At 42.8% G+C, this 144,179-nt stretch overlaps 7 protein-coding genes across 7 annotated transcripts; 6 read left to right on the top strand and 1 right to left on the bottom strand.

Annotated features, from left to right (window-relative positions):
- Window positions 1–2,032: 2,032 nt before the first annotated feature.
- mbip (MAP3K12 binding inhibitory protein 1) lies at window positions 2,033–8,985 on the top strand. The gene is made up of 9 exons (XM_080550360.1): window positions 2,033–2,167; window positions 2,655–2,771; window positions 3,075–3,311; window positions 3,868–3,964; window positions 5,635–5,700; window positions 5,859–6,017; window positions 6,444–6,541; window positions 8,311–8,349; window positions 8,640–8,985. The coding sequence occupies exons 1-9, from the start codon at window positions 2,084–2,086 to the stop codon at window positions 8,745–8,747; spliced, it is 1,005 nt and encodes a 334-aa protein (XP_080406486.1). The 5' UTR covers window positions 2,033–2,083; the 3' UTR covers window positions 8,748–8,985.
- Window positions 8,986–36,148: 27,163 nt separating this feature from the next.
- On the bottom strand, window positions 36,149–48,806 carry rps6ka5 (ribosomal protein S6 kinase, polypeptide 5; the record flags this gene model as incomplete). Its single annotated transcript, XM_080522466.1, has 15 exons — window positions 48,635–48,806; window positions 47,940–48,055; window positions 47,582–47,683; window positions 47,080–47,163; window positions 46,760–46,863; window positions 46,407–46,551; window positions 46,091–46,252; window positions 44,427–44,552; window positions 43,944–44,077; window positions 43,222–43,315; window positions 41,880–42,050; window positions 39,128–39,319; window positions 37,053–37,212; window positions 36,704–36,870; window positions 36,149–36,460 (listed from the first exon to the last, which is right to left on the bottom strand). The coding sequence occupies exons 1-15, from the start codon at window positions 48,789–48,791 to the stop codon at window positions 36,149–36,151; spliced, it is 2,226 nt and encodes a 741-aa protein (XP_080378592.1). The 5' UTR covers window positions 48,792–48,806.
- Window positions 48,807–52,618: 3,812 nt separating this feature from the next.
- On the top strand, window positions 52,619–61,034 carry hadhab (hydroxyacyl-CoA dehydrogenase trifunctional multienzyme complex subunit alpha b). Its single transcript, XM_080538925.1, has 20 exons — window positions 52,619–52,706; window positions 53,678–53,719; window positions 53,836–53,906; window positions 54,022–54,155; window positions 54,813–54,951; window positions 55,332–55,451; window positions 56,884–56,986; window positions 57,080–57,202; window positions 57,313–57,431; window positions 57,579–57,635; window positions 57,731–57,840; window positions 58,043–58,177; window positions 58,306–58,477; window positions 58,668–58,754; window positions 58,850–58,990; window positions 59,154–59,222; window positions 59,367–59,562; window positions 59,689–59,803; window positions 59,990–60,135; window positions 60,403–61,034. The coding sequence occupies exons 1-20, from the start codon at window positions 52,640–52,642 to the stop codon at window positions 60,546–60,548; spliced, it is 2,292 nt and encodes a 763-aa protein (XP_080395051.1). The 5' UTR covers window positions 52,619–52,639; the 3' UTR covers window positions 60,549–61,034.
- A 551-nt stretch (window positions 61,035–61,585) lies between these two features.
- LOC308149589 (kinesin-like protein KIF3B) lies at window positions 61,586–65,681 on the top strand (the record flags this gene model as incomplete). Its single annotated transcript, XM_080522453.1, has 8 exons — window positions 61,586–63,007; window positions 63,158–63,259; window positions 63,428–63,550; window positions 63,794–63,912; window positions 64,089–64,205; window positions 64,408–64,516; window positions 64,766–64,941; window positions 65,546–65,681. The coding sequence occupies 8 exons, from the start codon at window positions 61,586–61,588 to the stop codon at window positions 65,679–65,681; spliced, it is 2,304 nt and encodes a 767-aa protein (XP_080378579.1).
- Window positions 65,682–68,602: 2,921 nt separating this feature from the next.
- Window positions 68,603–79,535, top strand: asxl2 (ASXL transcriptional regulator 2). The gene is made up of 10 exons (XM_080522443.1): window positions 68,603–68,695; window positions 71,873–72,011; window positions 72,697–72,815; window positions 73,666–73,786; window positions 74,107–74,166; window positions 74,260–74,423; window positions 74,864–74,960; window positions 75,050–75,155; window positions 75,355–76,267; window positions 77,431–79,535. Exons 1-10 carry the CDS (start codon window positions 68,618–68,620, stop codon window positions 79,336–79,338), a joined length of 3,705 nt encoding a protein of 1,234 aa, XP_080378569.1. The 5' UTR covers window positions 68,603–68,617; the 3' UTR covers window positions 79,339–79,535.
- Window positions 79,536–85,223: 5,688 nt separating this feature from the next.
- On the top strand, window positions 85,224–125,335 carry dtnbb (dystrobrevin, beta b; the record flags this gene model as incomplete). Its single annotated transcript, XM_080522430.1, has 22 exons — window positions 85,224–85,290; window positions 86,392–86,472; window positions 86,712–86,925; window positions 87,730–87,815; window positions 88,239–88,393; window positions 88,584–88,689; window positions 88,873–89,039; window positions 89,670–89,794; window positions 95,507–95,581; window positions 98,719–98,809; window positions 99,180–99,265; window positions 99,489–99,602; window positions 100,516–100,612; window positions 107,552–107,572; window positions 108,494–108,653; window positions 109,027–109,116; window positions 109,215–109,268; window positions 109,654–109,664; window positions 118,972–119,079; window positions 121,573–121,933; window positions 125,176–125,222; window positions 125,267–125,335. The coding sequence occupies 22 exons, from the start codon at window positions 85,224–85,226 to the stop codon at window positions 125,333–125,335; spliced, it is 2,385 nt and encodes a 794-aa protein (XP_080378556.1).
- Window positions 121,851–142,027, top strand: dnmt3ab (DNA (cytosine-5-)-methyltransferase 3 alpha b). Its single transcript, XM_080550208.1, has 20 exons — window positions 121,851–121,933; window positions 125,176–125,222; window positions 125,800–125,943; window positions 132,015–132,350; window positions 132,469–132,627; window positions 132,739–132,846; window positions 133,306–133,462; window positions 133,700–133,846; window positions 134,220–134,264; window positions 134,836–134,915; window positions 135,176–135,288; window positions 135,635–135,818; window positions 135,942–136,026; window positions 136,701–136,846; window positions 137,059–137,149; window positions 137,356–137,504; window positions 137,852–137,937; window positions 138,133–138,202; window positions 138,420–138,538; window positions 138,864–142,027. The coding sequence occupies exons 3-20, from the start codon at window positions 125,857–125,859 to the stop codon at window positions 139,003–139,005; spliced, it is 2,304 nt and encodes a 767-aa protein (XP_080406334.1). The 5' UTR covers window positions 121,851–121,933; window positions 125,176–125,222; window positions 125,800–125,856; the 3' UTR covers window positions 139,006–142,027.
- Window positions 142,028–144,179: the final 2,152 nt, after the last annotated feature.

The following is a 144,179-nucleotide window of genomic DNA, read 5'->3' as shown; positions in this document are numbered from 1 at the left end:
AACCCATTCCTAACTTCATGAGTCAACCTGAGAATAATGGAGATGTGGTAAGATAATTTGACAGAAGCTTTTAAAATTATGTTTATCAATTATGTTGTTTGGCATGTCTACAATTGTGAGGTTTCTTATCCTTTTCTCTTTCTATAATTGTTTATTGGTAATTGAAGGTTCAACTATTTAACAGTAGGCCTATAGCTTAATAGAAAGCAGATAATAGTATTAGAATCATAACTAACTCATTCTTATTCTTATTTCTTTGAGTTTTGAAGGATGTTATATTTTTAAGTATAAAATCAGCCGTCAGACAAATTAAATGAGCAGCTTTTAATTTCCCTGCTCCTTGCTGCGTGGGAATATACAGCAATAGCTCAGCATGTCAAAAGATGTCAAGTGTTACAGTTCTCTTCCTGGTAGAAGAAAAAAACCCAACAGAAATGAACTGAATTAAACTGAAAGGCTTGTCTTTACACCCCTTCCTAAAATGATTAACCCTTCCACAGAACATTATGGAGTTCAGCGCTGAGTGCTCGTGCTTTCTTATTGCCGGTAATTGTTCTTTTTCTGTTGTTGCCTTCATCAGTCTCTCTCCTCATTATATAAAAAGGAGGAAAAAATGTCTGAATAGAGGAAGGAGATTTTCCCACAGTCACTCAACACAGAAAAATACACCATTGTAGGCAGGTTCCCATCCCCAATACCCCTACACACAACCCACCATGGTTTGATGGACAGTGTTTTTTTTACATATAATTGAGTGACCAGTCTTTCATTTTATTCCAAAAAGTAGATGATGAAGAATAATATACTAAATGTATAGTAAAAGACTTACCAGAGATGTTTCACTTATGCCAAACTATTCACTAATATTGCTATGTTTAATTAATTGGTATTTTATACCAAATCTTATTTTGTGAGTATCTATTGGGGACCAGAATATGCAGAAGAATAATGATGATATGTAGTATTCATTCATATTGAACAGAGAACAAGAGACATGCATTTAGTTTCTAACATCAATTACCTAAAATAATATTGCTGATATATGCAGATTCTTGCTGATACATTATCAATGTATCAGCAAGTATGTGGGTCATACACGCTTTTGGTGTTTCTTAACTTCTTCTTAATTAAAGACTTGGAACAGACCGATAAATGCGACCAAATAATATGTGCACTAAGGTTAAATATCTTTATAATAATAAAATAATCATAATCATAATCATAATCATAATCATGCAAGAATAGCTCTTAATTGTCTGGAATGTTCTCAGAGATCTTATTGGTTCACTTTGGTTCACCTGACCTTTTTGAATTCCTGTTACCTATATCTATTATTATATAGCCTACAGTTATACCTGTTACCTTTATTTCAAGTGAATCAACAATTAAAGTTAACTTGTCCTGATGTGTCTAAAGAGTTGCAGTCTGTCTCATCTGCTTTCCAGTTCAATGAGTTTGGAACTTATATGGAATAAATTCCAACCCTGTCTTTGATTTTGTGTTAATGGGATATTCTGTTTAAGACACATGTCATCAGAGCAAATGTAAGCCGTTTTATTTGATTTGTTGAAATGCATCCTTGTATGAAGCATGAATCAGCCAATGTTGTCCTATCGATGGAACTTTTTGTTTGTGTTTGCATCTGTGTGACATTGTCATGTATACTATGACGTGAATTGTGCTGCTGTCGTTTTATTGTACCCTAAATGTGTAATATTGTTATTTTATATTGGATCTGTAAATGCTATTTATTTAACCTGTGAAAATTAATGCCACTGTATTCTATTCTATTCCATTTTATTCACGGATGAGTGGTAGACAATTTAAATGCATCGATACGGTACTTGTACTTTTGTATAGCCTATATATGATATAAAGTAGCATTTCTAATGTTTTCTTGACCAAGTGTTTAGTGACCAACTCAGTATTATGAGAGAACCACATGTTGGGGGGACGGGGATGGGACTGTGTCTTAACCAATCAGTGAGCCCTAAGCGTCAAACGCGGAAATACAATGGCGGAGAAGATGGAGCTGAGTGAGAAGGATGTTTTAGTTGCTAAAACTGGGAGAAATGTTGGTCAAATGGTCTCGTCTGGGAAGGAGATATCTAGTTGCAAAGACTGTATTCATATTATTTTGAATCTGTTGACTGATTTCGGGACTGAGGTTGGTTGGTTTGATGATACTCAAGCTTTGTTAGCTAGCTACTCAAGTCACTTCGGTCACAACGCGCGTTTGTGAAATTGTACAACATGTGCTTATGTTTTTTTATTTACCCAATGTGTACAAGCAAAGAAGATCTTATTTGCTACAAACTGTCCCATGCTATTCCCTATGGAATTATATTACTCTGAGTTATTGTTGCAGCCTGCTCCCCAGCAGTCTGTTTGTAGATTAGCAGCTTGTGAATAATAATAACACATTCTGACAAAGGCGAAACCGCCACACTCAACAAAGTAACAAGAGAAAAGCCCATCAGAGCCATACATTGTGTAACATTCCAGCACGCGTGCGTTTTTTTTCTCCAGAATCGCTTTATTTTGTACTCACAGGTTTGTGAGCTTCTCTGCCTAGAGGCAAACGAAAACTGTAGAAATGCGGAAACAAGTCGAAATGTGTTTCTAATTAATATGTCTTTGTTTTTCATTGAAAGCTGAAATTCGATGAAGCTGTTTTTAAAGTAAATGCCAACGTGAGCGCCATGGATGTGACATCACTTCATCTGTCGCAGGTGTTCATCAGTCTACAGCAACACATTTCCAAACTACAGGTAGGTAGCCTACTTGTAGCAGCGTGAAAAGAAATGCACATTGTAGACATAATTTGTATGTTTGACAGTTTCTGGATTGAGCCCTGACAGTAGTAAATAGTGATCCAGAAAGTCTGCCCACCTACATGTGAACAAAACAAAGAACATGTTATATGCGTCCCACACATCAATACTACAGTACCATCCCTGGGCTGCATTTCAATGTGCTGCTTATTATTTTATATTTTTTCTGGTGTCATTTTATGTCTAAACTATACTACATTACACGTTGTGTCCCTATAACATTCTCTCTTTGTCCTCTAGACTGTGTCAGAAAGTCTGAAGTTACTAGTGGCTGCAGAAGGCCAGTCCTCATCTGCAAAAGGTATCATGTCAGAGGGCCGCAATGATGAAGCAGTTGCCATAGTGATGTCGGAGGAGGAAATGACCTCAGATTCTGAGAACATTCCAACCACAGCTCGCAGGGGCGTGCCAGTGGTTGATGAGGGCATGCTGCAGGCTGATGACCTCACTGTGCAGATCAGAGCTGACAAGTCTGAGGTGAGGCTTCAGAGGTCTACTGGTCAGGCGGCACTTCAGTTTGTTAAATGCTCTACTCTTGCTAAGCAAATGAATGATGAGTAATTGTCCCCAAGTATGTGCACATGCAGTAATGTAGTCAAATGCTTGATCAAGACCTGATAACCGAGTTTAGCAAAGAATGAGGGGTCCTTCAGAGGCTGCAGTCTTGGAGAGCAGGTCCACGTTGCAGGGCTTTGAGTGAGGGCCAGGCTTGTGATAGATTATGAAGTGGATGCTCATTACTCAGAGATTGCATGTGGTGAAGGACAAGAGGACCTGTATTTCCTTGTGTATTTATTTTTGTAGCCAAATAAAACAGTATTTTGTACTCTGTCTTTTCAAGCAATTCCATATTTATGGGGGGTTTGGAATAATTCTGTGTGCTGTTCAGATGAGTCTCCCCCGTTGTTTACACCAGCTCATTAGCATTAAATAGACAAAAATGGACAGTGGATTGATTTATATCAATACCTCAATCAATCCAGAGTATGTTATTGCCCTCTCGTTGTGTCTCCTCTCTGCTCTCCAACCACAGATTGACCGGAGGATATCTGCATTTATAGAGCGTAAGCAGCTGGAGATCAATGAAAACAATGTACGGGAGTTTTGCAACGTGATCGACTGCAATCAGGGTGAGAATGGGAGGGGTGGTGCTGGTGGCTGGGTGGTGGTGAGGGGGTTGGGTGGAGGGGGTGCCTGCACACAGATTGCCAATGTTTGGGAGAGTGCTGATTTCCACAGGCGAGAGGTCAGACTGAACTGCTCCAAGAGTGTGGCCTGAAGTAGCTAACACACTTGGCCTAAAAATAAAACCAGCTTTGTCGAACAACTTGAGGGATAGGGTTTTTCTTTTCTACAGAGACAGATGTGGAATTAAAATCAGAGAAATTAGGTCATTCTCAGTTTTAAAGGTCCCATATTATGAAAAACTGACCCTTTCAGTGCTTGTGCACCTACATTTGGGTCCCTGATGGACCTACTAACACACAAACTGCGAAATCAAACAATCCAGTCAGTTTTTTGTGGGTTGCCTTTTTCAGAAAACATGCGATTCAACAAGCCGTTCAGATTTGCCCCTATTTTCTATGTCACAAACAGGTCTCATTAGAATTATACCGCTTGAGAACTAAATAACCGTAGCAAGAATGATGTCAAAGCTAAGAGCTAAGCATGGCAACTGCTCAGTTGTTAGCTGCACAGACCAGCACAGATCCCACATCGGCCCCCAGCCTCAGAACAGAAGAGCTGCGTGGATAAAGTTTATTTTTGATGGCAACCTCCCAGCTACAGTTAGCAGAAACCTGTATGTGTGTGTTAACCATTTTGTGTCTGACTGCTTTTCCAACCTGGGTCAGTACAAAGTAAGCCTGGCCATGCAACTCTTCCTGAAATAGCATTCAATATCACAAAATAATTGTGCTGTGATTTTCTTTTGGCGTATAGCACTAGCTAACCCTAACCACCTAAATAACATGAATGGTGTTAGTTTAGCGATACACGTGTGAAAAATAAATTGTCAAACTACAGGAATTCCTTTGCTTGGCATTGTTGTGTAACTTTGATTAACACCACACAGCTAACTTGCTCAGACCATATAAACATTTCTGTGTAAAGTAAATGTGTTTCAGTAGTTGTTTTTACTACGTTGGGGCTCACATACACATACTACACTAAGTAGCCTAATAACACACACAAGTTCAGCAGTAACAATTCACAATTAAATACCTTTTCTTGTAACCTGATGAAAATCCATTCGCAAATTGTGTTACTCACTCACATCCAACACGTTAAATCCATAACATGAGTCGTTGAGTATCCTACTCTGGCATTCATCCAATTCAATCTAAAACACAAGTCTTGTATCCTTAACTATTCGTTGTGTTAGTAAATATTGCACTCAATAAATTAGTTGCAAAACATTATTGTCCCACATGCAAAGTTTTTGATATGAGTTCCGGAGTGGGTGGAGAAGCAGCTCATTTGCATTTAAAGCCGAACACACCGAAACCGTCCATGAAACAGGGTTATAGAGGCATGTTAGAATGCCTTCAGATTAAGTAGTATCTGAGTGGTATTTTAAGCAAAACATTTCAATGACATGTTTTGGGGACCCCAGAGAACTATATTAACTTGTTCAAGAAGAGTATAGTATGACTCCTTTAAGTGTCTGGTTGAAAATCTACTTAAGCACTCGGGAGGCACCCATAAAAAGAACCAGCCATGCTATAGAGATGGATATTACAGTGTAATGTGTGTAATTTATTTGCATAGATACATGTTAATTCTTCTCTTTATGTTATAGAGAACAGCTGTGCCAGAACAGATGCTGTATTCACACCCTACCCAGGCTTTAAAAGTCATATCAAAGGTAACCGCGGGTTTGCTTTCATGATGAACACAATTTGTATTTTTATTTTTTTTGGTGCAATATAATCTTTTGGTTTACATTTATCTGATTTTGTTCCTTGTTAAAATTTCTGGAGGCCAGTGTTAATTAAAATTCTTTGTTCTGTCTTTTCTGTACAGTCACTCGCGTAGTGAATACCTACGGGCCTCAAACTCGAGTTGGAGGAGCCCTAGGGGAGGCAGGAGAGCAGCAGAGAAGTCCAGTTTCCAGAGACTGTGGGAACCCCGCCATAGAGGAGCGTCTTCACAACATTGAGAGCCACTTAAAGCTCCCAGCAGGTGAGGAAGGGGTCAAAGGTGACCTGTCTCGCTGGTGGAACGAGCTTCCTACTGCTGTCAGGATTGCAGTCACTCCTTATCTTCCACTGTAGACTGAATACCCATCTCTTCAGGCTACACCATAACTGTCCCTCCTGAAACCTCTCCGTCCCCTCTTCCCCCTGTAGAGTTTCTCTACTGTACATTTTATTTATTTTTTTAAAGGGAAAAAAATACGTAATTCTTCCTTCTTCTAGCATTGTGACTGCCAATGGCCTTTGGCCCGAGCACTTACATTTGTCACTTACTTAGACAAATGTATTTGTTGTAAGTCGCTTTGGCGACTGCTAAATGCCAAAAATCGAATGTAAATGTCTCCCCCTAAGAAATCCTGATCCGATATCATTCCTATCTGTCCAACAACATATGTTTCCCTTACTGTTCCAGAGGGCCCAGTGCCTTTAAGTGTGTACCAGAGACTAAAGAAGCTGGAGGATCGGGTTCTGGAGTTGGACGGGCTCTCTCCAGAATACTTCCAGTCCACAGTGAGTTTTGGTGTTTTTGTGGAGGTGAAGGTGTTGTAATATCCTCTCATTCGTTGTAGCCATGGTCAGAGACTGACGTGATGAACGTTAGGGTTAGAGCAGTGATGCTCATTCCTGGTCCTGGAGAGCTGCTGTGGGTACAGGTTATTGTCCCAGCCTAGTGCTAGCACACCTGAATGAATCAACTGATCTTCAAATGGATGATTAGCTGAATTGAGTGTCAAGCTCTTCTCCAGGATAAGCTGTCCCAGCTGAGTGTACCTGAGCCCACCTGTAGGTGGATTACTGAGACCTTTCAAATCGGAAGCAGTACGTGCGGCTGGGCAAGGTTGTCTCGGGGTCCCCTACCATCAGCACTGGAGCCCCACAAGGCTGTGTGCTCTCTCCTCTACTCTTCTCTACTCTTCTCACTCTACACCAACAGCTGCCAGTAAGAGAGCAGGAAAGATCATTGCTGAACCCTCCCACCCCGGTCACCACCTCTTCCAAAGTCTCCCATCTGGAAAAAGGTTCCAGTCTATCAAGACCAGAACCTCGCACCACCTGAACAGTTTCTTCCCCATGGCAGTGGGCCTCACAAACAAGCCCCCTGCCTCTCATTGACTCTGGGACTTCCTCCCCCCTGTCACACACACACACACACACACACACACACACACACACACACACACACACACACACACACACACACACACACACACACACACATACACACATACAACAGACAATGTAATCTATATTACTTTTACATACTCTAATTTACAGCCTACATAATTATTGTTCTACTGCCCCTTTCTGTCATTGTTTTTTTTAACAATTTTTGCTTATATAGTGTTGTTTATTACATTGTTGTTATTATTTATTATATTGTTGTTTGTATCTTTATGTGTTATGCACTAACCACACCAAGTCAATTTCCTGTATATGCGAATATATAATTCTATATAAAAGAATTCTGATTCTGATTCATTGATAAGCTGGGACCAAACCCTGCAATACTGTAGTTCTCAAGAACTGGGTTTGAGGATCACTGGTTTAGAGGGAAGTGAGAGGTAAAATGGTTGTGTGTTCCTAATATGAAGATTACTTTGTATGTTTGTGTGCTTGTTGGTTTTTCCTGTCTCTATAGTGAGACCTAGATTTTTCCCCCTTCCATGAATATCTGACAATGGGGGGATTTATTCCCACCCTACCCTCAGAATATATCATCCATGTCAGATTGTAGCCTATCAAATTTAGCTGAGTGAGTGTACTTGAGTTGCTTGCATGCCTCTTCATACTGGCTTCTCTCAGCTTGGTGTGCCGCTTCTGAGAGTGGTGCTGCTCTCCATGTCCTTTTGTGTGTGTGTGTGTGTGTGTGTGTGTGTGTGTGTATATATATATACGTGGGTGTTTGTTAGAGCACAGTGAAGGAGGATTGAGTGTGTCTGGATAAACCGGTCTGATCTTTTATATTCAGAGTGCCACAGTTTTAGTAATTTCTGCAAATAGTTTTGGAAGCATATGCTGAAGAGGTTTCAATAGTCTGTCTGACAACAACCCTAATATTTAAAAAACAAAGCGGGTCCATACCAGAACATTGACGCAACTTTGACTTACATGGACATAGAGGAGGTTGTAAGATGTGATGAAATTGTGGTACCTACAACATTATTTTCTCTATTTCTCTACTAGAAAAAAAAAGAAGATGTGTAGCTCTTAGCTGTTTTTCTTCTGACCTTGTGCTCATCAGGAACATTGCCTAACCTCTAGCCTTTCTTCTCTTTCAGAGTTACCTGCACAAGCGACCAAAGTCTGCCTCTTCTCAGGTGAGCTGTGTTCTGATATCAGGAAAGACCTCTGATCGAATCGATGTGTGTGTGTTTTCTCAGACTGAACGTGTATGTTGATGGTTCGACTTGTCTTTGACCCACTTAAAGCTGCTGAACAAGCTATATGGAGTTCCCACTTTTCATTACGCTGATTTACATTAATAAGACATGAAGCTGTAGACATCCAAACTATCCCTTTTGTGACTGCGTGTATATGCACATGTATATGACTGGGTAGATTTATTTTCACGGTTGACAATGTTAACTCTTATCTGCCATATTTACAGGCTTGCAGTCTGTCAGAGTTGGATGGAAAGATCAATGCATTGAAAGCAGCCCTTCTGAAGAGGGTGAACGAGTACGGGGCTGCATACGAAACGGAATGTCCTCTCTGATTGCAGACATTCACTCACATACCATTATGGTCGGCAACATTCATTGTTGAGAGCAGCAGTTTATCATTGTCTATTTAAAGTTTCAGTTGTGTTGTCATGTACTGGGATACAAGGGAGGGTAAGACAGTACAATGACATTCTCACTCGCAAGCTGTCTTCAGAAGCCCAGAAGACAGTAGTAACACAATAATACAGTAACATGAGAATAATGTGTCTATTAGATGTTCTGCTAGCTCGAGCCAGAAGGATTTCAGTAGAGTTGAACAACAATGTAGGTTTTCATTATCCTATAATAGTTTTGTTAAGTGCAATATGATTCATTTGTCAATCCTTTTTTTTTTTTTCATTGCCAAACCTCTTGAATAAGGCTTTGACTCATTGTACACGCAAAGTGTTAGTCATACTGTTAATCAGGTTGCTCATAATTATCCTGTCAAATCTGAAAAGAAAGTGGCAACGTGAGTTAGAAAATCCAGGAGCTGTTTTGGTAGCTAGGGCACTCCAAACCTGCTATGCGCAGAAATAACCTTGAATCACTCTGCGATTCAGTCCCCTAGGGACTTATCCCAACAGACATAAAGAAGATGGGGCCCCACATTATTTGGTAAGAGTTAATATTTGAATAGCATGTTGTTAGTTGGTTGAACATCTATAAATCATCTGTAGTGGACTACCAAATAAAGTGTTACCGAAGATATATATATATATATATATATATATAAAATTATATATATATATATATATATATAAAGATAAGTTGGGTTGGAATGACACTACTTTAGATGACTGTCTTGTTTCTATTGTCAATCTATATGAGGAGGGTTTGAGTGTGTCATCTATGTCGTCTTTGCAACCAAATGTATTGACTTGTCTGTAATTGGAGTCTGTCAGAAGCACCTGATGTGGCTGCCTTGCTGTAGTGAGGGTCATCACTGCTGATGGCAGTCATTACTACAAATGACCTGATAGATAGATTTCCCAGAGGGGAAATTAATGTGTTACAGCAGCTCACATCAAAACTATAACAAAATAAAGTGATAATAGAATAAAATAAAATGTATATCTGAAACATTACATACAGTAAGAACAGTCCAGTATGATGATATAACATCCCCCAGCCTGACTCACTCCAGTCGAGCTTGCCAGAGAAGGAGTTGGACAGTCTTATTGCGGCAGGCAGAAAAGGTCTCCTTTAGCGCTCCTTAGTGCAATGTGCTTGTATTAGTCTGGTGCTAAAGGAGCTTATCTGCTCTGCCACAGTGTCATGTAGAGAAGGTAAAAAGTAAGTAGCCTTGAGAACCGATGGTTCTCTCAAGCCTAATGACCCTTAGGGGGGCAGGAGCCTATCTCATGTTTCCTGTTGGATGAGAAGGGATTGTCCATTACGGCCAGGAGTTTGGTCCTCATCCTCTTATTGGCCACCTCCACAGTGTCTAGGATGACACCAAGGACAGAACCAGCTTTCCTAATGAGGTTGTTCAGCCTATTACTGATTACAGAATCTCTACACAGCAAATGTGTGGAGCCCTACTCCATTCCTACGGCAGTTAAGGAAATTGCTTTGTGTAGGACAGGTACCATGCTTTATAATATTACATTGTTATCATTACATTTCTCCTAAGTATTTTGTATACTTACATTACGAGATGTGTACAGTGCTACTGGACTTATGTGTCTTCAAAATGAACATCTCTTCTAAAAATTGGGTTTAAAAAAAAAGCTTTTTCTTCACAGTACAGTAAATCACAGTACAGTAATCCTTTACTCACTTTTATTTTACTTTTCACCCGAGAACGTCACATCAACGATTCGATGACATCAATTGTGAGAGGTGCCTCGATGACATTGATTGATGGGGTGACCTGAACACAAAAGCAACATGTATAATTGTGGAAAGATAATATTCCATTCTTACTGTGGAAATGGGGGAACCTTTCCCTTTCAGGTGTGCCTCTCCTACCCTGGTCTCCCCCTGTCATTCTCTCATAGATGTGAACCTTCTGGGCACAAGGCCCACATGGCAGTGTACTTGAGCACGGTGACAATGTGAACAGGGGGTCGCGTATTGTTCCCCCAGAGCTTTTGTCTCTGACACAGGCCCCTTATATGGGTTAATGAGAACAAATTGGTCTGAGCGTAACCAATGGATTATGGACATGGACAAAAGGCTTCATTTGGAGGCATGTCTAGCTGCAATCCACCCATCCTGTGGCTATTGAGCTGAGCATGCAGACTAATGGGTAGATGAAGTACTGCTCACTAAATATCTCATTATTTTTATCCTGTCTGCTTTGTTTCAGGAGAACAATGACATTATTTTAGCTGGCCGCTGTAGTAGCCTAGGTCTGGAGTTTTAGGGAATGAAGAAGTCATCCAATGTGATTTAGTTAGCTTGGGTCATGGCTGCAGATTATGAGTTGACAATGAAATACAAAAGTCGTTGCTAAAAGCATTTCATGACGTGAAGTCTTAAATTATATTATACACATTTTAATTAGTTCATTCCATATTCCTATGTGAGGTTCAAGATGACAGTCAACATGTCAACCCAAGTGTCAGTAATAATTACTTCATGGCTGGGTGGGCACGGTATGCTGTTAAAGATGAACAAAGAGGCACTTCTACACTGACTCTATGCTCCCTGTCTGTCTGTCTATCAATCTTCCTCTCTCTCTTATTTCATATTATGTGATTAAGACTTCTTTGGAACCTTGGTAAAAGCCATGGAGGTTTTTCCTGTGTCTCCTGTATGGGTGCCCCCTGCATTATATGGGGGGGCACAAGGAGAGATTCATATCCATTCATAACCCACAAACTCTTAACAGGCTTCCACCCTCCAAAAAGAAAGCTTTTTCCTGTGACTAGTCAGCTCCAGTCTGTATTCACCCGTGGCTCTGTGTCAAAAAATACTGTTGCTCGTTTGTGCCCCCGAACAATGAGGAACAAGGATGAATCTCTCACAGGGAACAAAGGACAGAAAACAGGCTTTTCAATCTGCAGAACATTAGATTCTGACACATTTTGCCATGGCAGTTTTTTCCCCCCCTGTTCTGAGTGCTGTGGCTCTGGTCTTTTAAGGGACCACCTGTTGGTTGCTGGGCTGGTCTTCATTACGGCCAGGGCCAGGGTCTTCATTATCACAGGGTGAGCAGCTCCACAGGGGGACGTTTTAAAGTTAACCCTGTTGATCGGGACCTGCACGCTCCAAAGCCAGCCTTCAGGGAGATGGATAATGTGTCGTCCAATTCTGTTTCATCTCAATCTGGATTGAAGCAGTAATGAATTTGGCTTTTGTTGAATTACTTGAATATGGCGAAAAGGTTAATTCATTCATAGCTGCTACTGCTCACAAATGTCTCAATAAGACAAGTAAAGTATAGACTTCAGGAACCAAATGTCTGTAGTTATTGCAAAAAACTCTCTGAGAAATCTCTCATTTTCCGGTGTACTAAAGCTGCCGAGGGATTTTTAAAATCCCCTCCCCCCCCTCTTTTTTGTTGTTGAAATTGGCTATTTTCAATAACTAGAATTGCAACGAGTATAACTGCTTGTGATTATCATGAATACTCTGTATTATACATGCTACATGCCCCTGAATCCCTTTTATCCACATCATAACATGATGGTTCGACCTGTCTTTGACCCACTTAAAGCTGGTTAACAAGCTATATGGAGTGGAAACTTTTCATTAAGCTGATCTACATTCAGAAGACATGACTATCGTGTGTGTGCGTGTCTGTGTGCGTGTTGTCACACCTGTTTTATTTTGAAGCACTCCCTGAGAGGGGCACACACACCTCTGACCCCACTAGACAGACCATGGAGACTGATGCCGAGAGTGAATAGTGTTATAGAGGCAGTCAGCTGCTGCTCTTCATGGCCCTTTCACAGTCTCCAGGCTCTGTGGAGTTAAAATGTGCCTGTGATATTGCCAGGATGGATCAGCGGGAGCCGAATTCAGGCAATTACAATCAAGTCAGGGCATAGTTAGTACGTAGGCCCCGGCACCTGAGCTGGATGCTGATGAGGCACTTAGCCCCCAAACCCCCATGCATTGGCCCAGTCACTGCCTGAGCCCCCCCCCCCATCCCTCTCCTCAGTAATACTCTCCACACTCTCTATCCCTCACTCCGGCAACATCTACTATGTGTTTCAACATTATTCATTCACACTGTTATACTTTAAAATACTGCCCTTGTTTGTTTGTTTTTTGACGGTGTGACACCTGTTTTCTTATTCAGTTTGACCAATACATTCACGATCACTTTATTAGGACTATACTATACCCGTTGCTCTCTAAACAGCCTCAATTCTTTGTGGCATTAATTCCTCAAGATGTTAGAAACATCTTTGAGATACTGGTCCATGATGACATGATCACGCAATTTGTCACGCAATTCCTTCACATCAGGTTTACTTTCAAGCTGTGAATCTCCCGTTCTACCACATCCCAAAGGTGTTCTATTGGATTCAGATCCGGTGACTGGGAAGGCCACTGACGAACACTGAACTCATTGTCATGTTCATGAAATCCAGTTTGAGACGACTTTTGCTTTGTGACATGGTGCATTATCATGCTGGAAGTAGCCATATGAAGATGTGTACATTGTGGTCATGAAGGGACACACACGGTCCTCAACAATACTCAAATAGGCTGTGGTATTCAAGCGATGATTGATTGGTATTAACGGGCAAGTGTGCCAAGAAAACATTCCCCACACCATTACGCCACCTGAATAAATGAGAAGGTGTACAGGTGTTCCTATTAAAGTGTTCGGTGAGTGTATATGTAAAGGATATTCTGACATGAATGGATGGCATAGGACAAAACGGAAATGGAAACAGTTTGAATACAAAGTCAAGTGAAATATTCAGACAAGCTGTAGTTTTACACACAGTAGATTCTCTTTCTCCCCGACACACCATGCTCATTCAGATTCACATTAGGCTGCACACCTGGTCAGAGGTGCTGTAAGGGGCTAGTTTCTGTACTCCACTTACTGAGGGGATTGTATGGACTGCACTTACGTATATAGCGCCTTATTCCAAAGCGCTTTACAATGGCCTCTCATTCACCCATTCACACACCGATGGCGGCAAGCTACTGCCCATGCAAGGCGCCGACCTGCTCATTGGGAGCAATTTGGTGTTCAGTGTCTTGCCCAAGGACACGTAGACATGTGGAGGAGGAGGAGCCGGGGATCGAACCGCAGACCTTGCGATCATTAGATGCCGGGTCTACCTCCCGAGCCACAGCAGGGCTGCACCCATCCCACCCCCAGCCTGTCATCAACCCTGAAGGGGAGGATAGTGTTCTTCTGAACTGTCCATGACCCAATGACATGGAGTCATGCACAGACATGGAGTCATACACAGACATGGAGTCATACAGACATGGAGTCATACACAGACATGGAGTCATACACAGACATGGAGTCATGCACAGACATGGAGTCATACACAGACATGGAGTCATGCACAGACATGGAGTCATACACAGACATGGAGTCATGCACAGACATGGAGTCATACACAGACATGGAGTCATACACAGACATGGAGTCATACAGACATGGAGTCATACACAGACATGGAGTCATACAGACATGGAGTCATACACAGACATGGAGTCATACACAGACATGGAGTCATACAGACATGGAGTCATACACAGACATGGAGTCATACAGACATGGAGTCATACAGACATGGAGTCATACACAGACATGGAGTCATACACAGACATGGAGTCATACAGACATGGAGTCATACACAGACATGGAGTCATACACAGACATGGAGTCATACACAGACATGGAGTCATGCACAGACATGGAGTCATGCACAGACATGGAGTCATGCACAGCCCTCCCATCACTTGTCCCTTTTCCCCCACAAGATGCTCTCCTCTCACCCCTTTCTAAAGGAGGATAGCTTCCCTCCCTCACACAGCCAACACACTTTGCTTAAGAGCCACTACGATTCGGAAGCTCAGGTAACTGTGTAGCTCACAATCCAGCTCATATGGAGCCACCATGAACACTAACCCCATGATCTCTCTCCTTATATAAGTGCCACTGGGATTGTATTTTCTTTTTTGTCTGTATGTAACCTGAGTTAGCACGCATCTTTCATGTGGACCTCCTAAAGTGTACTGTTTTGGGAGATTGCTAGCTCCCCTGCTCCCCAATCCGGCCCGCAGCACCCATTGGTAACTTGACATGGTAGTTAAGATTCCACCTGTGCAGAGTTTGGCGGGGCGGAGGGATTAGGAGGAACACCTCTCCCAATTTCTTGCCATGATGGCTATTTTTTTGACTGGTTTATATTCCCTGAGCCGTGGATGCCGGCTGCCAGGGTTGTCTCTGTCAAATTCTTCCATTTTGGTAGAGAAAAAAATAAATTGGATTGTGTTGATCCTGTTCTACTCCTGGGAGGGCGGCCGCAGCATTCTCCTGGTCTGACACCGGTGGCGAAGAGGCAATCACAGTGGCCCTCGCTCTGACAGAAACACTCCATCTGCTCGGAGAGGAGGAAATCACACCACAATGAGGTCTGACTTTGCCGCTCCAGAGCGACAGCTGGGCATGGAGTGTTTGGGACCGTACAGGCAGCGCTACACAACCCACCGCACGCCACACAACACCATCCATACGCCACAAAGGTTATGCACCTGTCGACACACAACAACCATTTTCTTTCATCGTTTTGTCGCCACGAGTTTTGTCTTGACTTATCTTTGATTGGTGGTGGGATGGCTGGTTTTTCTGTAGGGTATGACTTTTCATCATCATTATCATTTAAAATAATCTAATAATCTAATCTTTAATTCATGCATAGTTTTTGTATTATATTTGTCTGATTCAATATTCTGATTTAATCCTCATGGCCCTTGTAGACAAATACCGTTGATCAGAAATCCCTTATATTAGAATACACTTTTGTGTCAAATGTGTATGACAATATATATATATATTTTTTTTATGGTAAATAAGTTGACATATATACTATACATATATCTCAACCACTGCAACAGTGTTGCATTATTTCGCATCAGAGTTTATTTTCTAAGCATTTTTAATTGCTTATTATTTACAAGCATGAATAACTGGATCCTGATTGCAAGCTCCCTATTTGGCAAGTACGTGGCAAGTGAATATCAAACAATCTTAACTAATGTTTGTAAATGGATCATAATTTAATAAGAAACGGGTTAAACATAATAGAGTACTAATTATAAACCATTTATAAAGTGTACCTTAATGTAAAGTGTTGCCCAACAACCAAATACTTTATTCACAAATCCACAGTAATATACACTGTAATGTTACCAGACAGTCACAAAACACAGACCCCATTAGGTCTAGGTTAACCTAATGGGGTCTGTGTTTTGTTAGATACAGGTTAGATACCAAACATAATATGTTTGGTATCTAACCTAATGGGGTCTGTGTTTTGTGACTGGCTGGTAACATTACAGTGTGTATTACTGTATTACTATATTATAGGCCAACACACATCACATTAAAATGAACCTCACAGCTTACAGGTCACCCTGTTAGCATTCAGGAGAGTCACCCCTCCCCTGCGCGTCCCATACCTGGGGGATCAAACGCACCTCTTTGTGAGAGAGGCCTGACCCCCTGCTATTAGCAAAGAGAAGAGAGCCCAGCTGACACCACTCTTGAGATGTGCCATGTAGACGGAGGCCTGTGATTACAGCACAATCCTGAAGAGAACCCCACCCCCTCCTTCTCCCCCTAACAAATTCACCTATCTCTGAAATAGATGTTAATCTCGCATCCAATCGGCTGCCACAGTATACTGGTTCACATATATAGCCGTGCCGGCACCATGAATAATCAATAGAGGGGCTATTTACGCAGAATGGCAGGAGACAGAATGAGAGAGAGGTTGAGTGACAGAACAGGTCATTTCTTGTGACGATTGTTCTGCAGATTAGAATTTGAGATTAGAATTTCCTGATAAAAGGGTTTTTTCTCAGAGCAAGGGGTTTGTTCAACATAGGAACACACTACATTACAGTAAGCAAAACTACATAAAAAAAAAAAGTTAATTTGTAACTAATTAGTAAGGCCTTGTCTGAAACACCCTCATACATACAAGCCTACACACTCTGTAACACACACACACACACACACACACACACACAGCATGCATGCATGTGCATACATACGTATACATCACTGCAGTCACAGACCCACACACACACACACAACTTCAATTTTATCTGCAGGGGCAGGAATCAATCTCACATCTCTTTAGTTAATCCGCGATGGCTCTCCACAGATCCTGACTCTAATAAGGTATTGAGCAGGTGAGGCCAGGGGCTGAGGAGAGGAGAACACAGGGGGACGAGAGGCCCGCAGTCTGGGGGCTCACTGCCTGGCACTGTTCCAGCGCAATTATGGGTCTTGTGTATGGGAGGAAAGAAGGGTGCAGGAAAGACGCAGCAGAGATGGAAAGAAAGACAGAGAGAGAGAGAGAAAGAGGGAGAGAGGGAGGAGGGGGGGAAAAAAAATCGATTCCATCTGTGGTATGATGGTTAATTAAAGCAGCTCTTGAGCAGACCAAGGATGAGAGGCTTGGCTGGGCTCCTGGAGGCACAGCTCTGATTACTCACACAGAATGGATGGTTTCTTAGCAATGAAAGGAGGAGGCCAAGAGGCGAAGAGACATGTGCATACCCTCCTCCTCACACTCACACTCACACACACGCACGCACACGCACGCACACACACACACACACACACAAACAATACAGCCATCATCAGTCTACTAGTTAGACATAACATCAATCCTCTTCCTGATGTAGGTAGATGTGCAGATGAGCAGACCAGGGAAGTGAGGTAGGACATGGTCTAATAGAGGTTATTAAATGTATTCTCAAGCTTCCACTATCAGTGTCACTGTGATAAGGGTAGATGGCATCCTACTTTAGATCATCCTTAGATTCCCTCTCCTCATATTCATACTGTGGGTTTCTAGAGTGGATAAGGCATGAAGGTGGCTCTCTGGTGTGACCCCACCCCCCCATGGTGAGATCTGGTATTGCGCAACAGTGGGTCTTGGTAATTGGGGGTATCTGAAGTTTATACACACACACACACACACACACACAGTTATTGTTATAATTAATGATATCATTCATATTTGGAAGATCCATTGACATATGTTATAGAAGTCCATACATACAACTTCTCTGCAATCTTACTACCTGTAAGATGACGACTCGATGCTGTGAATATGATAAAACATCGACAATGATGCAGTGGAACAACAGTGTCCTAGAGAGAGATGACAGGGAGAGAGGGACATAAATACATCCTATTCTTATGAAGTAAAGTCTAACAGCTGATAGAAAATGGGCCACGACGTGCATCACCATATCTCATGCTCAGGCATCGGAGGTCAGAGCCCTGTGCTAATTGGTGTAGAGCCGAACCGCTTGTGGAGGAAATGAGAAAATTACACGTTCCGGGAGAAATCAGCTGCGGTTCATAGGGATGCGCTCGCGCTGCTCCTCCTCTGCCTGGTCTGTCTGTCTGTGTCGTAGACACTCATGCCCATCTTGTCTGGCTCTCTTCCAGTGGGAGTTTGTACCACTCATCACACCTCAGCATTCAGGGTGTTGGGGGAAACACAAGCCACCCCTCACAGATACACTCTGGCAATGTGGGACTGATGTCAAGAACAATGAAACACAATGCAGCAGCCAAGATACTTGTCATTATAGGCTATAGGGAATCCTGCATCTGAAATAGCAGATTGATAATAAATGGTGTTATATTACAAACATGTATCCCCCACACCCCTTCCATACACTGATTAGACAATGGGGAGATCTAAGATCTGGAGGAGAGGGACCCCGTGTCACTAGACACCCGATGTGATGGAGAAATGTGAAACATCAGACTCGAGAACGTCAAGTATGCTCGACCCTTGAAGTGCGCCAACACTCTTTTTGCTGCTTCGGTCCTACTAAACCAGTTATTCATTGTAACCTTTTGACGATTTTAATTTGTCATGTTGCTGAACCTCTCCATATCACCAGTGCATTGCTCCATCTCTTCACACACGCACACATCATGACCCATACATTCTTGTTAGTTGCTAAGATGACAGCTCACAAGAACCGAAGAAAAATGGCAATCAGCTGCCACAATAACCTATTCCACCGCCACCACCCACCTCTGGCAATGACATAATGGACGCAGATTATGACACTAAACTGAGCAATTGTGCCGATTTCTGGAGTATTTTCAGACATAGACATACCTAAATACCAGACAGACAATTTCATTGATCACATATTGTCCTGTTCTCTAGTAGCAACCAACCACAACTGAGGAGGCTATCAAATCTAATGTGTCTGCTGCTTCTTTATCCTCAACCACTTGCTACTCTTTTATCCTACACTTTGAAGGAAATCATTTTACACACAACTTGAAATCAAAACAAGCTTTGTGTATTGGTTCCACATCTGACTAGCCGTGGGCTGAATCGTCCCATCAGAGAGTGAGCGAATGATTCACTTATAAACAGCACATTCCTCCACTCCTCTGGCACACCCAACAAACAGCTAAACAACAAAGTGAACTTAAATGACTAAAGCTCTGAATTGTCCCTCTTTTGTTCTTGTGTTCTTTCTCCCCCTCTTCCAGGCTCGCTCTCTCTCTCCCTCCCTCTCCCTCTCTTTCCCTTTCTCTCTCATGCAGACTCCTTTGGTGGTGAGACGGTGGTAATCTTGAGCAAACATCATTAACTGTTTGCTCATATCGCACTCAGAAACTATGCCACGGCCTCCTTTGTGCTCCTATCAGTTGTTTAAAGAGGTTTTGTGCTGTAATGGCGTGGTCAACCTGTGCCAGGGCCTTTGAAGTGCCGGCTCACCTGGAGAAGGAGAACTAAACCTGGCTGACTGGACACCCACGACCGACCCTCAACCTGCTCCACCTGAGGCATGGTACGTCACAGAGGAGCACAACATTCCCATCTGTTCAGGCTCGCCTTCGTACAGCATGGCATGAGTCCTGAGAATAATATGTTTTGTATTTTTGTTCTGTTTTTGTTTGTTTTGTTTTCTTCTATTTGTTTGCCGTACAGTGTCCTTGAGTTTGAGAAAGGCTTTTAAATTAAATCGATTATTATTATTATTATTATTGTTATTATTATTAAGATTAAACTCCAGTACAGGATTCAGCCTCTATAAACAGTGGCTGTGGTTGATAGGATGGAGAGGTGAATTATGGTTGAGGTGCATTAGGAGGGGGAGATGTTTGGCCTGAGTCAACACCAAAGGGCACATGCCGACTCCTCAGAGGATTACAGGGACTGATTTAAGAGAGACACCCTGGCTCCCATCTTGTGTCCGCCTGCTTACCATGCTCCCACTATACTGTACCTACTATACCTCTGCACGTGCACACATGCACGCACGCACACACGCACACACGCACACACGCGCACACACACACACACACACACACACACACACACACACACACACACACACACAAAGTATATATCAGGATTATATCCAAATGGTGGGGGGGGGGGAGGGAGAGAGAAAGAGAGAGAGAGATCCCAGTCCCCGCTGCGGTGAGTAAATACAGCCTAATGGCCACTGATTAATTCTACATTGCTCTCATCGGGGTAGTAAAAAGAGATGTAATGACCTGCATTTCTGCCCCTCTCAATTTCTCAATCTCCTCCACTCTCCCTCTCTCTTTCGATCTCCCTCTCGTTTTTTCCGTTTTTGATTGTGAATTAAAAGGGATTGTAAATGGCACACTGTTGGTTAGTCTCCTGATTGCCCTATTTGATTAAGAAATGTCAGAGTGCGTTTTCCCTTTCTGTGTCTTTACCCTCTCTGTTCCCTGTAATGCTCACGCAGGCATGAATACAATGGCCTCCACTCTCCAATGGTCTGCCACGAACAGGAAACTTATACTAATCAGACACATTCTTCCATCCTTTCTTTTGCCTTTTCAAGACTTTTCGGTTTTTGTATTGGTGTGAGACATGCCAACAAGTGAAAATCACGTGCAATTAAAGACCATTGAGACAGACAGGTAGAGGTATGATGGACAGAATGGGTAATAGAGAATGGAATGGATTCTGTCGGTCTGTCCTTTGCCTCTGTCCATTGTAACGACGTGGCCGTGTTCTGGGCTGGGTCTGTCCATTACGTTCTTATTGTGATCTAAAACGGTGGGGTCTTTTGTCTATAGTGATTTCCCAAATGTGTATGTTTTGGATTATTGTTGCAATAACTAATTGACTAATTGATTTTCCCATACAACTAAGCTCCATTATTATACCTGGGCCTTGGGTTGCAGATGCTCACAGTCATGCCAGAGATTCATACTATTGAATCTATAACATTTTCATGCATTTCCCTCATAACGTCCAGCTCTGTTAATTTCATTCCTCAGACTTTCTTCTACCTCAATGCCAGGCAGCACATCTGTAGCCACAGCAGTACTCAATGCACAGTCTCCCCAGTCCTAAACCTCAATCATACACAGCTATCGTTGTTATTCTCCTCACATCTGAGGCCCTAGTCCCCAAAACACATATGCTGTGTGTGTGTGTGTGTGTGTGTGTGTGTGCCCAAACACGTGTGTGTGTGATAACGGGCTATGACCACATCAGACAGAAGACACACTTAATGCCTGTCACAGGGTCAGGGCAAGTGTGTACAAAAGAGAATTGATTCTTTTGAAAAGCAGAATCCAACCAAGGACAGTTTTCCCATTTGCAGAGGAATAAGACGAGAGAGGCATAAAGAGAAGGAGAGGGGGAGAAAATACTAGAAAGAAATAGTGTAGATGATGGCAGGAAAGAAATATGTTGATCTTTTGTGATGGAAAAACCCATAATCACAGAGTAGAAAATGGAATAGGAGGTTCCAGGGCCAAAGCTATAAGAAAAGGTGCTTTTTTTCCTTCTTTGTTTTATCACTGCTGCCCTCATCCGCCGACCTAAAGGTGGTGTGGAGAAGAGGTGGCTGGCGCTGTCATCTCCCACCAGTAAAATGGCCTCCCTCTCTGCACAGACAAAATCCTTAAACCACCTTGACGGCCGTGGAAAAGAATAGGGGAGGGCAGGAAGAGAGTGCGAAGATTGAAGTTGGAAGTGAAGAAGGTGAGGAAGAAGTGGGGGTGGGGGCTTGGGGGTGTTAATGAGGGGAGAGAAAAAGTAGAGAAAGGTTCCAGCGGGTTCTTTTTTTGTGTGGGTGGCCTCTTGCATTATGTTCTTGACTCCTCAGCGGGAGCGCCTAATGAAGCTCTCTAGGCATGGCAGCGCTGATGTGACAGGGGGGGATAAGAGGCACTGCCTGAGGAGACAGCCACGGGTCCGGAGGGAGAGAGAGAGAGAGAGAGAGAGGGAGAGAGTGGTGAGAGAGAGTGGTGAGAGTGTGTTTGTGTGTGGGGAGGTGAGAGAGAGAGAGAGAGAGAGAGAGGGAGAGAGAGGAGGGTGGGGGAGAGAGAGGGAGAAGGGGGGATATGGGGAGGGGCGAGAGAAAGAGGGAGACCCACAAGAGCAGGAGCAAGAAGGGCTCTCTTTCTCAAGACTCTCCATGTGCCCATCTTCCCCCGGCCCTCCATCCAAACCCTTCAACCTCTCTGCTCCTCTTTAACCCCCTCTTCCCACCGTTCCCCTTTCCCTCTCTCTCTCTGTTCCTTCCCAGAGGAGCAGCTCGGTAAGGGTCACACACAAAACTCTATTTACCATACACATAAGTATGTGTTGTTGAACCGATTGCTGTTAATGGGTTGCTTCATGCACCTGTACAGGGCAGAGAATGATATGCAATGTCATTTCTTATCCAACAAGTATTTCCACCCTGAAGTGTATAATCTCTCAATGACAAACTTGGTTACTATTTGATCAGAACTCTAAAACCCAGCAGAGCCTCGTCGATGGTTGTCTCCTCTGCCTCGCCTGATTAGAACCAATTATGTGTATAAGCACCCTGAATGTCTTACCAAGACATCTTCTACTCACATTTTACGCATGTTCATATTGTCAGTGAACTCACATTTGCTACCCCCCACCCCTGCCCCGCCAACATACATCACATAGCTGCATTTCGTTGTCTGGTACTTGTACTTGTTATTGCAATGACAATAAAGTTGAATCTAATCTAATCTAATAGCTCCCTTCTCAAACATTCCCCCTCCTCCCCTCCCCACCCCTCCCCTCCCCTCTCCTCCCTTCTCCTCCCCTCTCCTCCTTCTCAAAGACGGTAAAAGTATCCATAAACAAAATCAGAGGGTACAGTAAGGTCTCTAATCAAGGCAATCAGTGCTGTTTTCAGAGGTGCACAGTGTAGGATTAGCTCTGGTCTCATCATTGTCTGTGCTTTAATGACTTGTTTTTGCATTTTGATGGAGGGGGGTGACAGGGGTGATTGTGCCTTATCACCTATCTTGGGGGATAAAGGACTAGCCAATTACTTTGTTTGGATGCTAATGATTGCATTTCATTAGTAGGCACTCTTAGCCCTCCTCACCCAGTAAATGGATGAATATGCCGTAATTTCAATTATTAGAATTATGAAAATTGCTTTTTAAAAAAGACGGCACGGGTGTTATCAGATTTCCGCTGTGACATAATGTCATTTTAATTTCTATAATAGTTTTAATTGTCGGTGGCCCCGCTGTGCGTTAATCATTTAATTGTATTGTCTTTTTCCTATTCCAAACACCTACGCCCTACTGCATATCACCTTCCTTCCAACCCAGTTCTGAAGATACAAATCACAATCAGCATTATCTTCTAGAGAGGCTGAAGACTAGGTACTGTATATACACCAGCAAGTTGGAAACATAATTAGAAGTTTTGAAGCAATGGTAGCCCTGATTGGGTCTGGCCTCTTTTTGATCAGAGATAAAGACATCAAGGCCTTACTAGTATTTATTTTCCTTGTTGCAAACAAAGCATAACCATGTCCATACCACAGGATGCACTTATGCATCCAAGGTTCCTCTCCATTTAAGAGATCGTAGGTCATTTTGAAGTGATCTTCTAGCCATTTCTGTGTGAATTCCTGCCCCTGGCATTGTCCTCCTCCCCATCCATCTTCCTGTTAGGCTGCGTGTGAGCGGAGTATAGGTCTGGCAGGGAAAGACTTACTCCCCTGAGGACTGGCAGAGTCTGCCATGCCCACCCTGCAGCGGCTCAGGGATCCACTCTGAGTGACAGCCTTGAGCAGCTCTCTACCGGCTCTCCTGCATCTCTCTCCTCAAGAGAGGGGAGGTCAAGTATACCCCCTCAAACAAACATAAAAAAGACACGCTCAGATGCCCATGCAGAACACCTCGCCAAGCCTTTTAGCCAGAGCTACTTCTACTTTCTTAAAAGCAGGTCACGACGAGAGCCAAGAAGGAGGGGTGGGGGAGTGAACATTTTTTGGTGAAAGCTGTGCATGCAAGAGAGGATTTATACCGACAGGACCTGCCCTTGGAGTGTTTCAATAGTGGAACACAGGAGGGGCGGGGCAGGGCGTTACATTTTTTAAGTTACAATTTCATTTCTATTTCTCTCTCTCTCTCTCTCTCTCTCTCTCTCTCTCTCTCTCTCTCTCTCTCTCGGCTGTTGCATACAATGTTATCAGAGACAGTTGGGGGACAGAGAAAATGAGGGGACAGGGTGGATGGGGGGGAGCGGGGGAGGGGACTGGCCCGCAACCAGTTCCTGTGCAATTATGCCACCTGGTGGTAGAAAAGTGAAAATGTTTGAAGGCCTAGAAATAAAAGGTCTAAAAGGCCTTAAAAGGGGTGGGGGGGGGGGGGGGCGGGTGGAGAAAGAAAAGACGGGGGAGTGATTCAATCTCTACAAATGGATTTGGCAAATAGAGAGAGCCTCTGATCCTGACTGGTGCACAGCTGGAGGTCTGCTAATTGGAGAGGGTGAAGAGCGGAGGGGAGAGAGGGGAGCACCTCTGCCGTAACAATACGCCCAGTAGCATCCACAGGGTACACTCAGAACAAAACTAATGTGAATGCTGCTTTAGAAAAGGAGAGCAGGCTGGGGGAGAGGTAGTGTCATAGCCCAGTATGATGGAAAGGCCTGAGGAGAGTGCATATATCTGTCCTTATACATAGTGTGCTTTTCTACATGCTATGTCTGTCTATGGTAGTTCATATGGGAAAAATACATTTGCTGAAATGCGTTTGCGTCTGCTGCACTCTCACTGAACCTCATTACAGCCTAATTTGTTCTTATTATAAATGACTGTGACAAACACTCAAATCTTTTCACAGCGAGCTTTTCAATGTCCTGAGCTGCATGAGAGAAGAGTAGCTCTTCTTCACTTACACCCACTATTGTTAAAAAAATAAAGGACACATGATACACCCTCATTGGTGTGGACATAGCTTTAAAATGATTCAGCATCACTGAGTGTTGGATTAAATGTAAATTAGATGTAAAACCAGGACTGTTGGTCAGCGTATTGTATTGTATTGCATGTAATGAGGAATACTGAGCCATTTCTATGGTTCAATTTCATCAAAAGCTTTGGAAAAGCCTAAGCCCTTGTGTAATTGAGTAGGAGATGGAGATGCAAGCGTTCCGTATAGATTCCTCGTTGGTCTGTATTATGTACTATTGCAGTATCACCCCTCAGAAATATTGACCAACAGCATGCACTCTCCGCACTCCACACACACACACACACACCTTCCCACTCCTTCACTTCTACCGGTAAGTGATATGATGGCCCTGCTAGTCCTTAGCACTCCCCTCTCCAATAGTACAACCAGCACAAAAAAAGGGGAAATGAGGTGTCCTGTTTAGGGCACCACATGCACTGTTGTTGTTTTTTTTACTCTCAAGTACTGTACTCTGTGTTGTGTATGTAGTGTGTGTGGAGGGAAATGAGGGGTATAAATTGATCCCTGCTGTGAAAGAGTGACTGTGATGTTTCATCTTAAGATGTCATCCCTCTAGGGTTCTGTCTGTCCCCCCCCCTCCCCTCCCCTCCCCTCCCCTCCCTTCATATCTCTCTCTCTCTCTCTCTCTCTCTCTCATCCCTGTGGGTGTCAGAGCCAGCCGTAATCCCTGAGCTGGGCTGCCTGGATCATTATAGACTCTGATCTGGAGTCACTGAAAGAGGGAATTAGCTGGGAACACAATCCCAGTGACCTTTGTGACCCTGGGACAAAGCTTCAGCTGCTGGAGGTCCAGCTCCCTAAACCCGTCCATATGTCTCAGACAAAACTGTTACAATGGCCAACACAAAGGAAACACGGTGGGAGGGACAGGCTGTGTGTGTGTGTGTGTATTTGCGGTGTCTAGGCAACAGTTAGCTACAGTGTGTACATGTGTGTGTGTCTGACTATGTGTACAGATATAAAGACGGTTTATTTGATAAAGATGTTATATCCACTAATTGAACTTGTGTGTGTATATCCCCTCATCAAATCAACCAGACTCTGTCAACATAGAGTTGGGGCGTTGGGCGTGAGTTGGGGTGATGCTGCTGTCCCTAGGAGGCTCTCCTCTTCTCCCACCTCTAGGATCCTGGGGTAGTGGTGGTGGTAGAAGGGGGGGGGGGTCTCTTTAGCTCTCCCCTCCTGCCCTCTCTCTGGGAGTTAATGGGTTTCCCAAGAGCCCCACTGGTGGGCACATGTCTGACCCCAGGTGATCATACCCATCAAGCCATATTCTGTAATCCTCCAAAATGGCTTTAAGAAGTTACAATGTACATACATGATGGGCATCTCAAAGAAGAGAATAAAGGACCTCCTACTACACCTACCACTATCACTATCACTATCATCACCACCACCACTACTACTATCACTACTACTACTACTACTACTACTACTACTACTACTACTACTACTACTACTACTACTACTACTACTACTACTACTACTACTACTACTACCACCACCACCACCACCACCACCACCACCACCACCACTACTACTAGTACTACTACTACCACCACCACCACTACTACTAGTACTACTACCACCACCACCACCACCACCACCACCACCACTACTACTACTACTACTACTACTACTACTACTACTACTACTACTACTACTACTACCACCACCACCACCACCACCACCACTACCACCACCACTAGTACTACTACTACCACCACCACCACCACCACCACCACCACTACTACTACTACTACTAGTACTACTACTACCATCACCACCACCACCACTACTACTAGTACTACTACCACCACCACCACCACCACCACTACTACTACTACTACTAGTACTACTACCACCACCACCACCACCACCACCACTACCACCACCACCACCACTACTACTAGTACCACCACCACTACAACTACAACAACTACTACTACTACAACTACAAATAATAATCATAATACAAATGATTATAAGAATGATACCAATCATATTATTTCTTCTGTATGTCATGTTCTCAGTACTGTAGTCACAGAAGACAGATATATAAAAGTCTTAGTGAAACAACAAAGAACATCTCATTACTATTCATTAACAAGGCGATCTGGCCAAGCACATACGGTACCGTACTCGAATGACGTCATTGTTTTATTGATTTGTCATTTATGACAACAAATAATGAAAGGTATTCTTTACGGCGTGTAGCCATTCAGCGTACATACGTCAATCACACATATGTACGCTGAATGGCAGGCATAGCAAATAGAATCCAAATTAAGAGCACTTTCAAGCAAGCCAGAAGCTTCATTTTTCGGATATACAATGCTATTGTTAATGTAGCTTTCTGCAGATGAGTTACTTTCAACAAGCTCCCTAACAAAACTTGCTTGCTTCCCTTTGTTCGCTTTTAATTCTGTATACTTATTCATTTCCATCCATCTCTCCATATTTCAATCTCTTTCGTCTTTCCCCTTATGAAAGGGACTATCATTGAAATTCATGTTCTCAAGGACCAAAGCCCATGCGAGGCCAGGAGATAATAGGCCGACCTATTTCCCCTACGGTTTTGTTTATCTTTTCTCCCCCCTCCTTCCCTCTGGCTTTGGATTGATCATGGCCTGTGTACGATGACAGCTGTCTCCTGTCCATTAGCATTGCAAATGAAATAGGAAAAAAGGCCCAAGGCTGAACCTGGTGAGCCAAAGGCCACAGTGAGTTGTGTTGTATAAATCAACCCTCCCCAAGGCCTTAGGGAACCATGGCCCCCGGACAGAGACATGTTGGAGAGACAGAGACGTATGCTGGAGATACATACAGATCTATGTTAGCCATGACAGACCCATGTTATATTTAGCCTAACTCAATTCTATAGATTTCTCTATCTATTGAGGTGATCTTTCTATAGATCAGGTCATTCCATTAAACACAGACAAATAAATGTATTGTAAATGTATTGTATATGTGTATTCAACATGTAACAGAATGTGCATAGGAGATAACACTGAAAAATGTTCTCTAAATGATTTTCATTTTCACTTGAATAGTGTTATTGAATTACAAACAGGAAAACTGCCTGTGGAGATGGGGAATGTTTTTACTATGCATTTCAATGGATGAATACAGCTGTATTAAATACCACAGATAACTATTAATGCAATCTATTGAGACTTTATTATTCAAACACAACTGCATCCATACACATATAGGCACTCAAGGCCAAACTGTATTAACATCTATAAACAGGGAAAGAAAGAAAGACAGGTGATTGTTCCAAACCTTGGCAAAGAAATATTGTCATGGTAACCAGTGAGCTCCACATAGTCGCACCCGCACTCACACCCGTATGCCCAGGCCGAGAGAGAATGAGAGAGAGAGAGAGAAAAAAGGAGAAACTGAGAGGAAACATTGACATGTCAAAGACAGGGTCCCTGTCTAATGCTTTTCCCCTCTCCTCTGAAAGCCAGGTCCAGTGTGATGGTCTTGATGTTACCACCCACAGCTACCTGAGAAAGACCAGCAGCTCAGCTCATCTGATCAGGCCAGCCCCAGGGTTCACAGGGCCATGGGGGAACACAGAGTGAACCAGCCAAGACCTTTATAGGTGTTAAGAGTGGCCATTCTCCTGCAGCAGTACCGCCACACAGCATCACAATTACATTCCTCTCCCCTTCATTCTCCCTGCTCTTTTTGTCCTCAACAAGATACCTCACTTGAGAAAGCACAGAGGCTGCTTTTTAGAGTCCCCTGTGTGGCAGGGTGACAGGGCACACCACTCTTTTCCATTTTTCTCATTTGGGGGAAGACTGGAGTAAATTGAAAGGCGGTCCTCAGCTCCCAGCACCCCCCCCCCCCCCCCCCCTCTCCCTCCCCTGCTCTGGACTGGCTGGCCTCCCAGGGCCCAGACCTCCCCAGCCTGAGGAATACCAGAGGTATTGTGCAGCCTCCACAAAGAACAGGAAGCCTGGGGGTCGGCAGGGCCGGCCTGAAGGTCAGCTCAATCAGTCCCCTCTCAAGCCTCCCCATGATGGATGCAGCATGGGTGCCGCCGGGTCACCTGAAATCGCGGTTAACAAGATGGCCGTACATACACACGCATCTATAGTACAACCATACTCTCTCTCAACCATTCCATCTATCTTTCTATCCCCCCCTCCCCCTCTCTCTCTTTATCTGTTGGCCTAAGACCATCACTCGTCCCACACAGATGCAAAGACACAGACAGTCACCAATTAGCCTACACTAGGGACTGCAAATGCAATTCTAGTTATAGATGAGAGTTTTCATACATAGGCTACTGTATACTGTATCTACTAGTCTCTGTTGTATCTCTATCACTGGCAAGTCCTCTCTAGCTGTAGCAGGCTCTTATGGGCGGAGTGGTAGTGAGGGTGTGGGAGTCAAGCGTTGTCATGGAGATCCCAGTGTGTGGGAAGCAGTCCAAACATGATGGGGCTGAGTTTAGTGACTCAAGGTGACTGGGCTGGGGGACAATGGTCGCTCCATTAGTGCTAAATAAAAGTAGCTGAATTAAGCCACATCCTGGACTAAATCTAACTTTTAATGGACAATCTTCATCGAAGATGCTTTTTAGACTAGGACGTTTACTTGAGCTGTGTCTGAAACCGGTGTGTTTAAAAACAGATATTTTCATTAGGCCTGATTGTTCCCCGCCCTCAGCAATGTAAATCAAAATTAAATTAATCTGAAATAGTGGCCAATGAATCTTCTCCACAGACTGGGAACCCTCTTGTTCCATCCATCTCATCCCCTCTCCCCCCTTCACCAAATTCCTCCACTCTGCCCAAGACGCCCAGTCAATTAATAAGACATTGTCTCCTCCCACTGGAGCCTATGCACAAGAGGCCACCCAGGAGCCAGCGGCCCTCCATCTAAAGCCGCTTCACTGGTGGCCCCCAGGAATGCCAATCGCTTTGGGAACAGGGATGGGGGGGGTCGGGAGTCTGAAGAATAGAAACAGCCCCATCATCATCATGCGCTGGGGCAAGCCAGTCAAAACTGGAGGGCAACAAAAGGAAATGCGTTCCAGTCCCCAGGATCCAAAGCACTTCACTGCTCTGCTGCAGTCCAGCCTACCCTCCCCCACCCCCACTAATACACACACATCACCACCATAACCCACCCCGAAGCACAAAGTCCTCCATCATAACCTGCCACCATCCTATTCGCCACAAACACAGTCCTAGCAGTCCCAGCCCCCCCCCCCCCAAGTGGGTACCACTCTTTTCTGTGCTATTTCTTATCTGATTTCTTCATTCTTATTGCAAAATATGCATAATACTGCCAATAAGACATTTTGGGAAAAACTCCCAGCAGATTAACCTGGAAAAACCAATATGCTGAATGACATTGACAGCAAACGCAATATTACTTTGCTTTGTGGCATAATCTGTATTGCATTGTCATGAGTGTTTTAAGCATTCCATGTGTGTCTTAAGATGGTTTTACCGCTATTTGCACTTCTGGTTAAATGCTAAACTGCATTTTGTTGTCTGACACTTGTACTCTGCAATGACAATTAAGTTGAATCTATCTATCTATTTCTATTTCTATTTTGTGACAGTTTTGTGTGTAGTAGCAGGCATCACCGCAGTAGAAATAACATACCTGTGGTATAGGTAGAGGGGGTGCTTACAGATACAGGGGAAATGACCCTTTGTTGACATGCAGCTGTGATCTGGGCTGCAGTGGCACTTCCTGGTGGTGTCATGTTGCCATCCTGGGAACACCACTGGTACAGACAGGACAGACACAGAGTGCCCTCTGCTGTTCGGTTCAGGAACAGGAACTGGATATGAACTAACTAACCCTCAATCCTTTCAATATTCATTAATAAATCATCAATCATCAATCAATCATCTGAGTGCAATACAAAACATTCTTAAGACAACAGTTAGTGAATTTAGAAATGTTATTTTGACATGTGACAAACAATAACAGTATTATATTATTTTCTATATAAAGGATTTCAAAAACCTTAAAGCCCTTACCTTTTTTTTCTTTTTTTTTAAATAAACATTTCTTTACACATATATATATCAAACCACAGGACAGGCAAAATCTGCAAACACAAACAATACTAACAGGATCGATTTACAAAATGAACACACTCTCTTATCATCCACTAATATTGTCTGAGTTGATTCAACTCATTCTCACCCAAACAATCCCATGCAAAGGCTCACACCCCAAAGTTTGCTCCACATATCCTGACACACAAAACACATTAGATAGAACATCATTTAAAATTAACTTTTAAAACACTGCTTTTAAAAAACACAACATTTCTTCAGTAATCAATGTTATTTTCCCTCTGTGAAAGAATTTCCCATCTCAAGACAAAAGCACTGCATACATGCACACATGTAAAGTTTTAAAACTCATACCGTTTAGAATCTTATGGCTTAGCATTTACAGTATTTACAGCATTTTCTTTTAAGACACACAAAAGAAAAATAATCTTATTTTGGTTCATTGTACATGTACACTTATCCACCCAACTATTACGATTCCAATGTAAATAACTTAATAAATGTACTTTTCTAGCCCAGCTAGATTTCCCCCCCAAAAAGAAAAATATATTGATATATAGTTATGAAATAATCTCTTTCAAATATTTTCTATAAGCCTTGCCTATGGATAAATATCAAATATAGAGCTAATGTTGCACAGTGAGTACAGGCTAATGAGCTACAGAGAGGAAAGGATTCCATTGTTCATAAGTACCAGCAGAGCAATGGTTTGGTAAACACTGCCCTCCTGTGGCTGCCCTAGGAAATATCACCTTGAAAGCATCACAGAGACGTCACTGTCTTTTGATTTACTTTCCTCAATTAAGGTCATATGTATTCCATTGAAATAAAATAAATAAATAAAAAACATAGAAAAAGATTTAATTTCTAGTGGATAATAATAAATATGAATAAATCATATTCTATAATGATAAAGCTGTTTAGAGCAATGCACGCATTTCATGACATTATAAAATCCCTTGTAAACCGAAGCTTATCCCCTCATAAAATTCGACTCTTGGTAGACAAAATATTTCATATGACATCTTATTTCTAACAAATGATTTCCCTTTTTAGGATGCATTTAGGAACATGTTTCTCTCATAGGAACACAATTATCTTTGATTTGATTGATAGGGGGGAAAAGCACATAATAGGCAACATGGTTAGCCATCAACTCAAAACGTTTATTTACAGGTCTGTCACATGAACTGTTTGTGTGCTTAATAAGTCCATGTGATCCCTTTTCTCCGAGCATCATTGACCTGAATGATGAGGTGGTCACAGTGTCCATAGACACAGGTATTCACAGTGACGGCTACGTCTATGCAGTAACTAAGGGAGTAAGCGGTAGTGTTATTTTTTTGATATGTAGTCCCATTACAGACGAGGACAATCAGCATCAAGTCAACCATCAGTTCAACCTTTTCCAATCACTTTTGGAAAAAACAATGATTCATTATATATATATATATTCATATATACTGTAGTGTTAAAAAATAAATAGAATAAAAGGCGCAAATGTCGATTTTAAAGCTGGATTGCATGTTTAAAATGTTGGATTTTCATATTAAAGGAGAGTCACTGCTACAGTACTATTAGAAGTCAAGCTCCAGGATACCCCAAAAAAATCTAAAGAAATAGAAAAACCGTACAGTCTCAAAGTGACCATACATACCATGAACTATGACACTACGACGTTTGGCATTAACATGGACCCAGGACCATGACGTATTGTTTCATCTACAAAGCACAACGACATACAGATAAAGGGTTTCTAAAGGCTCTCCATAAATCAAAACACTGGAGCCAGTGGGTATGGGACGCACTCCAACTATGCCACACTGTCCATTCAGCACCACCACCACCACAGGTCAGGACCCTGGACAGCACCCTCCCAGCCTAGCCCTTACAGCTGACCACGGGTCAGGACCCTGGACAGCACCCTCCCGGCCCAGCCCTTACAGCTGACCTAGGGACACTGGCAAAAGCAGGTAGCCATGGCGCAGTTTAAAAAGGCTCTCACTCAGGCGACCTGACCGGTCCTATCGAAGACAGAGCCTTCTGTCCCATCCGTTAGGGTAGGCAACAGTGTTAAGGTACTGTTCCTGATGCTTTTTACATGCAACCATTTTGTCTTAAACATGACCGCATCACCACTGAACAACAGGGTTGGAAACATCTTCTTAGACACCCACAATTAAGTAGTTTAAACACAGATCACATACTGTTAAACCATCGGCAAACTACAACAACTTACAATACAAAGGGATACGGGGGTGTAAAAAATAAGCACTTCTATAAAAAAGAGAGAGAGCATGTGACACTCGACGAGACAAGAAAGAGCTCATTAACCAGAGTGCCTTCAGCTTATTTTCGAAAGCATATTGAAGAGTGAGAAGAATACACACAGAAATTGCATTAGAGAAAACGATCTTCATGGCCTCTTAATGGCACACCATGATATTCTTTCATATAAAAAGAAAAGGACAACCCAGTTTGGAGTCAGTCCCCATAACTGCCCCTATAAACAACACTTTTGTTCATACTTTTGAGAGAAAGAGAGAGGAGTAATTTCTCTTTGGACCAAACAGAGCTTCAAAACATCAGCTAATAGAGCCTCTCCCAGAGGGGTGTTCAATATAGGACACACTCTTCTTCCCCTTCCTTCCCTCTCTTCGGCTGAGCTATTTATACACCCCAGCAGAACACAAGAGGCTTAATGAGACGGCAACAGGGAACTCATGCAAACTAAGTTGGGGAAGAGCTTTGTAGTGTTTAGCTCTGAGCTTTCAGCTTTTAGGTCATGCAACTGAGATCTGATTTTGTTGTTGTGTGCTATGATGCGTGGGTACATGCCCATGTCTTTTTGGACGTATCAAGCAAGATGTTCAGACCTTGTTGGCATGGCCTGCATGAAATGATAGGGCAAGAGGACATATATATGCATAGTTTTAGCATGCTAAATGTGTTAAGTTGGTGTGACGCTCTGCACTATAAGTCCATGTACATGCAGACATACTTCCCGATTACTACTGCTGTTGACAGTCTCCCCTAGATACTGTAGAGACAGATACTAGACACACTGTACCCTCACCAAGAGAGACAGACATAAATTGTTACAAGAAGAAAGTTCTATTTTTGCATACTTGCATAAAGAGGAAACACCTCATGACGATGAGATGCAGCTACCCAAAAGTGTTCTTGATTCTGAACACTTTCAAAACAGATGTAAATACACAAAATCAAGTTATACACACGGCTCTCTCTCTAAAAATCACCAAAGAACATTTGAAAGTAGAGGTTGACATTTCAGTTCACAAATCACACCGGTTTACTGCATGGGAACTGCGTACCACGTGAGCTCAAACCACCGAGTCATGTCATGCCTTGTAAAGACTCAGTCACTGCTCTCAGGGGGGAATGAAAGCAAATGGTTTGATGTTTCCTATGTTTGCGGTAGCCCATAAAAAAAAAACATAGACTAGTGAGTCCAAGTGACAGCCTCTCATCCTCAAATAGGCAAAGATGTTTGGCATAGCACTACGACTCCTTCGTCTCTGTCAAAGGTGAATCCAAAATCAGGATAGTCAGCACATCACTTCGGGCACTTCAGGGACATGTGGCCATGATGTGGTCCTACTACAGTGCAAATCCCTGTCTGGAACCCTTGGTGACCCTGGCATCCAACCATCTGTCTCACCCTGGCACAAACCTCCAAATAGGCTCATCACACTAATACACGAGAATTCCACCGCTTCTTTTTACATTCTCACCAAATCAGACTCTCCATAGAGAGATGAGATTCTGGGTTCTAAGATTATTCTGCTTGTAATCCAGATTGACCTACTTCTCATGTTTTAGAGCGGCCTGTTTTAGACCGGTCATGTGAGAGGCTACTACCACAACAGTCCTGCTACAGGGCTAAACATAGCTTTTCTCTGCTAATGACTCCCTTGCCCTCCGGCAAAATATCTTCATTGTACAATGATGACATTATTTGGTTGAACACATACTTATGCATCTGCATACCTATAATGCTGAGAGAGATCAGGTTAATATTCGATCTTATGATAACAGAAGAAGACATTTGAAATATCTGAGCCAATAATGAAAGGTGAGGTATATGAATCATAATGACACTGAACTGCCTATGTAACACTCTGCAATAAGCCAATACAGACACTACAGTTCAATAGGTCAAGGGCTGAACATTTCTGAAACAACACTTTCTGAAAGACTCATATGGATCGTTCATAGGCGAGCAGCCTGAACCACAAATAAGTTAATATAAAAACAATTTATCTTATCATAAATATTTTCAGTCTGTATGTTCGTATACAAGTATGTTACGTTTTGTTGAAACCCTCTCGGAAAAAGAAGAGGTGCTCCATGTTAAGCTGCAATACAGAGGTTACTGTATGTTTTCACCATTGAAACAAATGGAGAATTCCACAGTGTAAACATATGGATTCTTCCCTTTCAGAATAATACAGAATAATACAAAACAACATTGACTGAATGAAACAGAGAGCTGTGGTTGTGGTTGTTGTTGTTGTTGTTGTTGTTGTTGTTGGTGAGTGACAGGAGACCTCCTCTGGCCACGTCTGGCCAGACGTCAGACGTCATGTCTGGCCAGATGTCTGGCCACGTCTCTGATAGATGCTGTGTGTGTATTTGTGTGTGTGTGTGTGTGTGTGTGTGTGTGTGTGTGTCTATTGCTAGCCGACTGAGAAGTGGATTGCTGCTCGTGCTGCATGCTTGGTTTGGAGGAGTGCGCTTGTCCATGCATGTGACGGGGTGAACGGCTGAGAGCTGCCAAAGGGAGAGAGTCATTCGGGGAGAGAGAGAGAGAGAGAGAGGGAGAGAGAGGGGTCTCCATGCTGTCTATCTGTCTGGGGTCGGTCCATCCATCCTTCTCCCTGCCTCTCTATCACTCTGAGAAGTGGAAGGCCGGAGGCAGGGGGCGCTGGGGGTGCTCCGTGTCCTGACCCAGGGGGAGGGGTGTGCTGACGCCGGGTGTGCTGTCAGGGGTGATGCTGCTGGGGGGCTGGGGGGCCACCTCGGGAGTGGTGGGAGCTTTGTCCTGGGACTGGGAGGAGGAGGAGGAAGACTGGGTGCTCTCACTGGAGCTGCTGCGAGTCTCCGTGCTGGTGCTCGTCTTCTTCATCTTCCTCCTCTTGGCCAACGGCGCCTTGTCCACCGTCTGCAGCCGGAAGCCCTCCCGCTTACACTTGTTGAACGCCTAGAGACAAGCAATATACAAATGAAATGCACACAACAACTATATTGATTATAGATAGATTATATATGATTTCTTTGTACCCCTGACCATCCCTTTGGAACTGAGCATGTGAGTAGACATGCCGCTTGCCCCCTATACACTACGTTAATAGTTAGATGTTGTTTTTATGTAGCTGCACTCCTGCCAACAGAATTGCCTCTTGTGGGGTGAATGAACGTGTTTTGAATTTAATTGAACACTGACGTTGAAGGTGGCTTTGACATAGGTGTGGACGGAGACAGTGGTGGAGGAGCCCAGGATGTCGGGGGTCATGAGGGGGTTGGAGGAGAGCTGGCTGTCGTCCTGCAGCCAGGCGTTATAGCGGAGGCCGCACATCTTGATCCTCTTGTCTGGGTCCACTGTCAGGAGCTCTGTGGGACGACACGCACACGCACACGCACACACAATGTTTTTTTACCCACGCTGAGTTTACAACAAAGCAAGCTGCAACTGTAACTTTCTAGCAAACATTATACAGTTATGTCCCATTAACTGGACTCGTCTCTATCATCATCCTCATCATCCTCATCATCCTCATCATCATCCTCATCACCTTGTATGAGGTCCTTAGCCTGCTGGGAGACATTCCTCCAGGCCTCTCCTTCGAAGGAAAAGTCTCCCTGTTTGATCTTCTTCATGATCTCCTCTGCGCTGGTGTGGGTCAGACTCTTCCCATGACACTGGAAGGGCACCTGGCCGGACAGCATGGTGTACTACAAACACACACAGACAAACAGACAGACAGACAGTCAGAGACCTAATAATAATATGAGACAGACAGACAGACAGCCACACAACCATAATACACAACTGCGCTTAAGCCCTTTGAGAGGCTAGACGAGGTCATCCTCACTCCTGGTCCAGAGAGCTGCAGTAATACAGGCTTTGGCTCCAGCTCAGCAGGGACACACCTGATCCAGCTACATCAAGGATCTGAAGGTCAGGTTGATGACCAAAAACCTGGACCCATTGCGGTTCTCCAGGACCAGATGTGAGGACGACTGAGATGGACTGTGCGGCAGCCAAGAGGTTACACCCCAATAATAATAATAGTAGTAGTAATAATAATAATAACAATAATAATAATAATAATAATAATGATAATAATAATACCTTAAATAAAGCTGGTGTATCATACATGATATATGGTGACATCAAGCTGTGTGTATGCATGTTATAAATACATAGCCTGTCTTTGTGTGCTGAGCTCTACTGAATATAAAGCACTCTCACCTTGGCCTGATTACATCTGCCCTCTAATCTCTTATTAGACACACAGGAGAGAGAGAGAGAAAGAGAGAGAGAGAGAGAGAGAGAGAGAGAGAGAGAGAGAGAGAGAGAGAGAGAGAGAGAGAGAGAGAGAGAGAGAGAGAGAGAGAGAGAGAGAGAGAGAGAGAGAGGGCAGCCCTTTTGGCAGTGAACACTCTGCTAGTACTACCCTGTTCTTTCTCTCTCTCTCCTTCTCTGTAGCGTGTGTGTGTGTGTGTGTGTGTGTGTGTGTGTGTGTGTGTGTTTGTGTGTCTTCTCTCTCCTATCCTTTGGTTCACTATGCTTCCAGGGCACTCTGCACAGAGCCTGTCAGGAGCCATCAGATCAGCGCGTCACACAGTGCGCACTACTCCCCTTCCCCCCCAGGGGGCGACGCCACAGAGAGGTTGACAGAGGGCTGGAGCTCGGCACGCATGAGAGGCCAAGCGGAGAAATCGCTCTCTCATATTATCCGTTTCCCTCCCTCACTTTCTCTCCTAGCACTCTCTCCCTCTCTATATTCTCCCTCTCCCTCCACTAATGCTTTCTTCCTTTCTCCCTCCCTCTCTCAACCTATCCGCTTAATTCCCCCTCTCTGCAGAGGGCCATTGAATTAGCCTAACATTTCCGCTGGCGGGAAGCAAAGCCTCACATGGCCGCGACCTTAACAAGCTCTGGAGTGTAGCTCTGGTTGCTCTTAGTTTTTTGTGGAGAATATAAAACTGTGTCAGCGCACTACAGGACACCACAGCCTGCTGTACTGAATAAGGTAGAGATGGGTATCACACCAAACCGGATAAGAGAAGACACAACACACACACACGCACACACATGCACACACACACACACACACACACACACACACACACACACACACACACACACACACACACACACACACACACACACACACACACACACACACACATTAAAGCACTAAAATGTGCTGATGAGCCAATTAGTTTTATTTCTATTTATGAATTAATAAAAATGCATTCAACCAGCCAACATCATTCATGCGTAATGGGTACTGTCCACACAGGGTACGGTACACTTATATATAATAGTATATATATAGAATAGTATATATATAGAATAGTATATATATAGAATGTGTCCTTGTCAGCAACACTGGCTGTTCTTTGCAAAAGTTCCAATCAGTAGCCTAAATCCCAGGAGGCTACTAAGCTATACGCCACCATCGGTCTACACTCATGAAAGACCTCACGATTAGAAACACACACAGTCCAGTCCAGCCAATCAAATCTTTTCAGCTTCAACACAGCAGTGCCAAAGGGTTAATTTCAACAACATCCTCTTCCTCGCTGTCCTTAACACATATATACACACACACACACACACACGCACACGCCTTCTCACCAGGATGACCCCCAGGCTCCACAGGTCACATGACTCGTCGTAGCCGTCGTATTTGAGGATCTCTGGCGCGGCGTACTGCAGTGTGAAGCAGGGCGTCTTCAGCAGCTGGTTGTCAGGTGGCTTGAGCCGAGCGAAGCCAAAGTCTATGATCTTTATCTCAGAGTTCTCACTCTCATCTGTGAACAGCAGGTTCTGGAAGGGGAGGAATAAGACACGCTTCAGAATGTTTCTCTGTGTATCATTGTCCTCTCTAAGCGGCATTTTGGCCTAATCATAGGAAAGATGAGAATATATATAATATATATTATAATATATATAATTATATACAACGTATACAACATTATATTATATAATGTTTATTCTAAGGGGCTTACAAATCTTTTTCATTTACCAAGTCATACAGTTGAAGTTGGAAGTTTACATACACTTAGGTCATTAAAACATTCTTTTAATCACTTCACAGATTTCATGTTTACAAACTATAGTGTTGGCTAGTCGGTTAGGACATCTGCTTTGTGCATGACACAAGAAATGTTTCCAATAATTGTTTACAGACAGATTATTTCACTTAATTTATGTGAAATTAATTCACTAGATCACAATTCCAGTGGGTCAGAAGTTTACATACACTAAGTTGACTCAGCCTTTAAACAGCTTGGAAAATTCCAGAAAATGATGTCACGGTTATAGAAACTTCTGATAGTCTGATTGACATCATTTGAGTCAATTGGAGGTGTACCTGTGGATGTATTTTAAGCAGTGGTGTGCCGTCAGGGCCAGCAAGGCCTTCTCTGCTGGCCTAAACATCATCAGAATATACATTTTATTTTAATATATTTTTTCCACAAATATGTATGAATGATTCCCCATAGTCTATTCTCTTCATTTCATAGCTTTCCTCTTGGTTGCGCTGCTTCCAGTCTCCGATTGAGATTTGGAGGGCTGGCCTTTATGTTAGAGCTTTTATCCAATCAAAATGTGTTGCCAGGGGGCTCCCAAATCTGCCCGCCTGCACAATAAAACGTGCCGCGGATACGACCTGTAACTTAACGTTGATCGAGAAAACCTGTGGCGTTCCTAGTGGAAAGCTACGTAGATTTCGAGTTGGTGAGCAATAGCAACAACGGCGCCTGCTGTAAGGCTCAATGATGTCAGCACCCAGCACGTCTTTTGATTGGATACGCACTATTGATACGCACTATTGATATTCACTATTGAGATGCGTAACTATGCCGGTAGATGTGGGATTTTTGAACACCTTTGGGGACACGCGAGTGGATTTACAGCTCAACGAACAAGTGTCACCCTTTCGTTGACTGATCGATAATACTGATCGATTGTGTCCTGTTTTTGGGTAAACAATAACTTTCATTTAGGGGACACGATGAAAGCCAGATTTACATTACCACCTGTCCACAAACAAAGTGTTTACTGGGACGTCAGGCAAAATACAAAACGACCTGATTTTTGCTATTGCTGAAGTGATGGGAGAAGAGATCAAAATGGAGATTAAAAAGGCACCCTTTGTCGCTATTATGGTGGACGAGACGACAGACGTGGGTAATGTAGCGATCTTAAATATGTTAGTTTAACACTCTTCATTGTAAATGCGGATTTATTGATAAAAAATGCTTCGGAAATATTAATATAACTCTGTTGTACTTGTCTGACTATGTTAAGGTGATGCAACGCCCGGTTATACTGTGTTTCTGTCTAGTTTCTAGAGCCATGGCGTCATAACGATGGTATTAAGAGGTAGAATAATTCAGGTAGGAATGTGTCGGACATCACTGAAGGCCTAGGTGTGAAATGCACCGCCCGCCACTGATTTTAAGGCATACCTTCAAACTCAGTGCCTCTTTGACATCATGGGAAAACCGAAAGAAATCAGCCAAGAACTCAGGAAACAGGTACAAAAGTATCTATATCCACAGTAAAACAAATCCTATATCGACATAACCTGAAAAGCCCCTCAGCAAGGAAGAAGCCACTGCTGCAAAGCCGCCATGAAAAAGCCAGACTTACTTTTTGGAGAAATGTCCTCTGGTCTGATGAAACAAAAATGTACTGTAACTGCCATATTGACCATCGTTATGTTTGGAGGAAAAAGGGGCCAGGAAGCTACAACTTGGTCGCAAATGGGCCTCTAAATGGACAATGACCCCAAGCATACTTCCAAAGTTGTGACAAAATGCCTTAAAGACAACAAAGTCAAGGTATTGGAGTGGCCATTACAAAGTCCTGACCTCAATCCTATAGAAGATTTGTGGGCAGAACTGGAAAAAGAGTGTGCGAGCAAGGAGGCCTACAAACCTGACTCAGTTATATCAGTTCTGTCAGGAGGAATGGGCCAAAACAACTTATTGTGGGAAGCTTGCGGAAGGCTACCCCGAAACATTTGACCCAAGTTAAACAATTGAACTGCAATGCTACCAAATATTAACTAAGTGTATGTAAACTTCTGTCCTACTGGGAATGTGATGAAAGAAATAAAAGCTGAAATAAATCATTCTCTCTACTATTATTGTCACCTATCACATTCTTAACATAAATTAGTGATCCTGAACTGACCTAAGACAGGGAATGTTTACTAGGATTAAATGTCAGGAATTGTGGAAAAACTGAGTTTAAATGTATTTGGCTGAGGTGTATGTGAACTTCTGACTTCAACTGTATATGAAGGACAATCAGGAGAGTATCAGGTTGAGTTGACCCAGTGCCCCCTGTGCGCTGTGTGTGTAGGGTTCAGTACCTCTGGTTTGAGGTCCCTGTGCACCACCCCCACGTCATGCATGTGGCTGACGGCTGAGACCAGTCTGCGCATGATGCGACTGGCCTCCGTCTCACTAAAGTGCTGCTTCCTCCGGATCCTCTCCAGCAGCTCTCCTCCCCGCAGCAGCTCCAGCACCAGGTACGTGTGCAGCTACACACACACACACACACACACACACACACACACACACAACATATTCCACATTGCCCCATGCCATTACCTTATCTGGATGGGCGAGCGCCCTCCAATAGCTCTGTTGCATCACATGTTGTTTTGGCTTTGATTGGTTTCATTACAAAATGTTGAAGTATGAGGAAATACAGAGACACAACAATATACCCTGCTACTGTATACATTGCTGTGCAATCCACATTCAAAGATTCATTTCTCAGTAAATACTAATTCATGTTTCCCAACTAATAATAGTTCCTATACATATGTTAATATTCCTGTATCTTTTGTAGCTCAGTAAATATTGCAGTCAAATGGACAGTTGGAACCTAAATATGATGCGTCATGCTCAGGTAACAGTGAGGTTACAGAACAGCTCAAACTGTTGGAGCAAATTCCAAAAAGGGGGAGAACACAGTGAAAACACTAAATCCATATATCCGTATTGTATCAAAAATATTGCCAAAAAATATTCCTCTTGCCGTGATTGAGAGATCAAACCGTAATAGAACGAGTGAAGTGAAAGTGGCCTCGCTAATAAAGTGGGAACAGAATAATGTGCCTGTGTTGGCAGCGGGGCAGCGGGGCTAGGGTTTCTCATTAGCAGTATGGCTATGGAACAAAGGCAGGACTGGGGCAAGGAGAGGCACGGCGGCAGGGCTTTGATCTGGGTCACAGGCCAATGAGGTACAGTAATAACCCCACTGAGCTCATCAGCACTGAAGTGGTGCTTCTCGCTCGGCCTCAAGGGCCTGGGCTAATGAACCTGTAGCAATGTCTGCCATCCGCGCAACCACACTCATGCACGCACGCAAACACTCTGAGGCGCACACAAGCTTATAGTCCCTATAGTGTATGACCTAGGTTTCTAGTGTATATACACATAAAACTGTCAGATACAGCAGCTGTTGCTGTATGGATATAGATACTACATGAAATATGCAGACTGCACTGAAATGTTTATAGGACAAATATATAAATAGGGAGATAAATCCCTCGGCTTCCACATTAATCTGTCCCGTTCCAATTCTGTGACTTAATGCGGCTGCGTTTTCCACAGACTCCCCAGAGAACTACAGTCAGCAGCTAGAACTCCTCATCAGGTCCCAAACTCCAGCACAATGTCTTGCCTTGTATCTACTGTATCTACCTGGTCGTGGTAAATCTCATGTAACTTGACGATGTTGGGGTGGCCGTCGCAGAGTTTCAGAGCTGCAATCTCTTTCTGGGACTGTGCCTCCATCCTAAAGGAGGCATGGGCGGGAGGAAAAACAGATGAACGCAGGTCAATACACAGCACTTCAAAACTGCATTCACTAAACTATAGTTATGGCAAAAATAAATGTCACGTTTGACGGGGTGTGATCACAGAATCACAATGTGGTATGTTGTAACATGTGGTCCTGTCCGAGTGTCATCCTCATACAGTGTCTTAGCTGTAACATCAGCTAAGGCCTGGTCCTAACAGTGTCCTAGCTGTAGCATCAGCCAAGGCCTGGTCCTAACAGTGTCCTAGCTGTAGCATCAGCCAAGGCCTGGTCCTAACAGTGTCCTAGCTGTAACATCTACACTGCTCCACTCAGCCACTTGGCATGGCACTGTCAAGAAGAGTCTACACAGTAACGTCTGCTCTTGTCAGGAAGTGTCATCACACTTCACTCCCCTGCAGTCAAGACATGTTGTAAGTTACCACAGCCCAACTCATCGGCCTACTGCAGTGATGAGTGAGCTGCGGTGAGCTATCGTACAAATAGACCTAGAGGAGGTGCTCGCTTGCCTGACATCATACACCTTACACCCAAACACTAGTGTTTAAGTGTCACCTTACACCCAAACACACACTAGTGTGTCAGGTTGGGTTGGCATAGGTACCTCTTGCTGACAATCTTGACTGCGTACTGCTGCCTCGTCTTCTTGTGAGTGCACTGTCTGCAGATGGAGAAGCTGCCCTCTCCCAGAGCATTGTCCTTCAGGTCCATTTCATAATTCATATAGAAGGGGGAGTCCTGCAAAATCACCATTTTGTATCATTCTCTGTTCATAGATACTTCAGCCAATGCAACAGGAATGAAACGAAGCAAAAGATATTAATGGTGTTGACGAGAGAACTGAAAGTACGGTCAATGTGATTGTGCATAAGAGCTAAACTACTTTGGGAAAAAGAGAGCACAATGCACACAGGAGGCAGGAAATGACACAGCCACAAAACATCAGAGGAACTGAGTCATGAAAACAGACGACACAAAGAAAATGGAGCGGTAAATAGAAGAAAACAAGCTCCTCTTAGCGACCGCGGCTATTAGCCTAAGTGCGTTTGCGGAGAGGGATCCAAGCCCATCTATCTATCTATCTTACCTTCATCATGGCGCTGCGGGCCACTGCTGCTGAGCCCGGCCTCTCAGAGGCTCCACACAGCTGGAGCGTGTCATCCATCACCGCGTTCCTCTTAAACAGGATGGACGGAGACATGAAGGAGTATCCCTGGCCACAAACACAGAGGAACAGACATGGGCTTACATATAGAAGCAGAAGGACAGAGACTACACACAGACAGGCAATGGTATTGGAGAGACCCATAGCTCAACTTGACTATTAGCTTGGCCGCTATCTCTGACAAACAGACTTTTGGCTGTAGGATGCATCATCACCGAAATTTGAAATTTGATATCAATCAAGTTACTTTATCTCTCTGAATTCTGGTCGAAAGTCAGGCGACGGCAGTTTCTTTCCTGGAATGTTTCAGTCGGGTAATGATGGCATGTCAATTCTGGATAGCCTAATACAGTACGTGACATTGGTTGTCCATCTGTGTTCATTGTTAGGACTGTGGTGGGTTGCCTGCTTGGCCCCAGCTGTGGAAAGCCCAGGGCTTTGAGATGGTATTCATCTCTCTCTCTCTCTCTCTCTCCATCCCTCCCTCCCTCTGCATCCCTCCCCTTTCACTCAGACACACACACACACAGCTGGGTGGCACACCGAGTAAGAGCCATGGATGGACGGAAGGATGGATGGATGGATGGATGGATGGGTGAATGCAGGAGAAGCCCTAAATTGCCAGGCTTCAATATTTGATTGCTCTGCTGTGAAATTACATCTCGGGACTCTAATGCAATTTAATTTTGCTTTGTGAGACATCGGGGGTGAACACATATAGTTAAAAAGGATTGCTGTCGCCATCTCGGCAATTGCTAGGCTTGCAAATGATAAAGACTACAAATTCCAGTGTATGTGAAAGGCAGGCATGGGAAAAAAAAGAAGCCAAGATGAAGTTGGCAATCAAGGGTTTAAGTGTAATTGAGGCAGACATGGTGATTCTCTCAGACTGTAACCTTTTATTCCACGAGAGAAGCATGTTAATGGATCTATTGATCTGCCAGGCTGGAGGATCCAGAAGGCAATCACAGCTGAAATTTCACGCAATACACCAGACAGCCATCAGCTGGCATCAAGTCCTGGGCCACATTATAGTTCAAAGCTACATCAAAAATAGTCATTCACATCTGTTACCTCCATCAAAGCTGCATATGGCAATAATTACAACCTTTGAGTGAAACCCCCTTTAGTCAATTTGAATACCAATGTACACAGACAGGCTCATATTGACTTAAATCAACCTATTGAGGGTTTTCAAAACCTCACTTAATGATTTCAATAACCAAGGAGTGCTGCTATGTAGATAAGCAGAGACCACGAGTATGCAATCTCTGACTCCATCCAGCACGATAAAATAGTTTGTGCCAAATGTAAACAGAAGAGTTTTCTAAGTTAAACTGAATGAACTGTGACTGTAATAAGTATTAAATCAAAAAAAATGTTTTTGTCTATGATCCATTCCTGGATTAAAGACTTTAAAAATTAAACATTTACATTTGTAAAGAAACCAAAATGACAGACTGGCATAACAGAATGCATGGCCCTGTTTGATAACCTAAAGATGTCACATGATAACAATTTCCCAGTCTGTAAGGTAAAGTACTTGTACCCGTAGTAAAAGGCATTGTTACACCGCTTCCCCCTACCTGGAAGATGCGGTCACAGTTCTGAGGCAGTGCTGCAGGAGAGTAGGTAGGGTCCATCTCTGTGAACTCCTCCGCAAAGTTGCTGACATCCAACTCGTCCCGAATTACTGGCTTGAACGGGGCAGGGACTTTCTCTGCTGCCAAATCCTCCCAGTTAATTTTCTAAAGGAGATTAAAAGAAACAATTTAGTCAGCTCCATTTCCCCTTCAAGCAAATTCATCAACTGGTACAAGAAAGTCAAAGGACCCTACGAAGATGGAGGATGTTGGAACTTCTAAACAATTTGACAAGAGTAAGAGAGGAGATGTCTCTCACCTGGTAGAAAGGGTGTTTCTTAATGTGCTCTGCTCCACAGGAGCCCAATCTCTTCTTTGGGTCTTTGATTAGGAGACGCTGGATAAGGTCTTTGGCTAGGGGCCCCATGTCTTTGGGGAAAGGAGGGTCCTTCTTTGAGATCCTCCTAGGTGGTCAGGGTTGACAATCAAGAGAGAGATTCATATTAATTAATTCCAGGGATGTTTAGGATTAGATCATTGTTATGTCCACTGGTCATTTTTGGATGTGTATCATATTGCTCATATACATTTGGTCTGAAAATAAAAAGTTCTGAATCTTTTGGAAAAATAGGACGAGCCTAAACTGGTCTGGAGATCTTGGAGAATCCTTACTTGGCAATGTCTGTGTGGGAGTTCTCATCTCCATCGACGGTGAAGGGCGAGCCACCAGTCATAAGCTCATACATGAGCACACCAAGACTCCACCAGTCCACTGCCTGAAACACACAGGCCCATGAAAGGCCTTGTTATACACCCACAGTCTTTTTACATATACACATAAACCTAAGGCACCTCTCCTAGTTGTGCAGCATACCTCTCTGCAGATGACTACACTCATTCATTAGGGGTAACCAGAGGTAACCTGTGCAGTGCACCTTCTGTTCATTTTGAGGAAAAACAATGGCAAGAGCCCTGAGAGTATTGTAAATTACCTTGTCATGCCCCGACACTCCTCCCTCCACAATCTCTGGGGCCATGTACTCAATGGTGCCACAAATAGAATAGGCCCTCTCCACCTGAACAAACCAAGAAACGTGCACCCAACCACCCACCCCCACACACACACACACACACACACACGCACACACACACACAAGCACACGCACACACACACACACACACACACACACACACACACACACACACACGTTTAGAACCCATCAAGCCACAGAGCATATCTCAGCATGATTATACATACGTACATACATGTGCACTGTGTAGCATATTCTCAAGTGGCTTAGAGATTGAACAGAACCTCTTGAACATAGAGTAACATACACATGCAGATTCTGGGTGGTCCCTGCCCAATAAATAAACACTCATCCATTAAGTTCAGGAGAGAAGAAAATGTTTGTCAAGGTTTGGACTGAACAAGTATTTATGCAAACTTATGCAAATAAAAAAACTTGATATGACATTGTTTCTCAAACATACCTCATCAAACTCTTTACTGAGGCCAAAATCTGTGAGTACAATGTGACCGTTTGAGTCAAGCAGAATATTCTCCAGCTTCAGGTCTCGATAGACTATGCCAAGCTGTATGACAATGAATATAAAGGGACTTGTGAATAAACTGAAATACATAGAATATTACAAAATCAATTATCAAAGCAGTACTTGAGACATACACATGACTATGAATAATTTAAATTACTGCAGAGTGGTAAGCTATATATTTATATATATAAGCTATATCTATGGATGCAGATCCACATGAACAACATTTCAGTAATAAAGATCTCAAATGTTTGAAGGCATAAATCCTTGTTACTATGTGGAATGGGAAAAGTACCTGGTGTAAGTGTTCCAGTGCCAACACTATCTCCCCACTGTACAGGGCTACCTCCTGCTCCTTGAACCGGACCCTCTGCACCAGGTGTGTGAAGAGCTCCCCACCATTCACATAATCTGTAATAACAACACCCGTATGAGCAAACCTAGTAACCTAACTAGATCAACAGTTACTTTGCTGCTGAAAAAGTATTTTAGTAGACTATGGGCCGGTTTCAGAGACAAGGCTTAAGCCTAGTCCTGGACTAAATCACACTTTCAATGTAAAATCTCCATTGAAGATGTTTTTTAGTCTAGGATTAGGCTTAAGCCTTGTCTGTGAAACCGGCCCTAAATGTACTGTACTTAGAGTAAAACCACTATTGAAGCCTAAAACTAGAGCCCAACAGATATATCAGAGCACCGATTTTATCTGCTGATATTGGCCTTTTACAGAAATGAATAAACCTGTTTACTGCCATCTTTTTGCCATGGTTTTCTTATGTAAACTGTGCTAAAAACGAATTCTGTAGAATACATAAATCTATAATATATCGGTTAACAGTGAATTTTGCCCCCCCCAAAAAGGTATTGGACGCAAAAAAAATCCAGTATCAGTTAGGTTCTAATTGTAATAGAATTTTGCTAATTTCATTAAAAGAATAATACAAAATAAAGAAATAAACATATATATATTTAAGAGGAAGAGAGCCAGACCGAGGATGAGGTGCAGCTTGGTGTCTGTCTGGAAGGCGTAGTGGAGAGTAACGAGGAAGGGCGACTGGCGGATGTGCTCCAGGACTTGCCGCTCTGTGCGTGTGTGCTCTGCAGTCTTTGCCTTCTGCACTATGGTGGCCTTCTTCAGCACCTTCATGGCGTACAATTTTCCTGCATCATGCCCGCTCACCTTACGCACCAGGAACACTTTTCCATAGGCTGACAAAAGAGGGGGGGTATACCATAGCACTTTAAGGCTTCACATCTAGGCTATGACAACTTCCAAGATTTGGCTTAAATATTAGCAACATCACTCACCTCCTGTACCCAGCACCTTCAGTAGCTCAAAGTTCTCAATGCCCACTCTCTCTACGTGGCCAGTCAGATTGGCTTAGGAAAGATAAGAGCAGATGATAACCTTCCACACATGCAAAGATCATAGGCCTACACATCACATTAAGGCATATAACACATCATATTATGTAACAGACATGCATTGGGGCAAACATAGCAAATAGGCAAAGAATGGTATGTGAGGAAAGCACGGACTCTCTGTTGAATACGCTTTTTAGTCTGAGCTGGGAGTAGGCTAGACTTAATTTGCCTTGCCAACAAAACAAAACAGAAAACTGCCCTAAATGTATCAAATAACCAATGTTTTCATGTGACCCTTACTAAAGGAAACGGGTCACTGTATTAGTGGCTATAATGTTCTAGGCTATAATGAATCTTGCCATGTTGATGTTCACATCTATGTTCTTCTAACACAGTGGCCGGAGCAATGGAGCATACTTCTCTTTATGTGTGTCCATAGTAGTGAACACATTCTTTCTGTCTGTCTCACATTCCGGAAATTGACAGCTCTCAGCTACAAGGGCTGATTTAATCTTTCCTGCCGCCACCTCTCTCATTGCAAACAAAAGATAAAAAGAGAAACGGCTAAAAGTAGGCTATCAGATACATCTCTTGAAGATGACATTGACTGGATTACAAGGTTGTTGAAGCAATGCATGGCAAAGCTCAAGCTATCGGACAAATTTGAGTTAGCAAAGAGGTGCTGGTTACATAACACCCTTGACAACCACTCCAATGCCCCAGTTTAATTTCAGTGTTTATTAATAGACTTGACTGGGGTATTCAGCTAACCCCCTGCCTCATGGCTGGAGGGTGTCTCTGCTTGGAGGAGGTTCATCAAGTCATTACAGCTGGGACATGACATCCTTGTTACAATTGTTATGAACTCTTCAAGGTTTTTCTCCCAGTGAAGTGGCCTCCATTTCATGTCTTGAAAGTACAATAGCTAAAGCAGTCATTTAAACAAACACTTGTATCCTATGGAGTCAGACATCCATCATTGTTCTCATAGTCTTGTGTTTAACTTTAAGGAGGTCCTCCATTTAGGCCTACATACTAGCCTAACAAATGACTTGATGTTCATCAAGGCACGGTCAATATCCAGTCAATTATTGGCTAGAGGAGAAAATGCATATTATCTAATACTAACAATAGGCTAACTATTCTCATACATGTACTCTAACAAGCCTAGTAGACATACTAATGACAAAACAACATGATACAAGGAAACAAAGCATTGCTACAAAATAAATACCCAGTGACAGTTGTTTCTAAAGCAGAACAAATAGAAACCATAACATTTTCAGACAGCAAATCTGAAGCTTTCTCCAATCTTCACTGTTTTAGAAAGCATGTTATTGTAGTTAATAAGGGTAGGGTGGATGCATTTTGGTGACAGTGGGCTGTTTGCAGTAACACCCAAACACTTGATGAGACCACATTATTCATATGTCAGTGTTACCATCACAAACACAACCAACGTGAAAAGCACTACAGTAGGTGGTTACAGTGCAGCATCCTTAATGACTAAAGATTTCTTAAAATATAATAATCAACTAATGAAAACTACAATGACAGGTGATAAACCTACAGAGCGAATTGCCATGGTCTTACCAATAAGCTTGCACACCTGGCACTAGTGAGTACGCATGCTGCTGCTGGCTATGTGGTAACCGGTGTGACAGTGTCGTCTGCAACTGGTCTTTCTAGCAAACTAACCTATGGGTGCTTGAATGAATAAATGAATGGTCTTTATTGTCATTGATATAGTACAGGTACCATACAACGAAATTTGGGAGGGGGGGCTCCCCTGGTGCTAGGAAAAAAACTAAAAACAAGAAGGGAAAAGAGCTGGTTTACATAAATAAAGGCTATGTACACTATCCACTATACTATACTATACAAATAAAACACTGTGCTGTACTCTATGCTATGCTATACCTATCCTAACATTTCCTATCTCTGAACCTTATGTACCCTAGGGTTGTCATATTGCACATAGTGTTATTGCACATTATTGCACGCTTCAAGCAAGGGGTATTCTAGCAAGGGGAATTCTAGCTGATTATTCATAGACATCGCTTATCTAGCAATATATTCGGCTGGCCAGATAAAGTAGCCTAATATCTATACGAGTAGCTAGTGAAAGCATGCAGACAGTGTGTTGTCAGGCAGATGACGGTAGATCATTAGAGAGGGAGCTAGCTAGCTAGCAGTTGCATAATTGACTCTTCGATCCATGCCTTTTTTGGACTTCTCTGTAGCTCCACTGGTAGTAAGTACACAGTAACTACAGACTACATGATCATGGTGATTTGTAGCTAAACCCAATCGGCAGAGTCAGAGTGATCATTACATTGCTATTTTCTCAGCATGTCTGTAGTTCAATCGTCGCCTTCATTTTCGACTGAAATGAGTACCTAGCTAAACGAATGAAGGCAATTGATGTTTAGTTACTACTACTACATCTCAAATATAGCATATAGCTAACTTACCATTTTTCAGCTCATGTTTCACAGTAAACAGGTCACCTTCTCTGGAAGATCCCTCCATCGAAGACGGCATCGTATTCCAAATGTGCTCAAAAAGATATCTGGCTAGCTAGCTAACGTTAGCTAGCAAGCCAGCAACCTCCTGTTGGATTGCAATATTACAGTCACGATTATCGGTTTGCACCATAGACTTGCACTGACTGTTGAATGGATAAACTGTCAAAACAAGAAAAAATAATCTTCCGAACCAGGCAAGACAAAAATGTGTCCACAAGACAAGCATACTAGGCGCTACCCTCACAACCAAGCCCCTCTCGAGTGGTGATTGGGGTTGCTATGGAACATCTTACATTTCATTGGTCCAATTTGCTGTCGCTAACAGATGGGCCCTCCTTCAAAGTAGACTCCTCCCAACGGGCCCTCCCTATTGGTCGGATATCTGACAGCTGAAAATTAGGCTGCTGACATGGGGTCGCAGAAGCTAGAGCAACACGCCGAGGCAGGTTATGTAATCTATCACCCCAGTTTCCTCCTAACTGGTGCGACTCACAGATTCTTATCATTAAAAAAATATGTTTTCTTTGGTGCTCTGATCCTCCTGCGAAGAAAGATTCAGTACAGGCGTACAGTCTGTAAACGTTCCATCTCTGTCCCTAATCCTCATCTACTGTAACCCTAACTAACTACACTAACCCTAGAAACTAGCCCTAAACCCTGCCCTTCCTAGTTCTAACCCTAATGTCCAGCCCTTACCCTAGCTCCACATAGGGCCCGCTTGGATGTATGTGTCTACTGCCTGGGTGAGAAAGAGAGATATTGACTCTAGGGTGCCATCCTGTGGAGGAATGCTGCAGTGGAAACAAATAAGTGTGTAATGCAAAATGTGCCATTGGAAAATGTAATGTGACTGTGTGACTCCTCATATCACACATTCAGCATCATTACTTCTCAATAGAGGTACAGCTGCTGGAGTGAAGATATTCGGCATTATCCCCCAATTATATTGAAAGGGGCTCAGATAATCCTCAAAATCACACCTAACAGTACTAAACTGAATGATTAAAATCTACAGCCATGTGATCATGTACACTTAGGCTACTAGCTACATGTGGCTACAGGCTCTTCCGGTTGGTGAACTGTTGTGCTTGACCTACCCAAGATGGCTGGTGTCCGTGCCCTGGGTGTGCTCTCCAGAATAGCATCGAGGAGATATACCTTCAACACAGGTAGACACATGATGTATTCGCCATAGTTGCTTAAAGCTTAAGCCAACGTTTTGCGATGGTATAGGTCAATATTGGTATGGAAACTGCTGTATAATACAATGGTTGGTTAGCTGGTGTGACAGCTAACGTACGCCAGCTCATATAACCGATATTCCTGCTTTGACAGTCGGTGCACACTTGCTTTAAAAATGTTGTAACATTGTGTTATGCATTTGTTATATTATGATAGTTTGACCCTCGAGTCAAATCGTGTAGCTACTCTTCATGGGGAAATAGCTCGTATAGCTAGCTAAAGCTAACTCACGTAGCTACCTAGTAGTTGGAGCAGTTTCCACAGAATAGCCTGCTAACATCATCTCGTGTGAACAGTTTCAGGTTTTGCTATTGTCAGGTCAAATTGCTAAGTGTGCAGCTACATAGGTTATTTGGTTGTCCTTAGTTTTTTTGGACACCCGCCCCCTGTGTGGTGGCTGACTGAGTCAAGTGAGGTGAAAGCTAAATCTAGGTGAGGGGTCACACGGGTCCAGTGGGTTGAGGTCAGACATCTCCCCCCATACACCTGTCATCGCCGTCCAGTCAGTGAGTTATTATCTGAGTCAGTGAGTTATATCTGTCGAAGCAACTCAGCGATATTTCACTCAACCTAGCCTACAGAGAAAGACATTCTTATAATATAAACTGTCATGCACATTCTTTAATTTGACCTACATTTATATAGCATAGCATAGAGTACAGCACAGTGTTTTATTTGTATAGTATAGTATAGTGGATAGTGTATATAGCCTTTATTTATGTAAACCAGCTCCTTTCCCTTCTTGTTTTTAGTATTTTTTACCTAGCACCAGGGGAGCCCCCCCCTCCTAAATTTCGTTGTATGGTACCTGTACTGTATTAATGACAATAAAGACCATTCATTCATTCATTTACTCTAGGATTGGTCAATGAAATAATGTCATTTCCTTTTCTTGTAGGTGTGTCATGTCGCACATTCTCATTGGCGTCTACCATGCATGGTACGTTTTATATTAAATTGTAGTGATAAAGTATATATTATGAAATTAATATTTCTCTCCCATGATATCTTATGTTTAGCCTCTAATATGTATCATATTCCTCTCTCCATGCTTAGCCCGAACCCATGTTAACTATGAAGTCAAAGAAGATGTGGCAGTTATTCGGATTAATGACCCAAATTCTAAGGTACTAATCCACTTGATATGTCAAGATGTATGTGTTTGCTAAGACATTTGTGGATGTTCAGTAGGCTACACATGGTTTATATTTATGTATTTAATGTTTATCCATGTGCTTTCAGGTCAACACTCTGTCAGTCCAAATGCAAAATGAGATGGTAGAAGTTATTAATGAAGTCATGGCCAACAATGCTGTTCAGAGTGCTGTCCTTATCTCCTCCAAGCCTGGCTGCTTCATCGCAGGAGCAGACATAAAGTCAGTCATACCTCATATGCACTTTACATATCAGAATGTTCTGTAGTAGCCTAGGGCATTCATGTTTTGGTTATGATATAGTATTCATAAGTTGTGGTAACCTATATGTGTTGGCAGCTGGTAAAACGTTTGATCAAATCAATGACGCACTCGCTACTCAAGCCAAAATATTGCAATGCAATGGATTCGGTGAGTAATCCCCACTACTACCTAGTTAACTATAACACTACTTTACATTGTGGGGCGCTTAGGTGGTGTAGCGGGTTAAGCGTCGACCATGTAACCGCAGGGTCCCCGGTTTGAATCCGTCCGGGGACATATCCTGCATGTCATCCCTCCTCTCTCTCTCTCACCCATCCTTCCTGTCTAATTCTCCACTTTATCTATCAATAAAAATGAATAATATGAGTGGGACTACCCCACTCAGAAAAAATTACTTTAAAAAAAACTAAAACACTACTTTACATTGTTAGCAGGCTCACAAAACAAGCTGTGTTAGTTGACTAGCAAGTGTGTCATTGTTTTTCAACAAAGCTGACATTTATTTACATTTTTCAGAATAAAAGTCTGAACATTTGATCGGTTGTCAACTTGTTCCTGCTTTCACCAGCTGCTGTCACATACTTAATCATTTTCAAATACTCCCATCTATTGCAGCATGATCCAGGCATGTAAAAGCTCTGAGGAGGTGACCAAACTTTCTCAGGAGGGACAGAAGATGTTTGAGATGATTGAGAAATCTCCGAAGCCCATTGTTGCTGCCATCAACGGCTCATGCTTGGGAGGAGGCTTAGAGGTGATCTTGACTTGAATTAAGATAATGTTACACAGTATAATGTTTATATGATTTGATTTGACCGTGCTATCTATTGAGCTCTGTTGTGGGGCGGCTGTAGCTCAGGAGGTAGAGCCGGCGTGTAATGATCGCAAGGTCGGTGGTTTGATCCCTGGCTCCTCCTGTCCACCTGTCGAAGAGTCCTTGGCCAAGACACTGAACCCATATTGCTCCCAATGAGCGGGCCGGCGCCTTGCATGGTAGCTTGTCGCCATTGGTGTGTGTGTGAATGGGTGAATGAGAGGCCATTGTAAAGCGCTTTGGAATATGGCGCTATATAAGTGCAGTCGATTTTAGATTTACCATTCTAAATGCTTCGTTCTTAACGTTTTCTGTTTTAGTTCGCCATTGCCTGCCAGTACAGAATTGCTACAAAGAGCAAAAAGACTGTCCTTGGTACCCCAGAGGTGATGCTTGGGCTTCTGCCTGGAGCTGGTGGAACACAGAGACTCCCTAAAATGGTCAGTTTGACAATTATATAAAAGATATCAGTCAGTTTTAGAATAGTTTCACCTGAATGTGCAATACAGTAATTCATTATACCGTATTTTCCGGACTATAAGTCGCGGTTTTTTTCATACTTTGGCTGGTCCTGCGACTTATAGTCAGGTGCGACTTATATATCAATAATTCATAATCTCTGACTGACATGAACTGACATACGGTAATCTCTGACTGACATGAACCAAGGAGTAAATCCGCTAGCGCCTCATACACGATAGAATAGCCATTATACTTGACAATGTGGACATTAAACACGACAATGTGGACATTAAACATGATGTTATGGACCTTATACACAATGTTATGGACGTTAGAAACGATATTAAAGTCATTTATTCCTTCCAGAGGCTGTTTAACGTTGCAATGTTGTACCCGCGAGTAGCATTTTGCTACTTCCGGTAGCGCTTCATACGCGATAGAATAGCCATTATACTCGACAATGTGGACATTAAACACGACAATGTGGACATTAAACATGATGTTATGGACCTTATACACAATGTTATGGACGTTAGAAACGATATTAAAGTCATTTATTCCTTCCAGAGGCTGTTTAACGTTGCAATGTTGTACCCGCGAGTAGCATTTTGCTACTTCCGGTAGCGCTTCATACGCGATAGAATAGCCATTATACTCGACAATGTGGACATTAAACACGACAATTTGGACATTAAACATGATGTTATGGACCTTATACACAATGTTATGGACGTTAGAAACGATATTAAAGTCATTTATTCCTTCCAGAGGCTGTTTAACGTTGCAATGTTGTACCCGCGAGTAGCATTTTGCTACTTCCGGTAGCGCTTCATACGCGATAGAATAGCCATTATACTCGACAATGTGGACATTAAACACGACAATGTGGACATTAAACATGATGTTATGGACCTTATACACAATGTTATGGACGTTAGAAACGATATTAAAGTCATTTATTACCTTTTAGAGGCTGTTCAAAGTTTCATTTTTCCTCCGCGACGCCATGTTGTTAGCCCCGCGCTAGCTAGCGGACTTTACACTCGATAATACAAGTATTCCTTAACCTTTCAGAAGAAGTTTCAACGTGAATTATGTCCTTCCTGGGCTTACAAATCCTCTCATGTCTCTTCACAGTGCCAGACTAGAGTCAAGCTCAACAGGGTCTTCTTTCCCCGCTGATTCCGCCAAGCCCGTTCCCTTGAACCATGCGACTTATAGTCCAGTGCGACTTATATGTGGTTTTTTCCTCTTCATGGCCCATTTTTGGCCTGCTGCGACTTATACTCGGGTGCGACTTATAGTCCGGAAAATACGGTACTTGCTTATGCTACATGGTCTATGGCTTGCTTATCATTTGTTTTGTTTACTACTCTCATATTCTTGGTTTATTACATCTTTTCTCTTTAGGTTGGTATTCCTGCTGCCTTTGACATGATGCTAACAGGGAGAAACATCCGGGCAGATAAAGCCAAGAAGATGGGTCTCGTCCACCAACTAGTCGACCCACTTGGTATAGTATTTTGTTGCTAAAATGTGGTACTGGAGCATACTGTTGAAATATCAGTAATTTATTTATACATTATAATTATATATAATATTTCAGGGCCTGGATTGAAGAGCCCAGAGGAGAGAACAATTGAATACCTTGAGGAAGTTGCAGTTGAGTGTGCCAGAGGAATCGTCAACAAGAAGATTTCCCTCAGCAAAGAGAAAGGCATGACGCAGAGTGAGTGTGTGTAGGTTGAACATCTGTGATTGAGGTCTGCACAGAAACGGTTATGTCAAGAACAACTACTGTATTCCGATCAAACGTTCAAACTGTATTTTATTCAACAGAAATTCAAGACTACGTCATGAGCATTGAGTTTGTGCGGCAGCAGATCTACAAAACTGTCCATAACAAAGTCATGAAGCAGAGCAAGGGACTGTACCCTGCTCCGTTGAAAATTATCGATGTAAGAATATGGCTGTTGGTACTTATCCATTCAATCAACATGATGATGATGATGACAAAATGGAACTTATTACCCCTAGAATAATAGTATTACCCAGTTGATTACATTTTAAACACCCTCTGAACATTTTGTGATATTCTCTCTCAGTGTGTGAAGGCTGGAGTGGAACAGGGCCCAGATTCTGGGTATTTGGCAGAAGCTCAGGTGAGAGGAAACATGTGATCATAAATAAATAGCATACTTCTGAATAGAATATTGCTTTCAAGACTTTGTGTTCTTTGCTGTCATACAAATTACAGAATTTTGGCCAGTTAGCCATGACTCCTGAATCGAATGCATTGATTGGTCTCTACCATGGTCAAGTTGCATGCAAGAAAAACCGATTTGGGGTGCCAGCAAAGCCGGTGAAGTAAGTGCTCACTGATCCCCACAAGTTCTGCTATTTTTAAAATATATTCAGGTTTTAAATGATGTACAATGCACTGTTACAAACGTACTGCATATACATTCAGACACTGTCCAGATGCATCCCTAAGAGGTCCTAATTTTTCAGGTAGATTCTTATGGTTTGCTACAAATGATTGATACCTCATCCCTCTGTAATCCATCAGGACACTGGCCATCTTGGGGGCAGGTCTGATGGGAGCAGGCATTGCCCAGGTGACGGTGGACAAGGGTGTCCATACCATCCTGAAGGACACCACTGTGGAGGGTCTGGGTAGGGGCCAGCAGCAGGTTTACAAAGGGTAGGTCTCAGAAGTGGAATTATTGTCTATTGTCTTTTAAATGGCAATGTTGGTGGGATGGGAATGGTGTGGAGCTGGCAAAGAAGCTCAATGCATAATTTTTAATCTGCCCTTACTCTTATCACCAGGTTGAATGACAAAACCAAAAGGAAGAACATCACATCATTTGAAAGAGACAGCACTTTGTCCGGCCTCACAGGGCAGTTGGATTACAGTGGCTTTGAAAAGGTTGACATGGTTATTGAAGCTGTGTTTGAAGACATCAATATCAAGCATAAAGTCATTAGGGAGGTGGAAGCTGTAAGTAAAGATGTGCTGTATATGTACATGTTTCAGTGTTGAGGTGGTACATGTGTCAATAGTCTGGACAACAAATAAGAATGAATGTAATGTATGTATGTATATGTAAAAAACCCAGCTTTTAAGTAGTATTTTGAACGCACTAGTATATATAGTTGTTCTAAATTAGCTTTTGGGTTTATGTTCATAGGTGATTTCCCCTCACTGTATTTTCGCCACAAACACATCAGCTCTGCCCATCAAAGACATTGCTGCTGCCAGCAAGCGGCCAGAAAAGGTCAGTTCTAAAGAGCCCAATGGGTCCACCATCTTAGAATCCCTCTGTCTGCAAAATAAAACGGTCTAACTATTGTGTGTTTACCATGGTCATAGGTCGTTGGAATGCACTACTTCTCTCCAGTGGACAAGATGCAGCTGCTGGAGATCATAACCACTGATAAAACCTCCAAGGACACCACTGCCGCTGCTGTGGCTGTGGGCTTGAAGCAAGGAAAGGTCATCATCGTCGTGGGGGTGAGTTTCTACTCGTATTCTATATTACACTCTACTCAACATCCTGTTTTTCCTTCCCTTCTCATGTAGCCAGGCATTTGGCTTTTTTTTGGGGCTCGTTTTTAAATGTTTGATATCATATCTGTTCTATGATAATAACAAATGTTTGTTGTGGTGTTTGAAGGATGGACCTGGATTCTATACCACCAGATGTTTGGCTCCTATGTTGGCTGAAGCAGTACGTGTACTACAGGTTTGTATTATTTTTTATTGCAGTAGTGAATGCACTTTGGAGAATTTGATCTCACTTCACTCTTTATCATCTTTTTTCATGTTTTATGATGTGGGGAGAATACATTCATACATTTGCATACTCTGTGCTTGTGTATTTTCTCAGGAAGGGGTTGACCCTAAGAAGCTGGATGCCCTCACCACAGGCTTTGGGTTCCCTGTGGGTGCTGCTACGCTGGCTGACGAAGTAGGCATCGACGTCGCTGCCCACGTGGCTGAGGACCTGGGCAAAGCCTTTGGCTCCCGTTTCGGTGGAGGAAATGTTGAAGTACTGAAGACTATGGTAGACATGGGATTCAAGGGTAAAGCATCTTGTAGTAGGACCTTCAGAGAGTAACAATTCAAGAAATGTTTTGAGTGCCTCAAAGAGAACTAGGATTATCATCATTGGTTTTGTGTAAAAGGGTTGTTTTCTCTTTTATTTACAGGCCGCAAATCAGGAAAGGGTTGCTATGTCTATACGCCAGGACTCAAATCCAAAGATGTCAACCCTGACCTTGAGGAAATCCTTGAGAAATTCAAAATGAAACCAAACCCTGCAGTGTAAGTACCACTGTGCATATATTTTCTGGCCCCCCAACTACTACAGTAGATACATATTGAATTTGCAGAATCTGATCATGGAATCACTGTTTTTTTACATTATGAATGAGGTCTTGGTTTTCAGATGCTAGGCCTTAAACATTAATATCCACCTCACTATCATTCACTCTTTCATCCTCCTTTTAGGTCCTCAGACTCAGATGTTCAGTATCGGTTGGTATCGCGGTTTGTCAACGAGGCAGTGCTGTGCCTTCAAGAGGGCATTCTGAACAACCCTGTGGAGGGAGACATAGGAGCTGTGTTCGGATTGGGATTCCCCCCATGCCTTGGAGGCGAGTGTTCACTAGTTACCAATGATCACATGACCATAAACAGCTCCAGCTATGTTTCTGTTGAACTGTTTTAGGCAAAGGCTTTTGTTGTTGAGCAAAGGAGGCATCTACTCTTCCTGAAGAAGTACAGTAGTGACCATTTCCCATTGATGCACTGTTGTCCTAATGTATTGGAAGTCAGTGCTGATATGTCTCAGTGCTGATCTGTCTATCATGTGATGTGTCATGTGAAGATTTCACAAACAATGTTTAACCCTCTGTGTTCAGGTCCTTTCCGGTTTGTGGATTCATTCGGTGCTGATAAACTAGTGGAGAAGATGAAGCGATATGAAGCGGTTTATGGCAACCAGTTCACTCCATGCCAACTGCTACTGGACCATGCAAAAGACTCAAGCATGAAATTTCACAAGTGACTTCCAACACTATGTGCCACTACCACTCAATAGAAGTTGTGCAGGTTGCCACTAGAATGTGCCTAATATCAATAGAAATTAGGAAGAGGGTTGTGTTTTTACAAATCAAAATATTGGTTTCATCAGAGATACCAGAATCCCTGACTTTACAACATCATGTTTTTGGTTGCTGTGGTTTTTGTACATTAAATATCATTTATGATGATTATCTTTTTGATAATATAATCTGAGACCCTGGGTAGTCCCAGAGGGCAATAGAAATTGGTTCACAGAAATGTAAAGTACTGTAAAGACTGAAATAATTAGACTACTACATTGTCCTTCTACATTGCACTTGTTCATAGTCATTGTTATTGAATGTTCACTAATGAGGTTAATTTAAACATTTTTTTTTTTACAAAAATGACTTTAGTCTTTATTCCATGGTTTGGGCAGTGATGTATGATATTTGAGCCAGTAAATAAAAAAAGTAATAATGACATCCTATCAACTGCTCATGTCTAATCTTTGTATTTTGACTCAATGGGATACTTGGTTATAATAACTAAATTCCCAAAAGAAGGGAGCGCTCTGATTATTTTTGTTTTAATGCAATTCGCTGTGTAAGTCACATGTCTTATTTCCATTGTCTGCGGCAGTGCAGGGTGTGTAGCCCACTTTGGGGAGTGGACATAAAAATATGGGTTGGGTCGGGTTGGATGACCGCGTTGTTTTCTCGCGGTGGCGCATCTCGCAGCAGCAGCATCCTTTGTATCATGTAGTTGCTGGTGCATGCCGATTGATGGGGAGGAGGAAGATAACGTGTTCAACATTAAGTGGACATATTTTGGAGACGGGGAATGGCATATGCGTGGCGATGGTGTGAAAAGGTGACCGACAGTGATTTCCTTTCTGAAAATGAACATGATTTGTTTTACCTGTAGTGACGGTGGATATGCGATAGGAAGACGCCCAAGACGGAGACATCGCATTTGATTACAGGTATATTGGCTATTGAGGAGTTGCGGAAAATAATATACATTTCACAACCAAGGAATATGTCTAAGCTAAAGCAGTGCGAGGCGGTGAAGGTTGTAGTCCGATGTCGCCCATTCAACAAAAAAGAAGAGATGACGGGCAGTGAAAACATCTTGGAGGTGAATGTTAAACTGGGGCAGATCACTATTCGGAATCCGAAGGTACCACCTGAGGAGCTAATGAAAATATTCACATTTGATTCTGTCTATGACTCGGACTCAAAACAGAGCGACATATATGACGATACAGTGAGACCCCTCGTAGACTCCGTGTTGCTTGGTTTCAACGGGACGATATTTGCCTATGGGCAAACTGGTACAGGTAAAACATTCACAATGGAAGGCATGTCTATCGACCCTGCGAAAAGAGGAATTATTCCAACTTCATTTAATCATATTTTCACACAAATATCCAGATCTCAGAATCAAAAATACTTAGTCAGAGCATCCTACCTAGAGATCTATCAGGAGGAAATCCGAGATCTCTTGTGTAAAGACAACAACAAGAAATTGGAACTCAAAGAAAACCCAGACTCTGGGGTGTATGTCAAAGACCTGTTCTCAGTTGTTACCAAAAATGTCACTGAGCTTGAACATGTGATGAACATAGGCACCCAATCCAGGGCTGTGGGGTTCACCAATATGAATGAGCGCAGCTCCAGGTCTCATGCCATATTTGTCATCACAGTGGAGTGCAGTGAAACAGGTGCAGATGGTGAGGATCACATCCGTGTTGGCAAGCTGAACATGGTTGACCTGGCTGGCAGTGAGCGCCAGAGCAAGACAGGAGCTAAAGGTAAGCGACTGAAGGAAGCTGCTAAAATCAACCTGTCACTCTCTGCACTGGGCAATGTTATTTCAGCCCTGGTGGATGGAAAGAGCACCCATGTCCCATACAGGGACTCTAAACTGACCCGCTTGCTCCAGGATTCCTTGGGGGGCAATGCAAAAACTGTCATGGTGGCTACTCTGGGACCAGCATCCAATAACTATGAAGAATCCATAACAACACTGAGGTACGCCAACAGAGCCAAAAACATTAAGAACAAGCCCAAGATTAATGAAGATCCCAAAGATGCTCTGCTGAGGGAGTTCCAGGAGGAAATAGCCCGTTTGAAGGCCCAGCTTGAGGAGCGGATGCTATCAAAGGAAAGGCGAAGGATTAGGCGGGATAGTAGAAGACTGAGTAAAAGTATTTTTGAAGTGGAGGAGGCCCTCAGAGAAAGGGACATGGAGGAGGAAAGGCTGTGGAAGGCTATAGAAGACGAGCGGAATGCTGAACTCTTAATGAAGGAGGTTGGGGAAAGCCCAAAGGTTGTAAACAGGGCTGACGTTAGCCTCGGGGCCATAGAGAAGATGAAGCCAGTGGGTGAAAAGGAAAAGATGGTGGAGGATGGGCTGAGGGATCAGGAGGCTATGGAAAAGATCATTGAGAAATTTAAGGTGATGACAATCTACTTTTCTTTCATTTGTTTCTGTATATTACACAGACCTAATTATAATATATAGAGAATATTTTGGAGAGAGTTTTTATGATAAAAGTCATTTGAAGTGTTACAAATAATCCGCATTGTCATCTGTCGTTGACCTCAGACTATGGAGAGTAAACTATTGGTTGGGGGCAAAAACATCATTGACCACACAAACGAGCAGCAGAAAATGCTGGAATTGAAGAGGCAAGAGATTGCAGAGCAGGTGAGAGATGCCAGGACATTCATTTGGTAGATTTGTGGCAAAAATACAAGTGGCTGAAATGGTAACAACTCTGGAATATATAATAGTTCTGAAAAGTTTGAGAATTTGTTCCATAGCCTTTCTCAATGTGCATGCATGTTTGTACACTGACTGTGTTGACACTCTCAGATTAGACGGGAGAGAGAAATAGTGCAGCAGGTGCTGGTCCAGGATGAGGAGACAGGAGAGCTGAGAGAGACCTTCTCCTCCCTGCAGCAGGAAGTGGATCTCAAGACCAAGAAGCTAAAGCGGGTAGGATGATTCACAGAGGTGACTCACCAGCCCCACCCCATCTCTACATCAATCACAGATCATTACATTTCTCCCAATGTTTGATCTTGATCTTGTAATCTGAGAAAACTCAAAACTCTGGACAGACTGAGGGAATTGTTCAACTGAATTGTATTACTTAGAGACACTTTGTTTTTAGATTATTTGTTTTTAATTATTGTCATGTCCAAGATGTTAATCATAATTTCCTCCATATCAATACAGTTGTATGCCAAGTTGCAGTTAGTGAAGGCTGAGATTGGAGACGTCATTGATGAACACGTCGTAACCAGACAGGAGCTTGAGCAGACACAGAATGAACTTACCAGAGAACTTAAGTTCAAGTGAGCACACACACACACACACACACACACACACACACACACACACACACACACACACACACACACACATGTTATGTGACTCATGTAACACCTCCCCTTATGTGTGCATTTCTCCCTGGATCTGCTAACTCTGTTCATTTTACATCATAATTATCACCATGTGTTACCCTTTGTAGGTATCTCTTGATTGAGAATTTTATACCTCCTGAAGAAAAGAACAAGATCATGAACAGGCTGCACTTTGACAGTGAGGAAGACCAGTGGAGATTTCTACCCTTTATTCCTTCAGAATGGTACGTTTCTCAAAATACTATGAACATAAACTACTTTTTGTGCATCACAATAGTATTACATAGTAATTACTCATTATGACTATACTCAGAGCCATGCTCTGATAAGTATAGTATATACTATACTATACTTTTCCTTCATCAACATTCTTACTAGCTCTTATTTATCTTAAACGAATCCTTCCTCTCATATGTCTTGTTCTAGTAAATCCGCTCAGGTGAAGAAAAGGCCCACGTCAGTTGTCGGCCACAAGCGACCAATCAGCCAATATGCACAGATGGCCGCAGCAACAGGAGCTCCAGCTAGATACCGGGTTGGTGCAAGAAAAAAATGTCTAAGGTTGAAATGTTGTGCTGATTTAAAAAATGTCCCTTGTGCTATGTTTTTGAAAAAAATACAATACTGTACTGTTCATACTGTACCGGTTAGTGCCAAGAAGCAGTTTAAAACATTTTCGTATAATCAATTGCATTAAATACTTTCTATTCTTTATCTCACATACATACTGTACATGTTCTTTATCATAATCCCTCTCTTGTCCAATCCCTTGTTATTCCTACAGGCTGAGAATGTAATGCTATTGGAGTTAGATATGACCCCACCAACCATGTTCACCCTGAACCTTAATGGAGCACATTTGGAGCGAGCGTTCTCCCCAAGGCCAATGCGGGACTTGCTTGCAAATGTTCCCTTCAGAGAGTGGACTACTGCTTCGCGGGTCAGGAAGTCCAGATCCTGGTGAGTGTCCTGCAGAGGAGTTACTATGTAGAGAATCAGAGTTGACTGTTTCACTGGTTTGTCCTAATGTACCTACTTTTCTAATAAATAGCTGGATTTGTAAAGGAAAAATGTATGATAAAACAAATGTTTGGGAAATCTGACACGTTTGACACAAAAATAGAACCATCATAGAACATCAAATGCAAAATATAAGTGTCACTGCATTTACATTTTACATTTTAGACATTTAGCAGAGGCCTTTATCGAAAGCGACTAGCAACAAGTACATTTGCAAGTAAATGAATCATCTATACATCAGTCATGATAAGAAAAACAAATCTATGCTAGGACCAGGGGCCATTGGCAGTCACAATGCGAGAAGAACAGAAGAGAAATTGCATTATAACTATTGGTCTACAGTCACTTTAAACTGTTGTCAAGACCTTTCAAGAACTGAACATTGAGATATGTCACTGGTCACTGGTTTGTGATCTAATGACATTGTAGTAACATAGTCATTACTATGTTGTTACTGCACTCCTGTTTTTGAGTCATTGGTTGCTCCAATAGAACATGATACAGGTTATTGATAAGATGAATCACACTGGCTATTTTCCTACAGGTATCAGGCATCAGCATCACCCCACATCTCATCCTCTTCATCATCCAGCTCTCTGACATCAGGGTCACAGTGCCTCCCTCACCCCCGGAGACCGGCATCTGCAGTCTTCCATCCATTAGGAGAGACAAGCCCTTGAGCTGTACAACATTCCAAATGTCTCATCATTTCTCCCCTTTTGCTGTACTACATGCAATCAATCACAATGTATATTGTATTTCACTGTAGCTAAAATATATGCAAGCTTTTGTTGAAAACAATGTTGCAAAGCTGAGCTCTTCATGATTTGATATTTTCATAATCATATGCTTGTGCAGGTGACACATTGAGCTGTGTGCTGAAACATCTGAATAAACAGTAGCTGATAATTTAGTGCCTCCAATTTTGTAACAGATTTGTAACAAATGTTGTATCAGAGAGCCTGGGGATTACCTGAGACATAGCCATGCTCTGATAATGAATAATAATAATCAAAAAACAATAATCAAAAACAACAACAACCCAAGTAGTTTACTTCACTGTTAGGGGTCTATAAATCATCATTTCTAGCGTGACTTTCGCCAATTAAACAATATCACACGAGAGGGAGTGTGTTATACTGAATATCAGCACGGCTGTGATTCGGTCGTAGGTACGAGGCCGCAGGCCGAGCTGATTATTCAGTATATCAGAGGAGTGATACATATAGTTAAAAGTCCCAGTGCTGTTATACTGTATATCAGCACTCATGGAAATAGCCTCTTGTCCAATCAAATTACCTGGTCGGAACTAACTGTTGTATAATGAACGGTATTATTATTCAATCTTACATGATGATACTGGTAAAAGTAGTGTATTCAATCTAGTAGTTCTATAGTGTGTATGTGTGTTCAGACTGGTCTCTGCCGTGACAGCTGTCAGTTGTACAGTAAGATGACGTTTCTCTCCGGGTCACGTGACACTCCTTACAGTAGGAGCCCAGTATGGCAGAGGCGGTGGGTCTCGCGCGGTAACTAAAGGAACATTTCAACATAACAGAAACACTGTCAAATTCAACACTATTCCGCACAAGACCGCAGCGATGAGGGAGAGGCAGAAGAAGAGGAAGGGGAGGACATGGGCAGAAGCAGCGAAAACGGTATTATTCCTGCTCGTTCATCAACGGTTGTTGGGCTTGTTTTCACTTGTACAACTGTGTTTATGAGTTCATGACCCGCTGGTGCTGCAGACGAAATGTTGCGTATGCAACGCGAGGCCTGGTTGTCGGCAAAGCCATGGAAGTCCATTATAAGATTAACTAGACATTGTTGTGTCTTCGTTTAGAGCAAACCGCTATGAATATCCTAATGTAGCTCGCGCTTGCGTTGAAGTTTTAAAACCAGCCAAGAAATGGTAGACTGTAGTAGTGATAGGATTGTTGTTTAGACCGCAGCGCAGACGTATCAATGCGCATGACATGTCTGTGTTCCGTCTAAAGTAAACACCCCAAACAGCTAGCCTAGCCACCTAGCTGGACTAGCGTCACATAGAGCTAGACAGCAGGCTTACTAGCTTTGATCAAGTAATAAAATACGTTGAAACGTTCATGTTGTCTCTCTTATCGGTCCTGTCCATAGACACAAACCAGAAAGCTGCTAGAACTATCACACCAGAGTCGCAAACCAGCTGGCTTTTGCTAGCTAACTTAATAGCTAGCTGGTTGTCAGTGTCAGTCAGGTTAGGCGAAGGCACACTTTATACCTTATGGCTTTATGTTATTGTATGGTAGCTAGCTCATCTACAGAGTATAAAACATAAGCATACTAATGATGGTGTGATCATGGTCTTGCTCTTAGACATACACACACATGATGCACAAGGAAGTACATCATGCTAGTGAAATGATTGCAGTATACCAGAGGTTTCATTTCATTTCATTCTGGCCAATACACAATTTCATTGTTGAATTCACAGAGTTGTGAGCAGGCAGGACATACAAAACACAATTTACAACAGCAATCAAACTTTTGTATGGGTGGAATTATGCCACTATTGTCTTTAGATATTGCTTTATATTAAAAATAAAAAATAAAAAAAAATATGTATATGTATTCTTTCAGGTGTTGGAGAAGTACCCCAACACACCCATGAGCCACAAAGAGATCTTGCAGGTGATCCAAAGAGAGAGACTGAAAGAAATAAGGTAAATAGTGCCTCTCTGCTGTCTGAGGTCAGTGATCAAACCAAAGGCCTTTTCTGAGATTGCCTAGCCCCACAGGATCCTACTCGGTCCTAACATGTTTATAAAGAGCAATGCCTATTTCTCTCTCTGAATGAATTCCCACCAAGCTTTCGTTTTACTTTTTACTTAGTGGTGATTATTACATTCACATAATTCTAATAATTTTATTTCTTTTTTTTGTTTCATTGTCACTGTTGACATCCAGAAGGTAAGAAAAAGCTAGTCCCCCCCCTCCCTTAATAAACTCACCGCAATATAGTTTTGTTTGGTTTTACCTTGCATGTTATTAACATGTCCTTACAAATTGCATGTTAGGCATTACAAACAGCACAGGCTAATCATTTTAGAAGTAACTTAGGCCTATATATTTAGAGTACCAAGAGTACATCACAATGAATTGTAACATATATTTACAAGTTTTCACTTTTGGATCCCCTAAGCCCTAGACCTTTTTGTTAACAAAGATAATTAAAAGTTAATAAACATTGCCTTGGTGTTGCAGTGTTTATAGTTGACAACAACATACTTGACAACAAGCCATCCAGTTAATGAACCTTATTTTAATTGAGCTGGATTGATTCAGTCATTTTCAAATGTGGCTGTCAATGCATGTTTCATTTACCCTACCAATTCAAAATAAACAATGCATTGGCCCTAGCTATTTTAAATCTTCTTTGAGAAAAGGTTTCATTGAGTATTTACCTGTGTTGTTTTAGGCAATCTCTCCTTATGTGCAATGACATTTTCCCCAAATACAGGAACAGACTGTATTCCCCTCCATCAGCTGACTGCTTCATTTGGGCTCTGAGTATTATAATCAGCTTTACTCTCCTGTGTCATCTAGTGGAACCTCCCCGCTGGCGTGTCTCAACGCAATGCTCCACACTAACTCCCGTGGTGAAGAGGGGATCTTCTACAAAGTTCCCGGCCGAATGGGGGTCTACACATTGAAAGTTAGTTTCTGTGAATAAAGCAGCTTAGCCTACTTCTCATTCAAGAGGGAGATTCATAACAAATGTGTTATTATTGTAAGGGCATTCATGTTCACTCATATTAATTATTTGTCTGCAGTTTGAAGCTGTTGGACATTATGTCTGCTCATTACACCACTCTTGAAAAACCCTGAAATGTTATTGAATGAATGTGAGATAGATTTTCCAGATATATACCGACCCACATACCTCCCTAGGGAGTTTAACGCGGTGCTAATAACATGTGTGTATATAGCGCCTAGCGCAGACAGCAGAGTAGCATTGGCGCGACTATATGAAGTCATCAGTAGCCAACAAAGCACTGATCCACAGGCTATTCACATCATAGCGGGGGACTTCAATCATGTCGACCTGAAGGCAGTACTACCCAAGTTCTATCAGCATGTGAAATGTGCAACGAGAGGAGAAAAAACACTGGATAAGGTATACACCAACATCAAACGTGCTTACAAGGCTAGTCCGCTAGCTCATCTAGGCATGTCTGACCATGTGTCAATCCTCCTGATTCCTGCATACACTACAATGGGGAAAAGTGCTCCCATCACCACTAAGACTGTCAGAACCTGGCCAGAAGGGTCCGCTCCACTGCAGATCTGCCTAAATGACACCCTATGGCAGGAATATGAGCATGAGGACCTGGAACAGTACACGTCGTCGGTTCTGAACCACATAGTGAACTGCACCAACTCAGTCACTGTGGACAAACGGGTCCGGGTCTACCCCAACACGAAGCCATGGATGACTGGGAAGGTCCAAAAACTGATCAACGAGAGGGACAACGCCTTCTTCGCAGGGAAGAGCACACCGCTGTACAGCTCCACCAGGGCCAACCTAAAGCGCGGCATCAAAGCGGCCAAGGCAGAGCACAGAGAGAAGATTGAGGAATGCCTCCTGAGCAACGACTCCAGGCGGATGTGGCAGGGGGTTCAGCAGATGACAAACTTCAGAGCCAACAGGCTCACAGCCGCAGAGGACGACCCCCTGCTGGCGGGAAAGCTGAACACCTTCTACGCCCGGTTCGACGAGGGGCGAACGGAGGTAACCGCAACACAAACACCACTCTCTCCAGCTCTCAGCAGCCTCACCCTCACAGAGCATGAAGTGAGACGCGTACTGAAGGCGGTGGACCCCAGGAAAGCCTCGGGGCCGGATGGCGTCCTGGGACGGGTGCTGAGAGACTGCGCCGACCAGCTGGCCGGGGTTTTCACCAACATCTTTAACCAGTCCCTGTCCCAGGCCACCGTCCCACCCTGCCTGAAAACCTCAACTATCATCCCAGTCCCGAAGAAAAGCACGGTGAGCTGCCTAAACGACTACCGCCCGGTGGCACTCACACCAATCATCATGAAGTGCTTCGAGAAACTAGTCCGGGCCCACATACTCACACGCCTCCCGCCCAACCTGGATCCATACCAGTTCGCCTACAGAGCCCACAGGTCCACAGAGGACGCCATCGCGACGACTCTCCACGCCACTCTATCCCACCTGGAGAGGGGAAACAGCTACGCGAGACTGCTCTTCGTGGACTTCAGCTCCGCCTTCAACACCATCCTTCCAGACAGGCTAGTGACCAAACTACTAGACCTGGGTCTATCACACTCTATATGTGCGTGGATCAAGGACTTCCTGACCGACCGCCCCCAGAGGGTGCGGGTGGGCCCCCACACCTCCACAGCCCTCAGCCTCAGCACTGGGTCCCCCCAGGGCTGCGTGCTAAGCCCCATCCTCTACAACCTCTACACCCACGACTTCACCCCCGTCCACCCCAGCAACTACATCGTAAAGTTTGCAGACGACACCACCGTGGTGGGATGTATCTCGGGGGGGGACGAGGCGGCGTACAGGGATGAGGTAGAGCAACTGAGCAAGCTGTGCAAGGTTAACAACCTGCTGCTAAACAAGTCAAAGACCCAGGAATTCATCGTAGACTTCAGGAGGAAAAAGTCCGAGATCCAGCCCCTGCTCATCGACGGAGAGAGCGTGGAGAGAGTCTCAACCCTCCGATTCCTGGGACATCACATGCGGGATGACCTGGCCTGGAAGGACAACACAAAAGGCACCATCAAGAGGGCACAACAGCGGCTATACACCCTGAGATGCCTCAGGAAAGAACACAACAAGCAGGAGATACTGGTGGCCTTCTACCGCGGCGCAGTGGAGAGCATCCTCACCTACGGCATCTGCAACTGGTTCTACAGCTGCACAACAGCGGAGAGAAACGCGCTACAGAGAGTCGTGAGAACAGCACAGAAGATCACCGGCGCCCCCCTCCCCTCTCTGGAAGAGCTGTACAACACACGCTGTCTCAGGAAGGCCTCCAAGATCTCCAGGGACCCGACCCACCCTGGGCACGTACACTTTATCAGGCTGCCCTCGAAAAGGAGGTACAGGACCCCGGCCGCTAAGACAAACAGACTGAAGAACTGCTTCTACCACAGGGCCGTCAAGGCCCTGAACACAGCAAAGGCCTAAGTTCTGGGCCCAGGACAGTCTGGACGGATTGTATGGCAGCTAGTGCTGAGGCACAAACATGTACATTTCAAGCCTGCAAACTGTGACACTTTAAATAACGTGAAAAAATACTTTTGTGCAATATGACAACCCTAGTTGACTATCTGTGCAGTATAGTACAGTGGATTGTGTACATAGCCTTTATTTATGTAAACCAGCTCCTTACCTTCTTGTGATTTTATTCTTTTTCTAAAAGTGTTTTTTGTTTTTCCCTTTCCTAACACCAGGGGAGCCACCCCTCCTAAATTTCGTTGTTTGGTACCTGTACTGTAGCAATGACAATAAAGTCCATTCATTCATTCATTCATTCATATATGCTATGAAACATTTTACTCCTAGCACCACATTGTCAAAATGATTAGATGTCAAAAACATTTATGAAAAACTCTTCCTCACTCTTTGTTATTATCGTTGTGCAATGTCTTTCCCACAGTTTATCAAATCAATTACAAGGCTGTTTTGGGTGGCATCAAAAGTAGGGCAAAGTTGAACAGAGGGACTTTCTAACAATGGGATGATCACACAAAGCATCGTTCATTGCATTCATTCAGTTCTGGAAGTTAGAAATCATTCAAAGTTGTGGATGTTACAGATGTTGTAAGTGTTTATATTCTTTGTTTGTCATAGAAGGACATCTCAGATGTGGTGAAAGAGCTGTCTGAGGAGGGGTCTGAGGACAGCAGTGACAACTTCTCAGACTCCAGAACCACAGAAAACAACAACGCCAATAGCCAGGACGGCAGGAGGGGAAGGTGGAGGAGGAGAGGTACGTCACTAACAGTGTCATTGTCACACATTTTGTGTGTGCACTTGCTTGTAAATATATGTAAAAAAAATATAATAATAATGATATATATATATATATATATATGTATGTCCATTGGTTAAGCATTCTAATACAATAATACAAGACAGTTGAATGTGTGGAATATTTTGAATAACATTCCAATTACGTTTAAGCTTTTAGACACTCATTGTTTGTCATTGTCAGTTGAACATTTAGCCTAAGCAACTGTTAAACAGGAAATCATGATCTGTGACCACTTCCTCATAATGCATCATATGCATAAGTCGAGGAACCGTTGAACAAATAACCTTGCTTCAGAACACCAGGAAATAATAGTTTTTTTTCTGTTTTTATTGCCAATTGCTTTTATTATCAATGCAAACTTAGAGATCAGAGCAAATGCCAAAAAAACTACCAAAAAGAGACAAGTCAGAGGGGTGCAACTACGGTGAGTTAGAAAAGATAGATATAAGCCTTGTAGGGACAAGGAAATAATCAGCAGTTAAGTTGTTTCGCAATATTGTAGATGGAGTACAGCATTACAGTGTTACAGCTACGTTAATTTTTTCCATGGTACAGTGTGTCTGTTTTGGACAGTGACAAATGAGATTTGTGTTTGTGTGTATTGACCTCAGTCTGATGGTCGCTGTGTTGTATTCTACAGTGCCGTCAAAGCTGCAGTCACAGCCCTCGTCTCCCCAGCCACGCTGTTCATCTCCCTCTGTTCCTCCCAGCAAGCTCATCTCCCCTTCACAGAAGCACAGCAAGAAAGCCCTCAAACAGGTATAGGACTGATGCACGGTTCTGACTTGCTGGTTAAGAACAGCTGTGGACCTGTTTCTACAGAACCTGACTGTCTGAACTGTATGTCATCATGCTATCTTTTAGTTTGTGTTTAATAGATGAATATGGAATTCATATTTTGCTTTTGTGTCTTTTTGTTTGTGTTTCTCTAGTGTACACCCTGTTTAAATTGAATGATGACACAACTTCCATTGTGTTCATTGTGCTTGTTATATTGATGTTACTATGACTATAATTTATTGTACATGTTGTTCCAAGTTCAAACACAATGGGGTGTCAGAGGGGAAATGCCTTTCGCTAGTTTTATTAATGTTCTCACAACTCTCAACATTTTCCTATTGGCCGCTCCTCACCTTTTGTGTTCCATGTAATTAGATTTCACTTGATTGCACAGATCCTAATGTATTCCATCTGCATCTCTGTGGAATTTTCAGCTGTGCAAGACCACTTTTATTGGTTTATTAGGCAAAAGGAACTCTAGGCAGATGAAGATTTGGCTTTGGGTGAGGCATAGAGTAGTAGACAGTATGTGTATTTTCCATCTGCGTCTGATGTTCAATAGTCAAGGCACGGCTAAAAGAAAGAAAAGCAGTGAATGCATTGCACTTGAATACCTACATTTCTTGTGTGGTATAAATTCAGTCGCCTGTTGGATTGCAAGATTGTCAGTTGGATTGCAAGATTGTCAGATAATAATTCAGCAATAACACATTTTTAAATGGTGATGATTCTCGACTAAATCATAGTATTAACCCAACATTTGAGGTATAGCATGGCGATGGTAAATAACCATGTAATTTCTTTCCTCATTCTCCACGTTGTCTCACAGGCCCTGAAGCAGCAGCAGCAGAGAAACCAGCGCAGACAGGGTGGAATGCCCACCACCTCCAGCCCCAGACTGCTCCTCAAGACAGTCAAAGACATGACCGACAACATCGCCACAAAGGCCGGTAGGTGGCGACTTACAGGAAACATGAATCATCTCTATCAATGACATCATCACACATTCTTTCACAACATGTTCTTTATCCACTAAGCAGTGTGGCAACTATATACACAAACACAGTTTACCGTATGTAGCTATTTTTAGTATTAAAGTAAAAAGACAGGGACTTATTAACTATAAAAGGCAATAGAAGGCACATACCGTATATCATCATATAAACAAGATTTATCGTCATATCAGGATCATGGGAACTGAAACAGTCAGAATGCTGCCCTGCCAGTCCTCAGAACTCCACCTCCAGTTCCTCTTCTTCTGTCAAAACAGAGCCCTGTCACACTGCCAGCACCAGGAAGATGTCCCAGAGGTCCAGTCGACTTAGTGCGCGTAAGTAAACCTATGGAGGTCATCCATGCCATTTAGATACAGTGATGTACAGTATGTCAGTGTCTGTATATCCTCTGCTGTTCTGTGTTGTAGGGCAACTGAAGCGTAACAAGTGTGCAGAAATTGATGTGGAGACTCCAGACTCCATCCTGGTCAACACCAATTTGCGGGCCCTCATCAACAAGCACACCTTCTCTGTCCTGCCCCCAGAGTGCCAACAGAGACTTCTTAAACTGCTGCCTGAAGTAGACCAGCAGGTAGGCCTGGATTGCTAAACACACTTCAGTGGCTGGAGGTGCACAGTACACTCATGGGGTAGACAGTTTGTAGCCAACTCACCTGATAATATAATATAATAATAATATAATATATCATACTTACACATCATACTATCTAGTGTATTTACACAGTATACTGTATATTGTATTTACACATTATACTGTGTAATGTATATAATATTGTATATTGTATTTACACATTATACCGTATACACACATTATACCGTCTAATGTATTTACACATCATATTGTATATTGTATTTACACATTATACCGTATATACACATTATACTGTATAATGTATTTACTGGTTTCAGCAAGAGAGCTGTCATGATTATACATAATACAGTACGATTTTTTTTTTTTGATGATGATGCTGATGATGGTTATGGACAACATGTGTTTCCTCCTACACACAGGCCTGTATGGATGGGCTTCTGAAGGTCACCAGCTCTGCCTTGAACAATGAGTTCTTCACCTCTGCAGCACAATCCTGGAAAGAGAGACTGGCAGAAGGTCAGTGACTGCTTTAAAGACATGCATATTTAAAAAAAGTGACACAATTTTGATTATCTTGTTTTCATGTTCTCAAAACCTCTTCACAGGTGAATTCACTCCTGAGCTGCAACTAAGAATGCGACAGGAGATTGAGAAGGAGAAGAAGGTGGAGCATTGGAAGGAAAGCTTCTTTGAGAGTTACTATGGTGAAAAGTAAGTCAATTTGGGGCCTGGAATTCCACCATTAATCCACCATTTATGAAAAAAGCAGTTATTGTCATATTATTTTCTAGCCTAACAGCTGGAGATTTTGTGTGTAATGCAAGCTAATATAGAAATGTATTCAACAATGGTATCTGCCCCCCCCCCCCCCTCTCTCTCTCTCTCCTTCCTTATGTTTTTTTCTACATAGTTCTGGACTCAGCTATGAGGAATCTAAAGAGCTGACAGAGGCTGATTTAAGTCGGGAGCCATCCAGACTCCAGCCTCCTCTACAGACAGGCCCCGCTGTCCCAGCACTGAAAGATCCCAAGGTCACTGAAGACAGCTGCCAGATTGGTGCTATAACGAGGAGGCAGAGATTATTACTACCCAAAGAGCCTCCTAAACCAGAGCCCGTCCCAGAAAAACAACCAGTCCCATCGGTGGTCCCAGAGAAGACACAGATACCCGAGTCCATTGAACACAAGACTCCCTGCACAGCTCCATCACCAGTGACACCACCTGTTGAAAGACCGGAAAAGGAGAAGGAGGACGTCCCATCAGTGACTCCACCTGTTGTGAGACCGGAAAAGGAGAAGGAGGACGTCCCATCAGTGACTCCACCTGTTGTGAGACCGGAGGAGGAGAAGGAGGACGTGCCAAGAGCGACTCCACTTGAAGAGAGACCGGAGGAGGAGAAGGAGGACGTGCCAAGAGCGACTCCACTTGAAGAGAGACCGGAGGAGGAGAAGGAGGAAGTCCCAGCAGAGACTCCACCTGAAGAGGAGCAAAAGGAGCAGGAGACGGAAGACAGGTCTGAAATGTCCCAGGCCCCTGCCTGGGAGAGCACTCCAGAAGCCTGCCCCCAGGACAGACCTGCTGCGTCTGTGGACAAGCCCAGTGGGGAGGGGGAAGATGGTGATGTTGCACCAGAGGGAGGAGTCCCTGTCGACCCAGTGTCCACTGCATCTCCAGAGCCGTTGAAAAGGAAGTCTTCCAGTGACCAGGAAGTGGAGCTGACTCCAGAGAAGAGACCCCGCATCTCTCAACCAGCATCACCTGTGTCAACCTCTCCAACAGATAGAGAGAGAGCAACAGAAGCCCAGAGAGTACCACCACTTAAGGTAAACCTGTCCAGTCAGTGTTTATGTATGTGACAGCAGCGGGAACAAGTAAACCAATCAACCAATCAAAATATTCAGACTTTTATTCAGACTTTTTTATTCAGACTTTTAACGTTGAATAAATGTCAACGTTGTTGAAAATCAATGACACACTCACTAGTCAAGCCAAAATATTGCAATGCAACGGATTCAGTGAGTAATCCCCACTACTACCTAGTTAACTATGACACTACTTTACGTTAGCACACTCACAAAACAATCTGTGTTAGTTGACAAGCAAGTGTGTCATTGATTTATTGACATTTTTCTAAATAAAAGTCAGAACATTTGGTCAGTTGCCGACTTGTGCATGCTTTCACCAGCTGCTGTCACATATTGTTTCTTAATGTGTACACAGCTATCATATTTCTGATTTAATGTGTGAAGTTTTACATCTAACACATCACTGTTAGGGCTTTCACACCGGCATAGAACCGTGCCGGTTCGCGTTCGCGTTCGGAAACCTCCGAACGTTGGTGCTGTCTGGCGAACGAGCCCGCGTTCATACCAGTGTAACCAGAACCATCCGCGTCATCAACGCTGGGTGATGAAGGGGCGGGATAAACAAACATTTCACTGGAAAAGAGGATAATATCTTCCACTACAGTATCTGAAATAAACACAATTTTCTGTGAAACAAAAAACAAAAGACACTTTCTATATGCGTTCTTTTACTAATCAGCTGCTCCGTTACTGGAATAGAAATGGCTTACGAAGTTCGCGTTCGCGCATGTCTGCGCGCGTGTGCGTGTGTGTGTTTGCTGAGCATGTGAGGAAGATAGAGAGAATAATGACACTTTTGATATTGTTTTTGATCACTAATGATTAGATTTAGATTAGATTACATTTTGTCTACTTCCTCCTTGCTGTCTCTGCAGCCTAGAATATGACACACCCACTGACGACGTGACTGTTCTACGTTTTGGTTCACGCTTGAGAACCACTATTTTTTGGTGCCCGCTGCGAACCAACTTTTCAGGTTCCGAACCAATTGAGCTTCGGTCTGAACGCGCCGGCCGGTTCCAGACTTGGTTCGCGAACGCGAACCGGCACGGTTCTTTGCCGGTGTGAAAGCCCTATGTGTGTTCCCCATAACTAAAACATGCTCTCTTGTTACTTTAAAGATTCCTGTGTCGCGGATCCTACCTCCTACTCCTGCATCTCCAAGCCCAAGTCCGGTCTCACCCAGGACCCCCCTCCCCGTCCCACTCAGCAGTCCTGGCCGCCCTGGAGCTCGCACTCTGGCTGACATCAAAGCTAAAGCTCATCTAGCCAGGGCCCAGCGCGCAGCAGCAGCCGCAGCTGCCGTCTCGTCCTCATCTAAAGGAGCAATACCCGGCCCGGGGCCAGGAGGGGGCAGTGGAGAGCAGGTACGACCTCCTCCCCATACTGGACCCTCCACTCACAGTTCAACACAGCCACAGTCAGTGACGAGGCTGCCAGCCAACAGCACCAGCAATCAGTCTACCACACCAGCCACCCGATCCTCAGGTTCCTCCCAGCAGCTTGACCTCAGCCAGTCTCACACCTCACACACCACCAGCAGAGCCATCTTCCCTTATGACAAACAGCGAGGCTGCTCAGCTGGCAATATGAAAACAGGTTCTCTGATAGACCCTCAGCACATTCAGAAGTTGTCAAACCCATCCGTTTTGCGTTCAACTCCCCAGCCAACTGCCAACTCTTCTGCCTCTTCTTTGTTCGGTCTGGGGGTATCTGGAGGCTCTATGGCCAGGGTCAGCTCTGTGATCCCTGCCAACAACCCCCTCGTCACTTCACTCCTCCAGGGAAAAGATTTCCCCATCGAGCAGATCCTCCCAAAGCCACCGGCCAAGGCGGAGGTCACCCCCACCAACGATAAAGGGAAAAGGTCACACAGGTCAAGCAGTGACGGCCAGCACTTTGCTGCTGGAGAACAGCAGATCCCTAACCAGTCCACTCTGCGTATTTTCACAGAGTTCACACGTCATCAAAGGGAAATGCCTGACAAGGACACCCAGGAGCAGATCTTACAGGCTTTGATGCAGAGGGCCCAACAGACCCAGCCTTATGGGGTCCTGGGATCTCAACCCCCCCAGTATGCAGGCCTTCAGCTGGGCCACTCTGAGGAGTGTCAGGGCAGCTCCAGGTTCTCTGTGGCTTTCCCTGGACGTAAGAGGACGCCCAGGCCTGCTATGACTGGCCACTACCTCCTCAATGTCTCCACATACGGGCGAGGGTCCGAGAGCAGCAAACGATCCCACCTCACTGCCATCGCCAACACCCCTCTGGCAACCCTGAAGAGGGAGCACGCAGAGGGTGAGGAAGTGGCTAACGAAGGGGAGGACCCGATGGGGAAACCTCCCTCGAACCCTCCTGGGGTTAAAGTGGAGCAGCAAGGCTACGCAATCACAAAACCAGATGAAACTTTGCGCTTTCAGCACTGCTCCAGGATCAAGTCTGAGTCAGTGGACAGCGCAGCCAGCACAGACAACAACGGCACTTCTCCAAGAGCCAAAGAAATCAGCCCGTTCGCTCCATCACACAGGAGGCACCTCGAACTCTGCAATAGTAAACAGGGGAATACAGAGCCATATTGTATATCACCCCACGTGGGGATGGACTCCAGTCACCAGTGTCCGCCTGCCTTTCAAACCCAGAGAACGCTAGATAATCAGGAATCAGTGGTGGGGTCGTGCTACGGCGGCACCATCAGCATGTCTGTACCTCATGCTCTGAACAACAGTGCTTCAGGCGTCGGATCCTCCCCCTCTGTATCAGGTGCAGGTGACAGTGGTGGTGGTACGGGGAGTGTGATGTCTTTCTCAGTGACGGTTACCACCATACCGGCCGGCCATTCATTGGACCACAGTAACCAGGGTGAGGCATCGCCAGAGCAGTCGTTTATGGAGGGCTCTGGCATGGAGGACGTCCAGTCTAAATGCTACTGCCGACTGAAGGCTATGATCATGTGCACGGGATGTGGGGCTTTCTGCCATGATGATTGCATTGGCCCTTCAAAACTGTGTGTATCGTGTTTAGTGGTACGATAAAAGTATAATAATAATAATGAGGACAGATTTAGATTTTTTTTTCTTCTCACAATTCAGAATCAGGTCATTCACCATCCATAGAAATCTGTTAACAGGGTGATGCACCACAGCCATACTCTGCCCAAATACACAGTTTGTGGTTGTCAATGGGGAGGCAAGCAATTACACTGGATGATTTGCTAAATGATTTACATGATTTATTGTTTCACCTATTCCATTTGAGAAAGAGTGGTTTGTTTTGTGCAATTCAAGTTGGTGATTTTGATCAATTCAAAGCAAATCAGCACCGTCTTTCAGACTTGAGACAAATGTTGAATTGTTGCAATATTTTGCACTTGGATATGATTATTGTGCTCTATTTTTTTAAAGATTAGAAGAAAGGAAGAAAAAAAATGAATGTGCTATTTTTGTAGAACGTAATGACAATGTTGTTATGTTAAGACTGCCGTTCTTTACTATGGGGATCTAAGTTACAATGTTTTAAGGGAGAAGAAGGGAGATAAAGTGAAAAAATCATTGGTTGCACTTCCCACTTGGGCTTGTGTAAGTGGAGCGGGGGGGAGTATGTACTGATTTATATAGATATTATTTACAGTACTGGACACATTCTTACAGATATAAAAAAGAGAATACTATAATTTCAAATCATACTTTAAATGAGAGAAAATATATCACATTTATAAGAATTGCACATAGCCTATGTTTGAACTAACAGTTGCTGGGCAAAGGACCTGAATGAACCCTATCCCCAGTTAAACATGTAGTGTTCAGCTCTTTTGCTCTAACATAATGTAACATAAAAGCACTTCACCAATGGATATACTGTGCCCTCCGAGGAGCAAGCTGAGGTCTTTACCATTTCAGTCTACGGTCATGTGTGAAGATTACTCAGTCCTTACATAGTGAGCCAACATTGCCTCCTCAAAAAGCCTAGATTTGTAGATATTCTTTCTTGGAAGTGTTTTTTTTTTCATACTTTGATGTCTTGTAAAGTATACAAAACTATGTAAAGTATAGTAAGTATTAGCAGTGATGAACAGTAAAACACTCAAAGAGGAGGAGAGAACGTGACAGTTTTTGTTGTTGTTTCGATTCTTTGCACTGTAAATATTGGCTTTCTTTCAGCTAGATTTAGAGATTCATTTTCAAGCTTAGCTTTATGTACAGTACCGTGCTGAAGCATATCCAACTTCATGTTTAATTACAAAAGGGATATTCTAAATATCTCTTAGAATACTGTTGTGTTAAAACGCTAAATGCTGTACTATCATGAAACCATTTCAATAGGCTTTCAGGTCTACAGTATGAGAGGGAGGTACAATTTACTATAGATTAAACGAACAACATTTGGATGTGCATGCTGATTGCAATTATAAAGTCAAAATGTATCAATCATATTTTGAAATTGTCTGCCTAAAACTGAAGATGGTATGTTTTATAGAAATAATTTCCATCCATGGTAATATGCCAAAGTCACCTTATGAAAACGAAATGATCAGATCTTGTTTTTCCTGTCTGACTAGTTCAACAAAGTAATATATTTTAAGTAATATATTTTAATATAAAAATCTATTTACAAATGATTTTTAGAAAAATAACAGGGTATTTACTAGAATAATATATCGGCTATCCCTTTGTTCAGAGTGGCCACATTATATAGTACAACTTTTGTAACTAAAATCCCCCGGTTTTCTGATTCTGTATGACCCTAGTTTTTTATGGATCTGTACATGACATTTTCCACAGAAGTCTATTCTGGAATGTTTTTACCCTCTGAGGTGTATGCTGTTTTTGATTACTTTGTTCAATTACACATAGGGCATTGATTTGTGTCTTGTACACATATTGTGCTTATTTGGGGAAAAATGCCTGTTAAGAAATATACATTTTGAAGGCACTGTTTGTACTGTAAGTGGTGAGTGGAATGAATCCAGGCCCATGTGTTGTGCGTGCATGTGTGTGCGTATGTGTATGTGTGTGATTGTTTGTATGTGTGTTTAGGGGAGTTTATGTCTTCAATTATAGTCAAGTGACTCAACTATAAAACGTTTTTTCAGGAACTTCATCCATGGCTCTCAGATATTATGGTTTAATATTTTCTGAAGGTATAAAAGAGCCCATTTATTATAATTGAGTGTTAACGTATATGCTACAGTAGTAATGCAAATTTTTGACACTCCTATTTTATGAATTTGATCTCAAAGTAAATTTAAATATTGTCTGTCATAGAAATTTGGTTAACCCAGCATCTGGTCTTGGATTTATGTTGTTGTATAATTGATGATGTTCTATTGACTGATGTGTGACTGTGATGAGTCATGCTGGGGATTTGGTTGCATAAAAAAAACCTTGTAAACAAACACATTAAAAAAGGCAGCTGACATCTCATTGTCAAGTATGAGAGGGTTGAAAATGTTATTCAGCACGCACTCCCCTTTGTCTTTTTATTCTAACTATGATTGGCTTTTTAAAGCAATCGGTTGTGTATACAGTACATTTTAGAGGACTATATATAGCCTAGGATGGAGTTGGTTAGGATTTGTGTTGTGGGCAATCAAAAATGGTTTTGAAATGTCATGTTTGTCATATGAAGCAGGGTTCGGGTCAATTTAAATGTCAGTTCCCTTTATGCACTAAGTGAATTCAAACTTGAATTGACCCCGACCCTGATATGAAGGGTGCATTCCCCTTGCAGTCTGTGTCATTTTTGCTGTTTTAGATATTTAAGTCTCCAATTACAATGCAGGTGAATGTAATATAGTAATCAGCACTTGTAAACAAAGTGTATTTTATCAAAAGATATATTATGAATAAATAACAATGAGAAAACATTTTGATTGTGTGTGTGATATTTTTGTCCCTGATGATACTGTGTTTATATGCCTAATTGCATATTCTATCCTCCCTACTCTTTATTAAACTACACTACACCGTTTGCCTTTTGCTTGTTCTCTGTTCAACCCAAGTTTTACTCACCAATTGCTTACTCACCGATGAAGTGACAATCATCAGCCAGGTCACATTGATGTGGAGACTTCCAATATTATGCAGGAGAAACAGGACAACATCTGCTATTACGCATAGTAGTGATGTATAGATGTGTTGATAAATCATACAGCAGGCTAAAGATACATGTGTGCGCTCATTTCGATGATGCACTTGCAGCCACCAAGCGTGCACGTATGCGTAGACTATAAAGCGTGTGCGCGCCGTGCCGTGGTGCGCGCGCAGACCATCATCGTGCTTGCTTGCGCTTTGCTGTCCTCTGCTGTTGGGTCGTTGGTGATGCTGAGGAAAGCGGGCCGCTCGTACATCTTTATGAGCAACCACCGCAGTTCCAAAGATTGAGTCGAATGAAACAGGAAAAGCACGGGAAATGTGATGATGGATAATCTTGACCGTTTCTCATTGCTCGGACAGCAATAACGACAGCGGGACAGCGTGTGAATTTATGAAAGGTGAGAGAGCGCAGTGATGAATCACGGAGGAAATCTCCTCCTTATTCACCCAGGACCACTTATCCTCTTCATCTGATGCTGATGCTATAACGCAACCTGCGTGATTTTCTTCTGGTAAGGCTAATTGCCTATATATCATTCTCATTATTTGAAGGCAGCATTATAGGCCTACCTAAATTACCACACGTTAGGAAATCCAATGGTTTGATAATTGTAATAATTATTTCATATCAATATTCATTTAGCGTGCATCACGGCACACTATCTTGCATGCATCTTGCGGAAATAAGGTAAATAGGGAGTTAAAATCAGCAATATGGCCGCGCTTGTCGTTCAGTTGCTTCAACAGTGAAATACAAGTCTTATCAACATAAAAGGCTTCCTCCCAGAGAGCGTTTGGGCTGAATCAGGAGAAGATGATGTTGAGCTCTGCGAGCCCACTGCAGTGGCCGAGTCCTTCTGTTGACTCACGTCAAAGGATGTTGTCATTACCTCGACAAGGTGCGGTTAATATATGCACCTTTATTATTGACCATGGCCTTGAAATATTACAAACCACACCAACAGCATAGAATATCTTTAATTGACAGTATGTATACCTAATTGTAACGGTAAGCTGTGTGTTTCTACGGTAGGATATACGGTTGAGTTCAGTCATTCGAAAAAGGATCCCGTGGAAATGACATAATGCTTAACGTTACTATGCCCTGTCTTCGATGCAAGCGATTGTATAGGCTATTTAAATTGACATGAATGTAGATATTCATAGATAATAATGATAATACTCATGCTATTAATTGAATGATATTGATGTTGATTATAATCATCATAACCACCCCTTTATAGGTCTGTTTATTCCCCTCATGAATATGATTTGTTTTGGTTGGTAGGCACTATAGGCAGGCCTGTTCTCGCAAATAGCAAGTATAAGCCTGCTGTTTTAAACTTCTATGAATAAGCCATGATTACATATGTTATAAACATCAAATAATCTATCGATCAACCAATCAATTGATTACGATAACCAATTAACCATAACATGCATTAAGATCCATTTAATCTTCATGGTAGGCCTACATCTGAAGTTATGTAATCAGTTGTAGGCTACAATGCTCAGCTTCACAATTTGATTAGTTATTTGCTTTTCTCACAACTTCCTTATTCAGGACCTGAGTTGCCTCCATCCAGTACTATATGAATTGCTATTTCATAGCTGAATATCACAATAAGCCATTGTATCGTTTTTGCTGACTTGCCCCTCAGCTCAGCTGATGTTGTCTGCCCCTTTCCCCCTCATATCAGACTATCTCCTGACATAGACATAGTCATACCTGTGTTACATGCACGATGGATAAGATTACGCAACAGCCATGATCACACTGAAAAGGAGAGCCTTCCTCTCAAAGATAAATAAGGAAACTCTGGCTTGCCAAAGGAAAGGGAAAAAAAACAGGGCATGTCAACAACGTTCCTGAGGGCTGAACCTTGGCTTCATTGCTCACGCTCAGCTGGTCAGCTGATGCAGATATGCCATTGGTCACCCCATGGCCAATGTGGGCAGGGAATGTGTGATGGTGACATGTGTGCATAGCCCTGTGCCAAGCCTGTCTGTGATGCCCAGTCTTCACCAGTCGTTCAATTCAGCTGTAATGTGTTCTATGTCCATTATCATTAAGTGGCTCCTTAGCCGACCCTGGTGTCATTAGCTCACAGGATGCAGTCTTAGCTGAACGGGATGTCATGGAGAATTATCATTTGCACAGAGCATGAGCACTCAAGTGTTCCCTTGCCAGTGGACAAATCTCTTTCAGAGGAGGGGAAAAAAACACAGTTTGAGAGTTAATCAAGGCCTTGAAGGGAGGGTGTTAATTACTAATGTAAAAGTCAACCACATTCTGTCTGCTTGAGGACTGCTTATCTTGTACTATTATTATATGGAGCCATATAATATTAAGAAACAATCCTACAGTAACTGTTTGAATATGACTTCTTTTCACAGGGGGAACATCTATGCCCAATTTTGCATAACACTCAGCCAGCAACAGGTAAGCACTTTTTTTTAAAGGCTATTGACACAAGACAGAATCTCCATTGGCACCAGTAGATTAACAAATCCTTTCACTAATGTACTGAACATGAAGAACGTATTAGTGTGCATATATGTTATACAAAAATGCAACAAGAATATGAAATACATTATTGAACATTCCATCAATTGTGCACCCAATACTTTAATCAATGATTGATCAATGATACAGTCCTGTGCAGACTCAGTTATATCCATATTTTCTATCACATGCATGTATCTGTAATGATGAATGATATTAATAACGGTTTATTACCTCTATTGACATTCTGCTTTGTATTGTATAAGATGATAATGTCATTATTAGGCAGTATGTAATGTACTGTTGTGTCTCCCTCAGAATGATCGAGGAGGGCAGCAAGCGAGGCAAGGCCATGGTGGAGAAGAGGCAGCTCTTCATGGAGATGAGTGAGTGGACTGACACAGAGAAATCACCAGAGCAAAACCATTCACCATTCACACTCCTCCAGTATACATTCCCCTACACAGTCATGTTTCACTTAAGTGAAACATGACTGTGTAGGGGAATGTATACTGGAGGAGTGTGAATGGTGAATGGTTCATTTTTTCATTTCATGATTTCACCATTTGGCATTGAGTTTAGGGCTGCAACTAACGATTATTTTGGTAGTCGACTAATCTGTCGATTATTTTTTCGATTAGTCGTGTGGCTTTTCGCTGCGCGTAAATGGCGACGCAGAAGCATAAATCCTGCTTAACTAGCTATCTAACCTAACGTTACGCCAAGCTACAGCTGCTCACAGAGCTAGTTGATTGGCTAGCTAGCATTGCTGGCTAGACTACAGACAGCTCACGTTAGTAGGCTACGCTTGGCGCTGTTTATCTTACAGACAGCTCGCTGGTGGACTCAACATAATTGAAATAGCATTCACTTATCAAGCATCATTCATGATCATCCACCATGACTACCTGGTATTTTAATAGCGACCACCCCTCACTTCATTTCATCTCGCGTTCTCCTGGCTTCAACATGGAAAACCCCTGCTACGTAACGTTACATACAAGCGCCTCTGTCTGTCACATGCGTGCCACAGGGCAAATAAATTAATAGCACAAACGCTCATAGCATGTACAGCCCTGTCCATGAGACGTTGTTTTCCAACATGTAACAGTAAAGCTAACATAAACATTACGACCCTAACAATATAACGTTAGCCAGTTGGCTAACAACGTTAGCTAAAACTTACCCAGCTGATTCTTGCATGGCTCCCGTCCCCCCCCCCAAAAAAAAAAAAAAAAAAAAAAAAACGATTAGTCGACAAAAACATTTCACCTCGACGAATTTTCGTAATCGATTAGTCGTGACTAGTCGACTAATCGTTGCAGCCCTAATTGAGTTGCTGCTGCATCTGTGCGTACTACTGTGTGTAACCATTCATTCGACACAGTGATACTATTATTTACTATTCTAGATCATTTAGGGGGCTTGTGTCATTGTTCCTTGATGGCTTTGGAGGGTAAGACAGTTTTCTTATTTATGTTCATCAGGGGCACAGAACTTTGATGTCATCAGACTCTCCACTTATAGAACTGCTTGCAAGCTGAGGTTTGTGCAGAAGAGATGCAACCGTAAGTGCTGCTTCCCTACATGGGTTTCTCTACTGAAAATGACATTTAATTGTCCTTTATAAAAGATATACTTTGTTTTATTGCCAGTCCGTTCAAATGCAACAACAAGATCCTGTGTCAAGATACTGTATAAGCCTTCCCAATAGCTTAAAGCTGTGCCTTTCAAATACACCACACTTAAACAATCACAATCTTGCTGAGGAACTTGTTGAGGATTTTCTTATTGCTGTTCTCCTTAGTGCATCTGGTGGACGTGTGGAACATGATCGAAGCATTCCGTGACAATGGGCTGAACACGCTGGACCACAACGCTGAGATCAATGTCTCCCGACTGGAGACCATCCTGTCTTCTATCTACTACCAGCTCAACAAGCGTCTGCCCACCACCCACCAGATCAATGTGGAGCAGTCCATTGGCCTGCTGCTCAACTTCATGGTGGCCACCTATGACAGGTAAGGTGCTCTGGCATCGGGCAATGCAGAGGGACCCTTACTCTACTGCAGATAGTGGAAGGATATGTCAAAATGGTGGTCTAAATGACACCTTATTCACAGCACAATATATCATTATATAATTAGCTTAGAGAATACAACCACATGGCAACATCACAACAACAATACAATGATTGTGTTGGAGGTCTTCTTCTTATCGCCAACCGTTAAAACATTGTTTAATACCTATTATTAGGAGAATTGTATATGTTGTCTCGTTACTTGTAGCCTTTAGCATGGCTGTATTTAGTAGGGTTAGAAATGCTTCTTCAGTTGAGGCAATGTGCTGTCTTGTGATCACCAGGAAAACACTGATCTGAATGCTTGTACTGTTACTGGGGCTCTTGTTTTAAAGCTTCAGACAATATGGTCATGGATCACAATCCTCTGTGCCTTTACTTGTTTCACACAAGCGCAAGTTACTTGATATTAATCACAAGTTAGGTTTATTTAATATTAATAATAATTATGAATATTTACATCAATATCAAAGTGGAAACAACATGTCTTTTGGGTGGCTCTAAATATTTACGTGACCCTAATCTGTTGCCGTTCATACAGTATGTGATGTTTTATGTGACATAATGAAATGATCACAATGATTGTTGTCATGATGTTTATTAATTTATGATGCTCCCTTATGATGCTCTTAAGGTATTATACAGTGATGGGTATAGTGGTCTGAATATGAAATGTTTCTGGATTTATATTTTTATTACATATTGTGCCTAATGATATATTTTCTATATGTTTTTATGTGTTTAGTGAAGGCCATGGCAAACTGACCGTTTTCTCAATGAAGTCTATGTTGGCAACCATGTGTGGCGGGAAAATAGTGGACAAGCTACGTTGTAAGTACAGTACATCCTCTTGAACAAAGTCAAAGGGCATGTTTTCGAATTAATTATGTGCTACAGTAGTGTAAGCCTTTAACCTGATGGCTGAGTTTGAATGTTTTCATTTGGCACAGGGAAATCCCTGGATTTTGACACCCTTGTATTGAATATGTATTTTCTTTTTAATTGTCACTGTAGTTGCATTACTGATACACATAGGGGCGCCATTGAGTCATACATGATGCATACATGGTGCACCTGACTTGACCTGTAACAGCTGTATGCCTCTTTCCACATGATTTGAGTAGTCTCATCATATTAAAGTCTAAATATGTTTCTCTCAAGGTTAATCCTCATAGAATTATAAACAATTTAGAAATAGCATAGATTAGATGTATGTTTGATACCAATATTTTTCTACTACTGTCTCTCTTGCAGATATATTCTCCCAGATATCTGACTCGAGTGGGGTGATGGCTTTTGCCAAGTTTGACCAGTTTCTCCGGGAGGTGCTGAAACTGCCCACTGCAGTTTTTGAGGGGCCCTCGTTTGGGTACACAGAGCACTCAGTACGGACATGCTTTCCCCAGCAGGTAAGAGATCATGAGTCCTTTTCTCTGGTGATTAAAATGACTGTCTGCAACGCAGCCAACTTTCAGTAGGTGTACCGGCATATCTACATCTGTTTGTCTCCAGATCTTGCTGAGAATGTGTTTTTTTGTTGTTCTGTTGATGATGTTGTACAGTGTCTCACTGAATGCATTCTTGTCTATTTGAATCTAGAAGAAGATCTTGCTGAATACGTTTTTGGATGTATTGATGGCAGATCCTCCCCCACAGTGCCTAGTATGGCTACCTCTCATGCACCGACTTGCTAATGTTGAAAATGGTGAGATTCATGTTTGAACCTTGTTGCCAGTTGGTGTTCGTTGTTTGGGGTGAATTTGCTGCCAAACATGGATAATGGACGTGACCTGAACAGAGGCATTTGTATAGAGAAATGTGTGCTCTTCTGAGCAGTCTCAGGGACTGTCAGTGAGTAAATGTATTCCTTTGTTGTTTTCATCCCAAGTCTTCCATCCAGTGGAATGCTCTTATTGTCGGAGTGAAAGTATGATGGGTTTTCGGTACCGGTGCCAACAGTGCCATGGCTACCAACTCTGTCAGAGCTGCTTCTGGCGTGGCCATGCCAATGGTCCCCATAGCAACCAGCACCAGATGAAAGAGCACTCCTCTTGGGTAGGCAAAGCAGCACAAACTCTCACAGTCAAGTTCAGAGTTAAGATCTTCACTTGAACAAATGCTGAATTTATTATTCCCTTGTGTGCCATGACTTTCCAGTAGCAGAGCATTTTAACTTATTTCCACATGAACTATCCTTTTTAAATGTTCTTAAAAGGATTTTATGGGGTTTTACTCATTTCAGCAAATGAAATTCTATTGATTGAATTTTCAAGGCTATGCCATTTTCCCCATGCTCAATCATTATGTAGTAGAGTGAAGCATAGGAAGTGATTTGCACTGGTTTCCAAATCCAATTCCAAAGCCTCTCAGTGTGCCAATGATAAGGATGATTATTTGGAGGGCATCATGACCAGAATGAACTGACTGAGCATACAAAGCAGGAATATTTTTTTTTTTTACCATTGTCAGAAAAACAGAATGCATTTACTCAGTTTACTCAGTCGCTTCAGTCAATATTAGCCTATCAGGTATTTTTCACTATCCATTACACAATGTGACTAGATGTATTAGAGGCATGTAAGGTCCCACATTATACATGCCATCACATTACTTCTACAGTAGTTAATAAGAGATTCCGACACAGTGGATATAATACATGCCATCTCCTGTCTGCCTCTCTCATAGAAGTCCCCGGCCAAAAAGCTGAGCCATGCAATCAGCAAGTCTCTGGGCTGCGTCCCCATTGGAGAGCCACCGCATCCTGTGTTCCCTGAGCAATCAGAGAAGCCACAGGACCTGGCACACACAGTGTGAGTATCATGGAGCTGTTGTTGTTGTTGTTGTTGTTGTTGTTGTTGTTGTTGTTGAAACCTGTGTCACCTAATCGTATCACCAAAAAGTGGAGAGTTAAAATGTTCTGATATAATAGTCATAATTTCCAGGACAGTTCAACGCAGTAAGTTGTCCCATGTTATGTTGGATTTGGTCACACCTCTAATGATATTATTTTTAGTTTTCAAGCTTCACCTGCCATGGGATGGAGTGTGGTCCCTTTCTCCTAAGACGCCAGGCCCATGATTGTATATGATAGATGTGAAAATGCTGATGTGTAGTGTAGGTTTACGTAGAGGGGCTTCGAACAGCATCTTAAGTCACCATCAATCAGATGTTAGTAATAAAGCTTGTACTGTGGCATAAATCTGATGCTCTGGCTCTGAGGCTCCAGGAAGTAATTATAGAAAATGCAGTATATCCTGAGGCTGTCAATCTTCAATCTCATTTACATTTCAGTTAGGAAAAAATAATAGTCTTATATTCCATAATCAATTCCATTTATTCCATTAGCAAGATATATCGGCAGTTGTCACTCCATTGTAATTCTATTCTAATAATTCTATGATTGTAATGCTTTGGGTTTTAATATACAGTTTAAAAAAAAAATATATATATATATTTGGACAAAGAGAACTTATGAATTACCAGTTGCATCTTGATGTCCTTTTTAGTATGATAATCTTGACAAACAAACTATGTACAGTAAACAGTTAATGCGTTTTCAGTCAAAACAAATATCGATACGTTTAATACCATCAAATCATTTAATCATCAGTACCTTGATAACAATATGTTGCACCCTGCAGTATACCAATAAGATTAATAATTTTTGCTGTCTATTTGTCTTGTTATTTTTAAGCCACATGTCAAAATGTCATGAGTATTGATAGTCAGATCCATCAGAGGAGAAACTAGTAATCAGAAAATGCCAAGGAGAAACATACAGTGTGTAAAAATATCTGAGCATGGTTTACAGTTTTACAACCTAATAAATATCTCCACCTTTGAATCACTCCTCTGAGGTTGTAATGGGGACCTGCTGCTCAGTGGGGCTGATAGACTGAGACCATATGCATATACTCTATCACTGCAGTGCAACACACGTTGAGCTTTTAAGATTAATTTAGCAGATAAGAGGTTAGACAAAATGTGAAAATAAACTGTCCGATCGGGACATTTCTCTGATGTTCGATTTAGGTGATTTGAATAGTCAGGTCAGTATAATTATTGTATAGTAATTCTTCAGTAATCCATGTCCTTGCTGGATGGTGATTGGCTCAGACAAGTAAGGCTGCATATGGTAAAGACCAGAACATTTTAAAAGAACAAAACCCCTTTCACAATGATTCTCATGTCATCATAGATATTGTAGAATACCTTTATTAGATAAGGAGCCGTGTTCAAAATCAAAAAAGGTCTCCGGGGTAAGACTAACTCTGGGTGAAGGTATTTGGACTCACGTACCATACAGTAATCAATTGAATTGTGTGATAGAAAAAAAGACAACTTTGGTGCAGTGCAAGATGAATCGTTTATCTTCCCATTTTACCCAGGAAACCCGGAACCCAGATTTGATTGAATAGGGTATTATGTGATTGTTGGAGACCACTGGAGATTATTAATGGACAAAGTGCCTTCTCATGCTTTCTCTCGGATGGCATTTCAAGGTTGGCAGCACAGTGTGTGACTATAGGCTTTAAGGGAAATGGAGGTTACTGTGTGCCCCTGAGACCTCGTGCAGAAGTGCACACCCCACCTTTACGGTACAGTACATTCCCAGTGTGGTATCAGTGTTATTCACTGAACTACTCCTTTCTGTCATCTCCCTACACTCTTATGATGGAAAACTGAAATGATGTTGAGATTTTGGGTCCCACACTGTTTTGATTTGAATCAAATTTGAATAATCACTCTGAGAACCTTCAAAACCTATGAAAATGATGATATCAGAACATCATCCTTGACTGTTTAAGCCCTGTATTTTTATTCGGGCTGATTTAAAAAATAGATAGGCCTAGATGAAAAAATACAATGAGAATGAAACTTTTTTACAGTATGGTCAGACGTAATTGGCAAGTTTGAACAATAAAAAGACGATTGAAGAATAGTTTGAATGATCAGGATTTAAACCCGTTGTAACATTTAAAAATGTTTGAATGAAGAAAGGCACAGAAGCGATTCCTCTCCGTGCCGTGCTGTTCAGCTTTCACAATGTTTTACAGCGACATGGCTGTAATACTCTGAAACTACCATTCGTATTTCCCAGACAGGTCCCAATCAAAATGAAAAATGTAAAATTGTCTCCTCACTATAGTGTTTCAGGATGATATCAACATGATATCACAAGCCTCCCATCCTGTCAGAAGATGACTGGTTTAGTCTGAGGGATAATGGCAGAATCAGGGTAAAGGATCAAGGTTGACCAAACCTCTAAAGTAAAACAGACAGGAGGGTCCCAGTTGGCTGACTCCAGGTCTCATCCCCGGAGTGTACAGCAGTTCTGATGGAGTTTGGAAATGTTTATTTATACCTAAAAGCAAACAGTAACAGCAAGCTGGAAGCTTTGGATCTGCTCAAAGTGACAGTGAGTTTCCAAGGGATTCATACAACAAATCAGAGTTTTGGTTTTGTGATGCATTTGTCTGTCTTGGTTTATTTGTAGAAACTATGATATGGGTTCTTGACCTCAGACACACTGCTTCAGCCAACACATTTGAAGTAGAGGCTTACCGAAGTATAACATTTTCACTGCATTTTCGATGTTTGGTATTTTTCAGCATCCACAACCTTTATTAAAGGAATGGCGGTTGTCTATAATGTCTTCCTCTGTTTTATTTCCTTGCACATTCTCCCAGTCAATACAAATTCCATCTTTGCCATTGAAATGAGGGGATAGCCTTGTAATTCATTTTGCTGCGTGTGATCCATTGGGTTTTATGGCTGGGATATTGACAGACATAAGGAACGGGAGTGTGCATTACCAGTAAGTCAGGAGGACTTGTGTTTTAATTTTATTTTTAGCAGGGTGCAAATGAGCAAAAGCCGTCATCCAAGTTGTGTTGTCAGAAATAGAATGAGGTGAGGCTGATGTGAATGGGACATCATCAAAGCCCAGCTTAGTCTTCTCTGTCCCTCTGCCAAAGGCAATGTTCAAGAAACGGATACATTGTCATTCCATGCACGCAGGTTGTACAAGGCTTAGCGCATTGCAGACTTTGATCTTTTTGAGTGCCTAAATGTTGTGTCGATGTATTCCTATTTGACCTTTGGGATACCTCTGAATCTGAATGGGTTGGACATGGAGACATTGGCGAGCGCTAGATTTGTGACATGTGACAGCAAGCAGCATGCATTCAACACAAGGATGCCTAACAAAAGTCTTAGGATGACATTTGTATGGAAAGAGATTGCTTTTTTTTTTGCTGTGTGAAATTGTTGCATTAATCAACTTATCATTCTGGATGCCAACGGGTGGCTGACAGTGATGTTTATGAGACATGGCGCGTGTTAAGACTTATCCAAATAGCACAGAGAGGCTGCTTTTAATATCCATGAAAAAGACTCAAATAAACACCACCAGCCTGACTGTTACTCTTAAACCTTTACATAAGAGTCGCAGCAGCTCCTCTTTCACCACACAGAATGTTCCAGAGATAGTAGTTATTTTGGTATGCAAAATGTTTGATGATTATTTATCAGAGGATAGTATGTGAAATGCATGTTATGTAACTTGCTCAGGATAAGTGAGCTTGGCGAAGAAATATGTAAATGAAATTATTTTAAGGGCGGTTTTGCATTTTTGTCACTCTGGGGCTGACGGAGAGATTAAATAGAAGAATGTAGAGGTGGTTGAGATGGAGAGATATTTTGAGCAAAAAGTATTTCCCTTTGAGGTTGTTTGCGTGCATTTGCACGTGCATGTGTGTGTGTGTGTGTGTGTGTGAGAGAGAGAGAGAGAGAGAGAGAGAGAGAGAGAGAGAGAGAGAGAGAGAGAGAGAGAGTCTATATCGTCATACAGTCATGTGACTCCTGAGTTTCCTTGGAGACAGCAGCAGTGTAGTACATTGAGATGCTCGCTCAGTTGAGAGCAGAGTAGGCATCTGGCAACAGCAGTGGTTGGATGTATTTGGCTTGCGAGACAGGTGCTTTCTACCCAAAAGGAGGTGAGTGAGATCTCATATACCGCTATCATATCCCCCTGTCAACGCCTGGTTCAGTTACTAGGTCCTGGATGAGAGTCCACGCTGGCATTTCATACTTAGAAGTTGCTTAAAAATGTTTTGTCAGCATGTTGCTAGAGGAATGTGTGTGTTCTGTCTTGGTTGTTTAGAGAGTGTAGGGTGTTTCAGCAGATAAGGCACTTTACAGTAGGTTCAGATCTGGGCATGAACAGAATTATCCCTCATTCCCTGTTCAGTAAATCAGTGATTGGTTTTCTTCTGCCTTCTGCTTGTTTGAAAGGGATTAACATGTGGTCCTACTGGAATGTGAGACTAGTAAACAACTGATTAAGGTACACTAGTAGCACTAAAACAATGTCTTCCATGGTCTAATTTGAAAATGTAAGCTTCACTCTGGGGAGTATTTCATATTGGAGAATGAATCTCAGTAATGCAAATATGCTGACCCCCCCCGACTACTCACTGTAAGGGAATAACTTATTCTGTTACTTATTAACAAATTCTGCACAAAATGTTATGAATATGATTACTGATGTACTGTATAGGGCTTCCTGGCCTAAATTCAGCAGGACACATTTATTTTTGTAATTTGCCTATCTGCATGTTGTTATGATAATGCATGCATCAAAACTCTGTGTACAGATGTTGATAAGGGTCAGTATTCGACACTTACTCTGTCTGTCAGCCTGTTCTTCATGATTTTGACTTGTTATTTTTGTTATGGAAATGATTCAATGCCATAAAGGTCAAATACTGTATTCTGTTAATACATTTTGGGGGGAAAGCAGCCTGTTCCAAATACTTCCCTGATGTCAGTGCTCATATCATGGAAACTGACAGAGAGAAATTGTAGAGCGACTGGCAGAGAGGGAGAGAGGGAGATTGGTATAGAAATAATGCAGTATTCGTTTTTGGGGTGTTCTTTTTTCATTCATGGGAGTAGAGTATGAACACCTGTGATGTGCAGACATTTTGATCTGCTAATGAGATATCAGGTCCAGGGTCTGGGAGCCAAACAGTGTGCCTGGACCTCTGATGTAGGTGCCAGATGGACACCATGCTTTGTTTACTCTCACAAATTACATTCTGCAATGTCACCTTTCCTAGTTTCTCACCGACTTCAAGTTTAATTAGATTTCTTGTCAGCTTTTGTTCCCCCTGTTCATTTTAATTAGGTTTAAGCTAATAGCATTAAAAATCTAAATGCCATTGCCAGAGAGTCAATTATTCCATGCCAATTTGAAATTAACTCATACATACAGAACTGAACATCACAGTAACACCCTTCTACAGTACATTCAGTACTTGTGTATGATTGCACTTAAACACTTAAACATATTACACATGCTTCCTCATCTTCTGTGTAGCATATACAGCCAAGATTGCTGATCCAATGATTCTTAATAGGATGCAATTGTCCTCCTCCTCTCTCCTCCCCCCTTAGTGACAGGACCCAACGGGCTCCGCTGCAGTGTAGCATTAAAGCCCTCTAATCTTGTCTTTTAGTCAGCCGAAGCCCGTGGCCAACAACATGAACGACACTATGCTCATGTCCTCTGGGGCACCTACTCCTACAAAAAGGTAAGTGCCTCAGATTAAGCTGTGTGCTCCTGCAGGGCATAGAATCACCGTAAGCCCCCTTTATGCCCTGCATGATGGTTATATCAGTTTACTCATCATTGTGAGTTCTCTATTGAGGCATATTCTAATCATTTATAATATAATATAATGAATTAAGTTTAGCAATCTAAAAAGAGCGACCTAAAAACTTTTTTCTTTTTTTTTTGCACCAGAGCATGTGAATGTGTTTTGAGAGAGAAATTGGTGTCTGTGACATGAGCGATGTATCTCAGAAGGCGCCCCCTCTGAGAGTGACAAATAGACTATGATAGAATTGGAGCCTTATCATGTAAGCAGAGACTATGGCACTCTGAGGAAAAAATGAAATCTGTTTGTTGTTTCATGTCAGTCCCTTCCAGTTTTACTACAATATCATTTTTTCACTGTGGTAATGAACGGTCTAACAGGGGCATAATGGTTGATGAATTCAATAACGGAAAGTACTTGAAGATGATTATCTTTAATGCATCTGCACTCTAGAGTATTTCCGGAACGAGTATTTCCAAAACTCGTGCATACAGTACATCTCTATCCACAAATAATCACTCTGTAGCAAAGACAGAGACTCTCAAGTCATCCAACTATCATATTACCACATTACGTGAGCAAGTTAAATCCATCCACAGACAATTCTACTCTAATAGATATTTCCTGCTTTGGGGGATTATATTTTATTTGGTGTGCAGCATTGTGTCATAGCTGCAGCTTCAGTAAGTTGAAAGGCAGGATTCAAACCACATCCTTCCTCAGGAGGTCCTACAGCAAAGCTTCCTATATAGTATCAAGATGAGAGTGCAGGCTGGTGGAAGCTGACATGATACGGCTGACATGATAGGCTGTAAATGATGCTGTGCATTTAGACGAGAGAGGTCAGAGGGAGACACAGTAGCATGCACTGCAGTGTTTGTGCTGAGAAAGGCACAGCTCCTCGGCTTTTATTTCACTTTTGACAGTTGACCAAGCAGCTCCATAACCTTTGTCTTGACATTCGAGGTCTATGAGTCATAGCTGTTTGGTGAGATGTCATGCTCTGAAGATGCCTTTGCTTTTTGCTTTCCCGAGGGATGGGGGAGGGGGGCATAGCAATACACATACACTTACACACACGCCACACACACACACACACACACACACAGTTTCACCTGATTTTTTGAGGAGGTGAGGGGGAGAAAAGGTAGTTTACTAGATTTCCTCCCATTATGAGGTCCGCAGAGTAAGGGAGTGCTTCTTCTTCTTAAGATGCTGTTGGCCTAGCAGAATGCCAGTTCCTTTCCTACAAGATTCTCATTGCGTCTGTGTTGAGTTGACACACTGTCACATTTGGTTTGTAAATATTAATCCGCATAATGACTCTGTTTTGGTCTGCTTCCCTTGATGTGAAGAGCCTGGGAGTCAAGGATGTCACTAATGAATAATAGAACGTTCCTGTGGCTCTTCTTGAGCTCACCAGCTCTCAGTTGAATTTCATCCACTGAAAGAAAAATAACTGCAGTCACGCCACCACTGTTTTCAGTCCCAATTCTAAAGCATTTTATATGAATTATTAGAAATATATCATTAGGAATTTCATTTGATGAGGAATTTTTGACTCTTAAACTGCAGAGGTTTTAAACGTGTCCATCACTAAGTTATATTATACAACAGTTATACATATATATATATATATAACATATTATTTGTAGGTAGAAATTGTGAGTAGAAGCCCAACCTCCTTCACAGTCTTGCAACCGATACTCTCTGCTGACATGGCATTTGCCTCCTGCCTCTCGCAGACAATCACCGCTGGTCTTCCAAGGGCGAACCGACTCTCCACAATTTATTACCTTTTAGTCATGCAGAACCACAGTGCAGAAAATAAAAAAATATTTGCTGTTGGAGCTCGACAAAGTTTTAATTTGAGTGTACAGACTATTGACCAAAATGCCACTGGATATGAAACCACTGACTCAACTGGTACTGTAGGCATAGTAGTGCGTGTTATTACAGTGAGATGTCAATAGTTTTGTCATGTTCAAGATGTGAACAATAACTTATTTTCCCCCTGTAACACTTAATTAAATGTCACATTGATTACGTTAGAATAACAGTAATGTAGCCATGTGACTATGTTGATGACCAGATTCTCTGTCTCTGCTGTATGGGCAGCGGTATGTCTTCGACCCGTAGTCCTTTTATCTGTGTGTGTCACTGTGTTTGGCTTAACCTCAATTTGACCTAGCTAGCACAGAAGTGCATGAAGGCTGTCCGTGGAGAGGCTAATAAGCAGTCTACACAGCCTTGTCTGCAGGCTGGCACTGGGAATTAATTGGTGCCAGGAAACCCTCTGACAAAGCAACGGCACGGAGTGGCCTGTAGATTAACAGCCCTCAGGAGAAACAGCCTCAGCTCCAAATGACCCGTAGGGGTCATCTTTCTTTTTCTGCCCTGTGGAGAACAGCAGCTCTGATGTGCCTTAATGTATTGCTCTAATCCCATGCCCCCGAACTGAAGCTCCATCTAGAGTTTAGGCCGAGGATAAAGCCGTGGTGGTGATTGTGCCCTGCTTGTTGTGCCATGTGTTTCCAGCCAGATTGGGTTTAATGGGCTTAATCATTGCTCATTTCCCAGTCAATGTGAGAGTGCTGTCCTCGCGGACTCTGGGCTGAATGCACAGCATCATACAGGCTCTCTCCTTCACTCCTCATTGACGACCACTCACTGAGGGGGGGGCGGCATATGTCCTCTCGTCTGTTCGCACCGCAGGCCATGCCCTCCATCATGAATACCAAAGTCACATGTGACATTTTGACATTTCCGGTAAATGGTTTGAGTTACAGTGTGTGACACTTTTGGCCGGCTGCATTGGTATTCATACTGTCCTTCAAAAAGACTCATGGAAACTTGTCAGAACCAACCATAATGATCCACTAATGCTGGAGCCATAATCCAAAATCGAATGGCGCCACACCACCACCTCACTGAAGTCATTATTTTTCCTTCACTTTTTCACCATGTTGGCAGAAGGTCTTCCACTTACATAAGAGTACTGTTGCTTGCTGTCTTCATGAAGATTGTTGTTGATGTTTCTCCCCCTCCCTCCCCCCTGTGTCCTTGGGCAGTGTCTTGGAGAGTCCCAGCAGGCTAGATGAAGAGCATCGCCTCATTGCTCGTTACGCCGCCCGCCTGGCAGCTGAAGCAGGCAACTCCACAGTGAGTGCCCAATAGACTGCCCCAGGGTTGACTCCAGCCTGTGTTTAACATTTGCTGCACTGAATATTATTATTATTATTATTGTTGTTGTTATTATTATTATTATTATTGTTGTTATTATTATTATTATTATTGTTGTTGTTATTATTATTATTATTATTGTTGTTATTATTATTATTATTATTATGTAAAGTCTTTGTAACTGCAGAGCGCACTAGTATTGTAGTAGGAATAACCCCCCGTTTATCAAAGTGAAGACCATTAAAAGATTCAACACAGCATTCAATTTGTGGCTGATAGGTGTTTCAGATATCATTTTTATTGGCTTTTATCTTTATTCTGACTTTTTGATGATCATTTTACCTTTCAGCAATGTCCTCCAACAGATCTGAGTTTTAACTTTGACGCCAACAAGCAACAGAGACAGCTGATAGCGGAGCTAGAAAACAAAAACAGGTGGGCCTATATTTGAAGATTAAACATTTATATTTCATTTATTTACCTATCATGTCATGTTTCGTTTAATTCTCTTTGTTGCATAACAGTTTGTTGGAGTCTAAACACATATTCTATGAAAAAATACACAAACCCCCAAACATACACAAACCTGATTCCCAATCTGAAGGGCTTTTTCATTCAAGGTGTATATTGAAGATGTGTGTGTCTTCTGGTCCCTCAGGGAGATCCTGCAGGAGATCCAGAGGCTGCGCCTGGAGCATGAACAGGCCTCTCAGCCCACCCCAGAGAAGGCCCAGCAGAATCCCACCCTGCTGGCCGAGCTACGGCTCCTTAGGTACAATCTACCCTACATTAGAATGCATGCCATTTAGCCTACTATATACATTATAGTGATGTGTATTTTATATAGTATTATATATTATATTGACCATACAGTATGCAATACACATCACTGTACTGTAAGTAGGGTTGCAAAATTTGGGAAACATTCCAATCATCTCCAAAGTTTCCATATAGAAATGGGCTGTAAGTCGCTTTTATCCATAGCCACTTAGAGTACAGGGAGTGCATACATGTGTTTGTATATTATACATGTTTGATAATCATACCCACAAACTTAAGCACTGTTAGCGCCTTGCTCTACCCACTGAGCCATGCAGGACCCTCGCACAGCACATCACCTCCTCTGTAAACAGCCATGTGAATTCAGGGCTTAGACTTTTGGATGGGGATTATCTACAGTACATAACGCTCTGATTGCCAATTACAAGAACTGGAATGTATCTGTGTTTCCGAGCTGGCTGTATAGCGCTGATATTGAAGAGTTCTATAGCCCTGAGGTAGAGAACAGAGCAGATAGTCGATGTGTTGTGAGGGTTGAACGTGTGGGCTGGCAGATGGACACGAGTTTGGTGTGGGTTTTTAGTAGCTTCGGGTCTCACAAACGCTAATGAGAGTACGGTATTCAGCTCATGGACACCAGAGGGCGTTTAAGTGCCAATTGAGCTCGTAGCTATCACACAAAAAGGATTGTTGCTGCCAGAGTCAGTCAGTGCACTGCTGTAGATGTAACCCTGGAGTATAACTAGGCTAGAAGGGAAGAGAAGTGAGTGTGTATGTATGTGTGTGTGATGTAGGTCCGGGGATAGACATGTGACTGACAGGTTATGTGTGTGTGTGTGTGTGTGTGTGTGTGTGTGTGTGTGTGTGTGTGTGTGTGTGTGTGTATGCATATGATTTTGAGACAGACACAGGAAGGATGAGCTGGAGAGGCGCATGTCTGCCCTACAGGAGAGCAGAAGGGAGCTGATGGTGCAACTAGAGGGACTCATGAGGCTGCTCAAGGTAGGAGATGACTCCACACTGTGGTCTGGTTGGGGGGACGCTGGCCTGATTTTCACGGTGCCTCAATCTGATGCGATTCTGTTCTTTTCTCACTACTCTTTGTCACTATCCTCACATTTGTCAACTCAGTATGATGATTGTACCCCCCTATATCTGTTGTCCAGTCGCTAATTTGCTAGCTGTCATTCAGCTCCTAGCCTCTGCCGACCTGCTGTTAGCTTAACCAGCTATCCACCGGCATGTTCTACCATCTGTGGAATCCCCACTCCGGAACTCTCCGACTGGGCTCCTCTCTGCCTCGTTGCCAGGATTATCCCCGAACTCTCTCTCAGTCCATTGCGACTTGGCTTCCTCTCCAACGCCGCTATTGAGGTCCGAGGTTCTGTGTTTATCTTAACGGTGCCGATTGCTAGCTGGCTCTCTGCTGTTCTAATGGCTACTACAATACTCCCCCCTGGAACTCCTAAGCTTTTTCAGCCACACCATCCCTGACTGCCTCACAGTTCTTAAATCTCTTGGACTATTGTGTCGTCCCCGCTACATACACCAGGCATCCCGATGCAAGTTTGTCTACTCGGACACAGCTATTCCTACCGTCGTCTCCAACAGGCTGTCCCTCGCACCGCGACGACATCATCACAACAAATGACGTCATCAGAACAAACCTCACACTGCGCCCTATCAACCTGAGGCCCCTGGTCTGCACTGACAGTGTCATGGTTTCTCCCTTCTCGTCTACCCCAGCATCTATGAACAACTGCGCCCCGGGCCGATATAAAAGTTGGATGGGGGGTGCATTATAAATAAAATTAACATTAACATTAACTGCAACGTTTATGCTGCTGAATACTTACTCCACCTAAAGCCTCCACTACCTTCATGTCTGAACTGTCTGAGTTGCTCACCTCGGTCTGCTCCATGTCTCCATCCACACTCCTGCTTGGTGACTTCCTGCACCATCATGTTTAGGAACACCACGTCTGTGAGTGCACCGGCCTTATCCAACCTGATAGCTACCCACATGGCCTCGGTTCCCCCCCGACTCCACTGTGGTAGCCTAGTAGCCCACTATGAATGAATGAATGAATGAATGAATGAATGGACTTTATTGTCATTGCTACAGTACAGGTACCAAACAACGAAATTTAGGAGGGGTGGCTCCCCTGGTGTTAGGAAAGGAAAAAAAAAAAAAACGTAAAAAAAAAAACTTTAAAAAAAATCACAAGAAGGGAAGGAGCTGGTTTACATAAATAAAGGCTATGTACACTATCCACTGTACTATACTGTACAGATAGACGACTAGGGTTGTCATATTGCACAATAGTATTATTTCACATTTATTTAAAGTGTCACAGTTTGCAGGCTTGAAATGTACATGTTTGTGCCTCAGCACTACACCTGATTTTTTCAGTCCAGCAGCTGCCATCAATCCGTCCAGACTGTCCAGGGCCCAGAACTTAGGTCTTTGCTGTGTTCAGGGCCTGGACGGCCCTGTGGTAGAAGCTGTTCTTCAGTCTGTTTGTCCTTGCGGCTAGGGTCCTGAACCGCCTTTTCGAGGGCAGCCTGGTAAAGTGTTCGTACCCAGGGTGGGTCGGGTCCCTGGAGATCTTGGAGGCCTTCTTGAGACAGCGTGTGTTGTACAGCTCTTCCAGAGAGGGGAGGGGGGCGCCGGTGATCTTCTGTGCTGTTCTCACGACTCTCTGTAGCGCATTTCTCTCCGCTGTTGTGCAGCTGGAGAACCAGTTGCAGATGCCGTAGGTGAGGATGCTCTCCACTGCGCCGCGGTAGAAGGTCACCAGTATCTCCTGCTTGCTGTGTTCCTTCCTGAGGACTCTCAGGGTGTATAGCAGCTGTTGTGCCCTCTTGATGGTGGCTTTTGAGTTGTCCTTCCAGGTCAGGTCATCCCCTACAACACTGCCTTATCCCTCAACCTTGACTCTCTTACCCCCCTCAAAACCCAGACTGTTTCCTTCACCCGCCCTGCCCCCTGGTTCACCACCAAACTCCACAGCATGAAGGCCACTGGTCGCCAATTGGAGAGGCTCCAACTGGTTTCACGGTCCACCTCCTGGCCTTTCGTAACCATGTGAAGGCCTACAAGGAAGCTCTCTCCCAGACCAAGACACTGTACTACTCCTGTCTCATTGGCCCCCAGCAAAACAACCCCAGAACACTGTTCTCCACCATCAACCGCCTACTCCGCCCCCCTGATGCCTCCCATCTCTCCAAATTCCTGGACTTATTATGGGCGAAAGTTGACTCCATCCACTAGCACAGGGGTGCTCACACTTTTTTGAACCAAGATCTACTTTTCAAGTAGCCAGTCCGCCAAGATCTACCAGTCTAGTTTCAACATCGCAAACGTACACGCACATACTACAAACACACACACACACACACACACACACACACACACACACACACACACACACACACACACAGTTCCCAGCCTGCATAGTAAACTCACAATACACTTTCTCTCTCTCTGTCACACAGCCACACAGGAGAAGACCATCACAAACCCTCCCTCTTTGCTATTCTCACCAGTGGCGGCTGGCCAATAGAGGGCGCTAGGGCGCCGCCCCCACCTTCCAAAGCGCCCCTACTTCCTAGTTGCTACTTGTAAAAGATTTTTTTAAATAAACATTGTTTATTCATAAAATGCGGCTGATATTCTGTCGGCGCCTATCAGCATTCATTAAAAATCCTCCAATACAATAAACATTTTATCTGTGTGTGTGTAAAATTCACTGTGAAAATACATAGGGGAGGAGTCGGGGCGCCGGCCGAATGGCAGTCTATGGCAGTCCAAATACTTTTGGCTTACACGTGAGCTGTAGCAGCGCTCCAATTGTCTGTCTCCTATTTTTCGGTCGGGGTGCAAAAAATGCCCCCCGAGCATGCGCAGATTATAGGCTTACCTAGGCTGCAGCCTAGGGCCACTACCACTAGGGGTAGTAAAAATGTAAAAATGCGTGAGACTTGAGAGCCCTGAATATCCGGTTGTTAAGTCTGACGTCAAACGTGACGTTTTGCAATTTCCGGTTCCAAACCAGAGATTCTCCGCACCAGAATACCAGTGTACTACAGCGGTAGAATGACAGTTTAATCGTTTTTTAGACTCGGATCTATTCATACAACAAGGGACACAGCACTCTCCCGTTTTCCCCATATTGTCAGGGTATTTGAGCCTCGGAAAAGCGCTATATAAATATAATTTATTATTATTATTATTGCGGCATTTCGAAGACAGCGCCTCAGCCAACTTTGGACCCGGAAACACGTCGCGACTTAACAACCGATATTCGGACAGACAACAGGAGAGGAGAGCAACAGAGAGACAGACAACAGGAGAGGAGAGCAATAGAGACAGAACTGAGGTGAGGTGAGCAACAGAGATAGTTCAAGATGATAACAAACAGTTCAGTATGACAGAGACAACTAATAGAAAGACAACTGTATGATTATAGAGTTTACATGTTCAAGGAAATATTGTATGATAATAGAAAGGTACACTTTAATTTAATTAAAGAAGTAACAAAGAACACATTTATTATCACAATTGCATTGTGTTCCATGTCTTTCTCCATTGAATAAATAATGCCTAGTTGAATGGCTAAACAAGACAACTGTCTGGACAGTACTGCTAGAATTATTCACCTTACCGCTGCACAGATAGACAAAGGGTATAAGTCCATTCTGTTAACATTAGGTCTACTCTTCTAACAAAGACTATTCCAGTTGATTTGTCAGTTGTAATTATATTTTTGTTGTGTTTGCAGTTTGCCCTTTAATAAGTTATATATACAAATAATTAAGTTATATATATATTCTCATGCTAAAATCGACTGTAAATCCAGATTTTAAAGTTAATATTCTTCCCCGTGGAGCATGCCCCCATAACCTGTGCCCCACCCAACATTTTTATCACCAGCCGCCACTGATTCTCACTCACACACACACACACACACACACACACACACACACACACACACACACACACACACACACACACACATTCACACACATTTGCCAGTCTGCATAGGGAGCCATAGCACTAACCCTCCCTCTCTCTCCCCCCCCTCTCTCTCTCTCTCTCTTACACACACACACACACACACACACACACACACACACACACACACACACACACACACACACACACACACGCACACACACCTCAATTTCTCTCACTCACACACTGACAGCCAGTCTGCAGTGCCATAGCCAACTACTGATCCAACAAACAGAAAAGTAAACCAGATACAAAACAGGGAATTCCCTAGTTTGAAAGGAGGAAATAAATGCATTTCTCTACCTTAGTGGGAGACCTGGCACTGGGAGGAGGCAGCTAGTTTCTAGTAGTCAGGGCTGTAGGAGCTGGTTGCAAGGTGTAGGCAGGTTTGCAAGGTGTCATCAGCCACTGTGGATCTGTCATCGAAAAGGCAATCTGCAGCCTCGAGAAACGCTTTTTTCACAATTTCGTCGTCTTTGAATGACTTCTTGTGTTTAACAAGAACGTGACTGACGCGATAAGAAGCTATCGTTGCAGCCGTATGTTTTCGCTCTTTTGCCACATTTCCCTTCTTCGAAATAGCCATCGTAGATTTGCAGATCAGACAGACGCACTTCCAATATCACATCGTGTAAAAAAGTCCTCCTCCCATTCTGGATGGAAGTTGTACGTTATTGGTTTCTTACTTGGTCCAGCTTCCCCACTCATTTGTATACCCTTTCTTTAGTATTAAATAGTAAATAGTAGAAATTGGAAGGCTAACTAGTTAATTAGTCTCGCCGGTATTTTGTATTTTGTAGTTGGCGCTGTTGACTGCGCATGCGTGGTGAACCGTGTGTTAGGTGAAAAGATCAGATCTCAGACTGGCTTACCTGTACGTCAATCAAGTGGCAAAAGCCATAGTGAGGATGGATGATTTTTTTTGGGGGGGGGCGGGGGTTTTGTTCAATGCCATGCGATCTACCCATACTACCTTTGCGATCGACCGGTCGACGTATTGGGCACCCCTGCACTAGCAGCTCCTGGTGCCATCCCCTCCTCCTCCACTCGCACCTGAGCCACATGGCGACGCCTCCTCAGTGTCGCGCCTCCCCCAATGCTACCTCTCCTCCGTCTCCCGTGTGGATGCTCCACAAGTCGCCAAGTTGGTCACCATGGCCAAGGCCTCCAGCTGCTCCCTGGACCCCAAGCCCACAATTCTGGTGAAGGACTGCTTACCCACTCTCTGCCCCTACATGGTGGATATTATCAATGCCTCACTAGAATCTGGTATAGTCTCCACCAGTTTCAAAACTGCCTCCTCAACCGCCTCTCTGACCTCCTAGGTATCACCGGTACAGCCCTCTTCTGGTTCCAATCCTGACTCTCCAACAGGCAACAGTTTGTTACCATCAATGGCTCGAGTTCCCCTCCAGCCCCATTCAATCAAGGTGTGCCTCAAGGTTCTGTGCTTGGACCTCTCCTTCACCATCTACATGCTCCCCCTCAGCCAGATCATTCCGCCATCGCAGCCTCAACTTCCACTGCTACGCTGATGATACCCAAATCTATCTCAGCACTACTCCATCCTCTCAGCTTCCCCCTCAATCTCTTCTCAACTGCCTGCATGAAGTTAAAACTTGGGTGTCATAAAATGTTCTCAAACTTAACAGTAATAACCAAGCTCATGGTTGTGGCACCCAGGGCGCTGCTTCGGAAGGTTGGTGACCTCATCCTCGAGGTTGGCAGCTGCTCCATCTCCCCATCTCCCTAAGTCCACAACCTGGGTGCCATCCTTGACTCCACCCTTTCCTTCCAATCCCACATCAAGTCTGTCACCAAATCTGCCTTCTTCCACCTTCTTCCACCTTCTTCCACCACTGGTCACTCTCGGATTCTGTTGCTGAAACCCTGGCCCATGCTTTTGTTACCTCCCACCTGGACTACTGCAATAGTGTCCTGTTCGAGGTACCCAACAAAACCCTGGACAGGCTCCAGTAGGTCCAAAACTCTGCTGCCAGAGTCTCACACAACGCCATGGCAGCACATCACCCCCACACTTATCCATCTCCAATGGCTTCCGGTCAAGTCCCGCATCTCCTACAAAATCCTCCTCCTCACCTACAAGTCCCGCAATGCCCGTGCCTCCCAGTACTTATCCGACCTTCTCCGCCCACATGCTCCTCCCTGGAACCTGTGGTCTTCAGACTCTGGTCTGCTTGCCACCCCCCACCCCCCACACCAACCTGCAAACCTTCGGGGACAGAGCTTTTAGTGTGGCAGGCCCCACCCTCTGGAACTCTCTCCCTACAGTGATCCGCAACATCCCTATCCTGGACGCCTTTAAAACGGCCCTCAAGTCCCATTTGTTTGTCAAGGCCTTCGGCCCCTAGTTTAGTTGTTTTTGTTTGCCTGACTGTATGTCTGATTGTTTTTTGTTATTTTCTTGTATCTCTGTAAAGCGACCTTGGGTCCCCTGAAAGGCACTATATAAATGTATGTTATTATTATTACACTCAATGTCACGGTTGTATAGTAACACAATCCCTGTGTTGTTATCAGCATGTGTACAGTACAATGACACTGCACTGTAGGCTATGTCTACCTCTTTTCATTATCGCTTTATCTTTCATCAATCTTGCATTTTTCTTCTTGTTTCATGTAACCATTTGGTAGCCATTCGGTAACTGACACCATTAAGGTTGAATAAGTCATTCGCCTTAGGATCCTTTTGTCCTGAAAAGGACCAAACACACCTTTTCTGTCCTGAAATGACAGCTTACTCTTTGCCTTTGCCGCTGTCTCTCCTCCTCCTCTCTGTCTCTCTCTCTCTCTCTCTCTCTCTCTCTCTCTCTCTCTCTCTCTCTCTCTCTCTCTCTCTCTCTCTCTCTCTCTCTCTCACTGCTCTTGCTTTCTCTCACTGCTTTCCATTGGCTGGCTCATAGGATGAGGAGCAAAAGCAGGCAAGTGTCTAAGTGTCCCTTTATTAAGTTTGCTACAGTGTACAGCCGCAGCACCATACCTTAGTGCTCACTCACCACAGCACTTAGTTTCACACAACTCAAGTTTCAAGTTTGCTTTTATTGGTCACATGTACAGTACAGTGAAATGCTTTGTTCTGTACAGGCCCCCCCTTGAGAATGTGCTTCATACAGTACCAATAATTAAAGGTAAAATAAAAATAAAATTAGTCATAAGTATGGTGTAACACCTACTATACACTATACAATACGCTATACACTATACAATACACGATATACAACTCTACCTAATGTACTAAGATGTCTCTGTCAGATTGTATTACAAACTTAGCATCATGCTATAGGCCTACATATACACATCATAGCATAACCCACTGTTTATCATTTTCTTTTTCCATGAGAGACCATACATTTATGAGGTGTAGGCCCTATAACAACCCTATAAACCAGCTACTTTTGATCTCCGGTGTTAGTTAGAGAGGAGTGCACCATGTTTTCCTTCGCCAAATGTCAGAGACCTGTTCCTTTCATCAAAGCTAACAACCTCCCTTCTAATGTGACTGCAGTCTGGCTGGCCATCTGCTGCCTGGCACCAGGCCATAGTCCTGGGCCCTGCACCAACGCCTGGGACACAGTGCCCCTTTCTCCACTATATGTAGTACCCTAGCTACCCAGCAATGGCCCCCCACACCTCACACATGGTTCCCATTTGCTTTCCAACCAGTGAAGGCTTGCTATAGACAGGCAGTGTATGGATGGCCCATGCCCATTGGTATAGGATTACTATGCGTTTTCTCTCTCTATTAGATTATAGATCAAAATATATATATATATATATATATATATATATATATATATACAATACTAAGGATACTCCACTTAACTGGTGATGTTGGTGTGGTTCAGTCCCAAACAGGAGGTTCTCCCCATTCTTCCCCCAGTCATGGTGCTGGTTGCTCCATGCCCATGCCCATACGGTCCACATCAGCCGGCTCAACCCCCACACACACACCCCAGGACTGCCTGGCAGGGGTCGGAGGAGATGTGCTGGAGGCCTTCGCTCATGGTAAGTCCCACTCCCCCCCCCTCCCACAACAAATGGGGGCCAATTCATCTGATCATATCTAAAAGATTATGGAGGGAGAGGACCGCAAGGGGTTAAAACCCTGGTGTTGGCATCATTTGCTCAATTTGTTCATCCCAAAGGGGAGGTGAACAGGTTATTGGTTTGGAATCAGAACACACTACACTCTCTTAAACAAAGATAATGTTGATAATACATGAATAACATACTATACTACTGTATAACATTTTTACAAAAAGTTAATTCACATGTTATCCATTTGTGCTGCTTGTAGGACAATGTAGGAACGTGGTTGTGACGTGCCTATTTCTGTACATATCAACCATGTTTCTAAAGTTTCCCCTCTGTGTTTCAGGTGTACCAAGAAATCTGCGTAATGATCTTTTGGTGGCTGCTGACTCAATCACAAACACCATGTCGTCACTAGTGAAAGAACTCCACTCAGGTTGGTTGAAAGTCACCTACCTGTTTTGTTGCGTGTGGTTGACTTACTACTCAGACACTGAAAACATCGTCACTGAATTATTTGGTTTCCGTTTAAAGTAGATGATGGCATAGAGGAAGAGGAGAACAATATGCGGAATGGCAGGGACAGGGGTAAGCCTCTATTCAATAGCCACATCATATTAGTGTCATTGCGTATTTCCTGGATGAAGCTGTCAGTGGTTTTAATGTTACATTACTTTAAATGTAATTCCTCTCATGATATACGTAGATTAGACTTGTTATTGAAAACTGATTATTGGTATTTTCTCTTTGTGTTTTCCAGCTGAGGCAGAATGAGAAGAGCAAAAAAAGTATGTATGACTACTGATATACAGTTTAATATTACGACTATGATTTATAACATTAGCCATTGATAACATAATTCAAGCAACCTGTGAATGTACAACCTACAGTCAATTTAAAAATCTGTGACGCAGACTTACAGTATAAGGGCCCCTAAACTCATCTTATTCTCTGTCTGTTCCCTGTCTGTTAGGCACAGTGAGGGTACAGATGCATATAGAGGGAACACAAACTCCACTTTCTCATACAAGATGTCTGGACATGACTGGGAAGACTCAGCAACAACAACCCCCCTTGGCATTAGCACGTAGAGTAATGCATGCTGTTATCTAACAGGATTTCACTATGTGAACTGAAATTGTTTCTTTACACCTTGCAGAAAGCAAGACGTGTCTATTAGCGAGTGTATATGTTGTTCTGTATAAAAAAAACGCTGTAATTATGTATTGATTTCCCTCATGACTGCAAAGGAATGGCTTGCTGTGCTTTCTCTCAACTATCCCCAATTGAATGCAGATCTCTCTGTATATACTGTAGACATTACCTTGGGGATCACACACACACTGACCTGAAAGCTATTTTCATGATATGTTCCCTGTCGTTGCTTTTGTATGATTAGCGCTAGTGACATTTTCGTTAAGGTTTTTGCATGAAGTTGCACTCCTGTCTGGGTGTAGGTACCATGTTATGCCAGCTCTTTGTGGGTTATGGTGACTGCTGGGATTTAGAGATTGTCATGCCTCAGAATTCACATCGAGTCACATACTGTACTGCTGCTACTGTGTGCTCAACGAGCCACCCTTGCAAAAACATGAGGGCTGTTCGGTCAACGGAGCCTCGGGGCAAGGATAATAATTCATGATTTATCAGGGAATGTCCCTTAAAAACTTAATTGATTCTCATTGTGTTGTCTCAATTAAAATGTTACTGACTGAACTAAGCTAATACATGCACCTTAAAGGCATTTAAAACTCTGCATGGTGCCTCATCCCAAATCCACTAAATAGTCAGTAGTAACGTTATTTATTGTTCAAGTAAAGGGAGGCAGAGCACCTCAGGATGTTTAAATGAATATTATTCGGATTTGCTCTTTCGTTATGAGTTACAAAATCCACATCTATAGGTGAGGATATTTGAATATGAACAAGTATGTGCACAAGTAGACTTTGCTTTGATAGCTTTATTTAGTTAAACAAGGACTGGAAAATGTTTTATGTGAAATGAACAGATAGGTGCTCAGGGACTGTAGAAATACATGGAATGTAGGTGAGTTGGGCTTTTAACTAAAAGGGGTAATTGACTCCAGACATTAGGGGTCAAAGGTCTGTAGTGATCATAAAAGATTGTGGAAGGAGAGGACAGCAAGTGGTTAAAAGCCTGGTGTTGGCATAGGGTGTGTGGATTACTTAGAGGAGAAGAGTCTATATCTGAAGTGCTACATTTGAGCATGTCGTTAGATATCTGTGAATTAGTGTCTGTCTAAAGGTAGCTAAACAGTAGCTATGGGTTTAGGGACGGTGTGGTGGGGGACAGGAAAATGATACTTACTTGAATCAGGAGGATATCAGGTCCAATTTTACACTTATTTTGTCTTCTGATTGATATAACGTTTTTGTTGTTCAGGATAACCATTTGTCTCTAAAAACAAGCACTAAAATGAACTCATAGATAGGTTTAGTTATGTGATGTGTGAAATGGCTAGAAAAGAGTATGGTGCAATTTTGTTCACGGTTCACGTCATGGGATATGAAACATGTTACCAAACATAGTACCAAACATTGGTTAAGCAATGAACTGTACTGAATTTGTACTCATTTTCAGAGTGAAAACTTGACATTTTGCATTGAGATTTGTACAGTAAGCCTATCCTATGAGCTAAATAACGTCTTATCAACCTATTACACTGTGTCAAGAAAAAGAAGAACAAAAAAGAGGCTCCTCTGTAATTGTTGTTCTAAATGTGATGTTTTCATTTGGTTATTTTACATGTTCTCATACTGGCTGTTATTCTAGTTTGTTAGTAGTGTATAATCATTAGTAATGATTTGTCAAAACACTCATTCAAGTAAGCACTCACACATCAGCTAGTCTCCTAAATGAAGACAAATATAGAAAACAGTGATCGAAACACCACATTGTAAAACAGAAAACTAGAGATTGTAACCACCAATACCTTCCTATGGTTCAGTCCTACAGTATATATTAAGGGTTTGACACTTTTTTTGTTCCATTTAGCATCTTAAAGTCCAAAAAGGAATTGAAGTGAATCATTGTATACCCCTTCACCCTGGTCACAGATTGGAATGCAATGTTAAGATTTGAGTTTGTGCCTAGATGTTCTGTAAAAAGTGCTGTATAAAGTGAACATTCTGCAGATAAGAGTATCAATCAGCCTTTAAATAGGAGTTTTAGTCTGTGACCTTGTAGAGAATTTTATTTATTGTGTTCAGGGGGGAGGTAGTAGACTTTTGTTCAGCCTTTACATTTGTGCCAAAATGTTTGCAGACTTTGTCTGTCCTACAGATCTCAGCATATCTACATTCTTTATGTCGTTGTTGCTTATTTTATCATGACACTACTAAGGTCATCGGCATTTAATGTTCTCAAATGAAATCTGCAAATGTTGAACCTTAATAGCAGAAGCAAGACCATATCACATTCTAAAGCTACCAATAGTCTAGAATTATGTAATTCTAGCCAACAGTGATGAACTATACCTTAGCATCGGACAGAACCTTTGTGTCATTAGAAATAAAAGCCAATCAAAAGGTACATGCTTTGATCCTTTTATTGTTTGCAAAGAGAAAATGTGCAAGATGACAACAACATGCGCCCCTGATGTTATTTATCTATATCTGTGTTATGTAAGGTTATGCTTAAATCTGTTTGTCAAGTTCATTTTACAAACATGGTTTTATGTCACATGACCACTGTCTTTTGTAAATAAATTAATAAATTGTGAAATATATTAAAAGATTTAAAAGGTTGCTTGCTTGTGTCATGATTTTCAGTGTGGCATCCACTGACAGTTGAGAGAATCACTGTTTCAATTCTAAAATGGGGTCAAGAGAATATAGTGAGAAGCAGTATATTGTACGACACAGAAAAACACTGGCAAGCATTGAAATATGAACGCCTCACAGTCACAGAAACATGTTTTTTAATAGCTTGCTGTTACAGTAGCCTGTTAGCATAATTGAGCTTGTTATTCCTAAATGTAATTCCTGGGAGAGTGAATCAGGATGCAGCTCCCAATCAACAAGGATTACCTTTGATATCAAGGAGTAATATCCTTTAGGATACTGTACCCATGCACACAATATCCACTAGTGACAATGCAAATCTAAATCCATTACCCAGGAAGATTACTGACCTTTTCTCTGATGCTCCGCACCAAATTTAGAAAAAATACATAATATGAGATCAATCACTTGGACACCACTGCCTTGAAGTGTGATGTTCTGGATAAGGTGGTCACATACTTAGTGACAACGAGGAGAGGAGAGCAGAGCTCCAGCTCATGATGCTGCTGATGCTGTCCTCGACTGAACCACACCACGAGAGATAGTCTATAGACATGTGAGGAGATCCTGGTTCCACTGATTCTCCCAGCTCACTGAACCACATCTGCCTGCTGCCTGCCTGCCTGCCTGCCTGCCTGTCTGCCTGTCTGCCTGCCTGCCTGCCTGCCTGCCTGCCTGCCTGCCTGCCTGCCTGCCTGCCTGCCTGCCTGCCTGCCTGCCTGTCTGTCTGTCTGTCTGTCTGCCTGCCTGCCTGCCTGCCTGTCTGCCTGCCTGCCTGCCTGTCTGTCTGTCTGCCTGCCTGCCTGCCTGCCTGCCTGCCTGCCTGCCTGTCTGCCTGCCTGTCTGCCTGCCTGCCTGCCTGCCTGTCTGCCTGCCTGTCTGCCTGCCTGCCTGCCTGCCTGCCTGTCTGCCTGCCTGTCTGCCTGCCTGCCTGCCTGCCTGTCTGCCTGCCTTGCCTGCCTGCCTGCCTGCCTGCCTGCTTGCCTCCCATCTCCTGAAGTGCTGTATCTGCCCCAAAGGGATTTGTTCTGTTTGTGCTTGTAAAGAGCCGTAGCTTTTGGCACTATACATCTGACATCCTGAAGCACCACACCATCCTGTGTCTCCGTCTAGTGGGCATGCATGGAATAAATATGTAATAAGCAATCAGTAGGGTAATAAATATGATCGCTTTGATAACTAGATGTGCTGCGTTCATTTACAATGTTAGATTAGGCACAGATTAGGATTATATCACTGTCAGTACATGGCATCCATCATTACATTTTAGGACTGTGGGGCACACTGTAGGTTCTCATTGTCTTCTTTCCATCAATAGATTATTTAGACCTGGAAAAACCAGATGTGCAAACTCTCTGGTCAATCAATGACACACGTTGGTTAATTAACTAAAACTGTACCAAAGAGATGAGGAAACCAGCAGTGCTGTGTCCCTCCCTATTTCACACCACGAATTGAATACTCCTCCTCCCCTCTTGTGGATTAACATTTTAACTCACAATTTGTTTTGGCCTAGCTAGAGAGACCTATTATACAATTATAGCGTCGTTTTATATTTCGAAATAGCCATGAATACGCAGGTTTATTGCAGAGTAAAGCAATTACATGGCCATATTACTCTGTTGTTACTACTCTACTACCTTTAGGACCTTGTGGAGACATGCTCAGTCCGCTGGCCCCTGCAGTGTGAGCGGAGCATCTGGAGGAGTGCTGGCCGGCTGGGGAGGTGGAGGACGGGGAGAGAAGAAGAAGGAGGATCCGGGAGCGAGCGAAAACAAAAAGGGTCAGGCCTGGGACTTGGCAAAACGGGTAATGAACACCGTGATTCACTCATTTAAAAACATAGCCCGTTATCTCAAAATCCTCTGAAGGGTTAACCGTTATCGGAACACAATAATGAAATCCCTCAAAACGGAAGGCACTCGAAGGTGGGGGAAACAGACAGCATTATTGTGCGTGTGCAGATGTGGTGATTAGACATAGCGATATGCACTTGAACTTGATGAGCGTATTTTTTAGGAACAGAACGCCGATCGTTACTACAGAATACCCGCGCCACCCGAAAATAACGGGTTTTTACCCCTCAAATGGTTGTGGCCTAGGGGCAGCTACAGCCCATAGCCTGTGTAGACTTCCTTGCAAGGACGTGTAAAACTTTGTCATTTTAAGGCTTCAACAATGACATAATATGCAGGTGACCGTCAACCAACACTGCACCGGTGATTTCACGAACATGTGGCCCCTAACGATCATCTTTCAATAGGCTTCATGAAAGGTAGTGACAATGTGACAAAAAGGCCTGATGTGACCCTATAATAACAGTCAGTGTACTTTTTTGTCTTTGTTTTTAGAAAATTAACACTGTAAGATATCATTTTCGATATCAGTGTACAGTGGTTATTTTGCCACGAGGAAAAAATCCAAACATGCATTGATGTCGTGAACCAAGAAGTTGAAATTGATAGGGCCCGGCCTACAAAGAATATCTGAAACGTTGAAATTGTATAAATGCTACAGTGTGCAAGTGTTTGTGCCACAATGTATCAGTGTGATCTGTGCGCGTGGGTCTGAAAATGTGGCTACACTTTAACCCCGGCAGTTTCCTGAGTGTAATAGTGAAAATGGGGGCAATGACCACCAGTAGGACGTTTACAAAACATATATTACTAATCTTTTGCAAAATAACATCTCTCAGAAAAGTATAATGTCAACCACTAATATTGATACAGCTATAAGTCTTTAGAGGATAGCCTCACTTTTGGTTGAGCATGGCCTAGCAAGAGTATGCTACTTTCTGCAATGTTAGCGTGTTTGATAAAAGTGTTTGATAAAAGAGATGATATTTTATATGAAGATATGCATGAAAAATAAAGTAACGTTAAAGACCAGAGAAAGAGAGAGGCGAGATCCCTATTGTACACTCAACGTCTACTGTATGTTTAGCCAATCATTAAAAAAAAATTGGTCAGCTGGTGATAGTACAGAATTCTTCCAATACTATTAGCCACTAATTTTGCCTTTAATGCCCGTTCATTACCTTAAAAGCATGTTCAGTTTAATACAAAACTAAAAGGTGTAATATGTAACTCATTAAAATCCTATGTAGTTCAGTTTATTTGTTAAAGTTTGTTATGTCTAGGCCTACAGTATGATTCATGTTGTTCTTAATTTTGCAGGGAAGTGAAAGAAGAAGGATCGGTGGTTCATCTTTTGTTCCTTTGCTTTTATTTTCATTTGAAAGTTCTCTGATTTATATTGAGAACATCCATAAGACTTGCACTGCGATGCCGTCCAACACTGTTACCACCACTAACACTGCATTCAAAAGCTCAGACTACAATTGTGATGCACCTGGAAACAGAATGGTAAGAAACAGCAATGTGAATGACAACATGTCCTGGTACTGTGTTTTTACTATTTGTATTAACCACTTTGAGATCTTATCATTGAATTGCTTTACATTAGTGGTTGTTGAATATATTTTACTTGACAGCTGTGTGTACTGTATGTGTTGTGAACTCTCATCTGACAGTAGAAATAAACAAAAGTCACCCTATGTGTAGCGACTAGATTTAGCCAAAAATCCAGAGTTGCTGAGAGACGCAAGCAGGGTTTGGGTGAAGTTGTGTGACGCGCTAAAAACAATTTGCTTGAGATAAAAAGGTACGTTTAAGGGCATTTATTGAATATAAAACAATCCAGCTCAGTGACGTACATAAATCCAAAAGCGACCAAAACAAATAATATCAAACAAATCGTAAATGAAATGCGGTCAACAAAATATACAGCAACCCTGTCTCTCCTCCCTCTCCACTCCCGCCATACAGGTAAACAGGTGCTTAAAATAACCTCAGGCAGGCCCGCCCATAATAATGCCACTTCCGGAAGGAAGATCAAACGATAACGTGAACAAAAAAATAAACAAACAAATCAAATAACTCACAAACCCATTAGCTTTTTGTACTAAATACTTAATACCCAAGAATACATATTCGTGGCTCCTACACTATGAATGTTAAACTTTAGTATAGTCGAACCTGTTAGCTACAGTACAGTCTTATCAATATTTAACATACTAGGCCTACTATACTATTTGATAAGATTTAACATGAAGTACTGTATGTCTTAGTCCAATGTAACTAATATTAAACTATGAATAATTAATTTGGACCCCAACACTTACACTACACGCTGTGAGTAAATGGACACTGTCTATGTTATTACAAGCAATTACTACATTATGTAAATACAATTGCTAGAGAAATAACAGTGCACATACATACAATCAACTGAATATATGATGTGACCAATACTCAATAACATCATATCAGTGACTTCTCTGATTCAGGTTTAGTTGTTTAGGGTTGGACACTCCCACAACCAATCCCTTATCAGTTGAGTTTGTGACAAATTGTTCTGTACCTTATACCACCTTGTTAGCTCAGAGCAGTTCAATTTATTTTAAAGGACTGTCTTTCTGTCATTTCGTGTGTGGTGCCATGCCTTCTCCTTTGGTTGATCAATCCAAAGAGAATATACAAAGAAAATACACCCTAAATTAAAGATCCAGAAAATATGCGGAGACATCCCAACCTGCAGGATTCCTAAAAGTTTAAATGACAATAACTGTATATATATATATGTACAGTTTATATATATACAGTACCAGTCAATATATATATATATATATATATATATATATATATATATATATATTTGACCAGGTGGTAGTCAAAACCGTCAATGTTGATGGTGAGTCTGAAACATGATAACGTGATACAGTTGCAGGCAGCATCAGAGATGTGTTCCCCATCGTATCTTACCGTACGGCCTATTGATGAATGCTGTTGGAATGGTGGTTTGTGACGTGGGCGTTGGCTGTTGTAGGCTGAGTCGGTGCTGAAACTGCTCTCTATGTCTGTTTTGCTGGGAAATGTGTCCTCTTCCTCTTCCAGTCTCATTGCACTGCAATGCCCATAGTCCTGTTGCTTGGCAACAGCCATTGCCTTAAATAAACGGCTGCAGACAGAAATAGTGCTTCGATATTGACTGTTATAGGGTTCAATCAAGGCAACAATAAATAGCATTATATGCTCTCTATTGTTTTCAGTCATGTGCATGATGTGTTTCACTGAAAATGTTTCAGATGTTTTGCTGTAGGCCTATAGTATACTGTAATGATAAATGTCTAAGGAATTGTTCTAGCATTCTGTAATCTACAATTCATTACCCTACACTTGCAGTCATGATTTTGTTATGGTGATAGTATTATCCAAGTTCTTAGAGCTGAAACAGGAGAGGTCAGTGCCAAAAGCCTTGTGGTGGATCAAGACTAACCCAAGCATGAAATAGCAGGAGATGAGAAATTACTGTAGACGAAATAAACTGGGAAAATGGAGTCAGATTATTTATGAATCTGACATTAGGAGATGATGTGAATAATCTAAAGATTTTACACTCAATACCCCAAAATGACCTCATATCTCACAACAGTGTTGTTTTCTCTGATTCATAGTGCCTAGACAAATACAAATCCAAATCCAGTTCAGCAGGTTCTCCCAGATAATACATCCAGGAAATACTCTATGTATTAATATCATCTCCCCTACTGTTTTGACTGACAGTGCCTCATTGAGTCTATTGGGGCTTGAATGTAATACAAACAATTATGGTTCACAGCCATTCGGTAGCAGACACAATTCTACAAAACCCATCAATTGAGGAGTGTCTATTTTGCGTTGAGTGGGACTCACATAGTACATTGGGAATTTAATAAGAACTGGGTAGCTAACCCACAGTCCATTGCCAATGGTCAGGAATGAGCTAGCAGTCTCATTTGCATTCTGACATGATGCTGGTAGTCCTATTCAGTCAATGTTGAAGCTCAGGGCAACTACATTACTACCATCCTTTTTCCCATCAACCCCAGGGGTTCTTGGTTGGCCGGACAGAGGCCTTTGTTCAAGGGGGAAGACACAGTTTTATTAATCAAAGGGAAATTGCAGGAGGAGAAAATGGGGGCCGCTGAATGTCTTTGTAACTGTGTCAAGAGGGGATCGTCTGTGTAAGGTCAGCTCTGTGGCCGTAGAGCTCTCACTTCACACCGGCTCAAAGGAATGTCATTCAAATTGTATCTGTCTCATTGTCCCCCTCATCCAAAAGAGGCACAGGAAACCTTTTGAGGGTCTCTAAACTGCTCAAGTGCAGTTATATGGCTGATAGTTTTAACTATGTACAGTAGGATTAAGGAATACAGTGTATTTAATCCAGGCTGAGTTGGCACAACTGATGTGTTATAGTAGACACAATATTTTGTACCTGTTATGGATTGATGTTGCAATCTGAATAATAGCTATGCATCATGCTCAACTAGCAGCTTTTTTTATCGTCAAATTGTAGTTTAACCTCTCTTCCATCTGCATGGAATTGTAACCGGTTATATCATTTCGTTTTGGGTTTATGACATTGTCTGTGTTGTGGGTTTACAGAGTGAAAGCACAATACTGGACAAGGATCTGGCGACAGAGGAGAAGCCAGCCAAAAGTAATGCCATTTGTAAAGTTGGCCGGTCTGGCAGGAAGCGAAAGCAGCTCCCGGTGAGTATTTGATTTCTGTTTCAGAAACACTGATGTCATGTCCTGAAGGCTCTGTCTCCTACACTGTGTAGGTTTGTATGTGTAGATATTAAACATGTTCTGTAAGCCATTATAAATTCATGTATTTTTTATTTTTGTATTTCAGGATACCTATTTATTCAAAGCATGTAAATAACTTACAGTATACATATATTTTTTATTATAAAGTTGCACCTATTTTTCCATTTGTGTAGCGTAAAAGTGTTACTGTAACTCTGTATACAATCTGCATTGTATTTGTTCGATTAGTCTAGAATCTAGAATTGGAGGTTAATGATATTATACTGTGTGCTTACTGCCATTGCAAATTATTCTCTCATAATTATTATTATTATTATTATATATTTTTAAATCAATGTAGACTGTCATTACACCTCAGTGAGTGTTTTCACAGCTGCTAGCGCTTGGATAGCAGTAGGGACACCACATGTGCCAGAGGCTGGAATCAGATAGTTGTCACTGGGATCTTTTTTCTCACAACACTATTGACAGAACTTTAAGTCTTGAGTCAATTATACTCTAAACTGAGTTAATCACCCAAAAGGCTGATGAATCAGGAGAACTTGGTAGGTCGATCAACACATTGCATGCAACCAGTCTTTAAGACTATCTTTATACTTTGCATTATATGATGTACAGTATATGACTTATTTATGGCTTATATGATTTATATGGCTGCTATTTATATGGCCTAAATTGTCTGATTGTTTGATTAGGAGTAAATATGTTGTGGTTGTCTGCTAATGCTGTTGTTTTTGCACCCTTTTGGTATTCCTCTGGTGTTGTGATTGTTAACACCATGGGATGGCTGAGTTGGTCTGTGATTTGGCTTGGCCTCTCCCTGCCTGCCTCCCTGTCTGTGTTGACTGACTCTCGTCTCTGACCTCTGGCAGGGGCCAGTTGTGGGTCAATGGGTCACTTAAGCTGTTGCATAACGCTATGTTGCTGTCAGAGTCAGACAGCGGTGTTTCTCAGTCTTACATAGTCTCTCCCTTCTCTCTCGGTCTCTCACCCTCTGTTTTTTTACTCTCTCTGTCTTTCACTCTTTTCAGAATGGTGTTTGATAGGAAGAATGTCTCTGGGAAAGGCTTGTTATCTGACTTGAATATGTCAGATGAATAGCTTAAATTAACAAATAGCAGTTTATTTTTAGTTGTTCTACTCACAGTATAATTTGGCCTAGATTTCCCTGGAAACAAACAGTAATTTGTCTGACATAAATTAATCTTGTCATCGGACATTGTCTGACATTAATTAACCATGAGTTCCAGACATCTTATGTTTTTATCTAAAATGTTACACCTGTCTGAATGAAACTTAGACTACAGCAATGGTGTGATCAATGTTGACAGGGGGATCTCACAAGACATGCTCCACTTTCAGCCATGACCTAGTAGTCGAATTGTTTCCGAAACAGTTTTTTACCCTATTTTTAGGCATGAGTTGAGACACTGTCGAGGCAACCCCTCCCCTCTCTCACATTTTCTCTACTTCAAGCATTTGGAATGGAGACACATTTTTCTAGGTCACTAAGGAGAGCTGTAGATCTTGATCGATATGAAAACACGTGATGAATGTCTATGTATTTTATGTCTGTGTTTTATACCAAAAGTACAGATTTGCCTTCATTTAACTATTGATAGAGAGGCTTAATCATTCACAGATAAATGTGTGATTGGTTGGAGGGTGGTTATCTGTTATGTTATACTACTCTTCTTTCGACAATGAAATGGTTTAGAGTAGCGAGTTCTACGTCAATGAAGTAACTGAACAAGAAGAGCAAAATGCCTTGAACAAACAGCCAACATTCTTTTCATATTTTAACGCTGCTGTAATTGGCGGCGGGGGGGAGGGGGGGAAGACGACTATACAAACGAAGTACAGCCCAACACATGGAAAACTTTCATGGTTTCAGTAACCCTTTCAATGTGAATGATAAGACAATCAGCATCACATTTTACAGTGGTATTGACTCAAGTGTTGAACTACAACGGCAATAGGAAGGAGGCAGCCATGGCCAATCTAAACATGGAATTCAAATATTAAATGTAGCTTTAGATTAGATTCAGACAACGTCTGATACAGTAGAACTGCTGAACAAAAAGTCAAGATTAGGGACCACAGTTGTGAAATAGAGTTAACAAAAAAAGCTCATGTTTACTTCCAAGAGGCTTAATCTTCAATCCGGTTTATGTATGGATAGAGAGATGTTATCTTTACACTGGCAGTGAGTGTCAAAGACATCTTTGTAGGACTAACTCAAATAGCCTCGCCACAAGATCTGATTTAAGAAATACTGACACATTTTATGTCCTGTAAAGTGTACTGCAATACATCAAATTTTAATTTGGCATAACGGCTGACAGCAAAGGCTGTCCTTATCCTCATATCAAACATGTAGTCATTGGCAGCGATATAAACATCTCAATCTCAATACTCTCCCGTTCCCTGCAGGTGGGGGACTGTGGCTCCTCTCTGAAAGAGGGTGGTGGGGGCGGGGACAACGGGCGCGCCGCCGCGGTGGAGAGACAGTCGGTTGCGCAGATCCACAATGGAGACGCAGGCAGGCACGGAGACAGGACCACTGATGCCCGCTGCCCCAAGCAGGAGAGGAAGGCTCTGGAGAACGGCATCCCCATAGAGCCTGCCTGCAGCAGGGCGGACGACGGCCCCCCGGGTCAGAGCCTGAGCCCCTCCCTGGAGAACGGCTTCCTCCTCAGGCGGGGCCAGCAGGACTCCCAGCAGGACAAAGAGGAGACACTGACGACCCCGCGCAAGAAACGAGGGAGGCGGAAACTGGAGCGCCCAACGAAATGTGAGTTCTGCTCCTCTTGCTTCATTCTTGTTTGTGTTTTTTTCACTGTCGTCTCTCGCGGAACCAGAGGCCAGTGTCAATTGAAACTCCACTTTGAATTCTCAATGAATGTTCAAGGTTCATCATTGAAGGGGGCATTTAGATTTGATCTCCAGTCGTTGTAGTTGGGATGAATTTGACACAGGTAGAGAACAGGTAGAGATTGTTGATAAACAAAAGATGCACACACATACAGTAGTGGGGGGGGAAAGTGGTAGCAGAGGACTGAGAATCCTGTTGACAGTGTATTGTTAGTGTGATGAACTATATCAATTAGCCCCTGCCTCCCTAATGGTCACCCCTGTGTGTGTGCTGTGCTTGTGTGTGTGTGTGTGTCTTTGTGTGTGCGTGCCTGCGTGTGCGTGTGTGCATGTGTGCGTGCTGTGCGTGTGCGTCTCTCTCTCAGAGGGACAGGCTGTGTGACCTTGATGAGGAGTGCAGTAAATAAGGCTTGGGTAGAGCCAGCCGTCTCCTGGCAACGTGCCCCTGGTGGTGCCGAGCGACAGGGAGACAGCAGGTCTCTGTTGTGGCCGCTTCTTCATCAGGGGCTCGCCAGGTGGATGGCACGCTGCCCAGGAGCACTTACACACTGAGTCTGCACTCTGTTTTCACCTGATCCACACATACAGTACTGTACAGTACAAGGGAGGCTGGTGGAGGCCGAAATCAGGAGGACGGGCTTGTTGTTAATGCATGCAATGGAATGAGGAATGGTATCAAACACGCATGCTCATGCTCATTACAATGAGCCGGTTCTCTGATTTCTATCCCCACTAGCCACTGTTGGGACAGTACAGTACACAGAGCGATCTGCATCTGCACCAGCCCCGATCACATGAAATGAACCCAGTACACACATTGTCCCACTCTAGATTGACCTCATCCACTCTCTAGATTTAGCCAAGCTGCGTTGAACAGCAAATCTGGGTGAATGTCACAGGGATTGTCATTTTGTTTGTGTGTGCTTGGGTATTATTACAGCACATCCAAGCAGTATGCTACATTTTTAAGATAGGCCTACATGCACATGCATGGTAGCGGAGAGTCCCGTTGCTAATTCAGTTTGTTGAGATTCTACTTTAATATAATTCGTCTCGGAGAGAGGAGATGAACTGACGGCAGTGTGGCGGATCGATAGCAGGCTGTGCAGGGTTCCTGCCATTCATCTGGAAGGGCACAGGAAGGATTTGAGCTCAGAGTGGAGTGGAACTGAGCACTAGGAATACGAGAACTGGAACACACTCAAACTGGCGAGGTATACTCTCTGTGGGCAACGCTAGCCAACTCTCCTCACAAACCCAATGACCTTGGCAGCCACTACGTAAAGTAACACCCTCCCCTCCCCACACACACACATACACATATACACACTGCCTCAATGGTTGGTAATGTAGTCACTTATTCCCATTGAGGAAGGGGAGAGCGAGATGGATGGAAAAAGAGAGAGAGAGAGAGAGAGAGAGAGAGAGAGAGAGAGAGAGAGAGAGAGAGAGAGAGAGAGAGAGAGAGTTACACATGGGACAATCTTGAAGAGGTTGTCTAGAGACTTAGCTATTGTTTGGATTGGTCTGTAGAGTACTTCAGCGACAGCCTAGAGCAGTTAGAGCCGAAAACATACTATCAAACATACTATCAAACATACTATCAAACATACTATCAAACAGTCATCTCTGGTCTCAAGTGATCTGTGTTGTTGTGTCTGTAAACTGGATGAAACAACTCTTTCCACACAGTGTTTAAACCACATTGTTTTAGGATAGGACATGGTTGTATACATGGAATGTGGTTGTATACTTTTCAATGTCATACGCCTAGAAGTTCATGCAATTAAAAAATGTGCTTCTATTTTCATTGGACACTGAAAGTTGTCAGAGGAATATAATGCATTGTTGCTGTGCACATATGAGTAACTTCATCAGCTGCTTCTTGTGTCCTTATCTCTCGGCTATTTCTGCTATGGATAAAAGAGTTTTCATGAATCATGAATTGTGAATCATGAGTGCCCTTCTAGTGTTTCAGTTGGGTTACATCCATGCTCCTTGGCTAACCTCTGCCTGCTCCGCTGAGCACAGGAAAACAATGCTGTTTAGGAATGAATAACATGCCTTTGTTGTTATAGAACTCAGGAACGTAAATCAATGCCAAGTTAATGGAAAACCCAGTTTCCGAAGTCTTAGTTTACTACAAACTATTTATGAGAGGGAGGGAACAAGGCACATTTTGGTATAGGCTGAAAAGTAGCCTAATTTTGTTGTGCAGTTTTTACATAAAGTTTGACAGCTTGTACCCTTTCCACTTCTTTACACCACATGCAGTGTGATTTCCTGACCAGGTTTGTTGAGGTCTAGGGGCCCCATTCTTTTCTGCCCACAAAAAAACCCTTGCATGTGCATGCAATAGCCTAACGTCAGATGGTACAGCAGGGGATTGATTTGAGATATTTGTGTTGAGATTTACCTGTTTGAACTCAGTGAGTAATGTCAGCTTTGATATTCTTTCGCAACGTCAAAATCAGTTGCAGATGATCCGAATTAAAGGGCTATTTCGTATTTTTCGTTGCATAGCTTGATTCTGTTGAGTTTGTGGAGATCTGACCAGAAGTCTGAAGTCACACTAGCAGCAGCAGAAGTACTGAGAAGCAGTATGTTGTTGTTTTTTCTGCTTAGTGTCAAGGGAGTGGGAGGAGCCATGCCTAATAGCAACCAGCTGTGGCTTTCCTGAAGGGGGGATATAAGGTCACGAGTGTGACGTGTGCCAAAGTAAACCTGGCCTCTCTCCATACTCATCCTGGCCCGGGCAATCGCCCCCAACCCTCTCTTGTTGCATCAACTCCTCTCCCACTCCAATCCCTCATCTTGCTCTCTCTGTATCTGTATCTGACTGAACTAGCACCTGGGGTGTCAGATTCTCTAGGATTCTCTCCGGGTTTGAGTAATGGAATAGACCTACGTATGTTTGTCTCAATGCACATTGAGTTAAGCCTGACCAACCAGGATGTGGTGTAGCGTGGTTCACTGGTGGAGGAGAGGCAAGGGAGAGGCACGTCTTCTTCAGGGGTCATCATGGGGTGCAAGCAAGACTGCAGACGACTGATTTCAGGTGCTAGGTGACAAAGGCTATTGTGACGAGCTGCAGCAGCTACACTCTTATTATTAATGAATGATTCAGTGTCATCCATTGCTCTTGTGCCACCGTCTCTCTAGATGTGGAGCAGAAGGAGGAGGACGGCGGTGATGCGGTCAAGAATGAGGTAAGAGTCCTGATACTGCTGTGTCATTTCAATCACCTTTTCAGTGGTTCTTCTACCCCTCCTTCCTTACCCTCACCTCTAGTACCCCCCACCAGCTTGACGATGGGGACTAGGGCTAGTGTTGTAGGTTGGTATATGTTTACAATGCCATGAATTCTGACTTCTGAAAGAAATGGTACCTGATGGTGTATATAGATTTGAAATATCAAATACACTTGGTGTCGACATGGAAGGTCCTTGGGGTAGCAGACGGTGATTTGTTGACGAGACGGTAGCGGTTGCCAGGGCTCTGGATAGACATGTGAAAAGATAGTTCTGCTCCTTCTGCCTGTTTGACCAATCACACATCGCCGGACTGGCATTCCATGTGTGAGTCATCCTCTCTTTTCGGAGTAGACCCCCCCCCCCCCTCAAAACAAGAGACCAAACTACTGCCACTCTAGCAAGCTAGCCAGCAGTTTCAGCAATGATGAAACTATATGCTTCCTCCTTTGACAATCATACCAAAAACATCCTAGCAGAATAAAACAAAAATAGTTGATATTTTTTTCGTGTTCTTCTTCATCCCTTTAAACAGGGAGCTCGAGGGAGGCTCCGTGGGGGAGTGGGCGAAGTCAGCCTTCGTCAGAGGCCCATGCCCAGAGTAACCTTCCAAGCCGGTGACCCTTATTACATTAGCAAGAGGACCAGGGAGGAGTGGCTGGCCAAGTGGAAGATGGAGGTGAGTACATCGGCTCGCCACTGTCTCAGGGGACCACAGATAGGGCTGGAGGTCATGGCTCTGACTGACAGGCCACTGGGATGCCATGGGGCCACTGGGCCAGAGCTGTCAGGTTAAGAATAGATCCCAGTAGATCATTCACAGCCAAGTGTATTTGATGGGTCATTTGATATCTCGTGAAGGTACCATTTATTTCATTGGCTTTGTAGGGTGTTTGCTGAGTTTGCTTTCGTTGTTCTTTGTACTTTGAGATCTGTTGAGATATGCTGGTTGATAACCACTAGAGTAATTATTGCTCACTGCTGCTCTCTCTCTCTCTCTCTCTCTCTCTCTCTCTCTCTCTCTCTCTCTCTCTCTCTCTCTCTCTCTCTCTCTCTCTCTCTCTCTTTCCTTTTAAGTATTCTTTTCTGAGTGGGGCAGTCCCACTTATATTTTTATTTTTATTGTGATAGAGATGGTGGAGATTTGACAGGTAGGATGGGTGAGAGAGAGAAGGGATAACATGCAGGATATGTCCACAGCCGGAATCGAACCGGGAACCCTGCGGTTACGTGGTAAACACTTAAGCCACCTAAGCGCCCCTCTCTCTCTCTTTTCTGCCTAGATTTGGATCCCACTATATAGACGTCATAGTCATGAGTTTTTCAGCAGTTAGGGTCCAATTTAACCACCGCCTGAATACATACATAACTGTCTAGGAAAACAAGGCAATGTGTACAGTTACGTTGTCACAACCACTTCAACATTGTTTGTATTACAGACACATTTGCACCCCTATTGCATGAGATGAAATCATGCCTCAGTCTCTAGAGTGTGACTTCACAGAATTCCGTACTAACCCAATGAGACATACCACGTTGCTTATTCAAGCTCTGATTTCATTAATAACAGTTTCTAAAACAACGGGCGATAAATCCTTGTAAATGTACAATTTCCCTTCTCTGGCTCCTTCGTCATGTCAGATATTACCCCTGGTAGTAAATTGATGTAGTGAGAGTTTCAGTGTTACATAATGAGCTGTGTCCATGGAAACAAGATGGGGCCTACCATTTCAGCGTCTACCCCAACCCCCTCCGCTCTCCATTGGACCAGGCTTGGGGAGAAGCCATAAAAGTGTCTGGAGGGTGGAAGTATTGCCAAATTAGCAGGACATGCTGGGGTCTGGCGAGTGAAACGTCGTAAAATACTAGAGAAACAGGCAGATCACATTTTCCAAATAGGGACTGCTTTTGTCAAAGTAAAGTGCTTCGGAATCATAAGATGGGGCATTGCTATGAAAGCATGTGCAGAAAAAAAAAATCAGCTTTATAGTCATTCAGCTCATTACATATTTTTTTTTAAATCCAATTTGCACAAGGATCGATTTGTCTTGGCATTGTAGCTCTGTGCTGAGGACTTAAAAGTGGACATTAAGCGGGTTGATTCAGTTTCTCTGCCAGAGGGCTTCAGCTCTGGCACGCTGGCGGAGCTGTCTGAGGAGTCGTGGTGTCTGAAAGGGTTAGTTTAAAGAGGAATGGAGACCCTGTTTTCTTCCTCTTTCTTTCTCAGAGAGTGGGATCACTCTCTTTTTATGTGCCTTGTGTTACAGTGGACTTTCTCTCTCCCACCACCATTCTTTTCCTGACCCCTCCCCCAACTATGGAAATGAACTCTGTGCTATGGATATGAGGGTGAAGATGAGGTTTGCAGCAAATTTCCAACCCTGCTTGCAAGACAGCCTCTTGGCTTGCAGCCAACATTTTGCAAGTCCTCTCTAGCCAACCAGAATTCCTGTCGGCAATCACCTGACCCTGAATTCCCAGACAAAGAAATGTTCATGCTTTCTTTTTTTTGAGCGATCTCTTCTACCCCAGGAGTGGGGGGTAAAAAATTGAAGCCCCAGATTGGATTATAAGTGTCGTGTGCTGGCGTGTATGGGTATGTGCACTGCATTATTTGTTTGATAACACAGTGGATTGTGTGCATGTCTGATTAGCCTGCTAACAGCGAGGGCAATATGCTGACTTCAGGTATTTCCACAAGAGTTGTTACGGACCATCTGCTCTGCACAGCTTAAAGGGAAACCGTCTCTTTAAAAAAGAAAGTGAGAGCTGGCATTTGCAGAAGTGCTGAGAAAAAGTAGCTTGCGTGAAAAAAGTTTTTTTTAGACAAGATGTGATCCCAAGGGGTGATTGCGCAGAAATTATTTCCTGTGTTACTGCAGTGACAAGACATACTACTGTGCATATTACAACACTTGTACAAATCAAAAATGTTTATTTTTAAATTTAATTTGTTTTAATAGCCACATGATTACTCATTACATAACTCATTTTACACACATGTTCACACATACACAGTAGATTTATATGCACTGTGCATAATGGATTCATTATTCTTCATTAGATATTTAAACTTTTATTTGCGTTGCAGCTGAAGTTTTGATTTGAAAGATTGAGTAACTGCTGAACTGGGAGAAGTTTCACGAGGCCTGAAACTCCTGCAGTGTTAGTGGTGGTGTTCCAAATGCACCAGAATCACACTCTTGTCACCATATGTACCTTGTTGTCTCTGAAATTGTGCATGGAAGTTTTTTTTGGACCAATTATCACTTACCTTATTGTCTATTATAGTGTACATTCATTAAATGGAATTTCTTTAAAATATAAACAAACTGTCTTTTCTAAGTCAGTTAAACAAGCTCCTTGGGGAACTGTTTTAACAATGCCAATGTGAACTATGTATGTATTCATGACTGACCCTGTAATATTCCTAATTATCAGTTAAAAGGACATAATACAATGAGGACCAGATGGCGTCTTTTTTAGTGCAAGCCCCCAAGGCTCCTAATGAAATACACAGCCTTTGTGGGAGAAAGTTGCTAAGATTAGGCTAATGAACGCAATTGTCACATTGCTACACATTTGTCTGTTGTAATCTGCGTCTTAAGGAATTTTAGGGTTAATTTTTCTGCTTGAAAGGAAGAGGCTTTCTCAGGATCTCACAGTTCATGATCTGATGAGCCTTCCAGTGTGTTTACTGGAGGTGTATATTTGTTTGGTGAATGAAAATCCATTCTGGCCCTAAAGGAATAGAGATTTATAATGTAGCCACGCTTCAGTGTAGTTCTCGCTTGTTGAGTGAGAGAAACTATGAGGAGGTCAATCTTCATGGGATTTCCTAATAGTTCAACAACATACTGTGCATTTCCATAATTAATATCATGTTATTATCATGTTATAGCATAGTCCTTACCACTTACTCTGATTTAGCACAAGTGAGATGTTCATTTCCATGTACATGCCCTCAGATATTTCATAATCATATTCCTTGTATTATCAAATATTTGTACTTTTACCCATCAATCCTTTAAAGTGAGTCAAACTCCCTGTAAACAATGAACCAGATGGAGATATTGTGTAGCTTTTTTTTTTTTAAACAAAGCCATATCTAGATGTACATTGCTGTCTTTTAAAAATCCGACACCTCATGAGATGCAGTTCTTATTCCCTCAAGATGCACTCCATCATCCTGAGTGCCCTCAGGGTATCATGGTGTTCAGGATTCTAAAGACAGATTATCCCCTATTGTGTCCTCAACATGTCTCTACAATCATTCAGAGCACTGGAGGACGTGCATTCTCCCTGTTTCACTAACCCATACCAGAATCACATCAGGTGCACTTAATAGGAAAATGTATGTCATCCATGCTAATATTTTGTCTGTGTCGAAGGAATGTTTGGCATGTTTGAACTACCCATGGTATAATTTAACTAGTGAGTTATGTATTTGCCTATGTGAGGTTATTTCTGCCATGCATGGTGTCATTTTTGGCCGTTATCTCTGACCCACCATATGCTGGTATTTCTGAAGTTGTCAATGGCAGACGTGTGTAAATGATAAAGACCGCATTGTCTCTCCAGTGCCTCCTTCCCCTTTTTTTCCTCCTCTGGATCGAGAGAGCTTGTCTTGCTGGTGTAGCTGCACTCACACTGTGAGGCCCCCAAAAGGGGGCATTTACAACTGGGAAAAGGGCCAGAGACAAATATCTGGTTCTTATAGCCACTGTACTCTCTCCTCCCCCCACCGGCTTTTTCAGAGTCAGTTTTCCATTGATTCTTAGGATAAATAACCTGCTCGCTGTACCCCCGGAGAGAGGGTTACTCCCCCAAACTCCCCAAAATGGCCACCACTGTACAGTAGGCTTTTAGAAATATCCCCTTACTTGGTTACTAACAGAGAACGTCACGAAACAGTGACTAGCAGAGAACGTCACACAGGATGGCCTTTTCATTTGAGAAAATGAAACAAACTGAACTCAGCTTCTTCTTCCATACAGATCAACAGTTGCATACTGTGACAGGTACATTTTTTGCATGTTACAGACTTGCTCAAGGGACAAACCTCGATTCCTTGAGTGTAAATACATTATAGTGTAGCACATTATACACTTCCATTAGCCTATCATTGATTTACACAAAAAAAAGTTTGATCAAGTGTCCCTTTTTCAAACATCCAAGCAGACACACTCTATGCTATGCTATCTTATGATCATTCTCTGACTCCACTCCTCTCTGTGCTGGAGCCAAATGGCCTAACATATGGCCCAGGGCTTTGAACCAGCCATCCATTTCTACTGTACAGATATTTATAAACAAGAGCAGAGCCTCTTAATTGAAGACCACATGTTTCTGCTCTGTGCTCTCGTAGCCCCTCCTCCCCATGCTGTCTAACCACCCCCCCTCCACCCCCTTCCCCAGGTCCTACTGTATGGATGCACAGCGACCCTCCTCCCCATGCTGTCTAACCACCCCCCCTCCACCCCCTTCCCCAGGTCCTACTGTATGGATGCACAGCGACCCTCCTCCCCATGCTGTCTAACCACCCCCCCTCCACCCCCTTCCCCAGGTCCTACTGTATGGATGCACAGCGACCCTCCTCCCCATGCTGTCTAACCACCCCCCCTCCACCCCCTTCCCCAGGTCCTACTGTATGGATGCACAGCGACCCTCCTCCCCATGCTGTCTAACCACCCCCCCTCCACCCCCTTCCCCAGGTCCTACTGTATGGATGCACAGCGAGACAGGGCTTAGGGGTTGTTCCCAGCCCTCTCCCTTTCCCTCTCATTCTTCCTCTCCACACACACACACACACACACACACACACACACACACACACACACACACACACACACACACAGACACACACACAATCAGCCCATGGCCTTCATGCGTGTGAGAGAAACCTGAGAAAGATTTTGGACCAGAGTGATGGAATGAGTGCAGCTGTAAAGGAGATCCTGTGTGTTTGTGTGTTTATAATATGTGTGCCTGTGTGAGTGTACAGTGTGCCTGTGTGCATGTGTGTGTGTGTTTGTGTGCATGTGTGCGTGCGTGCGTGTATGCCTTTAGAGAGATGGAGAGAGGGAGAGAGAGGGAGAGAGAGAGAGAGAGAGAGAGAGAGAGAGAGAGAGAGAGAGAGAGAGAGAGAGAGAGAGAGAGAGAGAGAGAGAGAGAGAGAGAGAGAGAGAGAGAGAGAGAGAGAGAGAGAGAGAGAGAGAGAGAGAGAGAGAGAGAGAGAGAGAGAGAGAGAGAGAGAGAGAGAGAGAGAGAGAGAGAGAGAGAGAGAGAGAGAGAGAGAGAGAGAGACTACAGAATGAGTGCAGCTGTTAGGGATTTACTGTGAGAGGCTTAGGTCACGGCTGGGCCTCGTCCTCTGTGATTGACCTAATGGTTCAGTGTCAGGTACCACAAACTCAGTGAACTCTAAAGCCATTCATGCTGTACGCCGCAGTGCAAATACGGTATGTGATAGTAGATTGGTGAAGAGGTCGGACACTCGGGGAGAATGTTATGTTTACACAGGTTTAAGAATTTCTATGATCTTCTAGAATGTTCTTAGTTGGCAGCACCTAGTTCATATTTCCTAGTAAGGTAGAATCATTCTTGGGACTATTTTCTTTCTTATCGTCAAGGTTTCTTTTCCGTGACTCTTCCTTACATTGATATGCTTAACCTGCTGATCTTGTTACCAGAGTGCAGTGTACCTCCAACACATCTGACACCTCCCCTGTCCTTTGGCTCTGTTTTCAGGCAGAGGAAAAGGCCATACTGGTGTCAGTGATGAATACAATGGACGACCATGAGGAGGTGGAGACAGAGCCTGAGAAAGAGGAGTCGGTCATCACATGCCCCCAGCCCCCTCAGAAACAGCAACAACAGTCAAAACAACAACAACAACAACAACAACCACAACCACAACCACAACAACAACAGTCACAAAAACAACAGCCTCCACCGCCACAGCAGCAGCAACAGCAGCCCACTGAGCCCACCTCCCCCACAGTGGCCACCACCCCCGAGCCAGTCGCCATTGGAGAAGGAGACAAGACATCCCCCAAGTCTGCAGACACTGAGCCCGAGTATGAGGTAAAGACACACATGGAGGGTCATGGAGACAGCATTGAACATCTTCGCCATCTTTACATGTACACAGGTTTGTGAGATGGTTATGTTGACTGTTGTGGTTGTTATTGTTGTTGTGCAGGATGGCCGTGGCTTCGGCATCGGGGATCTGGTGTGGGGGAAGCTGCGGGGTTTCTCCTGGTGGCCCGGTCGCATCGTGTCCTGGTGGATGACTGGGCGGAGCCGGGCCGCCGAGGGCACCAGATGGGTCATGTGGTTCGGCGACGGCAAATTCTCAGTGGTGAGTGTGAAATAACACAGTGATAAACAACACCCCTGCCTACACCACGACTAAACAACAACAACAACAACAACAATGACATATTGCTCTGTTTCTGCTCTTGCCATGCAGGTCTGTGTAGAGAAACTGCTGCCTTTGAGTTCCTTTTTAAATGCCTTTCACCAGCCAACCTACAACAAGCAGCCCATGTACAAAAAAGCAATTTTTGAGGTGCTTCAGGTAAGTGTTGTGGATCATATTTCATACATAACCCTAAGCCTGGGCCTTGAGTAACAAACATGTTTTCCATGTCTAACACAGTTGAAACGAACCACTATCATGAATGATAATGTGTTTGTTATGGGTTGATATTGCGGTGGTTTTGAGTTCTTTTGATTGTAATCTTAGACTTGTGAAGATGTGCAGTCAATAATACAAGCAGCTTAATGGGGTAGCTCTCATTTAAATGTATCCTGGTGAAAGTCTTAAGTCATTAAGATGTCCATCTCGTCAGCTCAAAGCTCCTGGCAGTCAGCACTATGCGAAGCTCACTGTTGAGAGACAGCTCATACATGAACATCTCTGGAATGTCTCTGACTCGCAGCAGAGGATGCCTGCACTATAGTGAGAGGGTGCTGAGAGCACCTGCCAGCACTGGCACATCAACTGATGCTAACGCTGGACTTGTCCCCTCTACAGATGGCCAGCACCAGGGCAGGCAAAGCCTTCCTGGCCTGCCCAGAGAGTGACGAGACGGACACTTCCAAATCAGTGGACATACTGAACAAGCAGATGATTGAGTGGGCTATGACAGGCTTCCAGCCCACCGGGCCCAAGGGCTTAGAGCCACCTGAAGGCAAGTCGGACGCTTAGGAGGAATGTTCACTATAAAGAATATGCTATTAAAATATGATGTGTGATATGATGGGGTCTTGGCCTAAAATGATACACCTGATGCGAAATGTAGGTCTAAACACTTGGCTGCATGTCTACTTCTGTGAGAATGGCAAAATGACCAACCACAAAGGAACCCAAAACTATAAATTGTGAAATAACTTCAGTTTCTCTCTTTCTGATATCTTCTGCCCATCAGAGGAACGCAATCCATATAAGGAGGATTACCCTGATGTGTGGGTGGAGCCTGAAGCGGCAGCCTATATTCCTCCGCCGGCCAAAAAGCCTCGCAAAAGCACAGCGGAGAAACCCAAGGTCAAAGACATCATTGACGAGGGGACAAGAGGTAATATGCCTGGTTTATTGGGTTAAATAGGTTAAATAGGGGTCACCACCTCTATATCCCTCCCCTGAAGCAGGACTCAGTGGAGCAGTATAATATAGAGTAGGTGCTTTGAAAGGTAGTGGCTGGAAAATGGACCAGGAGTCACTGGGGGGCATATCCAGTTCCAGCAGATTTTATGAATTGACTAAACCACCTTGACTCTCAATGCATATTGTTTAGAGACGGAACAAAGCTATTTATATCTCTCTCTCTCTATATATAGAGTATATATATTATTCAATATTTCAAACGGTAATTGACTAGAGGGATATGTATGATGTCAACATCCATTATCTTCATCTGAAACCTTGGTGTTCCGCTTTTATGTTTTCAGAGCGACTTGTTTATGAAGTGAGACAGAAGTGCAGAAGCATAGAGGGTAAGTGTGTGTGTGTGTGTGTGTGTGTGTGTGTGTGTGTGTGTGTGTGTGTGTGTGTGTGTTTGTGTGTTTGTGCATGTGTTTGTGCGTGTGTGTGTGTGCCTCTCGGGGGAAGATGATACCCATAGACAGCTGCATTACACTTGTCCTTGTGTTGATGGCTCTAACTGTGAACACTGAGATGTGTTATCAAATGATACGAGTAAATAATACATCAATGAAAAAAGACATCCTCGTTGTCTCTCTTACCAAAGGGTCAGTCCTTAAAACATTATTGGTCTCTACTTATGAAGGGTACATTCCTCTCACAGCTGCTCAAATATGCTTATTGAATCAAATCCTCTCTGTGGCCTCTATGAGGATGTGTGGCTTTAGGCTTGCCTAGGACTGATATGTTCTTTTTTCCTGCATAGTGTAAACAAATCAAATGTAGTACTGTATTTCTGAAATTTGGGAGAGTGTCATGCCTCACATACATGCTATCATTTCTTTATGCAAAGCAGCACCTCTCATCAACCCTCTACACAAACCCTCTACACAAACCCTCACCTCTCTCTGTCTTTCTACTCAGATATCTGCATCTCCTGTGGAAGTTTGAATGTTTCCATAGAACACCCGCTGTTCGCTGGGGGAATGTGCCAAAGCTGTAAGGTAAGTAAGCAAGCATGGAGTCAGGGATAGCTCGTCTCTGGGCGCGTTTCTTATTAAACTCTCTGTAAACAAAACAGAAATAGGGTAATTGCAATAATTACAGAATTGCAGTGCAAGAGAAATACTACCGTATAGGTGTTAATGACAAGTAATAACATCTCAAGGACCAACACTAGAAACACTCAAAGTATTTTTATGTGAGTCAATGATATTTTAGTGTTCACATATGGAGCTGTTCATTCCCTGATTGTTTGTTGCAGAACTGCTTTCTAGAATGTGCATATCAGTACGATGACGATGGCTACCAGTCATACTGCACTATCTGTTGTGGAGGCCGAGAGGTACTTATGTGTGGGAATAACAACTGCTGCAGGTGAGTGTATATATATCCATCCATCCATCCATCCATCCATCTATCTATATGTATATCTATATGTATATCCTGTATATACACAATGCCCTGAGTAAGTAATGGGACAGTTAAGCCAATATGTACACAAATACCCTCAAATAAAAGATGGGAATCTCTACTTTAGCCTCATAGTAAACATTTGAAAATGTGTTTCTGTGTATTTCCAATGTATTTATGTGACTGTACAGTAGGTGTGTTTCTCGCTGTTAGTTAATGGGTGCTGCGGGTGTTTCATTTGTGATGTACATATTTTTGCCCGTGTTAGTTTGTAGCTGTACAATAACACACCTCTTCCTCTTTTGGGCAGGTGTTTCTGTGTGGGGTGTGTGGACCTCCTAGTGGGACCAGGCGCGGCGCAGACAGCTATAAAAGAAGACCCCTGGAACTGCTACATGTGTGGACAGAAGGGCCTGTTTGGTCTGCTGGAGCGTCGTATGGACTGGCCCTGCCGTCTACAGCACTTCTTCGCTAACAATCATGACCAAGATTTTGTAAGTCTACAGTATCTCAGCTGTGCTGCGTGTGTCAACAGTTAACTCCATGCCCGTGGAGTCTGACGAGAGACGAATACTAAGCCGGAATGTGTGTTGTCTTGTCTCTGTGTTGTTTCACAGGAACCACCAAAGCTTTACCCTCCAGTCGTGGCAGAGAAGAGACAACCCATTCGTGTCTTGTCACTGTTTGACGGCATAGCAACAGGTTAGACGGGAATCACTCTCCAACAGACAAAACCCTCAAAACTCTCTCTGTCTGCACAGAACGCTGTCTGTCTCGGATTACCCTCAGGCTGCCCTTCCCCCCCTCCTGATGATCACATTCACAACCCTGTCTCTTGTAGAGTAGCGCTCTAACACAACACGCTGTAATGTCTCCAGGTTGAAACATCTGAAACATGAACTAATTGATCCCTGTGCTACAGGATGCGTTGTGTTCTTTATACCACTCATTATACAGTACGCCTTTTGCGTTCAGTCCACTTAAGCGTTATACACAGGATGGGGCCAACCCAAGCCATGCCGGACCATATTCTGTGCGGATGGTATAGACACAGCTTGCTTTCTTTTTACATTGCCCCGTTACAGCCTTGTTAGGGTAAGAGCTGAAGTAAAACATTATGCATTACCACCGCTGAGAGTACAGGAGTTGTTGGGCAGCCTCACAAATTTGGAACTGTGCCGGAATATGTAATGTGAAAGGAAAACACATGTGCTAGCACAGTATAAGGCTTGGTACAGCCCAATCGGCATTATAAAGCCATTATAGGTGCTGATGATTAACCACGCTTCTTCACGTCAGGCCAGAGGTAAGGCCTTCAGTGTTGAGTCACATCATGACCATGGTGTGTGGTGGACTTTTGAACCCCCTCTGTGCAGGGCTGCTGGTGCTGAAGGACTTGGGAATCCAGGTGGAGCGCTACATAGCCTCCGAGGTGTGTGACAACTCCATCACAGTGGGCGTCGTACGGCATCAAGGTCGCATCATGTACGTGGGCGACGTGAGGAATGTCACACGCAAACATGTGAGTATATGATATGATATACATACTTCTAGACAGGTTACCACTAAGCCTTCATCTGTCTTTTGACTAGTTGATCTAGTTTTGCCATCTTTCTCTCTCTTACTCTTTTTGACACTCTCGCTCTCTCTCTCTCTCTCTCTCTCTCTCTCTCTCTCTCTCTCTCTCTCTCTCTCTCTCTCTCTCTCTCACTCTGTCTCTTTCTCTCTGTACAGATACATGAATGGGGTCCATTTGACTTAGTCATTGGTGGAAGCCCCTGTAATGACCTCTCCATCGTCAACCCTGCTAGGAAAGGCCTTTACGGTATGTTCAGTAAGTGTACACTTTACTCTTGTGTTGGTTGACTAGCAGGTTAGTTCACTATATGTTTTTTATATATATATATATATATATATATATATATGTTATTTTATTTTTTATTTAACAAATGTTGAATGCACTAGTAGTAGAGTACTAGTACTTTTTCACATTGTGGTCAGTAAATGACTCTTACTGTCTCCCTCCTGTAGAGGGCACTGGTCGCCTGTTCTTTGAGTTCTTCAGGTTGCTCCACGAGGCACGGCCTAAAGAGGGCGACTCACGCCCCTTCTTCTGGCTCTTTGAGAACGTGGTGGCCATGGGAGTCAGTGACAAGAGGGACATCTCTCGCTTTTTAGAGGTCTGTTCTATTACTGGGATTAATACCTCTCCTCCCCCATTAATACCTCTCCCCCCCCAGTTGGAATAGAGTCATGAGAATAAAGTACACTCAGTCACTCATGTGTTCGTAGGAAATCATTCAAATACAGTATGTTGCAATGTAATTATTGGATTATGAACGCCACCTTGTGGTACATATTCGCAATACATGTTGTCAATACAGTGGCCATGGTGAACAGTGGAAGCTGTTGATTTAAAGATATTCATTGATCATTGATTCAGAGTCACCTGACACACTGCTCCACTTGTGTTCATCTTTGTCCCTCTCTCACCATTGTGATTGTGTCATGCCTTTCCTCCTATCAGTGCAACCCAGTGATGATCGATGCCAAGGAGGTGTCGGCTGCCCACCGCGCCCGCTACTTCTGGGGTAACCTTCCTGGCATGAACAGGTTGGTGAGAGAACGGTGAGGGAAGCTAGGATGCTACAGCTTGTATCCTAAGCAAACAGGAAGCAGACCGACACCAGAAGAAAGATTCCAATCACATGTCCTTCCACACACTGTACTCCACTGTGTATAAACAAGTCCCTCTCCTCCTTTTTGATTATTTTCACGTGATTTCCTTCCCTCTCTTTACTCCTGCAGACCGTTGTCGGCCATGTGCAATGACAGACTGGATCTCCAGGACTGTTTGGAACACGGTAGAACAGCCAAGGTGTGTGTGTGTGTGTGTGTGTGTGTTTGATTTTTGCTCTTCTTTCTTGTCCAATTTGATAGAATAACTTCACATGATTAATTTGTGTACCAACAAAGATGGCAAGTGTGAGATGAGTCAAAGATGGCCAGTGTGAGATGAGTCAAAGATGGCCAGTGTGAGTGAGATTTTACTGTGTGTCTCGATCTTAGTGTACATTGTCTGGTTGTTCCCTCAGTTTGGCAAAGTGAGGACCATCACCACTCGGTCTAATTCTATCAAGCAGGGCAAAGACCAGCACTTCCCAGTCTTCATGAGTGAGAAGGAGGACATACTCTGGTGCACTGAGATGGAGAGGTATGGAAACACACATCAATAACGTGATTATACCTCTTTATTAAGTATTATGTATTAGCTTTCCTTGAGGGTGGGTATTTTCACAGGATTATAAGAACACTTATATATTATGATATCTGTGGGTATGATCCTAAATCAACCTTTTGAGGAAAGAACTCAGACTACTTATTATTGCACCTTTAAATGTCTAACTCTTAAAGATGTATTTCTCTATCTGTCTTGTCTGTCTGTCTGTCTGTCTGTCGGCCTGCCTGCCTGTCTGTCTTTCTGCCTGTCTGTCTGTGGCTGTCTGCTGCTCTGTCTGTCTGTCTGGTGGCTGCGATAGGGTCTTTGGCTTCCCTGTCCATTACACAGACGTGTCCAACATGAGCCGGCTGGCCAGGCAAAGGCTTCTGGGAAGGTCATGGAGCGTCCCAGTCATCCGCCACTTGTTTGCACCACTCAAAGAATACTTTGCCTGTGTTTAGACAATGAGAAGACTTGCTCGAAAAAAACATTACACAAATATAACTGATGTTGTAACTAGAAACAAGAACCTTGAGATTATACATCTTGTATAATTTGCAAGCGGAACATCAACGTAGATATTTCACATGATTTCTTGTATTTTAAATGTAATTCTTATTCTATTTAATTTTATGTCATTTTACCTTTTAGCAGTGTTATCCAGTATTTTTTTTTATTGATTTATTTGTGCAAGCTATACTTGAGACAAGGCTTTCTTCTGAAGGCACTGAAAAAGAAAATATGATCTGATAAAAGACTGGGATTGAATGGTAAATATCAGAAAGATACTAATGGTTCTAAGATGCATACTGTATGTGGCTGTGTGAACAGGAATTGTGAACAGGAATTGTGATTGGCCAATACCTAAGGTGGGTTATGAATCCCACCAATAGTGTAGCCGTGTTCCATGTCATCAGCTACTGAGCTTCGCAGAGTTAGGTGAGAAAGGCAATTTTCTTCAGTGTCAAGAGAGCTGTGTCTTAATGAATCCAAAACACCAGATCACATATACCTCTTTGTTTACAGTTTATACTCACAACTGAAGGTAATAAAGGTACTACTGTAATATGGTTACAATACCATGGTGCTCCAAGATGATGGAAAACATCACAGTCCATGTGGCACTACAATTTAGACAAGATGGAATTCTAAAACCATTGCCCTGGAAAGTTTTTTTTCAGTGTCATGTTTTTCAAGTTGTGTGCTATTTTCATGACTTAAACGTGGCAAAAATAAGGAGTGTTTGACATTAGACTGCAGAATATGCCATATCCTCTTTTCCATCTTTTACAGCTTTTATAAAAGATTCTACTCGTGCTTTCCCAATCTATAGCCTTGCTATACTCAGGCCCATTGCCTGTGTGCACAAACAGAAAATGAAGCTAGCTGCATGGGCAGTGATGTTTTCTGTCATTCCAAAAACAAACTTGTGATCAAAGTCTGTGGTGAACTACTTTTTTCTAAGTTTCATCCTGACTAATGTCATTACTGTATAGCTGCAAGTGGGCATGGCAGTAGGAGGGGGGGGGTCTGGTCTGGCATATCCATAGCCAAGTAGACCCCCTCACCTTTGACCCTTGCAAGCTTAATACTGTCAGGTGCAACTCTTCAACAATATGGTGCGGCTTCACAATGTTCTTCTACCTTTTTATAGCAATTTTGTGCTGTTTTACCAACATTATAAAGCACTTTTATATGTATACTTACTTTTTTTTTTCTTTGGTATTTTTTGGTATTTTGAAAAATCTTCTTGGTTCTTGTGAATTGTTTTTGTTTGTTTTATGATGTGAACTATTCTACCCTCATGTAATACTTTTTGTATACAGTAGGGCTGTGCCAATAGAAGTGAAAGAATGGATTTTTAGGAATATGTGAAATCCATGTATCCGACTCAATGTACAGTAGATGGATTGAAATGTATCATTGTACCCCCTACCATATTGTCTTCTGTTTTTAAGCAGTGATACGGTATGTCAGTCTCCAGATTTAAAGAGTGTGTCTATTTCTATTAAGATTGTAGGATTTAAAACAGAGTTAAGGAGCTATGTTATGTGTCTGTACTTGCTTCCCGAATGAGAAACTCTAATTTCTGAGAGTTGTTCCCTTGTTAACCCCAAATAGTTATAGTAAGACAAATTCAAAAATCTATAATCCAAACTTGGATTGCATTCCAAATGTTAAATTCTCTTGATTGTAACCTTGATTCAGAATATGGAGGATTTAGGCAGGAGTTTGTCAGAACTAAAAACTGACACGGCAGTTGGCAAGAAGTTGTATGTACTCAAATAACAAAGATGATGATGGAAATAACAGCAATTATGACCTGTATATTTAAGAATGAAAAATTACTTCATTTCAGAAATTTTATTTCATATATAATTAAGTTCTTAAGTGACCTTATTGCCACCATTTAGTACACCCCTGCACTGGATTGATGTAAATCCCTGTGCTTTATGATATTTTGACCATATGTTAATTTCCCCTCCTAATCCTAAACTTTTGTACATTTTGTACATAGAGTTTTCCTGTTGCTGTTTTCAATTTGTTTTTATCTTTTTTTAATTACGTATGAGATGTACAAATATAATTCTTTGCTAATATATATCATGGAATTAGAAAAGCTTAGATGAAAAAAATGAAATCAAGTAATTGATCAATTTGAATAAGCTATGAAGCAGTAGTGGTTGGGAGACTCCAAGTCTGCTTTTTAGTACTGTTAAACAGTTATTTTTTTATGTTTTGAGTGACAAGTGAATTCAGATTAACTTTGTCAAGTGATCTTAATGGTAGCCTAATGACAGCTTTAAGATGGACAGCCTCCACTTCACTGCACAGCCCTACCTAGTGTTGTTTTTGCTTTTGTTTCTTTTATAAGAACTATAAAGAGGGATTGTAGGTGTTTCTGACGGTGCTAAACATTTTATCTAATCAAGAAAAATATATTTGTTTGGAAGAGAAATAAACTTGTCTTGACAATGACTGTTTTTAAGTTCCTTGTAGTAATGGAAAAGCACTATTATTTCACTCTCATATGAATATATTAACAAAGGCAATTTAACTTTGTACTTGAAAAAATAATGGTAATACATAATGAAAGGTTTCCTATATTGTTTTAGATTAGAAATTGCTGTAGTTGGTGCTTATCTGTGGGAAAATCATGTACTCATAATGGGAAATAACAAAAAAACATTACAGTAATACCTTTTACTGTAGCATAATGTATGCTTAATACCTGGCTGCATTGCTTCTTAATCCTACATTCCATGCCGTAATATTCACCATGTCTGTTTTCAATTGTCTTTGATTGATGCTTTGTTATTATTGGCAACAACATGACATTTCACTGTTCGGACAGGTCAGCTCTATATTTAAGGAATACTGTTGACGCTCTGTGTGACTTATTTGGTGTCATAATTGTTTATGGCCTATATGCCCTTTTTAAGACCAGTGCGTACAGCAAATGTAGCAGTCATTCTCCACCCTTACCCCATACTTCTGTTTAGTGCTCAGAGAGAAGAAAAAGGCTCCTTATGTACTTGTGCTGAAGAACACTTGAATAAATGTATTGTTTTTGTGCAAAAATATGATAGCTCCTGTTATTCTTCATGTTAACCTAGAATGAAGTTAACACAACCGTACCATACAAATACATGAGTATTGATACTATTCATAGACCTACGGCCACAGATATATGAAACCATTCATTGATGCACATCTGTATTGACATTTTAGTGAAAAGTGCATTTATTTGAAAATCTCAAAGACTGTCTCATTTACCTTTTTCTTTTTTGACTGTCATCAAGTCCTGCTCTTATATAATCCCAAAGCCCTACACCCAATATTCTGTTTAGAGTGAAGTGTACACTACTAACACTAGGGTACTCTGTTTAAATTGGGTTCTTCTTTTGTCTTCATAATGGTTTTAGATTACATAAACCCCAAAATGATTTAGTTTATCTATGACTCAGCGATAGGCTACAGTGTAATATATGGTAATAAGTAAGTATAATAAATCTATTATACGTTTTTTTGGGCTATTCTTCTCCAATTCACAGTTCCCACCCACTTCCTCTCATAACGGTACAACCTCTACCAAGCGGACACGCCCTAAACGCAAAGCGATTGGTTTTTTGGGTGACCGAAGTCTGCATGCAACGCTGGTGATTGGTGCGTCTCCACGTCGCACGGCTTGGATGCTGCGCTCGAGGATTCTGTAGGCTGGTCTCAGTGAAATCCTCTGCTCTATGCTCCATCTCCTTGCAAGTGTTCTCGTCGGATTCTGTTGCATAGGCTATCAGAAAGTAATCAAAAAGGCTGTTGGAGCAGAAGCCTGTAGGAGAGGTACGTGAAGCAGGAGATCTTGAAACTTGAACCATCTGGCAACCTTACTGATCTTTGAAAATCTGTTTAATCTTGAACCGGCCTCTCAGTATGGGGGTGGATCATCGTTCTGACAGCGATGCTTTATCTGGATAGTTTGTTTCTCGTGCCCCCCAGCTGAATGTCTGGGTCGCTGCTGCCCTGTTTCCTTACTGTTTCTTCCATCATTGGATGGCTTCTGTTGGGTGTAGTCGAAATGATCATGTGTCATGTGCCCAGGACAGTGTTCAGACAGAGACCAATGCAATATGCATGATTTCTGGCAATCGATTTGGCTGCAACCCTATCTGTATTATGGGGGAGAGAGTGTTACTTTCTGGATCGGGTTAAATCATGTAGAACAAGCCTGTTCTGTAGCATAGGGCCGGTTTCTTTGTGTCAAGTCGTATAAGTGGGATGTGTTATTTATCATTGTTGAGATTTCTAGTAATTTTACAGCTCAGTAAATGTTTTCAGATGGAATTCGCTGTGTATTTTGATGGAAATTCGGACTGTGTACTATATTTTTGGTTAATCTATTTGGGACGTTTAACACACACACACACACACACACACACACACACACACACACACACACACACACACACACACACACACACACACACACACACACACACACACAAAACAAGGCAGACGACAATACCCCTGGTAATTCCTCGTACTACAGCAAGACGTTGGTCTAGATTTTGTGAATAAGAAATACTTTTTGAAAGATGTCCGACAACTGCAGTAGGCAACATCCTTTTGTTTTTGCAGTAATATAATTAATTTGTGTTCCAATTAAAGTAGGCTACTCATGATTAGGCTATCTATATAAGATGTTCATACTTCATATCCATGGTAGTAGTATTATTACATTTTGATACATTTGAGAATGTATTAATTTATTCATCAACCTGTATCCTTCATATGTGGGTCAGTAAGAAGAAGTAATGGAAAACAAACAAATGATCCATCCATTGATTCCTTCACATCCTTTTAAATGTGGGTGATGTGACGTTTTAGCTAGCTGCTTGCACCTGGCTTGCATTGCACAGTAGATTAGATTTGCGGATGCATGTGAACATAAAACCATCTTTTGATTTAGAGAATCTCAGCTCCATGGGGTTATTAAAAAGCAGACCATGCGGTACACTTGCCGCACCCACACACGTACGCATGATACACACCCACACGTCCATGGTCAACACCCACACGTCCATGGTCAACACCCACACGGCCATGGTCAACACCCACACGGCCATGGTCAACACCC

Source organism: Nansenia antarctica (assembly GCF_963989245.1).
Source record: "Nansenia antarctica genome assembly, chromosome: 1".
Lineage (NCBI taxonomy): Eukaryota > Metazoa > Chordata > Actinopteri > Argentiniformes > Microstomatidae > Nansenia > Nansenia antarctica.
This window is presented reverse-complemented; position numbering and strand designations above follow the sequence as displayed.

What these genes read in the sequence shown, in the direction of transcription:
- dnmt3ab (XM_080550208.1), top strand. Translation starts at nt 125,857, where the DNA reads ATGCCCAGAGTAACCTTCCAAGCCGGTGACCCTTATTACATTAGCAAG. An exon ending in GAAGTGCAGAAGCATAGAGG is followed by an intron (nt 134,265 to 134,835) that starts GTAAGTGTGTGT and finishes CTTTCTACTCAG; the next exon opens with ATATCTGCATCTCCTGTGGA. An exon ending in AACCTTCCTGGCATGAACAG is followed by an intron (nt 137,938 to 138,132) that starts GTTGGTGAGAGA and finishes TTACTCCTGCAG; the next exon opens with ACCGTTGTCGGCCATGTGCA.
- hadhab (XM_080538925.1), top strand. Translation starts at nt 52,640, where the DNA reads ATGGCTGGTGTCCGTGCCCTGGGTGTGCTCTCCAGAATAGCATCGAGG. An exon ending in TTAATGACCCAAATTCTAAG is followed by an intron (nt 53,907 to 54,021) that starts GTACTAATCCAC and finishes ATGTGCTTTCAG; the next exon opens with GTCAACACTCTGTCAGTCCA. An exon ending in CAGCAGCAGGTTTACAAAGG is followed by an intron (nt 58,178 to 58,305) that starts GTAGGTCTCAGA and finishes TCTTATCACCAG; the next exon opens with GTTGAATGACAAAACCAAAA.
- asxl2 (XM_080522443.1), top strand. Translation starts at nt 68,618, where the DNA reads ATGCTCCACACTAACTCCCGTGGTGAAGAGGGGATCTTCTACAAAGTT. An exon ending in GCAAGAAAGCCCTCAAACAG is followed by an intron (nt 72,816 to 73,665) that starts GTATAGGACTGA and finishes GTTGTCTCACAG; the next exon opens with GCCCTGAAGCAGCAGCAGCA. An exon ending in GAAAGAGAGACTGGCAGAAG is followed by an intron (nt 74,961 to 75,049) that starts GTCAGTGACTGC and finishes ACCTCTTCACAG; the next exon opens with GTGAATTCACTCCTGAGCTG.
- mbip (XM_080550360.1), top strand. Translation starts at nt 2,084, where the DNA reads ATGGTCTCGTCTGGGAAGGAGATATCTAGTTGCAAAGACTGTATTCAT. An exon ending in CGTGATCGACTGCAATCAGG is followed by an intron (nt 3,965 to 5,634) that starts GTGAGAATGGGA and finishes TTTATGTTATAG; the next exon opens with AGAACAGCTGTGCCAGAACA. An exon ending in CCACTTAAAGCTCCCAGCAG is followed by an intron (nt 6,018 to 6,443) that starts GTGAGGAAGGGG and finishes TTACTGTTCCAG; the next exon opens with AGGGCCCAGTGCCTTTAAGT.